Here is a 144179-nt window from a genome sequence, read left to right as displayed (position 1 = left end):
ATTTAAAAAGTAATTCTGACAATCTCTCACTAGAAGCACAAGCTAATAATAGAACAACGACAGCATTTGCATCAGTATGACTGAACGGGCTAACAACGTACCTCCTTAACCCACGAGATTTAAGCTAAAAACAAAAATGTTGGAGACCACAGCAGGTCAAGCAGCATTCATGGAGAGAAAGCAAGGCAACGTTTCAAGTCCAGATGACTCTGCATTAAGGATTGACAAAGAAACAGAGGACAATGACAAGAACTTACTTTTGGATAACACTGTTATTGTAGTGATGTGGAGGTGCCAGTGTTTGATTGGGGTGGACAAGGTCAAAAGGGACATTACACCAGGTTATAGTACAATAGGTTTATTTGAAATCACAAGCTTTCGAAGCAGTGCCCCTTCATCAGATGAAGTGAAGACAGCATCCAAGTACAGACTTTATAATCAGAGAGATGAAAAGATCATACAAATGGTGTGAGTGAAGTGTCGACAGGCCAAATAATAAGTTTCTGTAGATGATCAAGAGTGTCAGAAGGTGTGAGTAAAGTATCAACAGCTGAATAACAGCTGTAGGGATGGCCTATAATCCGATTAATTGAGGTAAAGAGATAATTACAAAAAGCTAAAAAAAATGGTGGTATTGGAAACAAACCAACGACTAGAATAACATGTTAAGTGTAAGAGTTGCATACGGAGGGTCTAACCAAAGTAACAAGTAGTCCAAAACTGTACAAACTAATTAAGTTAGAGAGATCATAACAAGGTGATGGTGTCAAACCAGACTGTAAGGAAGATTTTACAGAACAGTATGGTGGGATTACAATTTATACTGAAATGTCTCATGTGTGTTAGCAAACAACCTTTGTCACTGATATCACACAAGGGAAGTTTAGACTAGTTAACTACATTTTTGGTTAAAAGCAGTTGGGTTTTATTCCAGTAAAGAGTGAAAAAGAGGGACCAGAGCACAGACAGTTAGTACATAGGCAGTCAAAGACACAGATTATGGAAGGATTTCAATCAGAAATGTCAAGAAGGCAGAATTTGTAGCATATGGCCATATCAAATTGAAAGAAATAAGAAAGAGTAAGGTCCTGGAGGGTGTAAACCATGACGGTTTTTAAACTAAATCTTTGCTGAAACAGGAGCCATTGTAGATCCACAAACTTCAGATATTGGGGTTTGATGTGAGTTAGAGTATGGACAACATTAAAGAGAGTGAATTAAAAAAATCAATTATTTCCTGAATATAGAAATAAGGCAATTGAGAGAGAAAATAAAGCTGAAAAGAAAAGTAAAGCAAAATTAGAATTTAAAACTTGATTTTATTTTCACAAACAAAAGCAGAAATTATTGGAGAAACTCACCAGGTTTGAAAGCATGAAGAGAGAGGGTTTCAACATGGTACGAGCCACAATTCAGAGACTAACCGATAAGGTCATTTTTGATTACCGAATTCTGTCATAGATATAGATAGATGACCTGGTGATTTTTAGTCACACATGGAAGGAACATTTGCCACATTTATTAGAATTATTCGATCGACTTTGGGAGGCAGGCTTGGTCATAAAAGTAAATTTGCCAAAGTCCAAGTCACCTGCCTGGGCCATGTTATTTGACATTAACAAACGGCCTCATGGAATGCAAAAACAAAGGTATTGGGGGAGTTTCCCATACCATCATCAAAAAAGAGCAGTATTATGATTTTTGGGATTGAGTGAGTTTTATTTAAAATTCATATCAAATTTTAGCAGCCTGGCTGTTTCACTCACTGAATTACTAAAGAAAGGCAAGAGTTTTCTGTGGACAGCAGACTGTCAGAAGGCATTTGACAGTATGAAAGCTGTGTTAAACACTGCCCCAAGGTTAGCAACACCTAATTATGCCAAGCCTCTCAAGGTGCAAGTGATGTGGCTGTTGGTGTTGTGCTCTTACAGGAAGACGATAAGAAGATAGAAAGACCCATCGGATATTTCTCCAGGAAATCAAACATCCATCAGCAGAAATATTTGACAGTTGAGAAGGAGACTTTGAGCTTGGTGTTGGCATTAAAGTATTTCAATGTTTATGTTACCAGAAATGTACCTGACACAATCATAAACTGATCATAACCGAGTGATGTTTGTGGAGAAATTTAAGGACAAAAATTTCAGACTCTCTAGATAGAGTTTGTTGTTACAGCCATTCAATTTGAAAATCGTGCATGTGACAGGACAAGAAAACATGATTGCAGCTGGATGAGAAATGAAGGTGTTCGGTGGCAGAAGTAAACTGACTGAAATAGAATCTAGTAGCACATGTTTGTATGTTTATAGTCAATGTAATGTATATGGGTGTTGTAGTGTACTAACAGTGTAACTCTAAGGGTTTTTGAATGAAGCCTTCTTTATATATTGATGGTTCTTTTCTAAGTGGGCAGGTGTGACAATGCTGCTCCTTTAACAAAGTTATGTTGTCTTTGGTCTGTTTTTCAATGGGATCTTAAAGACAGAAGTTCCAATGTGTCTGGTTTGGATGGGTTTTAGGGCCAATTTGTTTCTAGCTAACAGACACTGTCTCAGTCAAAAGGCTTTCAAGTTTAAAAAAACTTGAAAATGAAAGGGGAGTGGCCAGTTCTCCCAGCTCAGCTTTTCTCCAGTTTGTTTGTTTTTTAGCAAGTAGTCAGTTTTGAGGCTGCTAGTCACAGAAGCAGTTCTATGCTGATTCTCTTTCTAACTGACATCTCTCATGTAAGAACTATGTCTGATTTTACCTTTCTGCCAAGGGGGTATTTATTGGGACTGTTGCAAGTATTTAGAACAGCATCATTAAGGTTCAATAGGATTGGTTGGGTTTTTAAATAGTTAAGTTATTCTATATTCTGTTCCCCTTTATCAGTATTTCATTCAGTAACCTTGCAAATAAATTCTGGTTTGTTTAAAACTAAGTGGTTGGGTCAGCTGCATCTCTTCTGGAATATCCACTTACACCTGCTTAAAACAACTTAAAAGTTAGAATCTGGGCTATCTTCTTGAAATGTTTTGAAGGAGTCTGGTTTTGTCCATAGCATGTATGAAAGCTATTATTGATTATATCTGTGCCAGATCATACCATTCCATCTTGTTTCCCTATGACAAGATCAGTGATTCTACCTGTGCAATGCTTTTTATCAAAATAACTGATTTCCCCAGGTATGAGGTTGTATGCTTGCCACATTAAAAAACAACATTCCATGATATGACTGAACTCATTAATGGAAAAGGCTTCTACTTTTTCAATGTCCAAATCATCTGTGATCATCATTACCACATTTTCGAGATCTGTACTAGATAGTCTGGAAGCATGCTTGATAATTTTCAGCATATTCATTCTAAGTGCTGGATGCGTTACAAAGATGGCTGCTCAGAGATAAGGGCTACCCTCTTCAACCATGGTTGATGACTCTGTTATGTAATCTCTTTACTGAGGGCAGGCACAGATACAGTACAGTCCATTCTTCTTCCATTAGAGCCATCAAGGAGTAGATAATAAGCCTCCTAAAGATAGTAGGAGAAAGTGACAACTGCAGATGCTGGAGTGTCAGGGTCAAAAAGTGTGGTGCTGGAAAAAGCACAGGTCTGGCAGTATCCGAGGAACGGGAGATATGACATTTCGGGCATAAGCCCTCATGAGTAATATGGAGGAGGAAGGGGGCTGAGAGATAAATAGGAGGTAGGTGGGATGACAGTACATGGATACAAGTGGGAGGTGATTATGACAGATCAATGAGGAGGGTGGAATGCATAGGTTAGAATGAAGATGAATAGGTAGGGTAGGTCAAGGGGCTGATGTTGAGTGGGAAGGTTGGATCTGGGATGATGTGGGGGGTGGGGAGATTTGGAAACCTGTGAAGTCAATATTGATGCCAAGTGGTTGAAGGGTCCCAAGGCAGAAGATGAGGCATACTTCCTCCACTTGGTGGGTGACTGATTGGTAGCGGAAGAGGGCCAGGATTTGCATGTCCTTGGGGGAGTGTGAGGGGGAGTTGAAGTGGTTGGCCACATGGCAGTGGGGTTGTTTGGTGCATGCAGATCAGAGATGTTCCCTGAACCACTCCATGAGTTGGCGCTCAGTCTTCCTGATGTAGAGGAAACCACATTGAGAGCAACGGATGCAGTAAATGAGATGGGAGGACGTGCAGGAAAATTTCTGCCAGAGTTGAAATGACTCTTTATGGTCTTGGATGGAGGTAAAGGGGGAGGTGTGGGAATAGGTTTTGCACCTTGTGTGGTGGCAGGGCAAGATGTTGGGTGAGGAACTTGGACCGAACGAAGGAGTCGCAGAAGGAATGGTCTCAATGGAATACAGATAAGGGTGGGGAGGGAAATATATTTTTGGTGATGGGGTCTGATTGTAGTTGGCAAAAATGGTGGAGGATAATGCATTGTCTCTGGAGACTAGTGAGGTGGAATGTGAGGACCAGGGGTGTTGTATCCTTGTTGCAGTTGGGGGGATGGAGATGGAGATGCAGGAAATGGAAGAGATGTGATGGAGGGCATTATTGATGATCTGGGATGTCCTGGAGTGGAGTTGCTGCACCTGGGAGCAGGTATGGCAGAGGCGGAGGAATTAGGAGTAAGTGATCATGTTTTTTTTAAACATGAGGCAGGGGTGGGAGGAGGTGTAGTTAAGGTAGCTGTGTGAGTCAGTGGGTTTGAAATAGATGTCTGTGTTGGGTCAGTTACTGGAGATAGTATTCACTTACTTGAATATATGGAGAAGCCACACAGTAAAATTCAGACAGAGTGGGCAGCATAATCCTAGGAAGCTGTGCTCTGCACAACTGAAACAAAGAGGGAATGTGATGGATGCTGAATATCTGGAGCAGCAGCAGTAGTCTTCTGAAGAAAAACAGCAGAAGGAAAATTACTTACACCATAATAGAGTGATGTAACTTTGAGCTCATCAAGCCAGACAGGGCTCAATCGACACCACACATCTTAGAGATTAGAGTTGAGTAAACATATCACTCGGTGACTATAGATTAGTTGCTGATCCAAAGATAAGCAGATCTTATTTCATACCAAATTCAAATGCAGCATGTTTGCTGTTCTTTCTTCACTTTCCAGTTCTGTAATAAAAGATAACAGCAACACCACATGAGTGGCCGTAGTTCTCTCTACAATTTCAAGAATACTCTTCTTAGCCACCTTGCCACCTGTCATGGCCCTTCAGCATTATTGTTTGCTCCTGCAATAAGAAAAAGAGGGTTATTGAGTGAGATGGAAATGGTTGGAAAAGATGTTATTGGTAATGCGATACAGGAAAGGTGGTGAGATGTTCCCAGTGAGTGAGCAGGAAGGGTAAAGGGCAGGAAGGCTTAATGACGTTGGTGGGAGTGGGTGATGGAAAATGTGCATGTAATAATGAGGGTGGCAGACTGTGAGGTACAGTCGGAGATTTTCATAGTGGCAGAATAAGAGTGAGTGTGAGATTGAAAGGAGAAGATGGTGATAGTCACCCTATGGACTGCAGAAATTTATTCATCTGCCTACAGAATTGCTGTACATTCCTCCAGAACATGGACATACACTGACCTGGGTGCCTACTTCAGACCAGGCTGGTGGCATTGGTACTATGATCTCCTTTGTCAGTCCTGGGGAAAGAAAGCAGCCTTTCTCCCTATCATCCCATCCAGTAGGACCTCCAAGTCTCTGTTGACAAAGTGGAGTACCGATGTTCCTCTCTTAGCTGTCTTTTGGATTGGTGCAGCCACACACAGTAAAGGACTCACAGCATTTAAAATGGTACACAGCTGGGGTTTAAATAAAATGCCCATGTCGTAAACAATGAAAGGGCTTGGCCCTGACAAGTACATCAGCCTTTACTGACTGCAAGGTAGTGCAAAAACAACACATGGAGGCTGGATCAGTAATTAATGAGATCAATACCAAAAGTATACATTGGGCTCACAGAGGGAATCTCCCCAAAAATGATATTAAGCGAAGTATGGGAACATTTGCTCCAAAGTAGCGAATAACAGCAAAATTGGTCATTGACGTTACAGACCAAACAACCAGGATAGTTTGAATTCAGAATAGGGTTTGATTCCAGCCTTGGGTCACTATCGTTGTGGAGTTTTCATGTTCTCCCTGTGTCCGTGTGGGTGTCCCTACCAGGTGTTCTCATTTCCTTCTACAGTCTAAAGATGTGCAGGTTAGCCAAATTGACCATGTTAAATTGCCCGCTAATGTCCATGGATATGCAGGCTAGGTGAATTAACCATGGTAACTATGTTGTTATGGAGATGAGGTGGGGCTGATGGGATGCTCTTCAGAGGATCAGTGCAAACTCAATGGGCTGAAAGGTCTCTATTCGCATACAGGTATTCTATGATTCTATCAAGGATCGTGAGTTCAAACAGATAGAAGGCAAATTTAAAGCAGAAACTTCTTTACATAATAAACAATCAAACATGACATTAACTTTGTCATAAGGTGCAGAAGGCAAAAAACCCCTGAAATGTTTTCAGAGTTGGTTGAATGCTTTGGTGAGTGACTCAAGGTTTTTCTGGATGGATGACCTGTAATATGTTTCTTCAGCATTGATAAAGGAAATGTTGGGAATCATTCTAATCACTGGTTCATAAGCAATGAACGGTCAATGTCTGGAATCAGCATCTAGGGCACACCAACTTGTGGTTCTGTTCGCCGAGCTGGGAATTTGTGTTACAGACATTTCGTCCCTGTCTAGGTGACATCCTCAGTGCTTGGGAGCCTCCTGTGAAGCGTTTCTGTGATGTTTCCTCTGGCATTGATAGTGGTTTGTCTCTGCTGCTTCCAGTAGTCAGTTTCAGCTGTCCGCTGCAGCGGCCGGTATATTGGGTCCAGGTCGATGTGTTTGTTGATAATCGGAACTGACAACCGGAAGCGGCAGAGACAAACCACTATAAATACCAGAGGAAAGATCACAGAAGCGCTTCACAGGAGGCTCCCAAGGACTGAGGATGTCACCTAGACAGGGGACGAAAAGGCCAGAACACAAATTCCCAGCTCGGCGAACAGAACCACAACAGTGAGGCCCTAGCTACAAATCTTCTCACAAACCTTGCACACCAAGTGCCAGAATTCTGAGAAGATCTGTTATCATTCTCTTATTATTTATGCTCCTTTTGTTACCAGGCCTGGTTAAGCCATCTTTATAGTGTTTCCTTCAGTGATGTCTTTTAAGCATCTCAGAACAGTCAAACTCACCAGTAGACTCAGAGGAGACCCTGACCTGAGACTTACCCAAATGGAAAAGGTTTTTTTCTGGAAAGGACTGAATGTGTCAAGCGATTTTGTCAGTAATGAGGACAAGTGAAGTCAAGGGGTTGGAGCAAGTGTACAAACCTCCAAATCATCCATCTCCTCAGTCATTCAAGTTCCATCTACCTCAAAAGCAACCTCCATAACCAAGGCTAAGCAAATGGGCCTGTAATGTTCTGTCTTTTGCCTTATTCCCTTTTTTAAAAAAGGTATCCTCTGGGACCCTCCCAAATCTAGTGATTCATGAAAGGTCACTATTAATGCCTCCACTATCTCTTCAGCTATCTCCTTTAGATGTAGTCTATCTGGTCCAGCAGATTTATCTGCAATCAGGCCATTCAGTTTTTCTGCCACCTTCTCCTTGGTGATGGCCACCACACTCAGCTCTGCTCCCTTACTCTTGAATTTTTGGGATATTATTTGTATCTTCCACCATGAAAACTGAGGCAAAGTAATTATTCAGTTCCTCAACCATTTCCTTGTTCCCCACTACTATCTCTCAGGTGTCATTTTCCAAAGGTCCAATGTCCAATTTTGCCTTCATTTACCCTTTATATATCAAAAGTAACTCTTACAGTCTTCATTTATATTGATGGCTAGCTTACCCTCATATTTAATCTTCACTCTCCTTATTTCTTTTTTTGTTGCCCTCTTGCTTTTGTAAACTTCTCAATCTTCTGGTTTCCCACTGCGTTTCACCACATTACATGCTGTCTCTTTTGCTTATATGCAGTCCCTGACTTCCCTGGTCAGCCATAGTTGCCTCATTCCCCCTATGCCATGCTTCTTTTTCTTAGGGATGAATTTCTGCTGTAACTCCTGCCATTGCAGTTTTTTTCCTGCAATTCTGCCCAGCTTCTCCTTCATTCCTCTGTACTTGCCTTTATTCTGCTGTAATACCATTACCTCTGATTCTATCTTCTCCTTCCCAAATTTCAGAGTAAATTCACTCATATTATGATCACTACTTCCTCAGGGTTCTTTCTCCTTAAGCTCCCTTTTCATGTCTGTCTCATTGCTCAGCATTAAATCCAGTATTGCCTGTTCCCTACAGGCCCTGCCACAAGCTGCTCCAAAAAGCCATCTAGTACACATTTCACAAATTCCTTTCCTTGTGAATCATCACCAACCTGATTTTCCCAGTCCACCTGCATATTGAAAACTTCCATGATCACTGCAACTTTGCCTTTCTTGCAGACCATTTCTATCTCCTGGTGTATCTTGTGCCCCAGCTCCTGACTACTGTTTGAAGGACTACATAACTCCAACTATGTTTTTTTCACTTTTGCAGTTCCTCAATTCTACCCATGCAGATTCTACACCATCTGACCCTATTAATTTTTTACTATTATTTTAATTGTGTTCCTTACTAATAAGGCAAACCTACCCCCTCTGCCCACCTGCCTATCTTTTCGATATGGTAAGAGGAGCAGTTTCCTTCCTTGAAAAGCGTTGTTGAATCGGGTAAGTTTCGCTAACAATCAGCAATGCTTTCAAAGTCACCGTTAAACTCTTAATTCCAGATTTTTATTGAATTCAAATTCCACTATCTACCCTGACAGGATTTGGTAAAAACAATGACTGCAGATACTGGAAACCAGATTCTGGATTAGTGATGCTGGAAAAGTACAGCGGTTCTGGCAGCATCCGAGGACCAGAATTTAGGCCCCCAAAATATAACCTAGGCCTCTGGATTAATAGTCTAATGATAATACTCATAGGTCATCAACTTGATAGCATTACCATCACTGAAATCTCCAATATCAATATCCTGAAAGGTTACCATTGACAAGAAACTGACCGGACGAGTCATATCAGTCAGTCTGAGGACAGATAGCGATAGCAACAGAGCAAAGGAGAATAAACTTGGTGGTGAACAGCACCAGTGACAGCAGAATAAATACCTGAGGAACAGGGCCTGGACCAAGGTCACTCCAAGGAGCAACAGTGCAAAGGAGAGTGAATCTGGGAATCAATAGCAGCAGGATAAATACCCTAGGAGCAGGGTCAGTCAGAGCAAGCGTGAGAGTGAACAGCAACAGCAGGATAAATATCTGAGGAGCTGGGTCACTCAGAGCAAATGTGGAGCTGAATCTAGATGTGGAACTCTGGAGGTGAAGTCACAACTCAAAAAGTGACATAACCTTGACTGCTGAGGAACCAGGTTTACAAACTGGGTGAGAAGTAGAGAGATAAAGTACTTAGTTTTTGTAGCTCTAGCCTGCTGGGAATAGAGAGCAACAGTGAAAGACCTACATTTGTGACAAGAGGGTAAGGCTGTGGAATCGGTTCCTGAAATATTGTTTGCAGTTGATAAGGTTGATTTAGTCGACAAAGTTTGAAATGGTAGGAGTGGTCATCCTGCAATATGTGAGTAATCAGGAATCTTCCAGTGTCCATGGTGACCATATACACAAGAAGTGTGTTCAGCTGCAAGCTGCTTATTTACTGCACAGAATGCTGGAGCTGTTGGCAGACTCACTAACGAGCATCCACTAGGCTGAGTAGATCATGGATAGCATGTTTAGTAAGCTGGGCCCACCACCAGTAAGGACTATGCAGTCAGAGGATGACCACCGGGAAGCTGGGTAAATGTGGACAGCTGTGCAAAAGCCCCTTGTGATCATTCCCCTGTCAAGCAGGTATAGTGCTTTGTAAAAACAATGACTGCAGATGCTGGAAACCAGATTATGGATTAGAGGTGCTGGAAAAGCACAGAAGTTCAGGCAGCATCTGAGGAGCAGTAAAATCGACATTTCAGGCAAAAACCCTTCATCAAGAATAGAGGCAGTGTGCCTGAAGGGTGGAGAGATAAATGAGAGGAGGGTGGGGGTGGTGAGAAAATAGCATAGAGTACAATAGGTGAATGGGGGAGGGAATGAAGGTGATAGGCCAGGGAGGAGGGTGGAGTGGACAGGTGAAGATGAAGATAGGCAGGTAGGACAAGTCATGGGGACAGTGCTGAGCTGGAAGTTTGGAACTGGGGTGAGGTGGGGGAAGGGGAAATTTGGAAACTTTTGAAGTCCACATTAATGCCCTTGGGTTGAAGCTTTGGATGCTGTTGGTGGGGAATGATTCTCAGGGGAAAGCAGTAGCAGCCAGAGAAGCGATATCATGACTGGCACAGTTGTACAGCAGGGAGGGTTGAAGTGTAGGCAAGTGATAAGGGACTTTATATGGCTGCTGTTAGAGGACCTACTAACTACGAGAAAGTAAGGACTGCAGATGCCAGCGATCGGAGTCAAAAAGTGTGCCGCTGGAAAAGCACAGCATGTCAGACAGCATCCAAGGAGCCAGAGAATTGACATTTTGGACTTAACCCTTCAGGAATGTCACATTCCTGATGAAGGGCTTATGCCCGAAACATTGATTCTCCTACTCCTTGGACGCTGCCTAACGTGCTGTGCTTTTCAACGCCAAACTTTTCGACCGACAAACTACTCCTATTGTCTTCTTCTACTTACAGATACATTGAGTAGATCCAGCACAGAAACAGATCCTTCGGTCCAACAACTCCATGCCAAACATAATCCCAAACTACCTAGTCCCACCTGCTTGCTCTTGGCCCATATGCCTCCAAACCTTTCCTATTCACGTATTTATTCTAACGTCTTTTAACCGTTGCAATTGTACCCACATCAACCACTCCCTCAAGAAATTCATTCCACACAAGAACCACCTGCCTTATATACAAGGAAAAAATTGCCTCCCATGTCCTGTTAAATCTATCTTCTCTCTTCTCACCTTTTCAATGTGCTGTTTAGTCTTGAAATCCTCCATCCTAAGGAAAAGATAGCTACCATCAACTCCATCTATGCCACTCATTATTTTATAAACTCCTATCTGGTAACCTCTCAACCTCTTATGTTTCAGAGAAAAAAAGGTCCAGCCTATCCAGCCCTTCTTTATAACTCAAACTTTCCGTACCTGGCAACATCCTGGTAAATCTCTTCTGAACCCTCTCCAGCTTAACAATATCTTTCCTATAAGTAGGCAATCAGAAGTGGAGTAAAAAGTGAAGTCTGCAGATGCTGGAGATGAAGGGCTCTGGCCCGAAACGTCGAATTTCCTGTTCCTTGGATGCTGCCTGACCTGCTGTGCTTTAATCAGAAGTGGACACAGTATTCCAGAAGAGCCCTCACCAATGTTCTGTACAACCTCAACATGACTTCTCAACTCCTATCCTCAAAGGACTGTGCAATGCAGGCAACCATGCCAAATGCCTTTTTAGCCACCCTGTCTATATGTGATTGAAACTTCAAAGAATTATGTACCTGCACCCCTAGGTGCCTCTGTTCTACAACACCGCCTGTTGTCATATGGATTCTACATCTTCTGGTACAGGATCGTGCCTTGATATTGTCCTTAACCCATCCTGTACTATAAAGCTATCTCGCCATATTTTCTTTCTTGTTTGTAATTTTGAAACATTGTGTGCCCATGAAAATTTAGATCACAGCTTTGGTCTCTTCCATGTAAGGGATATAAGATCATACATGAGCCTGAATTTGTACCATTAATTAATTTATTTTGTTTGAATACTGGACATATTCGAATCAAGATCCATTAATTTTGCCTTTCTGTCATTTTCTCTCTTTTCAATCCTAATTCCTGCTGTTTTTCTGTTTGTATAATCTTTCCCTTCTTGTCTCAAATAGCTGCCCTGAAACACTGCTGTATCCTCTTTGTAAGTTCAGATTTCCCCTTTCCCAGTTACTCTCCCTGAATTAGTTCAAAGCCCTGAACACTGGTAAATGATAACCTGTGATTTAATTGCCAGTGGAGTACCCAGTTACTGGCATCTGTGCCTTACAAACTGAAACCCCTTCCCTCACATTCTGAGTCATGCATTTTGACTGGCTGATTTTATTTACCATATGTGAATTTGCCCGTGGCTCAGGTAGTAATATAGAGATTATTTCTCTGGGGACTCTGCTTTTTAATTTAGCTCCTAACTATTCAATATCTTTTAGCAAAATCTTCTTTTTAATCTTACCAACATTATTGTAATCAATATAGACAATGACAACTGGATCCCTCCCCTCTCACTCCAAGTTCTGCTCCAGCCAAAGAATGTCCTTAACCCTATTACCAGGCAGGCCACACAGCCTTCGGCATTCTGACTCATGTCTGCACAGAATAATATTTATTCCCCTAATTGTACTTTTTCTTACTACTACGACATTTCTATTCCCTCCTCCCACTTGAATGGCTCCCTAAGCCAAGTGGTCAGTTTGCTCTTCCTTCATGTAGTCCTCAGAGAAAGGACCTTCAGAGCATTGAGTCTGTGTCAGTCAAAAACAACCACCCCATTTATTCTAAACCAATTTTCACACTTGGCCCATAGCCAAGTCTATAGCATTTTATATTTATTTTAAATGTTGTAACTTTATTTTGCTGAGACTTTTAAATGTGTGCAGTAGACTGATTATTTTGCTTATGGTAAGTTTTCAACATACATTCATTTATTTGGAGACTTATGTTCTCAGGCTACTTAACCATACTCGTTTTTCCTGTTTTTAAAAAGTGATGTGTATTGCTGAATAGTTTAGCATTTGTTGCACATCCCTAATTGCCCTGCAGAACTTGGTGATGAGCTGCCTTCTTAAACAATTTATGTCTGTCTACTAGAGGCAAGTGTTGCTATGCAGGGCGTTTGTGGATTTTGACCAAGTATCAGTGAAGAAACAGTAATGTAGTTCCAAGTCAGAATAGAGTGTGGCTCAGAAGCGAAGTTGTAAATAATGCTGTCTCCATAAGGCATTGGAGCAGAAGTGGGTTATTTGGCCAATGAATCTGCCTCAACATTCAATAAGCTTAGTGCTGATCTGATAATCCTTAACTCCACTTTCCTGTTTTGCCCCCATATAACATTGATCCTTTACTGATTAAACTTCTGACTATCTCAGCCTACTATGTATTTGACAACACAACCGTGACAGCTCTCTGCAGTAAAGAATTCCATAGCTTTATTACCTTCTGAGATAAAAAAAACTCTTCATATCTGCCTTAGATGGGTGAACTCTTCTTCTGAGATTATGCCCTCTGGTCCTAGATGCTCCAAGTAGTGGAAACAATCTCTCAATATCAATCCTTTCAAGCCCCTTCAGAATTTTATGTTTCAATAAGGTCTCCTCTCCTTCTTGTAAACTCCAGTGACTACAAACCCAACCTACTCAATACCTCCTCATAAGAAAATCCCTCCATATCAAGTGATCAGAATCAATCTAGTGAGTCTTCTCTTCACTGCCTCAAATGCCAGTATATCTTTCCTGAGGTAACGAGACCGGAACTGTTCTTAGTAATCCAAACATGCATTAGAAGCATTTCTGAGAATTACTAGACTAGTACCTTGAACGAGTGCATTGCCTTACATAGAAAGGCTAAGCCAGTTAGGCCCATAAGCTCCAAGGTTCAGAAGAGTCAGGTGTTATGAAGATGTGGATGTACTGTACCTTTAAGAGAGTTAAAAGTGAGCAAACACTACCTGACAGTACCAAGTGTTCTGAAAAAGATACAATGTAACATGTGCTCCAGCTATTGGGCAGCTAGGGTAGCTGGTTGCAAATGTGTTGCTGGTCAAAGCACAGCAGGCAGCATCTCAGGAATAGAGAATTTGACGTTTCGAGCATAAGCCCTTCATGGAAATGACACAACAGGTTCAAATTAGGCTAATCATTTTAAATTATACCCCCAAAAATACCAAACTCCAATCCTGTTTGAATTTAGTGGGTTACTTTAGAAGAAAATCAACATCCCCTCCACAACTGAAAAGGAACTCTTGCGTTTGATAGTGGCCTTACAAGATTTTAATGTGAATGGCACGAACAATGTGTCAGAGACGGTTGTGTACATGGATCACATTCCACTTACATTCTTAGAATGCTTTAAAGACAAGGATATGAGACTACATCATCAGAGTCTTTTGATATAGACTGTGGGAGGTAGAAATGTAGTTTCTGCAGGTGGGGCGGTGGGCTGTTGCGGGGGTGGGACATTATACAAACGATCGCGGAATTCTTGTAGCATGTAGCGTACTTCAGGCTAAGACTTTAATGAATATAGACGGTCTTTTAAAGAATATAGTTTTAAGCTAGGAAATAACTTTAAAGTGTTGTAGTTGACCACAAAAAGAAGCAGCAGAGACATTTCACAATAAAGCTTATAGTATGATAAGAGAAACTGGATGAAAGACCAAGCTGTAACAAACAAGGAATAAATAATGCGGACAAGGACAGCAGGATGGCCAGATAAGAAAATAACTAGAGAGAAAAAAACAAGTGAGGTAATCGGCTTATGATAGGATATGACAGATTCCGCAACTTGCAAACTGAATAAGAATGCTTACATGTTTTGTTTTCGCACGCATTTCTGCTTAATTGCAGAAGCGTCCGGTACTTGCAAGGCTGTAATAAATTGTTCTTGTTTCCAAGACTTTGTCTCAGGCTGATTTGTGAATGAGTTCTGTTTCTCACACAGACTTTTAATTTAAAAATCATACGTGTTGCGGGTCATAAGAATGTAATCGCAGGTGTGATATCGTGGACTTAACTGATAGAGTTTAGATGAGATTTGTATTTATTTAAAGTTATATATACATATGGGCATATGGGAAGAAGTTAAGATAAACTTATATTAAAGTAATCTGTGTGTTAGGGTAATGTGTTGGAAAAAAGAAAACAAAGAAGCCATCTTTTCATTATGATGGGTTTTTTTTCCTTAAGGGGGAAGGTGTTATGAAGATGCGGGTGTACTATACCTTTAAGAGAGTTAAAAGCTAGCAAATACTACATGACAATACCAAGTGTTCTGAAAAAAGATACAATGTAACATTTGGTCCAGCCACTGGAATAGCTGGGGTAGCTGGTTGCCTAGAGACAAAAGCAGATTCAAATTAGTCCAATCAGTTTAAATTGTACCCCCCAAAATAACAAACTCCATTCAAGTTGAATTTAGTATATTGACAATCTTAAAAGCCAATGACACAATCCAATGCTTTGGGGGTATAAGTCCAAAGAAAATTGAACGGTTGAGAGGAGAACTGTCAAGCTGCCAGCCTATAAAGACTGAAAATGTGTTGCTGGAAAAGCACAGCAAGTCAGGCAGCATCCAAGGAACAGGAAATTTGACGTTTCGGTCATAAGCCCTTCATCAGGATTTCCTGATGAAGGGCTTATGCCTGAAACGTCGAATTTCCTGTTCCTTGGATGCTGCCTGACCTGCTGCACTTTTCCAGCAACACATTTTCTGCTCTGATCTCCAGCATCTGCAGACCTCACTTTCTCCAGCCTGTAAAGACTGTCTGACAAATAGCTCTCTTAAAGATACTTTTATCAATCAGTAACCTGTGAAGCAGAATCCCCCAAAAGAAGAAAAGAAGACAGGAATTCAGAGAAAACTGAAAGTTGCCTGGTTTTGAGATAAGGAGTTCGTTTTGTAACTCTTAATCAGGGGTTTTATCGGATTAGTGTTGTAGAAGGGGAAGATAAAAGATAGGTTAGAGGAAGGAGTTGTAAATAATTGTTAGTTAATCATTCTCTGTTTTACTTTAAATAGTTATTGACCTCTAGAATTTTCACAGATTAACGAATGGGATAAATTATTTCTGTGTTGAGGGCTTTAAATTAGCAGAGGAGGTTTACCCCATGTCGTAACACAGAAGTGATTGAAATGAAACATGTAAGATCCTGAGGGATCTTGACTGAGTGGATGGAAAAAGTCTGTTTCTTGTGGGTGAATCTAGAATGAGGGGTCATAGTTTAAAAATAAGAAGTCACACATTTAAGACAGAAATGAGAACTTTTTTTTCTCTTATAGGGTTGTGAGTATTTGGAATTCCCTTCCTCAAAATGCAGTGAATGGAGAATCTTTAAATATATTTAAAGTAGGAGTAGCTAGATTCTTGATTACCATGGATATGTAAGATTATTAGGGATGTGCAGTGATGTAGTGGTGATGTGGAGCAGAGTCAAACGGCTGAGTGGCCCACTTTTGTTTCTTGTTTGTATATTCATTGATGGTCTAATTAATGCCTTGTACAGTTTTAGTATAGTATCCCTATTTTTGTATTCCATTCCCATTGAAGTAAAGCCCAATATTTAATTTGCCTTGCCTATTAACTGCTGAACCCGGATGCTATTTTTTTATGAATCATCCACGAGGACTCTTAAATTGCTATCTGCAGTCTGTCTCTATTTAAATGATATTCAGTTCCTCTATTCTTCCTGCCAAAGTGCATATCTTCACATTTTCCCACTTTTTAATCCAATTGCTATTTCATCTACCCATTGATTATTTAGTATTTTTGGGATGCCATTTATTTCTTTTACTGTGAAGACTGATGCAAAGTGTCCATTCAACTCTCATGCCATTTCTGGTTCCACAATATTGCTTCCCTAGCCTTATTCCCTAAGGGTCCAATGTACTCTTTGGTCTCGCTCTACATTTTTATATATTTAAGGATGCTCTTACTGTCTTTTTTATTATATGCTAGGTTATCTTCATTATTTCTTTTCTCCTTTTATTTTTGGTCGGTCATTTTTGTTGACTTTTAAAACTTTATTAATCATTTGGTTTACTGCTCATTTTTGCATTAATTTAAGTTTGTTCTTTCCATACGATACTATTCTCCTTACATCTGTCACCTTTATCCTGTTCAGTGTTCAAGGCCATTGGGGATTCATTAGCTCAGTTGCATGGATGGCTGTTTTGCAATGCAGTGACACCGACAGAGTAGATCCCATCCTATACTGGCTGAGGTTACTGTGAAGGTCTCACCTTCTCAGCCTCATTTCTTACCTGAGGTGTGATGACCCTCAAGTTAAACCAGCATCAGTTGCCTCTCTCTGTCCCCCTCTCTCGAATGAGAGAGTAGCCCCATGGGGCTACGGCACTTTTAGAGGTTTCATGAGGTCATGGAGCTACTGGTATGGCATATTTATTGATAGCTTTATGTTTTAAATTGCTAACTTATTATCTTACCAGAAACCCTGCAGCGAAACAGCCCCAAGGATAGGTATTGGATTATACACATAACAAAGGAGGTGGTGGTAGTATAGCTGTAATTCCAGTTTACAGACTGGAGGCCCGGGTTAATGCTGTCGTGACATGAATTCAAATCCCATCACAAATGCTGGTGTAGCTTAAATTGAATTAATGAATACATTTGGAATTTAAAAAGTTAGTGTCAGTAAGGATGACAATTTGTCAGAAAACCCATGTGATTCTCTAATATCTATCAGAAAGAGAGTCCACTGTGCTACCTAGTCTACAGACCTCAGCAATGTGGTTCTCTTTCAAATGCTCTGTGAAATGGTCTGGTGTTCCACTCAGTTGTATTTAGCCATAATAAAAAAAGATAACTGGGAATGAAATTGGATGTATCACCTATCATTGATCTAGACACTAGAAATGACAACAACATATTCCTATAAAGCTTGCCATGTCTTTCTTACTGCCTGACTCTCATTGTAACCCTGGTTTAAACATGGAGAAAACCAAACTGAACTCCGGGAGTTGAGGTGAGAGTAACATCAAGGCCTCATTTAACTGAATGTGGCATTAGGAGCCCCCAAAAAACTAGGATCACTGGGAATCTGGAGAAAACATTCCACCAGTTGGAGGCCATGCTTTCAATATGGGGCTGTAAACCAAACCTGTGAAGGGATCAGGTGTTCAGCAAAGTCAATACATCAGACTGCACTGTTGCAAGAGTGAAATGAAATGCTCTCTTTTGTTGAAATTCAGGCAGACAGTTTAAGAAACAGGCTTAGATTTTAACTGTGTGCAACCTATATTCCAAGTGGAAAACAAATTGGAATTTTTTCCCCTCTATCATTAAGGCAAAACATGAAAGTGCTTGCTTTTGAAGTAGCCTGTGTCCATATGTATATATGTGTAGCCCACCGACTCCCACAGCTGCCCATACTACACTTCCTCCCACCTTACCACCTGTAACAACTCCATTTCTTATTCCCAAATCCTCCGCCACCACTGCATCTGTTCCTAGGATGACCAATTCCACCTCAGAATGTTCCAGATGAGCTCCTTCTTCCATGTTCGCAACTTCCCTTCCTTTATGGTTGACAATGCCCTCCAGCATATCTCCTCCACTTAATGCACCACTGCCCTTGAACCCAACCCCACTTAGTGGGCGGCACGGTGGCACAGTGGTTAGCACTGCTGCCTCACAGCGCCAGAGACCCGGGTTCATTTCCCGCCTCAGGCGACTGACTGTGTGGAGTTTGCACGTTCTCCCCGTGTCAATCCCCCCTCTGACCTATCACCTTCTCCCTCACCTTCATCCATCTATCACTTTCTCAGCTACCTTCTCCCAAACCCCACTCCCCTCCCATTTATCTCTCAACCCGACCCACAAGCCTCATTCCTGATGAAGGGCTTATGCCTGAAACATTGATTCTCCTGCTCTTTAGATGCTGCCTGACCTGCTGTGTTTTCCCAGAAACACACTCTTGACACTGTGAACATATGTACCATGACCTGGACAATATCTAGGTTTAGGTTGAAAAAGTGCCAAGTAATATTTGTTCCATACAAATGTCAGGCAATGGCTAACTCCAAAAAGACAGAAATAACCAAAGCCCCTTGCCATTCAATAACAATACCATTCCTAAATCACTCAATATCAATATCCTAGAGATTACCATTGACCAGAAACTAAACTACACTAGCTATTTATACACACAGGAGTGTGATGGAATATTCTCCACTTGTTTGAATGAGTGCAATTTTAATAAAACTGAAGAAATGTGATACCTTCCAAGACCAAACAGCCCACTTGATCCACCACATTCAGCATTCTCTCCTTCACCACTGATGCATAGAATCAGGAGTGTGTACCACCTACAAAATGCTTTGCAATAACTTACTAAGACTCCCCTGATAGCATGCCACGTACCTATAACCTCTACGACTTAGAAGGACAAGGGCAGCAGATGTGTAGGAGCACCACAATCTCCCAGGTCACACACCATCCTGAACTGAAACCATACTGCCATCCCTACATCCCGAAATACCCTCTCTAATGGAAATGTGAGTATCCCCAACACCCCAAGGATTGTGACAATTCAAGAATGCAGCTGACAACCATCTTTTTTAGGGCAAATAGGGATGGGCAATACATGCTGGCCTAGCCAGTGACACCCATATCAATTGAATGAATAAAAATCAAAGACTGTGCAAATATAAAGGAGTGTGGTGTTACTCACTACTATTTCAACCTGAGCTTAAAATAGTGGGTACACAAGGATCTGTTTCCAAGCCAACGGATTGTTGCAGCAAGAACCCAAGGAGGAATGTTCTTAAAATTTGGGCTGGAGTCCTTGGGATGTAGGGATACTCAGATTGTCAGTAGGGAGAGTATTTCAAGATTTTGCCCAGTGATAGTGAAGGAATGGTGATATCGTTTGAATCGAGCAGGATTTGATTTTTGGACAGAACATGCATCGTTAGGTCCCGTTTAGAAACCTCATTCTAGGCTTGCAACCTGTGCCCCGTCACAATTGTCCCTATAACCCTTTACCCAACCATTGCCTCAGTAAATATTCACCAATTGACACTCCTGGCTTTTGGCTTCCTGCCAGCTGAATTTCTGCCCTCACCCATCTGCTTGAGATTGATTTCTGCTGGGATTGCGCTAGAGTTGTCACATGGATATGGAAATAAAGCAAGGGAATTAAAGTGTGCACAAACATTGGAACATGTAAATAATGTGCCCAGTTAAATAGAAAACATTTCAAGTCTGCACCTACAAATTTCCTTTGATTAATCATTTTTTAACATTACACGCGAATAAAAACATTTGTTTTGATAAATTCAACTGGACATGACAGAACTATTATTTTGCCAACTATAATTTACGATTTTATATATCAGCTGAAAATGTGTTGCTGGTTAAAGCACAGCAGGTTAGGCAGCATCCAAGGAACAGGAAATTCGACGTTTCGGGCATAAGCCCTTCATCAGGAATGAGGAGAGTGTGCCAAGCAGGCTAAGATAAAAAGTAGGGAGGAGGGACTTGGGGGAGGGGCGATAGAGATGTGATAGGTGGAAGGAGGTCAAGGTGAGGGTGATAGGCCGGAGTGAGGTGGGGGCGGAGAGGTCAGGAAGAAGATTGAAGGTTAGGAGGGCGGTGCTGAGTTGAGGGAACCGACTGAGACAAGGTGGGAGGAGGGGAAATGAGGAAGCTGGAGAAATCTGAGTTCATTCCTTGTGGTTGGAGGGTTCCCAGGCGGAAGATGAGGCGCTCCTCCTCCAGCCGTCGTGTCTCAGTCGGTTCCCTCAACTCAGCACCACCCTCCTAACCTGCAATCTTCTTGACCTCTCCGCCCCCACCCCACTCCGGCCACTTGACCTCCTTTCACCTATCACATCTCTATCGCCCCTCCCCCAAGTCCCTCCTCCCTACCTTTTATCTTAGCCTGCTTGGCACACTCTCCTCATTCCTGATGAAGGGCTTATGCCCGAAACGTCGAATTTCCTGTTCCTTGGATGCTGCCTAACCTGCTGTGCTTTAACCAGCAACACATTTTCAGCTGTGATCTCCAGCATCTGCAGACCTCATTTTTTACCCGATTTTATATATCAGTCATGTATCAGCTCAAGCACAGTATATTCTCAATTTAGATGGACAGGATGCATTTATGAGTTATTACAATTTTTAATAGAAACAAAAGACAGTGTACTAAGGATACAGCCACCCCTGCAGCAAGAACATATTTAACATAAAGTAAACAGACATTCAAAGTTATACTGTTTAGTAAATGAAATTTTAAGAAATTAAACAATCATCTTATCTCAATTTGTTTCAAAAATCAATGAGACGTCCAGCTTAACTTCTAAAACAACATGAGTTGAAAAGTAATTATTTGTACAAAGGCACACAATATGACTTTCCCCTCCCGTGGCAAGCATAGTGGAAAAGCTGATGATTTAATCGATCCAGGCTCCAAAAATCACATTCTTGCCATCTGTAATTAAACTTTCCCTTCTTACATGGCAAGATCAAAGTGGTGCGAATCCTATTGGCACATACTTACATGTGATTAATTGTACTTGCCCTGTTGATCCCTTTTCCTGATTAAGCTCTCCCCAGTCGAGAAACTCGACACTTAAAAAAATTAAATGGTAAAAACGGAGCCTGGACCTGCCAAGTTTAATCTTCAGAGGTGAGTCAGGATGAGTCTGTGGCTGTGTGGCCATTTTCCTTTTCTTTGCTTTACACAGAACTTGTTGCTTCAACTGCAACAAGTATCTTCTTGGTGAGTGGTAATGGTCTCCCTGAACCCTCTATTTGCACAACTGCGCAACGACAATACATCAGTTTCAAAACATCAGGTTCTTTTTTATTGACAAGGGTCTTAGACTTGAGGAAGCTCTAAAGGACAAGTTCAGTCGGCTTGTTCTGATTGTTAGCTATTGCTTCAGCAGAGACGGACAGGTAGGAAGTTTATGTCTCACAAATGCTGGTTTGTTGTGGAGAGATGGGGGGACAGGAAGCTTTTGGCTGTTGGAAACAATGAAATGCACATGTTTAAATCCTAACTGGGTTGGGCATGTTACCCAATGGCACAGTGTTGCGTCTTTGTCTGAGATGCAACATGTGCCAGCATCCATACAAATATCCTTGAAGTGAATGGTGATGTGAAAGTCAAATGGAAGAAAGGTCTGATGAGGAGAGGGTAGATTCAGTCAGTTTTGCGTGACAAGGATTATCCCCTCCAAGCCTGTCTCATGGTGTTTCTTAGAAATTGTCAGAATGCCATGGAGCAAGTGTTCAACAACATTGTCCACGCTTTGACAAGGATCAAAAAGTGTGGAGCTGGAAAAACATAGCAGGTCAGGCAGCACCCGAGGAGCAGGAGAATCCACCTTTCGGGCATAAGCCCATCTTTCCTGCATCTACAGTCCTCACTTGCTCTTACACTGTGACAAAGCTGTGGAGGAGGCCTCCTAAAGATCTAGTTATATTGCCTGGACCAGTCAGATGGAGCCATATAATAATGTCCAGACAGGGATTCCCTTTTCTTTTTGGTGCACTCTGCAAAACTGAGCCATCAAAGGAACTATGCATTAGATGAGGCAGAGAGGCAGGAAAGACAGGAATTCTCTGAGGATAATGATCTTGTTATGGTCCATGAGGTGCATCATTGAGCGGAATGAAGAATAAGGGACCCTAAAAGGTCAGAGGTAACTAGAGAGCAGGATGTCTCCAGGTTTACCAAGCTGGTTGGGTAGTTTTATTTGCAAGTTTGAAGTTCATTTGCCCAGTTGGCATTCAGACTTCTGCCTTGTGTCTTATTCATTTCCAACACTCTCAGATGTTGCTGGTCATTAATTTAGTCAATACAAAGAATCAGTTGTTATTCCCCTTTCACTTTGCCATTGATGCTGTGCTCCCATGGCTAAAGCAATGGAGTACAGGTCTGGTGTATATGCAGCAAACATTCTTCAGCACCAAGGTAGCTTTTCTATGTAGACAGTGAGTGCTTGCATGTTGAAGACACCACAATAGTGAGAGTATTGATGGACTGCTCCATCTTACATTCCTGCCCCCCTGCGTGATGTCCCCCTGCCTGTTGACCATGTCAGTTTTGGCCAAGAATAGGGGCACATCCTTTGCATGGGCCTGGGCAGATTTCTGGTCTCCAATGGATCTACACCAAACAGAGTAAGATTTCCTTGTGTGAGAATGCACTATTCACTAACCTTGGATGAGTGGTGATCAAATCAAGATCAAAGTAGGGAGTGGTAGGTTTGTGTCAATCTGTTGTTACATGGGTGATCTTTATATTACAAGAAGAGCTCATTTTTGCATTCTTTGGTAACTTGCACGTCAAAAGCTGAAGGATCTGACGGTTTGAACAGATGGGAATACGTGTATATCCTCCTGAATGATTGCTGATGTGAATAATGTTTGAAATTAAATAGAATCGAAGCTAACAGTGTCTGCAACTTGAAATTAAAGGAAGCAACATAAGATGTATATTAAAACTGAAAGAACCACAGATGCTGTAAATCAGAAACAAAATAGAAGTTGCTGGAAAATCTCAGTAGATCTGGCAGCATCTGTGGAGAGAAATCAAAGTTAATGTCTTGGGTCCGGTGACCCTTCCTCATTCAGAATGAGGAAGGGTCACTCAACCTGAAATATTGGTTCTGATGTCTGACCACTGATGCTGCCAGACCTGCTGAGCTTTTCCAGCAATTTCCATTTTTGTTTATAAAATGTGTATTGTTGGAAATAAAACGGAATGGTTCATTGACATTTGTATGTTAAAACAAAACAAAGAACAGCAGATCTGAAACAGATAAAACTGAAATTGCTGGAGAAACTCCACAGGTTTCAATATCTGTCAAGAGGACACAGAGCTAATGTTTCAAATTCAATGACCCGCCTTCAGAACTGCAGTTTCTGTTGCTTCACAAAAGCTGTTAGACCTGCTGAGTCTCTCCAGCAATTTCTGTTTTTGGTTTGTTTCAGACATTTGTATGGTATTTGTTTTACAATAAAGAATCTTTATTAATTTGCAGTTCTGAGATTTGGTTATCTTATAGAAACATGGAAAACAGAACAAGGAGTAGGCTTTGTGGTCCATCAAGCTCACTCCATCATTCAGTATGATCATGACTAATCCTTCATTGCAACTCCATATTCCCATTCTCACCCCAAATCTCTGGATGCTTTTATCTATTTTTTTCTTAAAACTCAGTAACTGAGCCTCCACCACCTTGTGTGACAGAGAACTCCACTGTTTAACCACCACTGAGTGAAGAAATTTGTCCACATCTCAGTTCAAAGTGGTCTACCCTATACCCTAAGACTGTGGCCATTTGTTCGAGATGTTCCAGCCAGGGGAGCATCATTCCTGGATCCAGTTAGTCCAGTGCTGTCAGAATTTTATCTGTTTCAATGAGGTCCCCTCTCATTCTCCCAAAATGCAACAAAAACAGGCCTAGCCTACCTATGTTTCTTTCTAGGACATACTTGCCATTCCAGGAATTAATCTGGTGAACGTTTGCTGAACTTTCTCAAGCCTATCTTTGCTTCGGTAAGGAGACCAAAACTATGCACAGTACTCCAGGTACAATCGCACCAAGGCCATGTACAGCTGCATTATGACCTCTCTGCTCCTGTACTCAAATCCTACTGCAAAGAAGCCCAACATTTGCTTTCCTGGCTGTTCACTGTACCAGCATAATTGGCTTTCAGTGACCAATGAGTAAGGACACCCAGGTTGCTTCATACATTAACATTTTTTTTTCAATTTATTGCAATTTAAATAGAATTCTGCCATTCTGTTTCCCTACCACAATTCTACATGTATCCACATTAATCCACAATATACTGCATCTGCCATATATTTGTCCACTCACCCAACTTGTCTAAATGCCTGGAACCTATTTATTGCCTCCTTCTTCACAATTCACCTTAGTTTTGTGCCATCAGCAAAACTGAAAATCTTACTTCCTCATTTAAATTATTGATATGTATTGTGAATACTTAGGGCCAAAGCACTGATCACTGTGGTATCTTGGTCACTACACTGCAATCCAAAAAAGACCCATTTATTCCTATTCTGTGTTTTCTATCTGCTAACCGATTCCCCATCCATGCAAGTACATTACCCCCAATTCCATATGCTTTAAACATGCACACTAATGACTTAGGTAGGATTTTACCAAAAACATGAAGATCCAAATGCACTAATTCCACTTGTCCTCCTATATCTATTCTACTAGTTAACATCATCAAAAACTCCAGTAGATTTTGCAAACATTATTTCCCATTCATAAATCCAACTGACTGCGTGTACCATTGCTGGTATTTTATAAGTGCTCTGATATCTATCATTTATAACAGACCCTAGTATTTTATAGTGACTATGTGCTAAGCAGTTGTGATTGACAGGTTCAAATGTACCACAATGGCTAGAATGCTTTGAGTCCACAGTGATGGTAGTATTCTCTTCTTGTATTGTCAGTCTGGGCAAATGGTACGTGTTAGGGTGATAGCCATCATTTGCTTGAGAAGATCTTTTCAGCCTCTTATCTCTACTGTTACCTTCCAACTGATCCAGGCTCTGTGGTAGACCACCTACAGTGGGGTCTAAGTCAATCACATTCCAGAGATTATATAATCATTAGTCCTTGTTTGATAGTCCAGATCCATCCCTTGGATTCACAGCATATGGCTTATTCCAGGATTCCACATCATTATCTGACTCCACTACATTGGGCTGACATGCACTGACACTTCTAGTACCACAACTCTGTTGAGTGAGTGCTTCCTCAACAAGATCCTGACTTCTCACACCTCCCCTGAGTGAACTGTTTTCTGAGGCTTTCCTAAACTATTGGTTCACAAAATAGGTGTGCATCTGTATCCAGCTGCTTGAAGATTCGGTGGGGTTCAGGATCCCATACAACCTGTGTCTGATTCTGACCCTGTCATTCAGATTTTGCGAAATACTCTTGAACCAATTTAACCGTCAGTCCTGTCGGCTTTGCAATCCATCAATCAAAATTTTCTCTTTTCAGGTTTTTTCTCTCTTTGTCCTCATGGACATCATCTTGAATACTTAGTTTATCTTTATATGATGCTCAGCTGTTATGGTATTATCACTGGACTGTTAAATCAAAGACCCAGTTAGTATTCTGGGAACCCCGGTTCGAATCCTGCCATGGCAGATGGTGAAATGTGAATCCAATAAATATCTGGGATTAAAAGTCTGATGATTGTCAGAAAAATGCAGGTGGTTTACTAATGTCCTTCAGGAATGAAAATTACCATCTTACGTGTGACTCCTGACCCACAGCAATGCGGTTGACTCTGAACTGCCCTCTGGGCAGATTAGGGATAAGCAATAGATGCTGGCCTAGCCAGTCACCCCCTTATTCCATAATTTAATTTTAAAAACAGACCTGGTCACACCCTATCAGAAGACATGGTGAGCCCAAGGAAATGGTCCACAGGAATGATTGGTCTCATCCACAAATAAGAGTGGAGAATAGCTTGTGTATGAGTGTGGGGGTTTTATTATAAACATAAACCAGTTCTGGAAGGTAGTCAGGCCACTTTCATTCACTGTAGAGAGGCAAGTTGCCCAGGCAGTCATGCAGAGTATGGTTGAGTCATTCACATTGTCCATCATGATCGCGGATATGGGCTTTTAGCAATGTCATATGCTTTACAAAGTTCCTTGCTCTCAAGCTTGCTTTCCTGATCACTGCAAATCCAACATGGAACACAGAAATAAACAAATCCGTCATGCACTCTCACTCTGGCTGAGAGTTGAGACCTTTAGGTCTCAGGTAGGAATGACCTGCTTGAACTTGGTGAAAACATCTGTGAGTGTGAGAATGTGCTCAGTTCTGTTACTACAGAGGTTAAGGACTGTAAAATCTGTGACAAGTATCTCTAGAGGTCTCTTGATGATGAGAGATTCCCTGCTGGAGTGAAGTCACTTCCTTGCTTTGGCCAAAGTACACTTCTCATGATTGCAAAAGCAATCGACAATATCAGCAGCTGAGTTGAGCCAGTACTGTCCTTCTCTAATCAGGGTAATTATTCTGAGCTGCTACCACCACTTGAGGCTGTCAAGAAGGATGACTTGCTTCACTTCTCTGGCAGAGTCATACAGCATGGAAACAAAACCCTTCGGTCCAACCAGTTCATGCTGAACATAATCCCAAACTAAACTAGTCCCGCCTGCTTGCTTCTGGCCCATATCCCTCCAAACCTTTCCTATTCATGTATCCATCTAAATGCCTTTTAAAGGTTGTTGTTATACTCACACCCACCACCTCCTCAGGAGAACCAGCCTTTGTATAAAACATTTGCCTCTGATATCTTTTTTTAAATTTCTCTCCTCTCACCTTAAAAATGTGTCCCCTCCCCACAAGTCTTGAAATTCTCCATCTTAGGGAAAACAAATGCCTACCATCAACTCTATCTATACCTCTCATTATTTTGTAAACTTCTAACAGGTCACCTCTCAATCTCCTACACTCCAGTGAAACAAGTCCCAGCCTAGTCATCCTTTCTTTATAACTCAAAAGCTTCCATATCTGGCAATGTCCTGGTAAATCTCTTCTGAACCCTCTCCAACTAGGTAATAACCTTTCTAAAACTAGGCAACCAGAACTGGACAAACTACTCCACCCTGATCTTCTAATCCATCAACAGTTTCTTCATAGCTTTGGAATCTTTCAACTGCTGGTGTTGTTGATGAATGTTGGGATTTCAAGTAATATTGCAGACAATTGATGTTATCAACAAACAGGTGAAGCACTACGTGGTCCTTTTTTAAGATTGATAGTAAAGATGAAAACATACCTGGCAGGTTATACCCACCACATGTTTTCACCTATCCCCTCTTTACCAAACTACCTCTCCACTTCTCCCTTTATCTACAGCTCCCCCTACACCCAAACCCAATCCTGAAGAAGGGTTATATCCAAAACATTGACTTCTAAACCTCCTGATGCTGCCTGGCTTGCTGTGTTTTTCCAGCCTCATGCCTACCTGTCTTGAGTCTGGTTTGGATCTTTCACAAGTACATCATTGACACTTTGCTGCAACTCAATCTGAATGTCATGTGGCATCAGGCACAAAATGCTGCCTTTGACTTAGAACATGGTGTGATGGTGCTGCTCCTTTAGCAAGGTTATGCTGTCCTTGGCCTTTTTATCAGAGAGGTTGTAAACAACACAGACTCTGAAAAGTCTGGAGGTGAAGGGCTTTAGGGCTGATTTGATAATAGTTAACAGATACTGCCTCACGTAGAATGCTTTCAGGTTTTAAACAAAAAAGCTTGTACAATGAAAGGGGAATGGCCAGTTATCCCAGCTCAGCTTTTCTCTGGTTTGGTTTTTAAAGCTGTGTGGAAACAAGCTGCTGGACTCAAAGAAGCAGGTCCAGGCTGGTACTCTTGCTCTGACTTCAATCTTGTAAGAACCTGTGTTTGATTTTACTTTTTGTGCCAAGGGGTGTTTATGGGGATTGTTTCAAGTATTTGGAACAGTATCATTAAGTTGGGATGATTTGTTGGGTTTTCAAAGGGGTTAAGTTATTTGGTATTCTGTTTTCTGTTGTTTGTGTTTCATTCAGCAATCTTGTAAATAAATTCTGAACTGTGTAAACCTAAGTGGTTTGACCAGCTGATTCTCTCCTGGAATATCCACTTCACACGTGCTTAAAACAACCAGCAAAGCTAGGGTCTGGGCTACTTTCTTGAAATGTTTTGAGGAGTCGGGCCTGGTCCATAACAACTAGCATGGCTTCAGTCTTGCACCCTGTGGCCAGGTGGGCATAGGTTCCTTCCTATGGCCATAATTCACATCACACATTGGCCTGACTTGTACTGAATCTGCAAATTGCAACTGAGTGAGTTCAACAGCCCATACATCTCTGTTGTTCACAACTTGGTGAATATTTGAAAATAGCTTAGTGGGTAGTAAATGCTTCAACCTTTGTGCCAATCCGAGTGTTTCTGAACTTCTGAGAAATAGCCCACCTCAGAGCTTGCAGTTTCAGTTTTAACCTGGTGAAATTCTTCATCTTCCTCTCATTTGGCTTGAGAGTCCTTTTGAAGTTTTGACAGGATGGTTCCTGGGCCAAAGAAACTGGCACTGGTTTTGAAACTGAAAGGGAGCTGGAAATCTGTGAAGCCAATGACAGATAATAAGATAAGCTTCAGCTTGAGGATGCAAAAGGATTCTTTATGTGCTGAGGTCCAACTCCCTATATGTTGTATCACACTTCTATATCCATCCCCAACCATTCCTGCAGCAATCTCTGAGTTCCTCGGCACATTCTGGTGTGCAGCAGCCAACTGTGCATAACATCATACAAACCTTCCATAATAAGAAGCTAGACCAAGGAACCTATGCAGTTCCCTCTTCCTCTTAGGCTGAGCCCATTTCTTCACTACTCAGATTTTCTCATCATCAGGAGAATACCTTCCTTGGTAATAAAGAGCTTCAAGTTACGTACTTTTATCTCGAAAAGTTAGCCATTCTCTGGTTTGCCATTGAAGTTAAAAGTAATGAAGTTTCAGTTTTGAGGCTAGAATGGCTTCTTCTCATCTGAAAAACCAGTACTTATTGTTTTTATTTGAAATTTTCAACATAGGAAATGTTTTGATATTATTTGGGCTAAGGTGATGTCCGTCTTGCAAAGGCCTACTCACGTGTCCAGATACACCAGGAAATTGGAAATTAAGATCAGCAAAAGCTTTGTCCATCACATGCATGAAAGTGGAAGGAACACTGAAGAGCTCAAATGGCCTTCTTATGTATTTTAAAGTCCCTCATGGCCTCTTCAGAATGCCCTCTTTTCAATATCTTATTCAGCAATGAGTAGCTGGGCTATTAGTCATTGTAAAATTAGGTCAAATCAAAACTGTAGAAATATTTTGCACCTTTGACAACTTGCAATGTTTCCTCAATCCTAGGTAAAGATTAATGTTTATGAGTCTTTGTGGTCTTGGTGTTGATTGTCCAGTAATCACCACAGATTCTTTGTGTTTAGTTTTTCTTCCTCACAATGATGTAAGACCATAAGACATGGGAGCAGAAATTAGGCCATTCAACCCATCAAGTCTTCTCCACCATGCAATCATGACTGATAGGTTTTTCAACCCCATTCTCCAGCTTTCTCTCCATAACCCTTGATCCCTTTGACAATCAAGAACCTATTTATCTCAGTCTTAAATATATTCAATGGTCTGGTCTCCACAGACTTCTGTGGCCACGAATTCCATAGATTTACTACTGACTAAAGACGTTTGTCCTTATCTCCGTTCTAAAACATCTTCCCTTTACTCTAAGGCTGTGCCCTCACGTCCTAGTCTCTCCTACTAATGGAAACATCTTTCCAACATTCACTTTGTCCAGGCCAATCAGTATTCTATAAGTTTTATTAGGTACTCATCAACCTTCTAAGCTCCATCGAGTATAGTCCCAGAGTCCTCAACTGTTCCTGATATTAGATTAGATTCCCTGATATGTTAAGCTTTTCATTCCTGGGACCATTCTTGTGAACTAATCCTGAACCCGCTCCAGGGCCAGTATATCCTTACTGTGATATGGGGCCCAAAACTGTATGCAATACTCCAAATATGGTCTGACGAGAGTCTTATAGAGCCTCAGAAGTACATCCTTGCTTTTATATTCTAGTTCTCTCAAATTAAATGCCATTATTGCATTTGCCTTCCTAACTACTGACTCAACTTGCAAGGTTACTTGAGAGAATCCTGGACTAGAACTCCCAAGTCTCTTTGCACTTCAGACTTCTAAGATTTCTCCCCACTAAGAACATAGTTCATGCTTTTATTGTTACCAAAGTGCATGACCTCACAGTTTCCCACATTATACTCCAGCTGCCACTTCTTTGCCACTCACCTAACTTTTCCAAATCCTTCTGCAGCCTCACTGCCTCCTCAATGATAAAGCCTACCTGTCTCTCTGCAAAATTAGCTAAAATGCCCTCAGTTCCTTCATCTAGATCTTTAATCTCTAAAAAGTGAAAAGTTGTGGTCCTAACACTGACCCTTGTGGAACACCACTTGTCACTGGTTGCCATCCTGAGAAAGACCCTTTTATCCCCACTCTCTGCTTTCTGCCAGAAGGCCAATCTTCGATCCATGCTCGCACCTTGCCTCTGACATCATGGGCCCTTATCTTACTCATTAGCCTCCTGTGCAGCACCTTGTCAAAGGCCATCTTGAAGTCTGGGTAGATAACACCCATTGGCTCTCCTTGCTCTAACTTCCTTGTTACCTCCCCAAAGAATTCTAATAGATTTGTCAGGCATGACCTTCCCTTGAAGAAACCATGCTAACTTTGCCCTATTTTACCATACGCTTCCAAGTATTCAGAAATCTCATCCTTCACAATCGACTCCAAAGTCTTACCCACGATCAAGGTTGGGCTAATTGGCCTGTAATTTTTTGTCATTTGCCTTACTCACTTATTAAATAGGGGTGCTAGGTTAGTGATTTTCCAGGACCCTCCCTGATTCTAGCGATTCCTGAAGGATCACTCTAATGCTTGAACTCTGGGGTGTCCATCTGGTCCAGTGATTTATCCACTTTCAGAGTAAGTGGAAGAGGCGTACAAAATTGGTGACTCTTGGATGACACCTTGTCGTAAAGACTTCTGTAGGTGATCCTGGACTTCCTCCCAGTGATCGATGGCATCTGGCAGTGAGGAATCTTTGCTGGATGATCATCTTTAGTCACAATACCTAATGCCATCATCATATTCACTGAAAATTGCCCCACATTTGATGAGAGAAGAAACACATTTTCTTCTTTAGGCCTTCTCCAACTTGCCAGTGTCCAATTTGAAACAAGATTAGGCATGTGGGCGGCACGGTGGCACAGTGGTTAGCATTGCTGCCTCACAGCGCCAGGGACCTGGGTTCAATTCCCGACTCAGGTGACTGACTGTGTGGAGTTTGCACGTTCTCCCCGTGTCTGCGTGGGTTTCCTCCGGGTGCTCCGGTTTCCTCCCACAGTCCAAAGATGTACAGGTCAGGTGAATTGGCCATGCTAAATTGCCCGTAGTGTTAGGTAAGGGGTATATGTAGGGGTATGGGTGGGTTGCACTTCGGCGGGTCTGTGTGGACTTGTTGGGCCGAAGGGCCTGTTTCCACACTGTAAGTAATCTAATCTAATGTCTCCTCCTGTTAAAGACACCTATAGATCAGCAATCAACATGGATACCCTATCCTTTTCTCCCACAGTGACGAGGGTGGCTCCCTGACTTACACCAAGTGGGAGCTCTGCTATGTGTGACACATGATCCTTCAGTAAGATCTAATATTGATCAGATGGAGATGGTGAACAATACAATGATAGAGCAGGTAGGTAAAAGAAAAGCCTGATTCCTAACTACTCAAAAAATTGTAAAGTCCAGTACTGAATGATTGCGTGGAGAAAGGTGAAAGAGTCGTGAGTCCTATGTGCTGAGCTCATTTGCTGAGTGCTGAACCCATAATGTGCTGTTCGTTGCATATGTTTTCTAAGGAGAATCGGATGTCTCTTAACATTTTCAACTCCAACACCACTTCCTTATTCAGGAAAATTGAAGCCAACGCAGCTGGATAGAGTACGATTGCAGATCATCCATGATCTCACTGAAAGGTGAGTAGACTCAAGGGCAGAAGAATTCATGTCCATTATGTTCTGAACAGATTTGAAGCTGAGAACATCAATGCTGCTTATAATACAATCTTATAGTTTCATCGCATTTCTGCTTGAATTTATTTTCGAATTGTTCATGTTTGATAACAGAGATCTTAAAGCAACTAATTACTACCAGTCTTTTGTTTTAAAAATGAGAGTTGGACCTCAGCACCTGTAAATGACAATCATAAATATTCCTCACTGTCTTTCATTTGACTTTGTGGAGTGAGAAAAAATATATCTTGATGGCACAGTATTGATTATTTTGGCACCAGATGTTCCTTTCAACAATTGAGAGATTTATTCAAAACAAAAGCAAGTACAAGCATTATAGGAGGTCAAATAAATACCCCAGGATATAGACGTTTCAGGTGGGATAGAGAGGGAGGTAAAAGGGGTGGATGAGTTCTATCACTGGTCAGAGAGGATATCACAGCTGTGCGAAGGAGGGTCCTATGGAGGACTCGAGCAGTTAGGCAATATGGGCAGAGCTCAGAAATAGAAATGGTGCGGTAATAATGTTGGGGTTGTACTACAGGCCTCCCAACAGTGAGCGTGAGATAGAGGTACAAATATGTAGACATTTTATGGAACAATGTAGGAGCAACAGGGTGGTGGTGATGGGAGATGTTAATTTCCCAACGTTGAATGGGGTTCACTTAGTGTTAAAGGTTTAGTTGGAGCAGAATTTGTAAGGAGCATCCAGGAGAGTTTTATAGAGCAGGATATAAATAGCCCGACTTGGGAAGGGGCCATACTGGACCTGGTGTTGGGGAATGAGCTCAGCCAGGTAGTTGAAGTTTCAGTAGGGGATAACTTTGGCAATAGTGATCACAATTCCATAAGTTTTAGAATACTCATGGACAAAGATGAGAGTGGTCCTAAAGGAACAGTGCTAAATTGGGGGAAGGCCAACTAAAGCAAAATTTGGCAGGAGGTGCGGAATGTGGATTGGCAGCAGCTGTTTGAGGAATAATGCACATTTAATATGTAGGAGGCTTTTAAGAGAGGTTGATTAGAATGCAGGACAGGCTTGTCCCTGTGAAAATGAGAGATAGAAATGGCAAGATTAGGAAACCATGGATGACAGGTGAAATTGTGAGACTAGCTAAGAGGTAAAAGGAAGCATACATAAGTCTAGGTGGCTGAAAACAGACAAAGCTTTGGAAGAATATCGGCAAAGTAAACCAGTCTGAAACGAGGAATTAAGAGGGCTAAAAGGGGTCACAAGATATCTTTAGCAAACAGGGTTAAGGAAAATCCCTAAGCCTTTTATTCGTATATAACGAGCAAGAGGTAGCCAGAGAAATGGTTGGCCCACTCAAGGACAAAAGAGGAAAGTTATTTGTGGAGTCAGAGAAAATGGGTGAGATTCTTAATGAGTACTTTGCATCAGTATTCACCGAAGGACATGATGGATATTGAGGTTATGGATAGATGTTTGATTACTTTAGGTCAAGTCGACATAGGGAGGGAGAAAGTATTGGACATTGTAAAAGACATCAAGGTGAACAAGTCCTCATATGACGGATGGAATCTATCCCAGATTACTGAGGGAAGCGAGAGAGGAAAGCTGGGGCCTTAACAGATATCTTTGCAGTATCCTTGAACACAGGTGAGGTCCTGGAGGACTGGAGAATTGCTAATGCTCTTCCTTTGTTTAAGAAGGATAGCAAGGATAATCCACATAATTAAAGACCGGAGAGCCTGACATCAGTGGTAGGGAAGCTGCTGGAGAAGATACTGAGGGATAGGATGTATTTACATTTGGAAGACAATTGACTTATTAGTGATAGACATCATGGTTTTGTACAGAGAAGGTCATGTCTTACCAACTTAATAGAATTCTTTGAGGAAGTGACAAAGTTGATTGATGAGGGAAGGGCTGGAGATGTCATATACATGGACTTCAGTAAGGCATTTGATAAGGTTCCCCTTGGTAGGCTGATGGAGAAAGTGAAGTCACATGGGGTCCAGTGTGCTAGCTAGATGGATATAAAAGTGGCTGGGCAACAGGAGACAGAGAGTAGTAGTAAGTGAAGGGAGTTTCTCAAAATGGAGAACTGTGACCAGTGGTGTTCCACAGGGATCCATGCTAGGACCATTGTTGTTTGTGATATACATAAGTGATTTGGAAGAAGGCGTAAGTCATCTGATTAGCAGATGACATTAAGATTGGTTGAGTAGCAGATAATGAAGGGGACTGTCAGAGAATGCAGCAGAATATAAATAGATGGGACAGTCAGGCAGAGAAATGGCAGTTGTAGTTTAACCTGGGCAAATGTGAGGAGATGCATTTTGGAAGAATCTCAATTCCAGAGCAAACTATGCAGTAAATGGAAAAGCCCTGGGGAAAATTGATTTACAGAGAGATCTGTGTGTTCCGTTCCATTGTACCCTGAAGGTAGAAACCCAGGTCGATAGTCTGGTCAAGGAGGCATCGGGCATGCTTTTATGTCATCGCATGGGGTATTGATTACATGAGTTGGCAGGTCATGTTACAGTTGTATAAGACTTTTGTTCGGCCACATTTGGAATACCGCATACAGTTCTGCTTGCCACATTATCAGAAGGATGCAGATACTTTGGTGAAGGTGCAGGGGAGGTTCACCAGGATATTACCTGGTATGGAGGGAGCTATGAAGAAAGGTTGAGTAAATTAGGATTATTTTCATTAGAAAGACGGAGGTTGAGGAGGTCCTGATTGAAGTCTATAAAATCATGAGAGATTTGGGCAGGGTGGGTAGAAAGAAGTTTTTTCCAGACTGGGGGACTCAATTGCTAGAGATTGTGAAATCAAGGTGAGAGGGGAAAAGTTTAAGGGAAATATAAATGGCAAGTTCTTTACGCACAGGGTGGTGGATACCTGGAATGCGTTGCCAGCGGAGGTGGGAGAGGCTACCATGATAGCATCATTGAAGATGTATCTGGGCAGATACATGAATGGGCAGGGAGCAGAGGGATACAGATCCTTGGAAATCGGCAACAGGTTTATGTAGAGGATCTGGATCAGCGCAGGCTTGGAGGTCCGAAGGGCCTGTACGAGTGCTGTGATTTTCTTTGTTCTTTGTTCTTCTGTTCAAATCTTGGTTTGTGCAGTTCCAGCTGCTTGAACTGTGTATGGAACAAAATCTTCGTTTTTAAATCATTAGTCTGCAACATTAACCAAACTAAATGCTGTGGCATTTGTGTAACATTTCTTCCTTTGCAAATAAGTACAGGTTAATTTGAATGATTGGAAACTGACTAAAATTACTGGCTTTATAGACACTGAATGCAGATTGCATGGTCAATCCATCTCATAGAAATAGGACTCCTTTGAGGGGGCCCCATTTGAGTAATGTCTCAGTAATTGCCATCAAATCATACCCATTTGTCTCGATTTACACTATTAACATATTCATTCCATTCTAAATGGTTCGTGTATTCAGATACAAAGCTGCTGTCAGAGAATGCAGCAGAATATAGATAGATTGGAGAGTTGAGCAGAGAAATAGCAGATGTAGTTGAAATCTGGACAAATGTGAGGTGATGCATTTTGGAAGATCCCCAATTCTAGAGCAAACTGTATGGCAAATGGAAAAGCATTGGGGAAAATTGATGTACAGAGAGACCCTGAAAGTGGCAACGCAGGTCGATAGAGTGGTCAAGAAGGCATCTGGCATGCTTTTACGTCGTGCATGGGGTACTGAGTACATGAGTTGGCAGGTTATGTTACCATTATTCCCAAATTTCCCTGTAGTCTTATGATTCCTTAGTGCAGTCTCTTCCTGTTATTTTTAGGTAACAATCAGCCTCATCACTAAGCTGCATTCCTAACTTCTCCTTTACCCTTGATTTCCTAACTTTCTACACAACTGAATTTCCCCCACCTCCTCCCCCACATCCCCCCCCCCAAAATTTAGTTTCAAGCTCTATTTGGCCACCTGATCAGTCCATTGATATTTTCCTGCACTCAGCTGTTCTCTTCCTTAACCATGTTTGTTTCGTCTACAAACTTCTTACTCACTCTCCTTAAATTTAGGTTGGAAGTACTTGATATATTCCATGCACTTTCCATCCTCCTGGATTTTTGCAGCATTCTGTACCTGATATCTACCAAAGCTTTTTTTTTGTCTTGTCCTACTCAGAATGCATTCTGATGAATCGAGGGAAGTTTTGAATTTTTAAGTCCCATCCGGGCTCATGATGAGAATGTTTATTTTTCTGAACCATCTCTTTTCCACCTTGAAATTCGCATTATTCTCTGACAGCATATTTTTACCAAATCATGTCTTGTTCACAGCATTTTGGAAGGAAAGGACAGATACTGTCATTTCTTCCAAACTCTAATTTTTCTTTGGTTTTGTCATTGTCATCTGATTTTCAACTTAAATTTCACTCGCATCTTCCATTATTTCTTTCTGCCATGAAAATCAGTTCCGTTTTTGAGTCACTTGTCAAGAATTAAATTCTCTAAATCATTCTAATTGCTCACTTGTGAACCATATTCATCGCATGACTGCCTTTCTAGTGTGAATTAGTCATTTTGAAACATGTTGTTTCACTGCATCTTTAGATGTGTGTACCAGTTAAAACCCACTTTCCCATTCAGTGATTTCCAGGTATTTAAGATATCAAGGGATATGAGGATAGGATGGGAACTTTGAGGTAGAAGATCAGCCATGATCTGGTTGAATGGAGGTGCAGACTTAATGGTCTGAATGATTTACTTTTGCTCCAATTTCTTGTGTTTCTACATCTCAGCTCCAGCACATTTCTGTAGATGTTCCTCAGGATAGTGTCCTAGGCCCAACCAACTTCAGTTGGTTCATAATGACCTTCCCTCCATCATAAGGTCAGAAGCAGGGGTGATTGCCGATGTTTACACAACGTTCAGGATAATATCTAGATTTGGACTGAAAAGTGGCAAATAACATTTGTACCCCACAGATGCCAGTCAATAACAGAAACTAAATTGGATCAGATGTACTCATACTGTGGTTACGGAGCACAAAAGAAGCTAGGAATCCTGTGGCAAGTAATTCACCTCCTGACCTCCCAGAACCTGTCCATCATCTTAAAGATGCATGTCAGGAGTGTGATGGAATACTCTCCACTTTTTGTTTGAAAAGGGAATGAAGGATAAAGGAGTAGAGGCAATAGAATGGCGGAGTAGACTCGAGATACCAAAAGGCTTACACGTTCTTCTAGTTCTCATGTTTCTAACTGTCCATTCTAAATATGCAACTCAAAGGGCACCAACTGTACACGTTCTAACTGGGAGACCAAGGCTTAACAAAACTGAAGGTGGCTCCAATTAGGTCTTCATTGCACTAGTCCGCAATGCTGCTGAATTCTACGACCACGGAGTCTTGATCAGAACCCATTTGGAGAAGTGCATGCAGTACTGAATAATAAAATTACAAGGTAGATACATTGGGCATTTACTACTTGTAGAATACATTCTCTAACATAGTACCATACCTTCAAGGATCGAAGGTAAGACATGTTGGATAAGTTTGATTTGTATTTCCATGTATGAGAGTTGACATTTTTGAGATCTGGCAATTCTAATATGACTGACACTAGTGACTTGCAAATAGTTTCTGTTCCTTCCTATCTCACCTGTAAGATTTTACTTCATACTGTTGTTTCAAACCAAACATATTATTAATTTTTCATTAGGAACAAATTATTACAGATGCTAGAATCTGAACTGAAAACAAAAAAAATGCTGGAGACCACAGCGGGTCAGGCAGCATCCATGGATGCAAGTTAGCGAACATTTCGAGTCCGGATGACTCTTTATCAGAGTTGAAGTGAAGTGTGCAGGAGGCAATAGTGGAGGGGGGAGGGTGTTGGTTGGAGTGCTGGGAAGAAAGGAAGCTGAATTCAGGGAATGGCCTGCTATCACTGCCTATAAGTCACATGGCCTCGTGGCTTCCAGGAATAGGTAATACAATTCACACAGATAGTTTTGAAACATAAGAAAAGCAAATGGAATGAACACTATCCAGATTTCATTGTGAAGCAGGATCCTTTCATTTGAGGGCCAGGATGAGGACTACAATTTTAATCTAATGGTAACGGCTCTGTCGATGAAAAGAAATGAAACTTGGGAGACAGGTGACTGCAGTCAGGGATCTCCAGCAGTCAACTGATTGGGGGATAGGGATAGAAAGACAGAGAGGAAGGTCCAGGTCAACAGAGTTGTAATGTTTCCGAGTAGAATCCTGTGAAGTTCTGCTACTTCTCATGGCTGAGGACCTTGATGGTTTGTGGTTCTACCTTCCCAAGATTGAGTTTATGACAGGTTTGGCCTGAGGAAGAAGCTGTCATTTGTTCCTCGCTCAAACTTCCAGTTAAAATGACAGATCAGCGTCTGCAAAACTATAAAGGCAGAGAGGTAAGGCTAGAGTTTTTGTAATTTTTTTTGGTGTGGTTTCAGGAACATTAAGATATTCCACACGGTGCAAGAGATCAATGAAAATAAAAAGAAGTTGGAGAAGTTATTAACTGGCTTATTAATGTTAAGAAAGAAACATTAACTGAAAACAAAAAATGCTGACAATCACAGACAGCATCCACAGAGAGAAAGCAAGCTAAAGTTTTGAGTCTACATGACTCTTTATCAGAGCTGAAGTGAACCACGGCGGGGGGCAGCACTTATCAATAGTGTGGAGTGGCGGGGGGGGGGGGATGTTGGAGTGCTAGGGGAGAAAGGATGTTGATAGTTCAGATTAAGTGCAAGATTGGAGAAACTAAACACAGATTGGGTGACTGCTTTGCAGAACACCTCTGGTATGTGCACAAGCATGACCCTGACCTTCCGGTAGTCGATCATTTTAACAGTGTCTTGCTTACTTGCCCACATGTTTGTCCTTGACATGCTGCAGCAAATCATTGCACAAACTGGAGGAGCAACATCTCATCTTCAAGCGAGGCAGTTTACAACCTTTGGGTTCAATATTGAGTTCAACGCTTTCAAACTGTGAACACATTCTTTCCCTTTCTTTCAGCTTTCCTTGTTCACATTCTCCGTCACCCTCTCTCCCCTCCCCCACCCCGTGACACTGTCTGTTCTTTCCAGTCTGGCAGTTAGACACACCAATGTTTTGTCATTCTCACATTCTGATCACTTAATCTAAAGATCTGAAATCTTTAAAAACAGGGTAGGAAATGAATTTTCAATTATTTAGATGTCTCTTTTATGTTAGACATACGGACACTCTTTGAGACTTTGATGGGGGAATATCATGACATGAAATTTTATAAAAATTAATTTGTGGTATGTGGGCATCTTTATTGCTTTTCCCTAGTTGCCTTTAAGAATGTGGTGGTGGTGATGAACTCCCTTCTTGAACTGCTGCAGTTCATGTGCTATACATATGCCTCACAATGTTGTTAGGGAGGCAATTCCAGGATTTTGACCTAGTGACACTGAAGAAAAGGTGATATATTTCCAAGTCAGCATGGTGCGTGACTTGCAGGTGGTGGGTGTTGCCATATATCTGCTGCCCTTGTCCTTCTAGATGTAAGTGTTCATGGGTTTAAAAGAGGCTGTCTAAGGATTTTGGTAAATAATAGGCCCTAACCAGTTTATTAGTTTCCAATTTTGGTCACGAAGACAGAGACAGTGAATGTTATCAAGTTGCATGCTAGGATAGCATTTAAATATTTCATAATAGAGTGATCTACTAAGTGTGCTTCCTTCAGTGGAAAGATCAATGGCAAAGAGTGAGGTCTTTTGAACCATAGCTAAAATGTAGACATCAGAGTGGTACTTTATGCCATGATGTTGGAATGGAAACTGCAGGTGAGTGAACCCACATCTCACTTCTGACATTCCAAGTTCTAAAGTACAATGTTCAAACTCACCAAATGAGTCAACAACATTAGACTGATCAATTAACACACATTCATAATAACCATTAACTTGTCAGTAAAGGGCAACTTACATGCAACCTCCAAAATTAAGGGAGTTGCTGAAAATTATGGGAAGCAGCACAGGAACCTGCCGTGAACAATGCAAGTGAAATGTTCACAAAACTCTCAGGCTTCTTGGGCATGGCAGAAAGGCTGAGCACCTGGAGCTTGTGCAACTTAAGACCCTAAGACATCAGACTAGAAATCGGCCATTCAGCCAATTGAGTGTGTTCCGCAATTCAGTGAGGTCATGGCTAACCTGAAAATCCAAAAATCCACTTTCCTGCTGTTTTTCCATAACCTTTGATTCTCTTATTGATTAAAAATCTGTCTATCTCAGCCTTGCATATACTTAATAATCCAACCTCAATAGCCTTCTGCAGTAAAGAATTACAGATTCACTACCCTTTGAAAGAGGAAACTCCACCTTATCTCTGTTTAAATGAGCAACTCATTAATCTGACATTATCTCCTCTAATTCTCACTCTCTCACAGAGGGAAACAACATTTGCACGTACAGCCTGCCAATTCCCATAAGAATCTTCTATATTTCATTAAGGTAGCTTCTTATTCATCTAATTTCAATTAGTACAGGTCTAATCTATTCAACTTCTCATAAAATAGATCCTCCATAACCGAGAGCACTTTACAGAACCCCAATGTTCCTCAACTTTATTTTCTCAGGAACATATGTTCACTTTGACTTCTTTCTTTCTCTTTATATATTTAAAGAGCTCTTGCTGTCAATCTTGATATTACTTGCAATTTTCTTCAAACTTACTTTCTGTCCCTTTATTATTTATTTGGTTGTCTTACGTTGGTTTTAAAACTTTTTCAAACCTTTCGCTTGCCACTCTTTGCCACATTGCATGTTTTTTACTTTCATTCTGATTCTATCTCAACTTCGCTGGTCAACTATGGTTTGCTTCTTCCCTTCCAAGAATCCTTCTTCCTCAATGTCTTTGCTGTGAGCCATTGATTATTTTCTTACATATCTGCCATTAATGCTCAACCATTTTTGTTGCAAACGCTTTCATAAGATCACACTTAACCCTTCTATAGCAGACATCTGTAATCTTGACATTTCTGTGTATACATTTACAACAATACTGAGACACTCTTTATTCAAACTGATCTTTATTCAAACTAATCAGATAGAAATATTAAATTTAACTAGTTTATTAAGTCAGCAAAGGCATCACACATCAATGATTGGCATCTTAAAAATTTGGCTAAACATTCACTTTGTTATATGTAGTAATGGAAATTTATGAATATAATTATTTGTGCAGGTTATCCACCTAAAATAGTAGTCATTTGCTATCAGTAAATATGGAACAAAAATGACAGCTCAGTTAAAGGATCATATTAACCAGGTTACCAGTTATTAAAAAGTATTATGTAGATTCAGGTCACCCTTGGTTGAGCTTCCCAATAAATTATACACAAGTTCAGTCTAATTTTAAAATGTGTAACACATACCATTTAGAAATTGATTTAGTAAATCAATCAAAAATTCAAAAATAAACACAAGAAAGTATATATATTATATAAAATCAAATCCATTATTTCTAAAATGTACTGCTTATCCGCAGCTATAATTCAATGGACATTAGCCTGTGCATGGAACATTAGAAAAGGTTCATCAAGAATATCTTGTGATTATAGTATTTTTTTTGTTTGGCTTGGGAAATTTATGCATTCAAAAAAACAAAACATGTTTAATGGTTTAAAATTCTGCAGAGTGAAAAAAGTAGGTTTGACATGTGGCAGTTCTAAGTTTCAATCTTAACTGTGTAAATCAAGCATGCATGTCTACAGAGTCAACTGCATTTTATAATGGGAAAAGTGCAGACAAAAATTTATCACAGTTGCAGTTTAAATGTAAATAAGTAATAGGTGTCTTTTGATAGATTATACATTTAATAAGTAATTTCATTGTTTTATAAATTAACATTTATATTTGCATTTAACATTTTGCATCTACCAGATTTTTGTAAACAAGAGACTGGAACAATTGACCATTTTGTGCAAAATTGTATGTATATTAATCAATTCTTGATCAATTGTGAAGCATCTTAATTGCACATTAATAATTCCTTATGCTTGGTATGATGCACCTAGTGTGTGTCTTGTGCACATGTATTTGGATATAAAATCATCTTAATTTCCTTTTGCATATGACCAGTTATATGCATCAGTTCATAGACATTGCACACACAAAGAAATACAATACTGTATAATCCCTTTTTATCTCTATTGATAATTTTTAAAGTCATGATTATAGGCAAATTTTGATCACTTTTAAGACTTGAATAAAATCATTTGGCATAAGAGAAATCCAAGGTCTAATGTAAGGTCCTGTCTTCAACAGATATCCAGCATGGAACATGTGGCTCAGATATGAACAGAAAGGGAAACAGTTCAGGAGGACGTTCGCTGATGACACAAAATTGGTTGGGATTCTGAGCTGTGAAGACGATGTAATGAGGCTTCAAGATGATTGAGACAACTCAAGGGAGTGGACAAACACAGAGCAGATCCAGTACAATACCGCTAAATATACAGTTATACACTTCAGTATGGAAAATAGAAAAATAAATTGTGATATTGAGAAGCGTGGATGGATAAGGGATCTGTGTGTCCTAGTACACCAGTCAATGGAATAGATATAAAAGTGCATCAAGCAATTAGGATGGAAAATGGTATATTGGTCTTCATTTCTAGAAGATTTTAGCTCAGAAGTGGGGATGTCTCACTGTAGTTATATAGAGCCTCGGTTAAACCACAGCTAGAGTACTAAATACAGTTTTGGTTTCCCTACTTAAGCAAAGAGGCACTTGCCATAGAGGGAGAGGAGTGGAGGCTGATACTGGGGTTAGCAGGACAGCCCTATGAGAAGCCTATTTTCACTACAGTTCAGAAGAATGAGAGGGAATCTGATTAAAACATGTAAAATACTAATAGGTCTGGAAAAATCAGACGCAGAGAGGATGTTTTCCTGGGCTGTGCAGCGTAGAACCAAGGACATAATCTCAGGATATGGACTAGATCATTTAGGACTGAGATGAGGAAAGATTTCTTCACTTGGATAGTAGTGAACCATTGAAATTCTTGACCATACAAGGCTGTGGAGGTCAAGTTATTGAGCATATTCAGAAAAGAGATAGATAAAGGCATCAAGAGGTGTTAGGAGAAAGCAGAAATATGACATTGAGATCGAGGATCAACCATCCTCATCTTGAATGTTGCAGCAGGCTCAATATTGAATGGACTACCTCTGCTCTTAGTTTTTATGAATGAAGACTTATATGGACCTCTGCATGCTTTCTTCAAAAAAATTTCCTTTGTGGTCAATGTGTAATAAAACTGTAAAATTCTTATAAAAAACATAGATGCAGTTTTGCAATCTGGAAGCATGGACAAAATTATCTTCCCAATTCTTCAATTTAGTAACTGTCATAAGTACATTAAATAGTGGATTGCCATGTATCTTGGTAAATATTTACAATCTCGAGACTGATCAGAATTTATTCTTCCCTGAGTTGTCTGAGCTAATTTGTGGAGATGGTTATGTTATAAAAATCATTCTCTGCACATTGAATTAAATTCAGAGGTAGGGAGCATTAATTAAATCTGATAATACAAGGATCAACAGATTTCCAAAAGGTTTCCTCTCTTGAAATATATATTTAATCTTACAAGCTAATAATTGGATACCTCTCAAATCAGGCTATCATCCTGGTGCGGCACAAATTGCTTGTGCCAGCGGAAAGTGGAAGCAGAACAATGCAAAAATTGCTAAATGGCCTCATGTACCCAAGTCAAAATCTAAGCCAGTCAATTGTACTTATTCCCAAAAATAGAGAATTCTGAATCCCAGTCATGGCTTCAAGGTAGCTCACAAGTTTGGGGAAAAATGAGGAATAGCTGGTTTAGATATGAATCTAGTTGGTCAGCACAGTCAAGAGTGAGACAGGAAGTGAGATGAACAGGGCACTTATATGCCTCGTTAAAAATGGACGTAATACCAACAAGTTTCTCAACTATTGTTGATGTACTCGAAAATAACTATCCCATTGTATATTTTTCTGATTTGTAACACGAGCCACAGATTTCGCTGCGATGTCCCTGAGTAGTTGTCAAATTGTCTTTCACACATAAAGCTCATGGTAATATATTTGTGACACTGGTGAGATGTTGCTCGATTTTTCTCAACCACCAGTTATTTTTCTTCTGTATATTGTCAAACCTCATGATCTTTATACTAGAAAAGGAGAAAGTTAAATAATATTAAATTTTAATTCTGTATTTGTACCTGGAATACAAAATTGCATTCACTTAGATTAAAAGTAAAACTCAAAATACATTGTAACAAAATTTACTGTTGGAGTGAAACTAACAGGGTGTCCTTTAGTTAAACTTTCTTTTTTAAAATTTTCACAATAATTTATTATGTAAATTGCTAAGATCACAAGGGTATAACTTTGCAGCAATAGGAACTGGACACCAGGGACCTGAGTGAACAGATAAGCAACTGTGTGTCATCTTAATAATTTAAATTACAGGACTATGAGATGCTCACTGCAAGGACTTGGATACAAAACTAAAATACATTTGTTTCGTTCTTAGCCAAATCAGGTACAGAAAGAGAAATGCTGACGAGGAAGAAAATAAAGCTTGGATTGAAATGGAGAGAAAAATGAGGGATAGAACAGTAAGTTAAAATAGATTTAAACTTGCATGTAATAAAACACCAACAGCAGTTAAAATTGAAAGGAATAAGACTCCATATTTGTAACAGTTACTATTCAGTGCCAGAGAAATTCATTGTAAGTAATTAACAATGAGAATACCATGAAAATAATCTCTGACAGCTAAACCAGACTTTAATAAATTGTTGGATATTAAATGAGATAAAACAGGCGCCGTGCATCAATTCAGACCAGCTCTAACTTTCTTTTTACTCACAGTGCAAGTACAGAACTGTACATTTCTCTGAGCAATTTAGGAGTGAGGCAGAAAGAGACAGATAATGAGACACGTCTTGAACACTAACATCTAGATTTCTGTGATTAACCAAGCTCTGACATGACATTACTGTGGCATTTTTACAGTAATAGGTGAGTGTGATTAGTCCTATCTTTAACTTACAGGAAATTAAGGAAAACTAACTCTTCCTATGACAGTCACCTCGCAGAATAAAATCTGCTCTGGCATGCAAATAGTTGCTAATGATTTATGAAATGCCAATGCTCTCTCTCCTACAACACCATGAAGACAAAAGACATTTTATAATTAGTTTGCTATGGCGAGAAAATTTCCTGTTCCTGGGGTCACCATTTACTATCCAATCATCCAGAAAGTATTATTTTAGAAGATGTAAATAAAATGCTTATCTAACCAGGTAGAACAATATAAACTAAATCTATAATTAAACACTAAACATGTGTTCTTCATGGTGAATTTGAGGATATAACATTTTACAACAGCTCAATTTTTTTTCCAGAACAAAACATCCTTTAGCTCAAAAGACGAAGTAACTGAAAGAGTGGGCTGAGAACAAGGCATCTCTAATCTTGGTGGAACCAATAGTCTCTTTTCTGAAGCAAGAATATTTTAAGAAATAAAAAGGAAACAGAGGCATATTGGAAATGTGGCAAATTGAAGTTGGATCAATGAACAGAAAGATTATATAAAAAGAGTTAAGAAAATATTGTATTGAGTTAAAAAAGGAAAAAAAAATAAAATTGCATATTTTCAAAATTTCTTCAAATAATTTACCACTTGTAGAAGTCCATTTCTATAGTTGGAGTTTTTCTCTTTCTGGATCAGAGAAGTTGTAGCTCTTTTACTTAATCTGCTGGGACATACTATGACATATGTCTGGGCCAGATGAAACTTGAACCCAAACCTTTTGGCCTAGAAGTAGGCACACTACCACTGTGTCACAAAAACCTCTGGCAAGGTTGTATACTTGACAATGCAAGGACAATACCTCATTATTAAAAAGCATTTTGAGTATTAAGCTATGGTGATGCACGATGTAAAGGTATGACTCATGGTTCTCTAGAAACCCCTTACACCTTCGACACTTGGTGATTTTCTTTGAAATGAAAAAATATAATGGCTGAAGCATGACACAAGGGCAGTGTGTGACCAAAGTGCAAATATTAAACTGGATACATTTTAATATATTTCTGAAAATTTGATTCTTGTCAGCAAATGCATAATGAAATTTATTTGTCTTACCATTTGGTGATACTTTCCAACTTTCTGTTGAGGTTTTATTTCAGTTCCTTTATATGCAATAAAATGGATGAGTGTTGTAATCCTAGAATGAAGTTAACAAATTGTTACTACTTCCATAACATTGCATTAAGGCCTAGAATTTTGAGACAATGCTGTGGTGAAAATGCTAAAAGATAGAGGGAAAACCAAGTCGCACTCCAGAAACTAGCATCTCTCATATTTTGTGGGGGATGGGGAGCGGGATTGGGATAGGCTATAATTTTGCTGCTCGTTGGATGCTGCCTGAACTGCTGTGCTCTTCCAGCACCACTGATCCAGAATCTGGTTTCCAGCATCTGCAGTCATTGTTTTTACCTACAATTCATATATACGTGGTCTCTGAAAATGGCTAGCCATTTTAATGACAAGCTGGCTTCAATAAAATAGGATTTTGGAGTCTTGGAGTGTAGAATCCAGGGTGTGGCAAATAAACCAGGTAAACCAGGAATCAACCAGGTCCATTGAACATGCATTCCTTTTGGATAGTTAGTGTACCCTTTTCATGTGGTAAGGCACATCTTGGGATCTGATCCCAAGGTACCTTTGTTGAGGGAGATGGACAGGTGGTGGTGGTGGGGGGGGGGAGTTAGTTGCCTTTTAGTGGAAGTAAGGCAAAAGGCCCCTTTGGGACTGTGAAATGTCGACATGCTGGTGTCTAAGAAGTCCCTGAACTCATTTTATTAACACATTCATAGAATGTGGGTATTATTGCTTGGGCCAACAATACAGTCCATCCCTCAATGTCCTGGCGAAGTTGGGGGTGATCTGCCTTCTTGAACTGCAGCAGTTACTGGAGTGTAACGACACCCACAGTGCTGTTTGGCAGTGAGTTCCAGGATTTTGACTGAGTGACATCAAAGGCTCAGTGGTATTGTTCCATGTCAGGATGATGTATGTTTTGGAAAAAGGATCTTGTGGATGATGGTGTTCCCATGTGCCTGATGTCCTTCTAGGTGGAAATGGTCACGTATTGAGAAGGTGCTGTCAAATGGGCCTTGGTAAGTTATTTCACTCCATATTGTAGTTAGTGCATAGTGCTGCAGTCATGCATTGGTGGTAAGAGGAATGAATACTGAAGACGGTATGTGGGGTGTTGATCAAAACCTGCCTTTCCTGGGTGCTGTCAAGATTCTTGAGTGTTTTTGGAATAGAACTGGTTCAGGAAAGTGGGAATATGTTCATCAAACACCTGACTTATGCCCTGTCGAGAACGGAAACACTTTGAAAAGTAAGGAGGTGAGTTACTTTTCATTGAATTCCTAGTGTTTGACCCATTCTTATAGCCAGAGTATTTATAAGGGTGGTTAATGGTAACTCAAGGATGTTGATATTGATGGTCTTAGTGATAGTAATACCATTGAGTGGCAGGGGATGTGGTTTGATTCTCTCTTGGAGATGGTAATTGCCTGGCATTTGTTTGTCACTAATGTTATTTTCCATTTGTCAGTTTAAGACTAATTTGACTAGGACTTGCTCCATATGGACAAGAGGTGATTCAGTATTGGTAGAGGTGTGAATAGTATTGAACATCGTGTAATCATCAGTGAACATGCCCACTTTTGACCGTGTGATGGAAAGATGGACATTGATGAAGCAGCTAAGGATGGTTCGGCTGAGGACACAACCTTGAGGAATGCTTATAGTGATGCCCTGGGACTGAGTTAATTGACCTCCAACAACCACAACTATTGTCTTTTGTGCCAGGTATGTGCAAGAGCTCCTCGGTGCCAGATTCAGTCAAATATAACCTTGCAGTCACTCTCCCCTCACCTCTGGAATTCTGCTTTTTTTGGCTATGTTTAGACCAAGTTGTGAGGAATTAATTGGCCCTAGTGCAACCAAACCTCGGTCTCAGTCAGCAGGTTATTGCACAGCAAATGCTACTTCATATCATTGTCAACACCCCATTGCACCACTTTGTGGATGACTGGGATGATGTTTGGGACTGCCAAATCTGTTAAAGTTGTCAAGGAACTGACAAAAAAATGTGTGAATTGAAACAGAAACTGTGCTAGGTATTTTAACATTCCTGTCGACAAAAGCCATTATAGGATATGTGCTCTTTGATTGAATTCCCAAACTATGATTTTCACAATAGGGTACCTATCTAGTTAGCATTTTGAAGGACAGCTTGAGTACTTAAATGAAACATTTGTCTACCTAAGGGATTAGTTGAAAGAATTTCAATGTATTGAATACTTTTTTTGTTTTGATCAAAATGTATGTTTTTCAAAAGAAAATCATCTGTGAATATTTAGATTAGATTACTAACAGTGTGGAAACAGGCCCTTCGGCCCAACAAGTCCACACCAACCCATCGAAGCGTAACCCACCTATACATACTCCCCTATATTTACCCCTTCACCTAACACTACGGGCAATTTAGCATGGCCAATTCACCTAACCTGCACATTTTTGGACTATGGGAGGAAACCGGAGCACTTGGAGGAAACCCACGCAGACACAGGGAGAATGTGCAAACTCCACACAGTCAGTCGCCTAAAGCGGGAATTGAACCCGGGTCTCTGGCGCTGTGAGGCAGCAGTGCTAACCACTGTGCCACCATGCTGCCCACTGTGCCACCGTCTGTTAGCATGGCTCCTGAGGTGTGCCCATGATGGACATTAGATGAATTGTTATGGAGGGCAGGATGAGGGTACATGAGTTAGCATATGTTGGCACAAAGGCTATAATGAGTTATTGAGATGATTAGAGGTGTAGGCGTAAGAGAGGCCATTGGGATGGGTGATTGAGTATTAGGGTAGTACATGGGACCAAACATGGCAAGTGTGGGCAGCTATTTTTAAAAGTTGGGGTTGCAGAGCCAGGATTACTCCTAAACCCGAGCATCCAATCCAAGAATGTGACCCTTGACCTAATTATTTAGAAAACAAAATATATTTGAATTAATACCTGTGGTACAACATGGTGAGGAACTGAATTCCCAACAGCCCAGCAAACGATACCAAGAACATAAAACTGAGTGGTTCGATGGTTAGAATTTCACTTTTTGAAAAAGTACCATTTGGAAGGATTTTGGGGATCTTGATGTGTATCTCTGAACCAATTGCTTGCAGAAAAAACGTTGAAACAATCCACAGAGTATTAATAATGAAGAAGAGAAAAGTGGCCTGCAAAGAATGTAAAGGTTTATTCATAATAACAACATTATAAATGCTATCCAAGTACAATATACATCTGCAGTATGATTTTTGTAGACTTGTACATGTAACAACAAAAATCAGCCTGATTAATGAGTGCAGATGTACAATAGGAGTTCCTGATTTATTTTAATCACTGGAAAAAGAGGAACTGTACCAACTGGGTGTACTAACCAACGCACAAAGTGATTCTCTAATTCTCTGTCTTACTAAGTGAAATTTGACACTGCAAATAAACCAACACAAAATTTACCCTTTAGTCCATTATCATATACATTTTGCATTCTTTCAATGAGGAGGCATTTAGTACCAAGCAAGAGTAGGAATTACAGCTGGTCTGTTATGTTCAGAAAATTGAACAAATTGGGAGATAGGTTGGTAAACCATGTTACAAGTATGAGGCTGACTAACTTTTTCAGTGCCTTCTGTACCTCCATTGTTTTGAGTTCCAACAACCAAAAATAATGCAGCACTGTTTTCCCCTCTGGGATTGAACAAGTGATCAGAGTCAGAACAACCACTTGTAAGTTGTACTTACCTTGTTTCTGAGAGATTTCAGTTCCTTTGCTATCTCTGCCTGTTTTGCTTTGTCTTCTTCAATTGGTTTAAGGTATAATTCAATGAGGTCATTCCAGAATGGGATTTCTTCCTACATATAAGAAATATAAGAATAAGATCAATAAAAATACTGGCCCAGCTCTTCTGAGGAGACACTACCATAGTTGCATACCTGCTCCACTTGAATTGTTATGCCTGTCTCTTTGTGGGGTACACGAAACATTTTTTGTTCCAGTCCTACTCCGGTCTCCACCTCAACTTTTTCTCCAGTACATCGATGACATCATCGGTAGTGCTTGCTTCTATCTTCAGGAATTGGAGAAATTTATCTATTTAGCTTCCAATTTCCACCCCACTCTCACATTCACTTGGTCCATCTCTGACTCCTCTGTTTCTATTCTTGACATTTGTTTCCATTTCTGGTGATAGGCTGGCCTCCAACATCCACTACAAACCCAAACACTCCCATGGTTACCTTGACTATACGTCCTCACACTCTGTGTCCTATAAAGACTCTATTCCTTTCTCCAGTTTCTCCATCTCCATTGCATCTGTTCTGATGATACTTCTTTCTACAACGGGGTCTCCAAAATCCCCTTTTTCCTCAACTGAAATTTCTCTCATGTTTAACAGGACCCTCAGTTATGCCTGATTCATCTCCCGCACTTCGGCCCTCACCCCTTTGCTTCTACCCCTGATCCTCACTTACCAATCTGCCAGCATCCACATCCAAATGATTTGAGCCACCATTTACACAATCTCTAGCAGAATGCCATCCCTAGACACATATTGTCCTCCCCTCCCATTTCAGCATTGCTCAAGGACTATTCCCTCTGGGAACACCTTGGTCCAGTCTTTCTCCACACTCACCAGCTCTCAAAACACCATAGCACATTCCCATGCAATCGCAGAAGGTGTAACACCTGCCCATTTACTTCCTCCCTCCTCACTAGCCAAGGCCCATACACACCTCCATGTGAAGCAGCTAGGTGGGATGATAGAATTCAATTGGTAAGGGATATTTGTGGTAGTCGCAGATTCAAGGGATAGTCAGTTGGAATGAGGAAGATAATCAGAAAATCAGGAGGTAACCAGAGTGTCAAGCGGTTCTGGGAGTTTCAATAGGTATTTGTGGGTGGGTGATATCTGAACTGAAAGGGGTAGTCAGTGGGAGGGTGCTGTCAGATGGTAGTCAGGACGGTCAGGGAGGTAGTCAGAGGTTAGTGTTGCTGATTGTGGGGTTACAAATCTTCTCAAAACTCGCTTGGGAAATTTTGTTCCAAATGTCTATATTGCTGTACATTAAAGGTTAGTAACTTCATGAAACAGAATGGAGTTCATACGACTCATTGAGATGAATACACAAGGAAATAATGACAAATGTCATTCAAAGCAACTCACTTCATCAAGTTCTTCTACAACAAGCATCATATGGAATGACTGCTCTTGCAAATTGCTTATCCACTCTATACAAGGGAAACACAAGAAAGAGAAACAAAACACAGTTTTTTGAATGGTTGTATTGGACAGAGAAACAGTTGTCAATATATGCACAACAAAGTCTTAGAAACAAAAATGGAATAAGTAGTGAAATAATCGGATCTTAATCGAAGGTGATTAAAAGTGATTACAGCAGCAAGGACTCCTGTTTTATCTTGAATCATTTCATAAGATCTTTGATATTAACTTGAAAGGGGCAATGGACTCTTTAGTTTAACCGTGCTACCCCAGAATATATAGTACACCCTCAAAACTGCAATGGAGTCAAGCTGAATTGGGGTTCAAAAACCACAACTTGTTGACCCAGTGGAACCACCAAGCATATTTTACAGTTAATCCAGGTATCTTTTATTCTCGCAGTATCACTCTGCAACCTAGAAATCTCTAAAATAACATGTGTTAGACTGATATATCAACAAATTGTGGCGAGAAATCAAAGTTAACACTTTGATTTGAGTAACTAGTTCTGAGGAAGGATCACTTGACTCAAAACGTTAACTCTGATTTCTCTCAACAGATGCTGCCAGACCTGCTGTGCTTTTTCAACAATTTCTATTTGTGTCTGATTTTCAGCATCTGCAGTTCTTTATGTTTTTATCAACAAATTAGGTGGTCTCTTACCCGGCATCATTGTGTGGCCTCACTTCTGATGTATTTTATCTGTAACTGCTCTTTAAAAACAATTTGCATTTCCATTAACTACCCACTAACACACATAAAGCTCCACCTGTATCTGCGGTTCTATCCCCTCTCCTTTAATTTTGATTATTGTTTTTCAATCTTACGAAAATGTCCATTCAAATTGCAAACTTCCATTCTGATCAAGGATACAAATGAAAGACCAGTAAACTGAGTTTGTTTTTGAAAGATTTTAAATGTGTATTTCCAGAATTTTTGTGTTTTATGCTAAAATGAACAGATGGAGTGCCTTGATCCCAGTCAGTCAAACTGTCTTCTCTCCTCCTAGAAAAATGGGGGAGCCCTGAACAAAGGATATAATTTTACAAATTAGCTAAACCATTCTGGACGTCAGAAAATGAGTTTTTACATGAAAGTAGCAGAAATCTTTCACTCACTCTTGCTGTCTCTCCCTTCAAGAAGCATTTGAAGCTAGATCAATTGAAAATGCTAAAACTAAGTTTGAGACATCCTGATTGGCTAAAGGTTTTAGAAGATCAAACCATGGTAGTTAAATCAAGCTAGGATATGGATCAGCTATCAGCCAATTGAATGGCTGGGAGGACTGAGGGCGCTAAATGGCAAATTGCTGCTCTGACATGCTTCACAAATATGCATGTGAACACGGGGTAAATGTAGAATTGAATTCTGTAAGTGATGTGGTCAGATGGCCTACAGCCACTGAATATCTTGGCTGACAGATCAGAAAGATACTAGACTACAGTAAGGAAAGGTATGTGCCATGACTGCAACAGTAAAGTGCCATGATTCTGTGTTTACAAGGAGCAGAAAATCTGAAGAAAATACCTCAAGTCTAAAGAAAGTCCTGCAATACTAATATCAAATACGATTATATTGGCAATATATTTCTGGAAAACGCTGCCAATGAAAAATGATATTAATACTCACTATCTTCAATACTCAATTCGATTATTTCTTCTTCTTCAATGATACTGAAAGAAAGAAAAACATTCTTTTTTAATTGAAAAAGTTCAAACATAAAAGTGTATGGGGCTGAATCTTAGATTTTTTTGTCAAGTGCATGTTAGGTTGAGTTTGGTGGAGTAATTTTTGCCTCAAGGCCATGTGGTTTATTGTCATATCCTACCAAACTCGCTACTTTATTTGACAATTCAGCCCTTATGGTGAACATCTTCGGGGCGGCTTGGTGGCTTAGTGGTTAGCACTACTGTCTCACAGCGCCAGGGACCTGGATTTGATTCCAACCTCGGGCAACTGTCTGTTTGCACATTCTCCCCGTGTCTGCGTGGGTTTCCTCTGGGAGCTCTGGTTTCTTTCCACAATCCAAAAATGTGCAGGTTTTGTGAATTGGCCATGCTAAATTGCCCATAGTATTCAGGGTTGTGAGCATTAGTCAGCGGTAAACATACAGCAATGGATCTGGGGGGGTTACTCTTCAGAGGGTCAGTGTGAACTTGTTTGGCCAAATGACCTGTTTCCACACTGCAGGGATTCTATGATTCTTTTATGATATGATTTCCACCTCATCTTACCACGTTCCATTCCTGGTGCAACCTGCTCACAGGAGATCCTGGAATTGACCGGAATTCCTGCCACTGGCATCATATTTAAAAGCTCATGTACTCCTGGACAAGCACTGGCAGTTTAGCACTGTGTGTTTCCTGACATTTGCCCTGGATATGGCCAACATGACAGAAACCTATGCCTCGCTCTGATGGGGTGATGCAAAGGTGGAACTTTATCAACCACTTAGGACCTGCAGTGGAAGCCATTATACTGACACCTCATCTCGCCATCCAGGTTACAACAGTCTCAGCTGGTCTGAAGGAACATCCAGTACTGTAGGAGGAAGATAAATGCGCTTCTCCACTCTGTCAGCATACGTGCAACCAACTTCCTTCTGAAACTTCATACTCTCTTTACTACTGTTATGATAGAATCTCTACAGTGTCAAAAAAGGCCATTTGGCCCAACCAACCTCTGAAGAGTAACCTTTCTCCTTCCCCTATTATTTTACATTTACTCCTGACTAATGCACCTAACCTACACATCCCAGAATATTATGGGCAACTTAGCATGGCCAATTCACCTAACCTGCGCATCTTTGGATTGTGGGAGGAGACTGGAGCACTGGCAGTAAACCCATACAGACACTGGGAGAATATGCAAACTCCACACAGACAGTTGCCTGAGGCTGGAATTGAACCCAGATCCCTGCACTGTGAGGCAGCAGTGCTAACCACTAAGCCACTATGTCCACCTCCCAATAAGGGACATGCTCCAACACTCTCATTATTGCTAGCAACATCCTTCCTCACTCACTGTCACCCATCCAAACCCCTGAAACTACTAAGCCTGCATGCCCTCTGCTCTGCCTACTCATTTGCTATGGATACTCCTCCACATACACCAAAAATGATAGTTGTACCACCCATTTTAATTTGTCTTAGTACATGCATCTGTCTCATTCTAGAAAGAAAGCAGCCCTCAAAAGGGCAGAAAGAGTCAAGCTGGTTGTGCGTGCATTAAATATCAAGACAGGACAAAAGTAGTAAGACCCTGGCACCTCTGGATGCAAAGTGCAAAAAGGTAAGATAAGGCAATGTACTGAGTGAGTGCTATGACTGCAAGCAAAATGAACTGACTAAGAAACAGTCTTGTTTCCATGTGGATGGTTGGTTTCTTTGGTGAGTTTGGTAAGTTTGCAGCTGCAGTGAGTTGGACTGTTAATGAAACAATTATTAAACAATTATGAGCATCAACTGGGAACTCATCTCTTCAAGGTGCTTGAGAAAATTAATGAGCAAAATGCAATGTGATGATCTCTACATTGAGATGGGGCTCACTAATCATCTTAGTGATCTATCACGCATCTCACTATAGCCCATGTCTTTCAGTACCTGGCAAGATTCCACCCAGACAGTTAAAGCCACAAGTTATGTATATCAATCTTTAGAATCAAATGTGATGTTCTAATTAAAAAGATCAAAGGACATGATCTCTCCAGGAACAAAACATTTCAAAGATACACCCAGAACTCTCAAGAGCACAACAAAAGTAGAACCAATCCCCAATTTTGATGCTGTACAAGGGATGGATTTTTAATGGGTTGAAATTGAGTTCTGCATTCCTAAATGTGGTGAAAAGACTGATGTTGGCAATGGGAAGGAATATCACGTTTCAGATGCTTTGAGGCACTTATGAGTACCCCTGAACTGAATATTAAATAAAACAATATCAGAAAGAATTTTGCCTTTGTAAATCGTGAAATATTTTGCATTTGTCATCTTAATTCATGGGAAAATGTGCAATTAAACCTTTTAATGCTTAAAACTGGAATAAGTAGTCAGAATCTCACTGTAGAAACAAAGCTTTCTCTCTTGTTCGTCTTTCCATCCAAAAACATCCCTGGAAGAATATAATCTCACTGAAGAATCAGAATATCAGCCTCACTCTCTGAAAACCATACAAAAGAAATTCCATTGCCTCTAGCAGCAGAAATTAGGATTCCAGCTTCATGTCGTAATTTTCAGTATCTGGGAAGCACCTAACGAATCAAGCCCAGCTAAACCTGAAGGTCCAACCAGTCAGAGAAGCGTAGGTGAGTGAGAATTTGATACAGAGCCTTGTTATAAAGCCTGAGTTCTATTGAAGAGCAGGGACTTAGTATCATCCATCCTTGTGAGCTTGTAAGGGACAATTTGAGAGGCCAATTTAATCCAAAGAAAATAAATCAATCAATAATTAATAACTAACCTATAGTTCAAAACAAAGAAATTACAACACAACACTTGGCACAAGGAGACGCTACTGTTAATTTACACAACTACAGCTTATTGTAAGTTACTTACCTGTCTGCATGGTGAATTAATTCCTTTTTATCCTCTTTGACTAAAAATTCAATATCCCAACAGATGAATTTGCATTTCTTTTCATATCGCAGAACCTGCTTAGTTTTATTTTTGTCCTGTATTTTTGGAGTAACTGTTTCACGTGTGCCCCATGAAACATTATTCATGTTTACCATGGAGTAAATTGGCAGCAACAAGTATCCACTGGGGATACAGATGATGTACAACAATCCATAAAATACAAGAGGGAATTCTTGGGGATGCAGCATTGCAGTTGAGAAGTAAAGGATCATCATCGAGATGAAGAACAAGCCTGTTGGAGTAATAAAGGTGTTTTCTTTCACCATTTCACCTAAAAAAGATAGCATAATGTTAGCATCAATGCAAAAAGCTCTGAGTCTTGTAGCATGCTCCCTGGAGGGCTGGGTCAGGTCCCACCTTAGGATATAATGACCACAGAGTGGGATCATAACAAGTTGATTAAAAATTCCAAAGAACCTATGACAGATCCACCTCCATGTAGCATGTAAGTGTGAATAGGAATGACTTTACTTTCACATGAAGGCCCTTGTTTAGTTCGGGAATCACTGCTGTGGCCTTGTTTCACTCATTTTATACTTGAATTTGCCAATCAAAGTCCAACAATCAATGTGGGTTCCCTCTTTGCATGTTTAACGTTCTAATGCTGTTTTAGGGCGATGCACCATTTGTCCACTTATAGCTCAGCCTTTAACAAAACGTGTCAAAGGTAAATTGAAACTGCTTGTGTAGCAGCTGCTGGAGGATAGGGGGTCAACGGAGAAGGGGCAGTGGAGCGGGGGAGTAAAATGGGGAAGGGATAGAGTCAAGAGGGGGAATAGTTAGAATGGAGCGTGGTGTAGGGTAAAAAGAATTGGGATGTGAAAAAGTGTGGAGGAGGAATTTAGAGATGAAAGGTGGAAGTGGAGAGCTGGGGGGGCACAGGATGGGGAAGGGATATAGAGAAGTTGGGAAGGGAAAGAATCAAAGGGGAGAGGAGAGTGGGGGGTGTTGACTGAACAGAGGAGGGGATTGAGTGAACGGGAAGGGGTGAAGTGAATGAGCATGGGATAAAATAGATGGGGGAGAGGGAGAGTGAACTGTGAGAAAGGGAGTAGAGAACAATAGGGAGAGTGGATGGAGGGGGGGAGGGGTTAGAGTGGTCTAAAGGAGGTAGAAGAATTTGAGGGAACATGAAAAAATCCTTTTTCTTCAAGGGTGGTGGGTGTCTAGAATTCACTGCGCAGTTCGATGGTTGAAACAGAAACCCTCAGCTCATCCTAGCTCTGCACATGAAGCATGTCTTCTGCAAGATCCCAGACAATTTCTGTGCTGTACCTTTTTTGAAGTCTTCGCCTCTCTCCTAACACTAACAATTTTTAAAATTACAAATATATTTGCAAACATGAAATGGGCTGATGTGAGTTTAATGTCTTTCCCAAGTTTTTAGGTTTCTCATTCAATGGTGCCCTTGCTGCAATGACACCTGTACAGTCTCCTTTCTAAATATAGTGAATACTTTGTTCTTCTTAATTGAAAGGTCCCTTGACATTTAGGATAATAATTTTAACAGTCACACCCATTGGTCTGGTAATTAAATACCTATATGGTTACACCCTCAGATATAGACATAGGAAGATAGCAGAGCGTAGGTAATTGTCAGCACGTTTTAAAAATGGTATTAGCACAAAAAATTGCACTCCTGGCAGTTTGAATGTTTGGAGGATATATAGACTCATAGAGTTATAGAGCACGGAAATAGACTGTGAAGACCAAACACTCCATGGTGACCATAATCCCAAACTAAATTATTCCCAACTGCCTGTGCTTGGCCCATATACCTTCAAATATTTCTTATTCGTGTACTTACGTAAATGTCTTTTAAACATAGTGACTGTAGTCGCTTGTCATTCAATTTATCTATACACCTCATTATTTCATAGACCTCTAAAAGGTCACCTCTCAACCTCCTACACTCCAGTGAACAAGGTCCCAGCTTATCCAGTCTCTTCTTATAATTCAAACCGTCCATTCCCAGCAACACCCTGGTAAATCTCTTCTGAACCCTCCCCAGCTTAATAATATCCTTCCTATAACAGGGAGACCAGAATTAGACATAGTACTCCTGAAAAGGCCTCACCAACATCCTGTACAACGTCAACATTAGATCCCAACTCCTATACTCAAAGGTCTGAGCAATGAAGGTAAGTATGCTAAATACTTTCTTTACCTTTGTTTAACTTGCTCATTACCTCCTCAAAGAATTCTAACAGATTTGTCAAGCATGACCTCCCCTTGATAAAACTGACAGGTCTGCGGATGCTGTAAATCAGAAACAAAAACAAAAGTTGCTGGAAAAGCTCAGCAAGTGAAGGTTTCTGGTCTGATGATCCTTCCTTTGAGGATGGGTCACCGGACCCAAAACATTAACCCTGATTTCTATTCACAGATGCTGCCAGACCTCCTGAGCTTTTCCAACCACTTCTGTTTTTGCCCCCCTTGACAAAGTTGAGCTGACTCAGCCCTACATTTCGAAGTACTCCACAATCTCATCTAGTTATCTGGTGTCATTGGAAGTTTAAGGAGTTAGCCAGGATAGGTCCAGAAGGTCGGGTCATGACAGGAAGGTAGTCAGGTTTGAGAGGTAGTCAGGGTTTGGGGATTTCTTGAGGAGGGTATATTCAGGTCAAGTTGGATTTGTGGGGGTAGCCTCATTGAGAGAACTTACTCTCGTGGTAATGGTGATTATTCAAGCAAATTGTGCAGTTAACCAGGAGTTAGATTACGTTTTAATTTGTCTTATATTTTCTGGATGGCTATCCAGATAAGCATATTAGAACAGCCCAAAATCTCTGTCTCCAGTTCAGAATCAGAAACAGTTGCACGGATACCATGGGGCAAAGTAAGTGCCCATTCAAAGCTGAAATTCCCCAAACAATTCTCACAGACTGCAACATAATAAAACTTCTACAGGGACCAATGCACAACTCAGCCAAACATCTGTCCTGCAGCAGTCCAGAGACCAGAAGATTTGCCCATGAAATTAAAAGAAAGACAAATATCGGAAATCTCTGATTTACTATTAGCATTCATGTTTGGATTATATATGAACATTATCCTCTTCCCTACATTCAAATAACAAGTTAAAAAAAAAGTGCAATACTGGAACACAAAAGAGCATTAATCCTTTTGTCCCTGATCCATGGCTAAAGAACTACATTCAAATTTCTTTGTGGTTATTCCAGCCACTGCACGTGACCCCGACTAGAAAGTACAAAAGGATGCTAATTAGATGTACATGAACATCAGAAACGTCTGTAAAGTTTAACAGCCAAATGGAAATGGGACCAGCTGGTACATTTAAACACTAAGATTGATTCCTTGACAGCTCAGCTGTAATATAATTCCGAGAACAGCACAAACACCAGATTTTCAGCAGCCATACCTCCATCGCTGGACCCTTTCCTACAGCATTCACTTTAATGCTACTGCTTCATATCATGCAATAAAGTTGACTATTTTAATTTTGCTGAATAAAAGTACTCTTTTTGTACATGTGTTTGAGTTCTAACATAAATATGTTCATATATATATTTATATATAAATTCCATCAGTTGTTCTGTAATGAGACAATAATTTATTAAGTTTAAAATCTGATTGAAGATTTGTAGCTCGGGTATCCGTTGTTGTGGTTCTGCTCGCCGAGCTGGAAGTTTTTGCTGCAAACGTTTCGTTCCCTGGCTAGGGAACATCATCAGTGCTGTTGGAGCCTCGTGTGAAGCGCTGCTTTGATGTTTCTTCCGGTATTTATATTGGTTTGTTCTTGCCGCTTCCGGGTGTCAGTTTCAGCTGCAGTGATTTGTATGTGGGGTCCAGGTCGATGTGTCTGATGATGGATGTTCTTGCCGTTTCCGGGTGTCAGTTTCAGCTGTAGTGGTTTGTATATGGTGTCCAGGTCAATGTGTCTGTTGATGGAGTTTGGGGATGAATGCCATGGCATTCATCCCCAAACTCCATCAACAGACACATTGACCTGGACACCATATACAAACCACTACAGCTGAAACTGACACCCGGAAACGGCAAGAACATCCATCATCAGACACATCGACCTGGACCCCACATACAAATCACTGCAGCTGAAACTGACACCCGGAAGCGGCAAGAACAAACCAATATAAATACCAGAAGAAACATCAAAGCAGCGCTTCACACGAGGCTCCAACAGCACTGATGATGTTCCCTAGCCAGGGAATGAAACGTTTGCAGCAAAAACTTCCAGCTCGGCGAGCAGAACCACAACAATTTATTAAGTTTACTAAATATGGACAGCACAGTGGCACAGTGTTTAGCACTGCTGCCTCACAGTGCCAGAGACCCGGGTTCAATTCCTACCTCAGGCGACTGACTGTGTGGAGTTTGCACATTCTCCCTGTGTCTACGTGGGTTTCCTCTGGGTGCTCCGGTTTTCTCCCACAGTCCAAAAATGTGCAGGTTAGGTGAATTGGCCATGCTAAATTGCCTGTAGTGTTAGTTGAAGGGGAAATGTAGGGGAATGGGTCTGAGTGGGTTGCGGGTCAGTGTGGACTTGTTGGGCCAAAGGGCCTGCTTCCACACTGTAAGTAATCTATATCTAATTATAATTTTAACTCCTTCGGTGAAATTGAAAGTGTAAAATTCCTGGGAATCAAGCTAATTGGACTAAACCTTTTATTGGGAGCTTCTGTTATAAACTTGAAAGTGGGTCTGTATAATAAATAAAATAGGTGGTAATGCACCTCTTAATAGGTTGTTGATTTACAATGTTCCAAAACTATTTAATTGCTCAGAAGAGGAAAAACGATATTTGGACCACTATTAATCAATCACAGGAATGTGGAACCAAGAGAACTGAATGCAGTTAAGACGCAAAACATTTTGATATTAGCCATGATTTAACTGAATGTTGGAACATTTTCAAGGGCTCAGTGACCTCTCTCTGTTTCTTTGTTCTTCAATACTATGCATTGCATTTTTACATTACATTTCATTTTCTAATCTGACAAGGGAAAATGCTTTGAATGTCACTCTGTATCTTTAAATTGGTAATTCATATTGACAATGATTAATTAATATAAAAGGAAATCAATATTACAATGTTTTAAGAAGAGTAATTTCAAAGGTTTGCATCAATACAATTAGTTCTTGTAAATGTCATTTTATTTGCCAAAACGTAGGTCATGAAACACTCACCAATAATGGACATTATTGTTGCAATCATTAGAAAAGCATAAAAGATGCTCATCACAGCAGCAATTATGATCTGGGTATCTGATTTGACTTTGTAACAGATCAGTATGTAGATGGCAGGAGGCACAACTCCAAGAGCCAGAGCAACATTTCCATTCCAATTAAACACAAAGGTAAATGCTCCTGTAAATTGTTGAATACAAAAAGTCACCATCTTGAATTAAGAAGAACTTTGTATTATTAAGATTGGATAAAACAAAATTATCCTATAACTTTTCTGTCAATAACCTTATATATAATTAAAATTAATCAATATTTAAGAACACATATTTGGAGGCATTTATATTTTTTCATCGCAACACATGACTGTCATATTCTGGTTTGAGTGGTTCACTGTCACCAGTTTTCCTTTTTCCATGCTGAGTCCAGAGACTGTCTAATTACCAGTGGTGGAGGACAGAACACTGATGAAAATAAAGAAAGAGGCACTTGCCTTACATAACATGGTAATTTATTGCATGATAGCAATAGGTACACTTTGCATTAACTTGCTAAGCATAATTCATTAGGACTATCAGGAACTATACAACAATAATCTCTTCAAGACCTACTTGATAGACCACAATCAAGCATATGTTCAAAATTGCTCCTGCTCAATCACCATAACTTCAAAATAAACAACTATTTCACTGCACCTCCAAAGAGGTTGAGATACCAAAGTGGGAGGAATTCTAAGAACATTTCTGTCTCGTATATTTGATGACCATCCTTGACTTTTCTGCTGCTTGGCGCTCGTTTTCTCCTCTTCTCTGCAAATGCATTTGGGATTATTTTCTGTTATAGCTGCTGTACGGTGAAACTTCTTTCTGTTATAAATGGTTCACATTGCTTTAGCAATGCGCATCAGCTGTTGCCTTCAGAAGGTCACAAAATAATGTGCTGATAGAACGATGAGAGTGGAATTATTGTCTTAGTATTTGGTTTTTGTAAACGTATTTTGTTTGTTTGATAAAAATGAAAGGTTTTGATGAGAAAAGATACAAATAACACTATTTTGTGTTTCAGTCTGAAGTGAATCAACACATTGCACAGTATATTCGGTAATTTTTGTAATAAGTGACAATATGATGCCAATGTATGTAGGTCATATGTCAGGTGACTGGTAGGTTATATCAAATAAAACATCTTGTTGATTGTTTGCAATAGGTAGAGTATGGACAGTCCCCACCCAGGTCATGCTTGTAAAACTAAAACCAACATTAGATGTGATTCTGCAAAAGGGCAGCATTACTTAATAATCCTGAGCGTACTAAGAATTACATTTACAATCAATTCAAGATTATCGATGAGTTTCACAATGGGACTCAATAGAGGCTACTACTGTTCACATGCAGGTCCTCTCTGCTGTAAACTAAAAAAAAACTTGCGTGATTATTGCAGCTTGTTTCAACTAACAAACGCTCGAGGGACAACATTTTCTTGGATCATTTTCTACGGCAGCATCTCAACCAACCAGAGTTCATTTGCCAAACAATCAGCTTTTTCTCATGCAATATAAATTGTTGCTCCTTTGGAAATTTGGCATTCTTCTCAATCTGCTCTGATGAGTGTAATATGAAAAGCTTCAACAAGCACATTTTTTTTCATAGCAATATTCAATTTCTGTTATACTGAAAATATTCAGCTATCCTACATTACTAGTTGAGAACATCTCTTGTTAAGAAAAGTGCTGCAGAATTAGTGCTGTAGGTTTGTCAATAATCTGCATTCCCAAGCAGAATTGTTGAATTCACTCTCTATTGTATGGAGGAGACTGTAACAAGGCTTGCCAAATAATTTTCTAAAATAAATCTAATGGTTTGCATGATTCTGAATGATGGACAATTTGGGGGCATACATCTTACTATGAGACTGTACAACAGTATGAGAAACTGTCATGATGCAACTTCAATAGCTGAATATAATGGCCTGACTGGCATCTAAAATAGCTTATAATTGTTTTTGTAGATCCTGACAGGGTACACTAGGAGATGACTGTGTGTTAGCATAACCTTCATGTTGATGCAGCAATCTGTACTTTAATCATGGAGGCAAAAAAAATAGTCTGTGCCATTTCATCAGTATGCAGCTAAATACAATCACTAATGCATCTGTGGCACTGACACATGTTTATGATAATGTTGCAGAAATGAAATAAGACTATGGTTAGAGTATGTTATCTCAAGTTAAAGCAAAAAAAAACAATAAGGTAGAAACGCATAGTCACCTGCAATCATTAAAACCACAGTGGCAGGTCCTAGAATTGATGCTGCAGTTCCAACAATCTGATACAGAATGTAGAGTTTTGAAATTGAGTGGTTTCTCTTGGATGTTTGTGCTCCACTGTTTAAAAGATCAATTGTATTTGCCAAAGTTGAAGGTACCCAACGGCGTCGTTGATTGTAGAACTCTTTGAACTCCTGTGGTGCATTTGTATAGGCATCTGAAGCTGCGTTGTATTCTACACGCCACCCCTGCTGTAGTAATAATGTACACAGCCAACGGTCTTCTCCTGATGGAGGTGATAAGTGTACCTGTTAAAGGTGGCTTCTCGCCCATTATGCTAATATCAATCATTTAAAACATCCAAAAATGTTAAAATCTCTCATGCAAGAATTAGGTCTGCCTTCAGGATAATTCATGCACTCATTGATTAGTGTATGGGTAAACTAATTGTATAAATTAAGGGTGATTGTAACAGGACTTAATTTTACATTCAATTTGCTACAATTGCACAGGGCATCAGTAAAACCGCAGCAGAGCATTCTACACAACTTTGATCTCCATACTGAAGGAAGAATATTCTTGCACTGGAGCAGTTGAGAGAATGTTCTCTTGGCTGAGCACTGTTCTGAGGAATTAATCGTATGAGGAAAGATTGAGCAGTTTGGGCTTGAACTCATTAGAATTTTAAAAAAATGAATGGAGGTCAAATTGAAACATCAAAGGCTCTGAAGAATCTGAAAAAGGTAGACACTGAAACAATATGTCTCTAATGGGGAATCTAGAACTAGGGAGTACTATTTAAAAATAAGGCCCTCTCTATTTAAGATTGGCCTCTCCCATTTAAGATGAAAAAGAGGTGGGTTCTCCCTCAGAGATTGTCTGCTTTTGGGAATTCCCTTCCACAGAAAGCAGTGGAAGCTGGGTCATTGAATATGTTCAAAGCTTAGATTGTCAGATGTTTGATCAACAAAGATTTCAAGTGAATCTTGTATGTAGAAATTCTAACTCATGTAAAAGCAGGCATCAGTAACATGCATTAGGTTTACCTTGATCATACTGGACAAAATGCTGCCCTTCTGTCGCTTTGGTAGTATATTTTTTCACAACATTATCATCCATTAGGGCTGCTGCCCTGTACAAACTGAAGCATCCTGGACTACACAGGACACAGCCTAGCACATGTTCAGCTGTCTTCTGTAGCCAGTGGCCAACAGCGTATTCAAACTTCTGGTACCAAACCATAGGACCTGTTAAGGATGGGTGGAGATATATATATTTTTATACATATATAGAGAGAGAGGAGGACATATACATTTTACTGTTACGCATAGATTTGTTGAGAGATTCAAAATCAGATGATTTTTCATGAGAAAGTATGGAGCAAGAAAAGGACATTGGTTGATTAAATCCACTTCTTTCATCAACCATTGACAAACAATGGTAATTCTGGGCTAAAATCTACCAGCTCAGGGCAGGAGACTTCAAACTTGAATCAGAGGAGGCTTACATCTTTCTGTACATTCTTAGGCAGGAACGACAGTGATAACAGCCAATCACCAACTGGAGCCACTTGCTAAAGTGAAACTGTGAACCCCAATGGGTTTCCAAGCGGGCTTGGTCAATGTCTGCTGTATAGTCCCTTGAGGATTCCCCAATGGCCATCCACCACTGATCCAATGATGCCAGTTAGAGAGGTTACCTCTGCAAACACTGGCCTCTGCACATCTAGTTCTGGCACATTAAAAGAAATTCTACCTTGCCTTCAAGCAAAAGATAGAGGCATCCTCTTCTCCATTCTACTGTCTTAATGGTACAGACTGCCAACTCTCTGATTGGACTAGCAACTCTGTGATAGTGGTTGCCATCCTCAGTTGGATGGTATCCTCGTGGTGGTCTCTTAATTTGTCACTGTCAGTAAATTATCACCAGGAAATCACCATCTGCCTGTGGACATGCACTCGAGATAACATTGTGGTTAATGTTTTTTAAGTGTCTGTCTCAATGTTGCATTTTCCTAAGTTTGAGAGTTTCAGTGAGATGGATGGTATCTTGACACCTATGTGAAACACATCAGTTCAGTCAGCCCTTGAACCTTGGGAGAAGCCTAAAATGGAGTCAGGAACCTTTTGACAAATACACTTAAAATGTGTTGCTAATTTCAAATGTCATAAGGCCTCTTTCTGACACTTACGTCCTTTCCTCCATCGAGAGGCTTCATGGAAAAAGGGAGAGACAGGCAAAGGATTTCTCAATCAGATATGAAATGTAGGTTTATTTCCATGTAAATACTTTGTTTTCCTTCATGTTTGTAAAGATCAGATGACAGTGGACTAAAGAATCCTTGCTTCATGATCTTTGGGGCATCTATATATTTAAAGTGTTGCAAAGTGTTGCTAACTTCAACTACTATGAGTCTGCACAATAAATATGTTTTTAATCCACTGATTGATCATAAAGCTCTGTTCTTAAACGATTATGACTATTGAATGGCCAGCATTGTGGAAGTGTTTATAGGTTATAGCATATTTTCTAAAGATACTTATGCATTCAACAGTGTTCAGAAACAGATATTCATACGTCACATTGAATCCATGCTTTCGTTTATACTTTGATTTAAAGTCCAGACATCTGTTATGTCTTTGAAAAATTGAATAGTTTTCTGGCTTCACCGATTGAAATTCTATGTTAGATGCCTGTTCAGATAATTGTGAAAGCTATGCTTTAGTTATCTCTGAGGATTTTGAATATGGAATGGTGCAATGGAAATATATTATGAATGGTTCGCTGAGTTCCAAATCCAATTCTTGGATTTAGCTCAGCAGAGGTTAACTGAAAAGATTTCAAGGGGCCTATAAACAGTTTGATTGACAGTTTTATAAATATTTAATATGATTATGTCTTTTTGAAGCATTTTTTCTCAGTTATTTCTTTATTTTGATAGCTTCACAGTCGTTTTAGTTTTTTTGTATGGAGTTTGAAAGACAATAGTTTTATGACCTCCAAAGAACAGCACTTTTTAAAAATGAAGTTGAATGGATGATTACTTTATTTTGATGGCTTTGTGAGCATTACAAAGATTATTAAGAGCTGAGTTTTATGCATGGTGAGTAAGTGGTTGTGATTTACTTGAACAAAATAGCATTAAGAGGGAGTACGTATTAGTAGTTTTAGCAGGCTTGAAGTGGATAAATTTCCAGGTCCAGGATAGATGTAGAGAAGGCTAAGAGGGATGTGATTGAGGTGTACAAAGTGGTGAGGGGTATTGACAGGGAGATACGGAGAAGTTTTTCTGCTTAGTAGAGGGGTCAAAAACCAGGATCACAGTTTTAAGATAAGGACCAGTTGGATTAAAGGGGATTTGAGGTAAAATCTTTTCAACCAGCGTGTTGTGGCTATCTGGAACTCACTACATAAAAGGATGATAGAGGCAAGAACCCTTAAGACATTTAAGAACTATTTAGATGAGCACTTGAAATGATGTGGCATTCAAGGCTGCTGGCTAAGTGCTGGTAAATGGATTACAGTAGATAGATGTTTGATGACTGGCCCAGACACAATGCCCTGATGGGTCTCTTGCTATGCTATAAAAGCTCTATGACTCTCTATAAATCTTCACACAGTGCAAAAATGTAAAGACACATCAAATAAGGTTGAGTAGAGAGAGATAAAACTTCATACCAGTTCCAGTTGGATGTATTCTACCACATGCAGCCCCGACGTCTGGATATCTTCTCAGTCTGTCAACTAACAAGATCAAAGCTGAGGGCTGGAAATCAGTGTCCCCATCCAAAGCCAAAATGTAAGTGTTTTCCTTCTCTGTCTTTTAAACATAATGAATACAAAAGTGACCTTAAGATTTTGAATAGAAGGATTCAAAATTACTAAGCATGATGGAAGCATACAAGAGCTTGGTCTTTTACATAACATATTTACTATTTTATATGTAAAATATCTGACAAGTTTGTTAGGCAGGGGATACAGGCAGTAGAGATTCAGACAGGATAGACAAAATTGCTTTTTTATATGAGAGGGATCCTTGATCAAAAGACGACTTGAATTAGGCGTGACTTCCAGTTGGGTGGAGAGCCTTCTCAGGTACGTACAAAACATTTCACTGCTACTAGAAACATGGTGGGTGGGGGTGGGGTGAGTTGGAGGGTATTCTTAATCTACTCCTATCCTCAGCTGAGGGATGCAACCAAAGTGAAAGTTCAACATTTGGGGCAAGGAGAGTTCTGACTGCTAATCACAGTAGATGGTATGATCCTGGATGGATTCAATCCCCAACTCAGGGAATTTGTCTGGGGATAAGTGCAGAGATAGTTGGTGAGGGAGTGGGTCCAGAGGGAGAAAGTATGCTTGGGAGCAGAGAGAAATATTTCTCTTGTGGTACTTCTCTCTTAAAATGTCATCACCTATGCTCTGAAATGACAGCCTTCCTGAGGTCCAGGGAACCTGTCTGGCCAATGTTTAATAGCTGTCAGTTGCATTACCAACACCTCCTGGAAGCAAAAAGGCAACCTATTCCTTGTCCTGTCTCTGTCCAACCTGAAATGGCAGATGTTTTGGAATCAAGCTTGCGATTTTTACAGTTAAAATATGTCACTAGACTCAAGCCTATTGTTTGGATTTAAAATACATCCCTAACACAATTTATAAACTGCTATGACAGATCCTTATTTTGAGACATTAGAAAGGAATTTAAGCCATAATTTACCTTTAAGGCATTTGTAGTAGATATTTCATCTTCAAATTTGCCTGACAAGGTCGTGTATTTTTTATTTAATTTCCATCCCAGCAGATAATACATGTACATGATCTGAAAAGAAGAAAGTAAGATGAAAATAAAAAATGCTAGCAAACACAGGGCCAAATCATGCACTGTCCCCCGTCACTGCTGTAGCTTTGCTATTTGACTCATTTAAAATGCCAAAATTGAATCACATGCCTTTGAAACATCATTCACTTCATAGATATGTCTCAGGTTTCTCTATTGCTTTGGAGATTTTGTTATCCATTCTCAACCAAGTCAATGTTGAAGAGTGTCAATTATCTTCTTAGATTTCAGATTTAGAACTTCTTTAGTGTCTGAAACCTCAACAGGAATTTCAAAACATCCTCACTATATATGTATATTAACAGGAAAAGGCAACTTTAATCTCAAGCACCTTTAAGGGAATTGGTAAATAATTTATCGCTACAACTTAGGCGGCAAGATGTGTCAGTGGTTAGCACTGTTATCTCACAATATCAGGGGCTTGGGTTCAATTCTACCCTTGGGTGACTGTGTGTGTGGAACACAGAACATAGAACCGTATAGAGCAGGAACAGGCCCTTAACCTGCAATTATTTTAAAATTTATTCACAATGGTGGAATCACTGGCTAGGCCAGCATTTATTGCCCATCCATAATTGCCCAGAGCGCAGTTAAAGTCAACACATTGTTATGGGTCTGAAGTCACATGTACGCCAGACCAGGTAAAGATGGTAGTTTCCTTCCCTAAAAGATATTAGTGAATCAGACGGGTTTTTCTGACAATTGACAATGGATTCACGGTCATTGTCTGTGTCGAACATGATGTCACATTAAACTAATCTCTTCTGCCTGCTGCACTTGGTCCATATCCTTCCATTCTTTGCATATTCATGTGCTTATCAAAAGTCCCTTAAATACCCCTATTGTATCTGCCTCCACCACCACTGCTGGCAACTCGTTCCAGACTCCTATCAAGCTCTGTCAAAAAAACTTGCCCCTCATGTATGCTTTCAACTTTCTCCCTCTCATTTAAATGGATGCCCCCTTGGATTAGATATTTCAACTCAACAAAAATTCTGACCATCAACCCTGTCCATGCATCTCATAATTTTTGCAGACTTCTATCAAGTCTCCCCTCAGCTTCTGCTGCTCCGGAGAAAACAACCAAAGTTTTTTTATTTCTCCTAGTTATAAGCTCATATCCTCTAATCCAGGCAGCATCCTGGTAAACCCTTTCTGCACTCTCTCTAAAGCCTCGACATCTTTCCTGTAATGTAACAACCAGAATTGAACACAATACCGTAAGTGTGGTCTTACCAAAGTCTTATAAAACTGCAACATGACATCCGACTCTTGTACCCAATTCCCTGACCAATAAAGGCAAGCATGCCACACACCTTCTTTACCACTCCATCTACTTGTGTGGCCACTTTCAGGGAGCTATGGACTTAAACCCCAAGATCCCTCTACACATCAATGCTGTTTGGAGTCCTTCCATTAACTGTATACTTTTCCTTAACATCCCAAAGTGCAGCACCTCATGTAGTCCATATCCACTGTTCCAAGCTCATCCATCACCTTCCTCACCTTCTCGAAAAATTCAATCAAAATAGTAAGACATGACCTGCCGCACACAAAGCCTTGCTAACTGTTCCTAACTAAGCCATGCTTTTCCAATTGTACATCAATCTGATCACTAAGAATTCTTTCCAATAGCTTCAAAACTACCAATGTGAGTTCCACTGGTCTATTGTTTCCTGGATCATTCTTATTTCCCTTCTTGTACAGAGGAACAACACTGGTGACTCACCAATCCTCTCCAGTGGCTAGGGAGAGAAAAAAAGATCTTGGTCAAGGCCCCAGTAATTTCCTCTCTTGCCTCTCTCAATAACCTGGGATACTTACCATCAGGCCTGGGGTCTTATCCACCTTAATGCTCTTCAGGAGATCCAATACTATTTCTTTCTTGATCTAAAAGTGCTCCAGTATATTGCCATGCTCCACACTAATCTCATTATCCTTCACATCCTTCTCCTGGGTGAAACAAAGTACTCATTTAGGATCTCACCCACATCTTCTGCCTCCAAGCACAAGCTCCCCCCTTTATTGTTGAGTGGCTCTACCTTCTCCCCAGTTATCCTCTTGTTTTTAATCTATGCATAGAATGCCTTGGGATTCTCTTTAACCCTACTTGCCGAGGTCACTTCACGGTTCCTTCTTGCTTTCCTAATTCCTTGCTTGAGCTTTTTTTTCCTGCTTTCTTTATATTCCTTATAGGCCCTATCTGATTTTAGCTTCCTAAACCTTACATGTGCTTTTTTTCCCTTTTGACATTTGAGTTTGCACATTCTCCCTATGTCTACATGGGTTCCCTGTGGTTGCTATGGTTTTTTTCCCACAGTCTAAAAATGTGCCCGTTAGGTAGATTAGCCATGCTAAATTGTCCATAGTTTCCAAGGCTGTGTAGTTTAGTTGGATTAACCATATTGAATGCAGGGTTACAGGGATAGGTGTGGGTAGTGGGTCTGGGTGATATGCTCTTTACAGGGTCGGTGCAGACTCAGTGGGTCGAATAGCCTGCTTCTGCAATGTAGAGATTTTATGCTTTCATGAAAACTCACTGACTTGACTCTTCTGGACGAACAATTGTTTGTCTCATTAAAAGAACATACAAAGAATATACAATCTTTGGAAAGATGTAAAAATTGCAGGGTTGTTGTGGTGGGTAATTTTACTTTCTCCTATATTGACTAGGACTCACTTCATGCTCAGTGTTTGGATGGAGCAGAATTCGTAAGAACCATTCAAGAGGTTTCTTGACATAGGATTTAAACAGTCCAACCAGGGAAGGGGTTATACTGAACCTGGTTTTGGGAAATGAGAATGGCCAGGTGAATGAAGTTTCATAGAATGCCTACAGTGTGGAAACAGGCCATTTGGCCCAACAAGTCCACACTGACCCTCCGAAGGGTATCCCAGACCCATTCCCCTATCCTACATTTCCCTTGACTATTGCACCTAAGCTACACATCCCTGAACACTACGGGAATTTTAGCTTGGCCACTTCACATAACCTGCACATCTTTGGACTGTGGAAGGAAACCCACGCAGACACTGGAAGAATGTGCAAACTCCATGCAGACAGTCACCTAAGGCTGGAATCGAACCCAGGTCCCTGGCGCTGTAATACAGCTAGGGAAATCTTCAGGAGTAGTGATCCTAATACTGTGCATTTTAAGATGCTCATGGATAGGGATAACATCAGTGGGATGAAGGTGTTAAATTGGGGAAAGGCAAACTACAACAATATTAGGCAGGAATTGGAGAATATTGGCAGTAACCGTTTGAGGGTAAATCCACATCGGACATATGTGGGTATTTCAAACAGCAACTGATAAGAGTTTAGAAGCGACAAGTTACTGTGAGAATGAAGCATAGGTATGACAAGTTACGTGGACCTTGGATGACCAGGGATGTTATGACCTTAGTCAAAAGAAACAAGAAAAATATGTAAGTTCAGGGAGGATGGGAACTGACAAAGCCCTTTAAGTATATAAGTAGGAAAGAACTTACAAAGGAATTAGAAGGGTTAAAAAGGGATCATGAAAACTCATTAGCAAACAGGATTAAAGAGAATCCAAAGGTTTTTTTATGCTTGTATAAAAAGCAAAAGGGTATTCAGGGAAAAGGTTGATCTAGTCAAGGACAAAGGACAGAATCAACATGTGGAGCCAGAAGAGGTAGATGAGGTCCTAATCAAATACTTTGTGTCAGGATTCACCAAAAAGAAGAAATCAGTGGAAGGTGATCTCAGGGAAGGGAGTATCAAATTTCTAAGCCAAATTGCTATTAAATGGAAGAGATATTATGCATCTTAAAAAGTATTAAAGTAGATAAGAGTTTAGGAGCGACACAGTGACTCTGTAGTTAGCACTGCTGCCTCACAGCACCAGGGACCCACCTCAGTCTGTGTGGAGTTTACACATTCTCCCCCTGTCTGCATGGGTTTCCTCCAGGTGCTCCAGTTTCCTCCCACAATCCAAAGATGTGCAGGCCAAGTGAATTGTCCATGCTAAATTGCCCATAGTGTTAGGTGCATTAGCCATGGATAAATATAGGGTAGGGAAATGGATCTGGGTGGGTTACTAGTTGGAGGGGCGATGTGGACTTGTCGGGCCAAATGGCCTGTTTCCATACTGTAGGAAATCTAATCTGATAAGTCCCTGGATCCTAATGGGACCTGTCCCAGAATATTGAGGGAGGCAAGAGAACAAATTGCTGGAGCATTGACAGACATCCTTGCATTGTCTTTGATCACAGGTGAGGTCCCAGATGACTGGAGAAAAGCCAATGTTGTCTGTTGTTTAGGAAGGATAGAAAGTATAGGCCTGTGAGCCTCCTGTCAGTGGTAAGGAAATTATTGGAAAAAATTCTCAGGGACAAGATCATTACACATTTAGAAGGAAATGGACTTATTAGCAATACAGAGCATGGTTTTTTGCAGGGAAGGTTGTGTCTTACTAACTTGATCAAGTTTTTTGAATAGGTAGTGAAGGTCACTGATGAGGGAAAAGCAGTTGATGTTGTCTACGTGGACTTCAGTAAAGCCTTCAACAAGGTCCCTCATGGCTGACAGGGACAAAAAGTGAAGTCACATGGTATTATGGATGACCTAGCAAGATGGATACAAAGCTAGTTTAGTCATTGGAGACAGAGGGCCGTGGTGGAAGGATGATTTTTGGAATGGAGGGTTGTGGCTAGTGGTGTTCCACAGGGAGCAGAGGTGGGATCTCTGATGATCATGTTCTACACAATTGATTTGGAGGAAAACGTGACTGGTCTAATTGTAAGTTTGTGGACTATACAAACATTGGCGGAGTTACGGAGTGTGAGGAGGATTATCAAAGGATACAGCAGGATATAGACCAGTTAGAGGGATGGGCAGAAAAATGAAAGATAGAGTTCAATCCTGATAAATGTGAGATGATGCATTTTTGGGAAAGTCAAGTACAGGTAGAAATTATACAGTGAATGGCAGAACCCTTAAGTGTATTGATATGCAAAGGGGTCTGGGAGTACAGGACCACAGATCACTGAAGGTGGTAGCGCAGGTAAATAAGGTAGGAAAAAAGGCTTATGGCATGCTTGCCTTCATTGGAAAGGGCATTAAGCATAACAGATAGGCAAGCTATGCTGCAGCTTTATAGAACTTTAATTAGGCTACACTTGGAATATTGTGTACAGTTCTGGTCATAGCACTACCAGAAGGAGGTGGATGCTTTGGAGAGGGTACAGAAAAGGTTTATGAGGATGTTGCTGCACATGGGAGATTTTAGCTATGAAGAAAGATTGGATAGACTGCGTTTGTTTTCACTGGAATACAGACAACCTGATAGAGATTTATAAGATTGTGAATGGCATGGGTAGAGTGGAAAGTATGAGGCATTTTCCCAGGGTGGAGGGGTTAATTACTGGGCAACACAGGTTCAAAGTGGTGAGTGGGGAGGAAGGGGGGTGTTAAAACACATGTGCAAGATAAGTTTTTCACACAAAGGGTGGTGAGTACCTGGAACATGCTGCCGGAGGAGGTGATTGAAGCAGACACAATAGCAGCACTCAAGAAGCATGTGGACGAATACATGAATAGGAGGGGAATAGGGTTATATGGATCCTGTAAATGAAGACTGTTTTAGTATGGAATAGCAAAGAGTGTCAGCGCAAGCTTGGAGGGTTAAAGGGCCTGTTCTTGTGCTGTATTGTTCTTTGTTCTTTAATACAAATAAAGTTAATATTACCAAACATAACTAATGAAGGAGATAGTGACAGCTGCAGATGCTGGAAAGTGAAAGTCAATGAAGTATGAAGGTGGAAAAAGCACAGCTGTTCAAGCAGCATCAGAGGTGCAGGGCAGTCGATGTTTCAAGTTCATCATCAGGATTGGGGGAGGGGAAAGGGGCAGAGAAATAAATAGAGCGAGGGGACTTGGGACTGGGGAAAACTTGGCAGGGTGCTGCTCCTTGGATGCTGCCTGAACTGCTGTGCTTTTCCAGCACCACTCTAATCTAGAATCTGGCAATAGGTGGATGCAGGTACGAGGTGACTGTGATTCGTCAGTGGAAGGGTGGAGCAGATAGCCGGGAAGGAAAATGGATAGATTAGGTCAGGTCAAGGGGGCAGGGCAGAGAGGGAGGGGTGAACCTGGGATGAGATGGAGAGATTTGAAAGCTAGTGAATTTTACATCAAGGTCGCATGGTTGTAAGCTCCCAAGGTGGTTCTTCCTCCAGTTTGCATGTAGCCCTATTTTGATGGTGGAGGAGGCCCAGGGGAGGGGGAAGGGGAGTCGGCATGACTGACAATTGAAAGGTGGGGTCGATTGGAGAGTATGGACCATAAATATTCACTGAACGGGTCCCCAAGTTTGCAATTGGTCTATCCGATGTAGAGGAGACCACATTGGGAGCAACGGGTGCAATAAATTAGGTTGGAGGAAATGCAAGTCTACCTCTGCCAGACTTGAAATGATCCTTTGATGTCTGATGGAGGTAAGAGGGGAGGTGTGACGGCAGGTGTTGCACCTCCTGCAGCTGCAGGGAAAGATGCCAGGTGAGGAGGAGAGGTTAGTGGGAAGTGTCGAGCTAAACAGAGAGTCGCAGAGGAAATGGTCCTGTGGAAAGCAGATAAGCCTGGGGGAGAAAGTATCATTTTGGTAGTGGGGTCAGACTGAAGGAGGCAAAAATGAAAGAGGATGATGTACTGGATTTTCAGGATAGTGGGGTAGAATGGGAGGACCAGGCAGACTCTATTCTTGTGGTTGTGAGAGTAGGGTTTGAGGACAGAGATGCGGGAAATGGAGGAGATGCACATGAGGGCATTGCTGATCATAGGGGAGGGGAAATTATGGTCCTTGAAGTAGGAGAACTTCTGGGATGCCCTGCAGTGGAATTGCTCATCCCGGGAGCAGATACAGCAGAGGTGGTGGAATTGAGAGCATGAGATCACATTTTTGCAGGAGGAGGAGGTGAAAGGAGATATAGTTAAGGTAACTGTGGGAGGTGCTGGGTTTGAAATAGATGTCAGTACTGCGTTGATTGCTGGAGATGGAGGTGGAGTGATCCACGAGGGGAGGGAGGTGTCAGAGATGGTCCAGGTGCATTTGAGGTCAGGCTGGAAGGTGTGGGTGAAGTTGGCGAACAGTTTGAGCTCCTAGTGGGAACGCGAAGCAGCACAGATAGTCATCAATGCAGTGGAGGAAAAGGTGGAGGATGATGCCAATGTAGCTGCTAATGTCTTTTCATGCTGGCAAAATTTGAGTATTACTATATCAACCTTAAATATTCAAATTAAGATCACTTAGGTTATGAATTTTATGAACAATCACTAAATCTACTGAAAACTTACACACTTACATCTATGTCTCAATAAACCATGATACCTGCTAAGTATAATAGCATAACAACCAAACACTTAAAATGAACTGCTCAACACTGGGAAACACTGTCATCAGTATTATATAACGGATGTCTTATTATTGCCAGAAGGTTATTTCTTGGTAGTAGCAACACACTCCTAAATGAAAAGCTTAAGATGATTTTTCTTGACTTACAATGTAACAGCCACACCCTGAAATTCATAACTTCTACTACATGTACTCTAAAATTGTCATGGTATTGTATTGTTGGACTAAAATGGGGTTATAAAGGAAGTGGTTTGTCAATATAATTACAGTTTTTGACCCATTCAGTTATTGGGTCAAGTTACATTGGAAAATTTGTTTTAGACTTAACATTAGGTTTACATAAGTGAAGAACTCTCTTCGACATATCTTTCTGTTACATAAAACATGAATATCATGGGATCTAAAAATTACTAAATCGCTTCAGGCTTAACTTTCTGCACAAAGGATATCTCATCCTTTCGTAAAGAAAAATTCAATCATGTCAATAGGAGGGATTACAACACTTGAGGGGAGTCTGGTACACAGTTTCAGAGCCTGATGTGAAATGCAGCTTTAAAATACCAGACAATCATATACTTAACATTGTGTAATATGATTTTCCAGGTTTCCTATTTAGTAGGAATGGTTTCTATTTGCATGGCCATTTTATGCTATGTTCATTAGTTAAACATACTTGAGACCATCTCTTCTTGTGCCGAATTTTCTGCTTGTCTTTCAAATGAACATAAAGTATGTTTCCATATGGAAGGGTATATGTGATTCTTCCACCATAAGGTGTCTCCATTATGGTTTGCTTTACTATGTCATCATCTTCTTGTTCATCCTTCAAACTCTGTTTTTCATGCGAGAAAATCCTGCCAACAAAAGATCAATTCCAAAAAGTTAACTGCAAGCTTCTTCTTGATATCCATGACATATACATGACATATATGGTATTGGAGCAGTCTTAATGTTGAAACTGCGTGTTTGCACAACTCCTCAAAAGTATCACTTACATGAATGGTCTCTCCTCATTATTAAAAGTCCCTGATTAAACAAAAACATTCTGCAAAATGAAATTGTCACTGTTCTCAGAAACAGACCAAAGACTACAATGCATTAGTGCCATTCATTTAGTTTTTCATATTTCAATAAATTACTTGTTTTTTTAAAAATGAATACTGATGTAAAGCTAGGCAAGGTTCACAGGTTTTATTTCTATCATGCCAAATTTATGAGATCCAATATTTAGTTGATTTACTAAAGCCAACAGCAATTACTACAAAATACTATCAGAAAGTAGTGAATAATAGTTTTTAGATTAGATTAGATTACTTACAGTGTGGAAACAGGCCCTTCGGCCCAACAAGTCCACACCGAACCGCCACCCACCCATACCCCTACATTTACCCCTTACCTAACACTACGGGCAATTTAGCATGGCCAATTCACCTGACCCGCACATCTTTGGACTGTGGGAGGAAACCGGAGCACCCGGAGGAAACCCACGCAGACACGGGGAGAACGTGCAAACTCCACACAGTCAGTCACCTGAGTCGGGAATTGAACCCGGGTCTCAGGCACTGTGAGGCAGCAGTGCTAACCACTGTGCCACCGTGCCACCCACGATTAGTCAATGATTTTTATTTGTTATATTTTCTGAACAATTATTCATTTAAATGCTATACAAATTAAATGTATTCACATTTTTAAAATCTGAATTATACTTCAACTTATATTTGCATGGTTTATTATCTATGATTCATGAATTTCTTTACGCTGCCAGAATTAATGTCTTCATTTAGTTCACATCTTAATTTTTGTTTAATTTCTTTCTTAGGATGTGGGCATCCCTGGTAGGACTATCATCATTACCTTGAACTGGCTCAACCATCTTATGGTTGTGGAGTCACACGTGGGATGAATTAAGTAAAGATGACAGATTTCATGCCTGAAGGAAATTAATGACCCTGATCCATTTGAACAACAATCAATGATAGTTTTATTTTCACTATCACTTAGACTAGCTTTCAATTCCAGGTTATATTTTTAATAACTAATTGAATTTAAATTCACTAGCTACTATGGCAAAATTTACTTGTCCCTACAGCATTAGACTCGGTCCCTGCCTTACTGGGCTAGTGACTTTACCACCACCTTCCTTCAAATTGTAGTGCCTAATATATAGTTTTATTTAGATTTTTTTCACTAAGAGTAATTGGAACAAACATAATAATGTATAACAACAAACAAAAAATAATAATAGTTTTGGTCCATAGTTAGAATAGTCTAATTTCATTTTCTTTCACATTGTAAATCAAGGGAGAAAGGGGAAGAAGAAAAAAAAATTGACAAACTTTCTGATGAATCATTGAAAGGGGAGAAACTTAGAAACACTGGCCAAGACATAGGGAATAAAGACCAAGGGGTACAGTTAGACAATGAGTGGTAGGTTTTAGGGACATGACAGCTTTAGCAGTTAGAAATTGTTCACAAAGAAAAGACAAGTAAGTCAGTTCACAAAAACAATAGGGCCACAGATGTATTTCTTTTTTACAAGTTTCCAAAGAAAGAATTTATACTTATTGAAATAAATGTAATTTGTATGTTATTCTGGATATTTATTGTCTGTCTATAAAATTAAGTAGATTAAAGATCCACAAAATCTGTCATTTTATCTTCGGAAAGAGCAGAGAATGTGCATATGCTGACATGGACACACAAATTATCAAGTAGATTGCGAGACAGTGTAATAGTCACCCTCAGAGTTAACTCTCTCACATAGTTAGTCATTAGGCAGCAGACATACAGACATGAACAAAAAATCACTTAACTGTGTACATCATGTCATGAGTGTCATCAAACATAAGAGAATGTCAAAGACAGTCCAGAAACATGTTGCAATATTTTTTATCTACTTTCCAAGCTAATTTTCCAACATAAAACGTAGTTAGTAGTCAGAGGCTTGTTGATATTGTAATGAGTTATTTATATATAGGAGAATTAATGATGAATGTAAGATAATTTCAGTACCTGTAAATGTCTTCCATTATGCAAACAAGGTTTTTAACATATTGATTCAAAACTCTTTTCTGTACATTGTCATTGGGATTAGTGAGGTGAAAAGCATCATCAAAGTAAATGTGTGCTTCAAACTCAAAATTATCTTTATGTGACTTTGAAGAGTTTGGTTTGTATTTATCCAACCTGAAAAATAAATGGATAAATTAACTGTGGAATGAGCAAAACAGCCCACAGTATATTGTAGGAATAGTTAATGGAAGACCTCTTATGTCATGATCGTTTGTAATAGGCACTATATCAAATATTATCTCCATCAGCATATATTCAATTACTACAATAAGGCAGTTCAGAAAAATAGTTCAGAGTATGATGATGGAAAAGCACAGCAGGTCAGGCAGCATCCGAGGAGCAGGGGAATCGACATTTCGGGCATAATCACTTCATCAGGAACCAGGCTTGTGGGCCAGGGCGCTGAGAGATAAATAGAAGGTGGGTGGGGTTTGGGGGAAGGTAGCTGAGAATGTGATAGGTAGATGAAGGTGGGGGAGAAGGTGATAGGTCGGAGAGGAGGGTGGAGTCGATAGATGGTAAAGGTGATGGACAGGTCAAGAGGGCGGTGCTGAGTTGAGGCGTGGGACTGGGATAATGTTGGGGGAGGGAAATTGAGGAAACTGGTGAAATCCACGTTACTTCTATGTGGTTGCAGGGTCTCAAGGCAGAATATGAGGCGTTCTTTCTCCAGGCGTCGAGTGGTAAGGGTTTGATGATGAAGGAGGCCGAGGACTTACATATCCTTGGTGGAACGGCAGGGGAAGTTGAAGTGTTCAGCCACAGGACAGTGGCACAGTGGTTAGCACTGCTGCCTCACAGCACCAGGGACCTGGGTTCAATTCCCGCCTCAGGCGACTGTCTGTGTGGAGTTTGCACGTTCTCCCCGTGTCTGCGTGGGTTTCCTCCGGGTGCTCCGGTTTCCTCCCACAGTCCAAAGATGTGCAGGTCAGGTGAATTGGCAGTAGTAAGGGGTAAATGTAGGGGTATGGGTGGGTTGCGCTTCGGCGGGTTGGTGTGGACTTGTTGGGCTGAATGGCCTGTTTCCACACTGTAAGTAATCTAAGGACAGTGGGGTTGGTTGATGTAGGTGTCCCAGAGATGTTCTCTGAAACAATCTGCAAGTTGGCATCCTGTTTCCCCAATGTAGAGAAGACTACACCATGTGCAACGGATACAGTAGATGACATTGGTGGAAGTCATTATACGGTGTCCAGGTGGACAGGGTGTGTTGGAGGCAAGAGAAGGGGTCCTCGGTGGGTAGTTAGGAGTCTTCATTGAAAAAGTGGGCCTGGAGGCGGAGGCAGCCAAAGAAATGTTCAAGGTCGCAATGCATTTCAAATTCATTAATTCGGAGTGTAAAGGGTTAAAGGTAAGGCCTTTTCTGAGGACTAAGTATTCTTCCTAAATGAGGGGGAGGTCTGGGGAAATAGTAAGGATACCCTTATTAGGGTTCTAGAGAGACCATTCTCTCTGCGACCCCCTCGTCAGATCCACACCTTCATTCCCCCCCCCATTCCACCCCCCACCTCCTTCCCCCATTCCACCCCCTCCACCTCCCCCCCCCACCCATTCCACCCCCCCATCTCCATCAACCCACACCCCGCTCCCAGCACCTTCCCCTGCCACTGCAGGAAGTGTAAAGCCTGCGCCCACACCACTCCCCTCCCCTTCCCTCTATCCAAGGCCCCAAAGGATCCTTCCACATCTGACAGAAATTTAACCTGGACCTCCACTAATGTCATCTACTGTATCCATTGCACCCTGATGTGGTCTCCTCTATACTGGGAAGACAGGATGCCAACTTGAAGATCATTTCAGAGAACATCTCTGGGACACTTGCACCAACCAATCCCTCTATCTCGTGGCTGAACACTTCAACTCCTCCTCCCACTACGGCAAGGACATACAGGTCCTGGGCCTCCTCCATTGCCAAACCCTGACCACCCAACACCTGTCAGAGGGACATCTCATATTCCATCTAGGGATCCTGCAACCACATGGGATCAATGTGGATTTCACCAGTTTCCTCACTTCCCCTCCCTCTACATTATCCCAGTCCCAAACCTTCAACTCAGCACACTGCCCTCTTGACCTCCATCAACTTTCCCATCTATCCATTCCACCCTCCTCTCCAACCTATCACCTTCTCCCCTACCTTCATCTAACTATTGCATTCTCACCTACCTTCCCCCCAACCCCACTGCCCTCCCAGTTATCTCTCAGCCCCCCAGCCCACAAGCCTCATTCCTGATGAAGGACTTATGGCCAAAATGTCAATCCTCCTGCACCTCAGATGCTGCTTGACCTGCTGTGCTTTTCCAACACCACAGTCTCAACTCTGATTTCCAACATCTGAGTCCTCACTTTCTCCTAGTTCAGAGAAAATATCAAAGCGATTTTAAGAGCTAGGTTTCCAATTTTAAAGTTACTAGTTTAGACTTCAGTGCATCCTGCCCCATGATTCTAAACAAATTTTTTTTTTTGATTTTTCAATAATTTGCTGGGTAAACAATGGTGTATCATTTAGAAATGAGAGATCACATCCTTAGGTGATGCATGAAGCTTAGCCCCAGCTTTAGAATACATCCCTTTTATGATTGCCAATCGTAGAATATTTACAGCAGAGAAGGAGACCATTCAGCTTGTCATGTTCCTATAGTTGGAGGGAACAGCAACTCTGTTGGTCCCAATCCTCCACCATTGCCCTGTAGTTTTGCATTTTCTTTTGTACTTTCAGGTGCTTATACAATTCTCTTTTGTAATCCCTGATTGAAACTGTTTCTAGGAAAAAGTGAGGTCTGCAGATGCTGGAGATCAGAGCTGAAAATGTGTTGCTGGAAAAGCGCAGCAGGTCAGGCAGCATCCAAGGAACAGGAAATTCGACGTTTCGGGCATAAGCCCTTCATCAGGAATGAGGAAAGTGTGTCCAGCAGGCTAAGATAAAAGGTAGGGAGGAGGGACTTGGGGGAGGGGTGATGAAGATGTGATAGGTGGAAGGAGGTCAAGGTGAGGGTGATAGGCCGGACTGGGGTGGGGGCGGAGAGGTCAGGAAGAAGATTGCAGGTTAGGAGGGCGGTGCTGAGTTCGAGGGAATCGACTGAGATAAGGTGGGGAGAGGGGAAATGAAACTGGAGAAATCTGAGTTCATCCCTTGTGGTTGGAGGGTTCCCAGGCGGAAGCTGAGGCGCTCTTCCTCCAAACGTCATGTTGTTATGTTCTGGCGATGGAAGAGTCCAAGGGCCTGCATGTCCTTGGTGGAGTGGGAGGGGGAGTTAAAGTATTGAGTCACGGGGTGGTTGGGTTGGTTGGTCTGGGCGTTCCAGAGGTGTTCCCTGAAGCGTTCCGCAAGTAGGCGGCCCATCTCCCCAATATAGAGGAGGCCACATCGGGTGCAGCAGATGCAATAGATGATGTGTGTGGAGGTGCAGGTGAATTTGTGGCGGATATGGAAGGATCCCTTGGGGCCTTGGAGAGAAGTAAGGGAGGAGGTGTGAGCGCAAGTTTTACATTTCTTGCGGTTGCAGGGGAAGAGGAAACTGTTTCTACACAACTCTTGAGTAGTATCTTCCAGATCCTAAACCCTGGCAACATAAAATGATATTTCTCAGGTTCTTATGGTTTTTTCTGCTGATTTTAAAAAGGATGTAGTAATGGTGAGAATTGAGTTATATGTTTTACAAATTACTTACATCAGTGCTCTTTATTGATCCTTCTGCTAATGGGAACAGTTTCTCCCTATCTACCCTTCTTTCAGACTTCTCCTGTCTGAGGACAGCAAATCTAACTTCTCTAATCAATCCTTGTTATTGAAGTTCCTCATCCCTGGAACCATTCCCATAAATAGTTTCTGTATACACTCTAAAGCCTTCATATCCTTCCGAAGGTGTGATATACAGACTTGTATAGTGTATAAATGAAGCCAAAATGGTTCATAAGAACTTGCTTGATTTTGTTTACCATGCCTCCATTTGCAAAGATCAAAATTTTGTTTTACTTCTTATCAAGTTACTCAGTCTCCGGTCTGACTCTTACGAAATGAGCACATATATCCTGGGTCTTTCTGTTCCAGCACCTTTTTTAAAATAGTGCGTTTTATATTACATTGCCTCAACTTGTTCTTCCTATCAAAATGTACCATTTCACACTGTAAATTTCATCTGCCCACTCTGTCTGCCTATTCCACTAGCATTACTATAAATTTTTGAAATTTGTCATCACCTTTCAGACAGTGCACAATGCTTTCACATTTTGGTTCCAAATATTGAAATCATGTCCAGCACAGTCAAAGTGAGGTCATTTATAAAAATGAGGCAAGTCCCAACCCTGGGAAACTTCACTGTCTGCCTTTCTCTAGTCTGAAAACCAACCATTGACTACAACTCTGTTTCCTGTCAATCAGTCAACCTAGTACCTGCGCTTTCACTGTCCCTTTAATTCCACAGAACTCAACCTTGCAGTGAAGTATATTAAATAGTTCTTTATCAAATGCATTTTGAAAGTCCATAAATGTTGCATCAACCACATTACCCTGATTAACAAGACTATTACCTTATGAGGAAACTCAAGTAGCTAGTTAGTTAAACATTATATGTGTTTAACAGACCTCTGCTAACTTTAATAATTAATCTGAATTTGTTCCCAATAATTGTTAATTTTGTCCCAGATTGTTTGTAAAGCTTTTTCACTATCACATATAAACTGATTAGACTGTAGTTGTTCGGATAAGCCTTGTCTGGATATTTGTTATTTTTCAGTCTTCTGGCAGCACCCCACTTCCATCGTATCTGAGAATTGGAAGATTATAGTGAGTATTTCCATAAACTCATATTTCTCTCAGCTGGATTCAAAAGACCAGCCTAGAAATGGAGACCAGCATGAACCAGGGAGAAAGGTTTGAGCAGAGCAGCAATCTGGGCCATTATAACACCAATACATTCCACAACATTTGAATACAGAGCAGAAGAATCAAAGTTCAAGTATCAACACATTAACAGAATTGCCACTGCAACAGCAGAGTGGAGGGAAACCAAAAGAAATAGGAACAGGAGCAGGCCATTCACTGCTGTTGAGCTGTTGTGCCTGCTCCGCCAAGCAGAAATTGTTGGAAAGCTTCGCACAGTGCTTTGATGAAGTGCAACATGACATTGTACAAATTGAAAGCCTTCATAGACAACCTCAGCAAAGACAATGAAATGTTACTATTGCTTTGCTATTCAGAATGTGCATTGTTTGAATAGTGATTTATATCGTTAAACAACTTGAGGAGAAACTCCCATACTGGCTTTGATGTCAGCAGAAACATACATTGGTGCTTCTGGATTTACCTGAATATTGAAGTAAGGATCTTTGCCATTTCATCCACTGTTTCATGCCACATTGTTGCACACAGATATATCATGACATGGTCCGATTTTCTAATGTAGAAAATATTTCCATTTGTTGTTAATACCTAATCATTTAAATAATGTACAATGCTAGGAATTTACAGTGACTATGACAGTTTAATTACACATGAGTCAATTAAACTACAAGGAAAACAATTTAAATTTAACAATTTACTTGGAAAGTTTTCAGAAAACAAGATTTTAGCAATGACTAATCTGAAGGTGCAAATTTCAAGTAGACAATGTAGAGGAGACCTAATAATGCAGTTCCCCTATAATCCTCTTAAAATTTCCCCATGTATTTTGAGGTTTCCAGTCAGCTAGGTGAGGTGTTGACACATACTTATGTCAAGATGCTCTCCATATCAGAAGCATTGAGATATGGCAGGAAGCCAAAGATGTCTCCAGTTAGGAGCATTTTATTTTTAAATACCTGCCATACCTTTGACTATCACATTCATCAAGATTAGAGTGGTGCTGGAAAAGCACAGCAGGTCAGACAGCATCCGAGGAGCAGGAAAATCAATATTTTGGGCAAAAGCCCTTCATCAGCAAGGGCTTTTGCAAGAAACGTTAATTTTCCTGCTCCTCAGATGCTGTCTGACCTGCTGTGCTTTTCCAGCACCACTCTAATCTTGACTCTGACCTCCAGCATCTGCAGTACTCATTTTCACCTATCACGTTCATCAAGTCTGTTAAATGTGGTCAGGGGTTACATCATATGACCTCCTCTTCAAAACCAGCCAGCCACCTTCCTCACTTTAGCTGCTTAGTTGGTCCTCACATAATACTAGGAGAAAGTGAGGACTGCAGATGCTGGAGATCAGAGCTGAAAATGTGTTGCTGGAAAAGCGCAGCAGATCAGGCAGCATCCAAGGAGCAGGAGAATCGACGTTTCGGGCATGAATCCTGCTTCAGGAATGAGGGCTTCATTCCTGAAGAAGGGCTCATGCCCGAAACGTCGATTCTCCTGCTCCTTGGATGCTGCCTGACCTGCTGCGCTTTTCCAGCAACACATTTTCACCTCATATAATACTGCCTTCCCAAATCAAGTGGATTGTGAACAGCTGTCTTTACTTGATCAGATGAATTCATTTTTATTATGTTCATGAGATGATAAATGGCTTAGCCACCATTTATTGCTTATCCCTAACTGATTGATGATGTCACTTCTGCTCCCATCATGGCTGCTTCCACAGCCACTTCTGCCCCTCACAATTCCTCATGCACCATACGTGACATCACTTCCGCCCCTCACATCATCGCTGATGCCACACGCTCAGTGACTTCCGCTCCCCCCCCACTGCCGTGTTTGCCACCACTTCCACCTCAACAATGCCACTCACCTGCATTCTGCTGACACACCCCCCACAGATCCAACTGTCACCATCCCCGCCCCCCAGAAACCTGAGGGTAACACCACCCCTGCTCATGACTCCACTCCCATTCCCCCCACCACCATACCCACTCCAGTTACTGGCTCCGCCCCCACTCCCAGCTCCACACCCACACCAGATTCCCAGCTCCCAGCCCTGCCGGGTTTTCACCATTCCCCCTGACCTCCCCCTCACTGAGGACAAACGGTCAGTCCTCAGCAAAGGACTCACCTTCATCCTCCTCCACCCATGCATCAATGAATTTAATACACGCCGTGACGTCGAACACTTCTTCCTCTGCCTCCGCCTTCGTGCTTACTTTCACAATCAGGACACCCGCCCACATTCCGAGGATCCCTTGCCCGCCTCCAACACACTCCATCCACCTGGACACCCTGTGCTGGCCTATTACCTGTCCTCGACCTCTTCATTTCCAATTGACGCCGGGACATTAACCGCCTCAACCTGTCTACTCCCCTCCCTCACTCCAACCTCTCACCCTCACAACGCGCAGCCCTCCAATCCCTCTGCTCCAATTCCGACCTCACCATCAAGCCAGCAGATAAAGGGGTGCAGTGGTAATTTGGCGCACTGACCTCTGCACCGCTGAAGCCAAACGCCAACTCGAGGACACCTCTTCCTACCGCCCCCTCGACCATGACTCCACCCCTCATCACCAAACCATCATCTCTCAGACCATACAGAACCTCATCACCTCAGGAGATCTCCCACCCACAGCTTCAAACCTCATTGTCTGGAAACCCCGCACTGCCCGGTTCTATCTCCTTCCCAAGATCCATAAGCCTGACCACCCTGGCCGACCCATCGTCTCAGCATGCTCCTGCCCCACTGAACTTATTTCTACCTACCTCGACACTGTTCTATCCCCCCAAGTCCAGGAACTCCCCACATATGTTCGAGACACCAACACTTCAACCGCAGGGCATCAATGTGGATTTCAACAGTTTCCTCATTTCCCCTTCCCCCACCTCACCCTAGTTCCAAACTTCCAGCTCAGCACTGTCCCCATGACTTGTCCTACTGCCTATCTTCTTTTCCACCTATCCACTCCACCCTCCTCTCTGACCTATCACCTTCATCCCCTCCCCCATTCACCTATTGTACTCTATGCTACTTTCTCCCCACCCCCACCCTCCTCTCATTTATCTCTGCACCCTTTAGGCAGTCTGCCTGTATTCCTAATGAAGGGCTTTTGCCCGAAACGTCGATTTTACTGCTCCTCAGATGCTGCCTGAACTGTTGTGCTTTTCCAGCACCACTCTAATCTAGACCCCTATCCCTAACTGCCCTGAAGAAGGTAAAAGTGAGCTGCCTACTTAACTGCTGCAGTCCTTGTGGTATAGGGTCATCTACAGTGCTGTTTAGGAAGGAAGTGAGTTTCAGGATTTTAATCCAGCTACAATGAAAAGGAAGCAATAAAGTTTAAAGTCAGGATGGTATGCTTCTTGGAAGAGATCTTACAGGTGGTAGACTTCCTATGTATCCACTGTCCTTGTTCTTCGAGATGGTAGAGGTCATGGATTTGGAAGATGCTGTTGAAGGAGTCTTGGTGAGTTGTTGCAGTACAGATACTTCACAGTTTCTGCCACAATGCATTAGTGGTGAAGGGAGTGAATGTTGAAGGTGGTGAATGGGGTGTCAGCCGAATGGGCTGCTTTACCCTGGATGGTATTGAAATTGCTGAGAGTTGTTCGCACTGCACTCATCCAGGGAAGCAGAGAGTATTCTATCACATTCCTAACTTATGCCATGCAAATGATGGACATGCATTGAAGAGACAGGAGAGTTATTCAGCTCAGAATTCTTCTGTTCTTGTCACCAGTATATTAAATGGCTGAATCAGTTCAGTTTCTCGTCAATAATAACTCAGGACATCGCTAGTAGGGAATTCGGTGATGGTGATGCAGAAACATCTGAACATATGGGTGGCATGGAGGCTCGGTGGTTAGCGCTGCTGCCTCACAACGCCAGGGACCCAGGTTCGATTCCAGCCTTGGGCGACTGTCTGTGTGGAGTTTGCACTTTTTCTCCATGTCTGCGTGGGTTTCCTCTGGGTGCTCTGGTTTCCTCCCACAGTCCAAAGATGTGCAGGTTGGGTGATTTGGCCATTCTAAATTGCAGGTAGTGTTAGGTGCATTAGTCCGAGGGAAATGGGTCTGGGTGGGTTACTCTTCAGAGGGTCATTGTGGACTTGTTGGGCCAAAAGGCCTGCTTCCACATAGTAGGAATCTAATCTAAAAAAAACTGAACATCATAGGCAAATAGATTCTCTCTTGTTGGGGTTGTCATTCTCTGGCACTTGCAAGGCACAAATATTATTTATAAACATTGCATATCAGCTGAAACCTAAATGTTGTCCAGATCTTGCTTTATGCAGAGACAGCTTTAGTATCTGAAAAGTAGCAGATAGGACTGAACATTGTGCAATTGTCAGTGAACATGATGTTTTTAAATTCATAGGATGTGGGCAACACTGGCTAGAACAGTATTTATTACCCACCTCTAATTGCCCAAAGAGCAGATAAGAGTCAAGTACATTGCTATGGATCTACACTCACATGTAGACCAAACCAGGTAAGAATAGCAAAAGAGAAAATGCTGGAAAATCTCAGCAGGTCTGGCAGCATCTGTAAGGAGAGATAAGAGCTGACGTTTCGAGTCTAACTGACCCTTTGTCAGGTAAGGATAGCAGATTCCTTCCCTGAGGACATTACTCAACCAGGTGGGTTTTTCCAACAGTTTTCAAACAATTCAAAGAAAATGTCAAAATAAATCTTCTTTCATGTCCATATGTCTTTTTATCTCCAAGGCCATGCAAGGCAGTGACCTGGGGACTGCATGCTCAGTCCTACGTGGTTGGCAACCTTACTGTCCCAAATAAATCAGGCCATGTTGATTTTGTTGTACTGCCGAGAAACAGAGTGTCATTTTAAAAATCAGAGAAATTGGTCATTCATTGCGGTGCTCTTTAAGCATTACTTTGCACAGAATGTAAGACTGCAGACTTAGCTGTGAATTGCTCAAATGAATTTCCTTCAGGGTAAAGGATAACAGTCATCTGTGAATGAAATAAGTTTGTTTCTCCACTTGGCACATATTTTTGTCATTCAAAAAGAAAAAAAAATGCTGCAGAACGACAGAATGTTAACAGGGAAGCCAAATAAGCTTCCTTTACTAAACAATTCTGGAGAAAAAATATCTTTCCATAAAAACATCAGGAAGAAAATATATGAGGGTTTTACCTTTTATCCTTCTTCTCTTTCTTTTTCTGGACCCGTGTGTTAAGCAGCATTGACTGTTCCATGAAGGCCGCCTCATACAGTCGTCGGACAAACAGCTGGGATGTCCTTTCAATCCTTTGAATGTGCTGGCCCCACACGTAGAATGTTGAGAAAATCAGTCCTAGCCAAAAGCATACAGCCATGGAGCCAAGCAGTGCCAAGCCAACTTTGTTGGAAATTAATATTGCTTCTGCTCTGCAAAGGCTGCGAGGAATTTCTAAAAGTAGGATTTGCACAGAATCGCTATCGTTGGAGGTTTTTAAATTGTGGCATAGGGCAGTCAAGTTAAAGCTATCTGCTTTGCCATATTTATTGAAGCTGTCATACAACACAATCAAAAAAGCAAAAAATACAATTGGTGTGGCTAATATGGAAGGCATAGCAAAGCTGCGTCTGACTGCATGCATTTTACACACCAGAACCCCAAACCAGTGACAAAGAGCAGAAGAAATCCCCTGTATTCCAAAGAGGCACAAAATAATGTTTAAATCGAATTGAGAGACTGTTTTTACATCTTCCCACTTATATTCCTTCACTGGAATCCAAGCTGCCACTACAGTACCAATAACTAGAATTCGCACTGTACTAGTACAAACATATGTGATGTTTCTGGTACATTGCAAGTTTTCCCTTATATTTTCCATTATTCCAATTTTGCAGTATGATGTAAAATTTTCCCACCAATTGAAAGATATGAAAATTAAGGCAACTATTGCAAGGGCCACGTATGGTTTAATGTGTTTAACCTCTTCTGAATGTTGCTGTGGGTTGTGAGCTAAAATGAAAAGCAAGAGACCCAGGAAAACAAAACCAAAGCCTACCAATGGAAGCAACATAGAAGATTTGAGTGGTTTCAGCTGAAATACTACTTGCAGAAGAGCAGGAAGAAGGCAAACACCATTCAAAATATACAAATTGGTTATAATGTCAAAGTGAGGCATGCAGACCAGGACCAAGATTGAAGTGCCAAAAGCAACAACTGCTTCAATCAAACAAACCTGGAAAGAAAATGAGAGAAAGGGCAGAAAGAAAATCCACAAAGTTAAATTATAATATTGCATTATACTTAAAGAAGATTAATCATTAAAATAAGGTTTTGATCCAACATGGATTTGCATTCATGCTCAATTAGTTCAGTTTGTTGTGATAGTTAAGTTCTGAATGTTGTCTACAGCTAGTGCTGAAATAGCTCCTTTGGTACAATTTTCAGATTACTGAAGTCAATGAATTTAAATATCAGGTGTACAACGGTGGTCAGTCAAATAGCACCCAGCTACAATTTCATATGATATATGCATCTGCTGGTTTGACTTTCTCTTGCAGGATGTGAGATCCAAATACAGAGGCTTAATTTTTTTTCCAAAACATACCAGTAAATCTCAAATTCTGCTCTGACCATGATACTTCATAATTTCACTGACTCAACTGAAAATTTATGCATGATGAATTCATAGCATCAGCTAGCCATTTAAATTATAAGCTGCTGGGTTGGTGGCACAGAGGCTCAATAGTTACCACTGCTACCTCACAGCAACAGAGGCCTGGGCTCAATTCCAGCATTAGATGAATGTCTGTATGGAGTTTGCACATTCTTCCTGTGTCCACATGGGTTTCCTCCAGGTGCTCCAGTTTCCACCCCCAGTGCAGGTTAGGGTGAATTAGCCATGCTAAATTTCCATAATGTTCAGGGATGTATAAATTAGGTGGCTTGGCCATGGGGAATGCAGGAATTTCAATGGATGATGAATTTGAAGTGTTTTACAAGACTTTACTGAGGTGAACTAATTTAAATGTAGTAAACATGTTTAATTAAAGAGGTTTTTTCTCAATATTAAAATCTGCAATGCCACACACTAAATTGATCTTTTTTTTTCTCACACCTATGGATGTGTTCTGAGATCTTCTGTGGTAAATACTAAGTGACTTAACACAAGAGGTGAAAAGGAAAGGGTGTTGATTATGAGTATGGTTTGGCATACGGCTGTAAAAATTGATATACAATGAATGTGGAATGGGAAAAGTTTGTGTGTATGTATGTGTGTTTGTGAGAGTGAGAGAGAGAAAGATGAAGGGAGTGTGTGGGGGGGTGTGTGTGGGGTTAGGAGAGGTGAAGACATGTTTTATGCACTAATCTTTTCGGTTTTACACGCAGTGACAGGGCCCTAAAGTAGGCTTTCCACCTCTCTTGCTTTTTCACTGAACATCCTCTTCAGGTCTTCTGGGATCGTCAGCCCCAATTTGTACTCTAGCTTATTTTTTATTCTCTCACATAATGTCAGCATGGTTGGCTTGGCCAGTATTTATTGCCCATCTCCAATTGGTCAAAGGGCAGCTGGAAGTCAACCACATTGGTGACAGTCTGGAGTCACGTATGTGTCAACCATATAGGACAGGAATTTCCTTTCTAAAGGAGATTAGTGAACCATATGTGTTTTTCCTCCAATAATGGTTTCATGAATTAATTCAACTTCCACCATCTACCACTGCATGATTTGAACACAGGTCCTCGGAACCTAGATCTCTGGATTGACAGTCAAGTGGTAATTGCACTAGGTCATTGTCTCCCCATAAGGCTGGTAGCTACACTCAAAAGTCAGGTTCATGGAACTAGGGTCTCTCCCATCTCTGCGCACAATCAGGGAACAAAAATTGGGGCCAGGTTATGAGAACTACTTGTGATATTTAATAAATCACAAATGAAATGTTCAAAATATGTTATCTTTCTGTTTTCTTGTTTCCTAATGTCTTTTGAGAAATAACTTTGTAAAGTTAGCTAAAAAAATTCTAAAATGACAACTAATTTACTCCTTCAAAAAGAACACACTTGGATGAGTGAACTTAATGTGTTAAGGTTAAAGTTGTCCCTTTCCAAATTTTGCAGATTTATTCTCAGATAATCAGGTTTGTCAATATTTATTACTTCCTAAGAGCTCCTGGTTTGTGTCAATTCCTTGTCAATTCATCATTGAAAGGCACAAAAATATTTACATAACTTGAAGAGACATTAAAATTATATATTTTTTGAAAATATAGAAGCTCTTTGAGTGACTAAAGCACTTAAAGTTGCATTGAGTGATATGTGCTGAATATGGACAGAATATAGACAATGTCTATTTTTTTTTCTGATGTTTTCATAGAGGCATGAACTAAAACTGTGCAAAACAATTGCTGCATCAGTTCTACCCCCAAATTCTGCCACAATCATAACATAAGCTTCTCTCCAAGTATTTTTTATTTATACTTGAGATATAGGTGTTGCTGGCCAAGCCAACTTTTATCATCCTTCTCTAATTGCTCAGAAAGCAAATAAGAGTTAACTGTATTGCCTTGGGTCTGCAGTTCATACTGTCCAGACAAGGATGGCAGATTACATTCTCTGAAATACATTTTACAACAATTGACAGTTATTGATCATCAGTTGAGCAACTCTTTGTAACAAGGTCAACCAGGTGGACCTCATAGAATATGAGTTCCCTCATTGAGGCTGTTAATTAAGACCAGGTATGTCAGCTGGCTCTGAGGAAGCTAGATCGTTAAGGACTCTCCACATGTAAATAAAGGGTGACTTGGTGATGGGATACTGGCCTCTGCAGAGTCAAATTCCCCCATCTGCCATGATTTGAATCCAAGTCCTCAAGACATGAGCTTGGGGTTTTGGTTTACTAGTTCAGTGATATTATAAATATACCCTTCTATTCCTTAATTTCTTTTTCTAGAAAACCTGAAAGCTCTTAAATTGAATTTTTAAAAAATCTTACCATTCCTAGAATATTAAATGAAGGAGCATCGGATGATCCAAATGATACCTTCCATAAGGCCTTTGCCAAGGCCAGAACATTAGGTACAACTAATGCACAAGCGAGGACAAGGTGAGTGAAAGGTTTGTTTTCAAAAGGTGATTCACTGTTTGAAGCACTGATCAGTAACAGAAGACTGGCCTGTGAAACATAAAAGTGCATATTCTTCAACACAAATACCACTCACTAAACATGTCAGAAAACTGCAAAATAGTGACTCTTTTACATGATATTTTGTCACAGCACTTACACCAGCAAAAGTGATGACCCTATCAACAAGGAGAACCTGGTTGGAATTAATTAATCAACATTTGAAAGTGAGCAATCATCATTGGGTCATTGCTTTGCTTGAACCTTTCCATGTCAGACACTGCTCTGAACTTTTTTGTGAGTCTTCCGAGCCCAGCTTTTCCAGAAATGAGGAGCACAGTATCCAAAGAAGTAATCTATCGCAGTGTTGTATCTTTGGGGGAAAGCAAGATATGTCCTTTCCTTATACCACTAGCTGCATTTTGGGTAGCCTAGTGACCCAACAGACTTCACTTCTCCCCTTGGCTGATCTGTACATCAGGTATCTCCTACCACCAGGTCACTGGGTGGAACAAAGACTGAAGCTGAGAACACTTCCTGTCAGTAAATCCTTCCCTTCAACACATTATGCTCTGTTGTCAGTCCAAAATGAAGTAGACCCCAAAAGCTCGATTACCACTCTGACTTGGCACAACCTGACAATAGCCCCAGTGACCTGGCCACAACGCCAGATCTCCTGAATATCCATCAAAATCCTGAGTATCTCTTCAGTCCAACCTGACAACCATGACCAACTGCACTATCCTGATCACTCTACCATACACCCGATCTGGCCCTGCCCACCTCCTACCAACCAACTAGCTTCCAACTTTACTAATCAGCTCCCCTCCACCAGCTGACTAGCCCAACCCAATCCAATCTGATGACCCTTTCCCACCTTCCATCACCTGACTTGACTTCACAACTAAACTTGACTCCCCTCAAACCACCTACAGCTCACCCACCTACTCACTTTATCCACCTGCCATCCTACGTAACTTCCATTCTACTACCTGTCACATGGATTCTAGACTTTTGTACCTAAACTTTCCTTTTGCACTGAAATAAAGCTTCTCTTTAATTTGTACATGAGTGATGCAGAGTCCAGTTCGCTTTGCCATTTTTCTTTTACAATAAATTCTGGTCCATTAATAGGTTTTGCTTCATACTAATGCCATTTAGAGTCATAGAGATGTACAACATGGAAACAGGCCCTTCAGTCCAACAAGTCCATGCTGACCAGATATTCCCAACCCAATCTAGTCCCACCTGCCAGCACCCGGCCCATATCCCTTCAAACCCTTCGTATTCACATGCCCATCCAGATGCCTTTTAAAATGTTGCAATTGTACCAGCCTCCACTGCATCCCAAAACATATCTTCATGTTATTAATGTAGTTGTAATGAAACATTACAATCTTTCTGATCTCACTCGTCTTCTGAAGTACCAGATACCCCTCAGAGGTTACTAGATACCCCTCAGAAAGTACCAGATGCCAGTTAGAAACTACCGGGTACCCCTCAGAAATCCCAATTCAAAGGCTTAAGAACAAAACTAGATCGATAGTAGACCGGAGTGCTGCACTGTCATGCGCTCATTTCTTTTGGATGAAACATTAATTTGAAGCCCCTATCTGTAATCTCAGGTGGGTGTAAAATGTTCCATGGCACTATTTGAGGTATCCTAGTTACCCCCACAATAGTTATCTCTCAATGACTACTCAAAACAAGTCTTCTGACTATTTATTTCATGCTGTATTTTTCAAAGAATAATTAATGAGTAGTGAAAATGCTCTGGGCATCCTGAAATCTGAAAAGGTATTGAAAGGAACACTATAATGCTATTATTAATAATTACAGTAATTGATTTGGAACATAACAAAAGGTGCTGAATAACTTTAAGACTTTTATTTAAATGTTCAGTGCTGTTTCTTTAAGGATGTACTGACCTTGCTGAGAAAGATTAACCCCAGCACACAGACTCCAAAAATGAAGCAGATTACGTATTGCAAGAGTAACACAAATTTCCCCGTGACTTCTTCATCGTCATTTACCATTTTCAACATAAATGGATCCCACGTTTTCCTGAAACTAAACAAAGAAATATATAATGCAGCACCTGCTGCATATTGGCCTTTGAAGAATAATCATTTAAATATATAAAATTCAGTTAGTTTTATTTTGAGTAATATTATCCAGATGTTTACATATCTTAATTGGTGATGAATAAAACTGAGACAGAGCAGGTATGCAGGTGAACAGTACAATTTAGAATTTCTTTGTACTTCAACATCAATCACAAATTCCCAAAACCTGCAGTGTTCAACTTGAAAAAATTATTTGTAATTAATTGACTTTGTAAAGAAAACTAATCAGCACTTGACCAATCTTGCATGTTTAATACCTTGTTACCTTGAATAAGAATTCCTTTCATACTGCTCTAAAATTATTTCGATTACTGAAATATTTTTAGGCACAGATGTTTCCCCTCCACACAATGTGTCCAAAGATTTCAAATATACATGGTTGCAGAACGTATTGTTTTAAATTAATAAAGCGCTCTCTAAGATTTTCCACTACTCACTTAATTTGCAAAACTAGTTCTAAAAACTGATATTTAATATCACATAATCTATATATCAAATAATATTTTAAACATTTTACAGAATTGTTTATAGATACAGTTTTAGAAATAAACTAATATCACAAGATAATTTTTAAAAGTTTTACCTGCTTCTATGCAGTCTTTTTGCCTCATTGGTATCTTGATCCTTACTCTCCATTTCTTCAATAATGATTAATAAATGTTATTTACAAAGTGCATTCAGTTAGAGTAAGCCAAAGGCACTGAATATGATCTATATATACACCCGTTGCATTTGTCCTTAGAGGTGTGGTGCTCATTTTACATATTCAGCCACACCTATCTTCAGAGCTATATCAGAGACAGTTTTCTAGAGAAAAGAGTCGGTCTCATATGTAGATGTTTTATCATTTCCTAAAATAACATAACTTGTTTTCCTGTTTAACATGTTTAATGTTTACATGCAATTGCTATGACTAAGGATTCAATAACAATGGGATCTGATTAAAAATTTTGATCAGCAGCTTAAGCAATCTAAGCTAAAAACGTATCTGCTGGAACTGTGCAGATCTTTTTGATACCTGTCTAATTAAATAGTTAGCCAGTTTGATGCATTTGATGTGATTTACTAATCTGGAATCATAACATTTGTGTATTAGGAATATTTGTTTGGATACTTCACCTGCCACAGTTGAATGTGTTAAGAAGCTTTAGCCAGGTTTACTACACAATGGCACTTCACTCATTTCTTTGTGCAAGTTAAATATCAGATAGGCAGCACTATTTTTCATAGTTGTTGGCACAGCCACAAGAAAATAGACACATCCTTAATTAAGCTGTTCCAGTACAGTTACAACCTGTCTTGCAATGTGGAATGTCATTTAAGGAATACTGAAAGGGAACGCTGGTGATAATGTGCTGTGCTGGTCAAAATGGCAGAAGACAATCCATTGAATCTGATGTCTGTTGGGATGGAAATTGAAAACAAAGGAAAGCCATACCATGATTCTGGGAAGGAAGGGACGTGGTGAAAATAGGAATGGATGGACATGCTGAGTGGGAATCTGAGGTTCAAGGGAAAATGGAGACACGCTGACAACACTGGTGTAAAAAATTGGTGTCATGAAAATGGATGTGAGGAAGCAGTCGAGGTAGCTGTCGGAGTCTGAGAGTTAGTAATGGACATTACTTGATAGCTCCACCTCCAAGAATGGAGACAGAGAATTTGAGGAAGGATCTGAAATCAGTTGGTGAATGTAGGGAAGGATGGAATGTTTGCCTCCATAGATACCGTCATACCTAAGTTTCTTCATTTTCTTTTTGTTTTATTTTAGATTTTCAACAAGCTTTGATAATAACCCCAGCCTCCATCTTTGTTTTTGATCTGGTTTGTTTTCTTCAACCTTTCATATTGGCATTCAGGTGTGTTTTTATATGCAACTCATATCCCATGTTGACAGAACCTTCATTTTTCCAAACTATCCATTGCCACTCTTTGTCTTATCATGAATTTTTTTGTTGTTCAATCGCCCCTTCCCTCCACCAGCCACAGAGCTTTGTTTCCTGCCAACTTTTAGGGGATTGAAACTCTTACTGTACTCCTGTCTAAGGTTCTGGTGAAAGGTCATCAACCAGAAACGTTTACATAGATGCTGCCTAACATGCTCAGTATTTCCAGTATATTTTGTTCTTATTTCAGACATCCAGCAACTTCGTATTTTGCTTTTGTAAAAATGTTAGCGATTGATATAGAACAGATATCAGAGGTAGCTTCTTTACTCAGAGAGTAGTAGGGTCATGGAATGTACTGTTTGCAACAGTAGTAGACTCGCCAATGTTAAGGGCATTTAAATGGTCATTGGATAAACATGTGGATGAAAATATAATAGTGTAAGATAGATGGGCTTCAGATTGGTTCAGACAGGTCAGTGCAACATCGAAGGCCGGAAGGCCTGTACTGTGCTGTAATGTTTTATGTTCTGTAGATTCAAACTCTGGACATAAATAAATAGCAATGGCAGAATTGATTCCTTGAGTGAGAAAGATCAGATGCCTCACTCCTAATTGAAAGAAAACTTGTTTTTCACAGTTCTTTATTGTGTCCTGTAATTCCACCACAAATGTAATGTTACTATGAAACATAAAGTTTGCATTTGTTTTAACTATTCCTGTTCAGTTTAGAGGGAACCATAAGAGCACTTACAGGATATAAAATAAGCTTGCACGCTTGAAATGCCATTCAGTCTTTGCTTTGGTAACCTTGCTAAAATCCTTGAAGCGTAGGTTGGGCTATGCAACATGAGCTGCTACACCCAGCTAGTGAGACGAAGCAGTTCTCTCTGGAAATATACGATGCTCATACAGAATAAATGTTAGCTCCAAAATTTTTTCTTTTATTCTGTTTTGGTTTCCAAACAAAATTAAGACAATTATGGCAAAACCACAAGTCTGTCAAAACTTGAGAATGCCTTGGATTATTTTTAAATGTTTAATTTGCTTTATACATCTTTATTTTACAGTTTTTCCATAACATGTCCAAGTCAGCAAGCAAGACACTTCCTTCCAAACTGTTGCCAAGAAAATTGTGACTACTGGGTACAGAGGAGTGCCTGAAATGTAAGAATAGGAGTAAACCAATTTAGCTCCTTGCAACTTTTTTTGGCATTCAATTACTTCATCTCCACCAACCCAACGTTCATCCATTATGTTTTATGTATTTTGTGCTGAAAATTAATGAGGCTACTGAATTTACAATCTTTTGAATGAGCGCTTTCCAGACTTCTATTTGTTTTAGGTTAATTTTTACCCCTGAACACCTCTGGTCCATGACCCAAACTTTCTTCTAGCCAGTCATTTTAACACAGCATCCTGCTTGCATGCTCACTTGGCATACTGTAGTGTTCCAACAAATCACAGCGCAAACAGGAGGAACAATATCTCAAAGAACAAAGAAAAATACAGCGCAGAAACAGCCTCTTCAGCCCTCCAAGCCTGTGCTGATGCATTTTATGCTTCCATACTAAAACAGTCTTCACTTATAGGATCCTGTATCCCTCTATTCCCTTCCTATTCATCGAGGCATTTCTTGAATGCTGCTATTGTGTCTGCTTCCACTATCTCCTCTGACATCACGTTCCAGGAACTCATCACCTCTGAGTGAAAAACTTGCCTTGCAGATCTCTTTTGAATTTCCCCCACCCCTCCGGCACCTTGAACGTGTGTTCCCTAGTAATTGACCCTTTCATCCCAGGAAAAAGCCTCATACTTTCCACTCTATCCATGCCATTCACAGACTTATAAACTTCTGTCAGGGTGCCTCTCAACCTCCTGCGTTCCAGTGAAAACAAACCCATCTAGCCAACTGTTCTTCAAAGCCAAAACTAAACCAAATTAGAAAAAAACTTGAACCAAGAGAACTGGCCACCCCTCAGCCATTGTTCAAAATAACTATTTCCAGATAAATCAGCACCTCTGCCTTCACAAATAAACAAGAACAACATAACCTTGTTAAAGGGGCAGCATCATCACATGGGCAACATCCTGGTAAACCTTTCCTGTACCCTCTCCAAAGCATCCACATCCTTCTGATAGTCTTGTCAGCAGCACTTTATGCATATTCCAAGCATGGTTTAACTAAAGTTCCATAAATCTGCAGCATAACTTGCCTATCCTTATACGCAATGCCACTTCAAATGAAGGCAAGTATTATACAGGCCTTTTCCACTACCTAATCAACCTGCACTGCTGCCTTCAGTGATCTGTGGTCCTGCACACCCAGATCTCTCTCCATGTCAATACTCCTAAGGATTCTGCCATTCACTGTATAATTACTGTACTCCCGTCTTAAGTTGGTTGTGGTGAAAGGTCATTGACCAAAAATGTTTACGTAGATTCTGCCTAACATGCTGAGTATTTCCAGCACATTTTGTTCTTATTTCAGACATCCAGCAACTTCAGTATTTTGCTTTTGTAAAAATAAGAATGTTAGCGATAGATATAGAACAGATATCAGAGGTAGTTTCTTTACTCAGAGTAGTAGGGGCATGGAATGCATTACCTGCAACAGTAGTAGACTCGCCAATATTAAGGGCATTTAAATGGTCTTTGGATAAACATGTGGATGAAAATGTAATAGTGTAAGTACATTTTACTTTCCTCAAAAACTGCATGAATACATGTAGGATTCTGCAAAACCGTTTTTTTAGATTAGAATCAGTCTGAACATTCTGGCACAGACAGCCTCAAAGGGAGTTGACACTTTCAATAGCTTATCTGGGCTGACATGACACCAATTGTTAAAGTGCACTTGAGACGGTAACTTTTTAAAAATGTTTTGCGATTTACATATGAAAGAACTGAAACCTACATTGTCATTCTAAAAGATGAGAGACTTAACAAACAATCTGAGTCTTCTTCAATATATAATTTCAGTTACATCACACTGTAAACTTTTGCTACAAATTCTGTGTCTTAGAATCTTATTCTCCACTCACCTGGTGAAGGAGCAGCAGTCCAAAAACTACTGTTCTGAAATAAACTTGTTGGACTATAACCTGATGTTATGTGATTTTTAACTAATTTTCACCTGTACTTGACCTTGCAAAAAATGTATCACCCCACATTTGTCAGGATTAAACTCCAACCAAGTTTCTGCTCACACCTCCAACTGATCTATATCCTGCTGTAAATGTGTTGCTGGTCAAAGCACAGCAGGTTAGGCAGCATCTCAGGAATAGAGAATTCGACGTTTCGAGCATAAGCCCTTCATCAGGAATTCCTGATGAAGGGCTTATGCTCGAAACGTCGAATTCTCTATTCCTGAGATGCTGCCTAACCTGCTGTGCTTTGACCAGCAACACATTTGCAGCTGTGATCTCCAGCATCTGCAGACCTCATTTTTTACTCGAAGATTATATCCTGCTGTATCCTCTGACAATCCTCTTAACCCCCCCGACTACCCACAATTCCACTAATCTTTTATCATCCACAAACTTATTAATTAGACCAGCTACATTTTCTTCCAAATCATTTATGTTGACCGCAAACAGCAGAGGTCCCAGCACTGATCCCGATGGAACACCATTAGTCATGACTCTCCATTCCGAAAAGCATCCTTCCACCACTATCCTTTCTCTCCTATGACTAAGCCAATTCTGTATCCATCTTTCCAGCTCACCCCTGATACCATGTGACTCCACCTTTTATACCAGTCTGCCATGAGGGGTCTTGTCGAAGGTTTTACTGAAGTCGAGGTAGACAATACCAACCACCTTTCCCTCAATCATCTTCGTCACCTCCTTGAAAACCTCAATCAAGTTACTGAGGCTAAATCCTCCCCGGACAAAACCATGATATCTATCGCTAATAAGGCCATTTGCTTTTAAATGTGTACAGATCTTGTCCCTGAGAATCTTTTCCAATAATTTCCTTACCACCGACGTAAGGCTCACAGGCCTGTAATTTCCTGGATTATCCCTGGTACCCTTTTTAAACAATGGGACAACATTGACTTTTCTCCAGTTGTCTGGAACCTTACCCATGGCCAAAGAGGATACAAAGTTGTCTGCTAATGCTTCAACAATTTGTTCTCTTTCCTCTCTCAACATTCTGGGATAGATCCCATGAGGATCTAGGGACATATCTACTTCAATACTTTTTAAGATGCACAACACCTCGTCCTTTTTACTAGCAATTTGGCTTAGAAATTCGACACTCCCTTCCCTGAGATCATCCTCCACTAATTCCTTCTCTTTGGTGAATAGTGATACAAAGTATTCTTTTCAGACTTCATATACCTCTTCTGGCTCCACAAATAGACCTTTGTCCTTGAGTGGGTCAATCCTTTCCCTGGCTACCCTCTTGCTTTTATATATGTACAAAAGGCCTTGGGATTTTCTTTAATCCTCTTTGCTAATGACTTTTCATGATCCCTCTTAGCCCTTCTAATTCCTTGTTTAAGTTCTTTCCTACTTTCCTTATATACTTCAACAGCTTTGTCAGGTCCTATCCTTCCTGACTTTATATATGCTTCCTTTTTCTACTTAACCAAGGTCATAACATCCCTGGTTACCCAATGTCCACATAACTTGTTGTACCCCTGCTTCTTTCTCGCAGGAGTGTGCCGCTCCTGAACTCTTATTAACTATCGTTTGAAATACTCCCACACATCCAATATGGATCTACCCTCAAACATAGCCAGCTTCAATCAATATTCTCCGCTTCCTCCACCCCTTTCACATCTCTTTCTATTAAACTCGAAACATCTACATCTAATATTGCTGTGGTTCACCTTCCCCAATTAAACATCTTCACCCGAGGACTGCTTTTATTCCTATCTATGAATATCTTAAAACTCACAGTATTATGGTCTCTATTTGCAAAATGCTCCTACGCTGAGCCTTCATTCACCTGGCTGGGCTCATTTCCCAGAACTGGGTCCAGTATAACCCCTTCCCTGGTTGGACTGTTTATATCCTGTGTCAAGAAACCCTCCTGAATAGTCCTAACAAATTCTGCCCCATCCAAGCCTCTAGCACAAAATAAGTCTGAGTCAATATAGGGCAAGTTAAAAATGACCGACCACAACAACCCTGCAATTTTTACTTCTTTCCAAAATCTGTCTACGTATCCTCTCCTCTAACTCCCCCTGGCTGTTGAAAGGCCTGTAGTATACCCCTAGCATTGTGATTTTACCTTTGCTATTCCTGAGTTGTAGCTCTTGGTCTTGGCTCCACCCTCTGCAACTGGATCCTCAGCTTTCTGACCCACAATTAGTGAAGATAGAAAAACGGAACCCCTCCACAATAACACTCAAACACTGGAGCCCCCCAAGGATGTGTCTTCAGCCTCCTACTGCACTCCTTGTACACCTACAACTGTGTTGCCAAATTTCGAACGATCGCCCCACCAACTTTTACAAATGCACCATTGAAAGCATATTTGCGGGTGCATAATGAGCTGAAAATGTGTTGCTGGAAAAGCGCAGCAGGTCAGGCAGCATCCAAGGTGCATAATGGCCTGGTATGGCAACTAATCTGCCCAGGACCCTAAGAAACTACAGAAGGTTGCATGCACAGCGCAGACCATCACAGAGGCCAACCTTCGATGCATGGACTCCACTTACACGGCTCATTGCCGCGGAAAGGCTGCCAACATCATAAAAGGCCCATCGCACCCCAGGAATGCTCTCCTACAACTTTTTCTTTCAGGCAAAAGACTCAGAAGCTTGAACACACTCACCAGCAGGTTCAGGAACAATTTTTTATTGGTCGTTGTAAGACTGATGCATGGATTCTCTAACTTCAAAGAATGCTGATCTTGCTAATATTGATCTTGCCTTGCGCACACCCTGTACGATGTAACCTGTGCTTCTACGTTTTTTTCAACCATATGGTCTGTACATCCTTGCTTATGATGATCAGCGTGTATTGCTTGTAAGCAAAGCTTTTCACTGTGCTTAGGGTAAGCATGACAATAAATGGCCCAGTGGTTAGCACTGCTGACTCACAGCAGCAGGGTCCCAGGTTTGATTCCAGCCTCGGACAGACTGTCTGTGTGGAGTTTGCACATTCTCCCTGTGTCTGTGCGGGTTTGCTCCAGTCTCCTCCTACACTCCAAAGATGTACAGGTGAATTGGCCATAGGATAAGGTGTGTTAGTCAGAAGGAAATGGGTCTGGGTGGATTACTCTTTGGAGGGTTGGTGTAGATTTGTTGGGCTAAAGGACCTGTTTCCACGCTGTAGGGAATCTAATCTAAATAAATCAAATATTTTCTCACTACACGAGTCCTCAGATGTATCCTCCTTCAGTACAGCTATGAGACTTTTATCCTGTAACGCAACTCCTCCATCCCTTTTACAATCAAACCCAAAACATCTAAACCCTAGGACATTCGGTAAACAGTCCTTTCCCTCTTTCAGCCAAATCTCCGTAATCATAATAATATCACAGTTGTAAGTACTAATCAAACCTCTAAGTTCATCTACCTTGCCTATTATGATTCTTGCATTGAATCACATGCATTTCAGACCACCTTTGTTGTTTTCAGCAGTGTTTCCCTGCCTCTTACTCTTAGTCATGTTTGCCTTGGTTTCTACCTCTCCTTTAATTTCTGCATCTACCGCCCTAAGCCTATGGTTCCTATGGTGTGCCACATTAATTTAAACCCTCCCAACTACTCTACCAAGAACCACCATCACCATCACTACCAAATTGAATTGAATTTATTGTCATGTGTACCAAGGCATAGAGAAAAGCTTTGTCTTACGAGCAATACAGGCAGATCACATAATTAAGTAAAAATCCCCTTGCAAGGATGCCTTCCTTGAAGAAGCTCTCTTCCTCCCTCTACAAGGATTTCAGTGAGTCTCTCTCTCACTGCACCCCCCAGGTCATCTCCTCTGCACAGAAACTCTTCAGCCACGTTCTCAAACAAACTTGTTACCACAGCCACATCTCCTTCCTCAGCACCTGTCTACGGAACCGACTGATCCCACACGGACTCCGAACTACATTCCAACCAACAAAATTTGGACCCAACCAGGACAACCTGTACCTACAACAAATCCGAAGCCTCCAGCAACAGACCTCCCTCCGGATCCTCCGCTCCACCCTTGCAGCCATGCGTCGCCACTTACACTCTCTGCAATCAGCCCTACCCCAGCTCAGGACAACACTCTCACAGACCTGCAAAGGACCCCTGCTGTTCTTCATCTACAGAAGAATCCACAAACTCAACAAACAGTTCTTCCTAGCCATATCAGAGATTAAAGACAGTAAGTACCAAAAACTTTCATGTACTTACCCCCACACTCGTGGCTCCTCAACTATTCCAGAATCTTCTATAGGCCTGTCGGACGCCATTACACATGTGGCCTCCACAGCGCCTGCGGCACCAAAGGCCGCCGCCGACCGTGACGTCACTTCCGCCCCCACCGACCTCGGAGCCCCCGCGATCGCCGCCCCAACAACTGTCCCGGTGACCACCGCACAGACAACCGCTTCCACGATCGCCGACGGACCGACAACCCACGCGGCTACTGGGAATGGCCACCATTCCTCCGTCGCCGCAACCATTTCCGCCCCTCCGGTTGCCGTCGGCGCAGCCACTTCCGCCCCCACTGACATCACTAACCTGCAGGAGCACAAATCCTCAGGTTTCCCCGCCCCCACGCCGTCTTTCGTCACTTCACGTAACCCCGCCCCCACGCAAACCTTCGTCACCACGCATAACCCCGCCCCCACACCGACTTTCGTCACTTCACGTAACCCCGCCCCCACGCAAACCTTCGTCACCACGCATAACCCCGCCCCCACACCGACTTTCGCCACATGTAACCCCGCCCCTACGCTTACTTCCATCACGACGCATGACCCCGCCCCCACGCTTGACTCCGCTCCCACATCGAGCAACGTCACGTCTAACTCCGCCCCTACTTCGATCTCTGTCCCCGCCCTAACCCCGCCCCCAGCCCCAGCTCCAGTCCCACACCAGGTCCTAGCTCCCAACCATGCCGGATTTTCACCATCCCTCCAGATCTCCCCCTCTCTGAGGATGAAAGATCAGTCTCAGCAGGGGCCTCACCTTCATTCCCCTACGCCCTCGGATTAATGAGTTCAACACGCGCTGAGATATTGAACAATTCTTCCGCCGCCTTCGCCTCCGTGCCTACTTTCACAACCAAGACTCCCGCCCACCCTCTGACGACCCCTTCTCCCGCCTCCAACACACCCCACCCACCTGGACACCCCGTGCTGGCCTCCTACCCGCCCTCGACCTCTTTATAGCCAACTGCCGCCGTGACATTAACCGACTCAACCTGTCCACCCCTCTCACCCACTCCAACCTCTCACCCTCAGAACGTGCAGCCCTCCACTCCCTCCGCTCCAATCCCAACCTCACCATCAAACCCGCAGACAAGGGAGGCGCGGTGGTAGTTTGGCGCACTGACCTTTATACTGCTGAGGCCAAACGCCAGCTCGCGGACGCCTCCTCTTATCGCCCCCTTGACCATGACCCCACCTCCCACCACCAAACCATCATCTCCCAGACCATCCAGGACCTCATCACCTCAGGGGATCTCCCATCCACCGCCTCCAACCTCATAGTCCCACAACCCCGCACCGCCCGTTTCTACCTCCTGCCCAAAATCCACAAACCTGCCTGCCCTGGCCGACCCATTGTCTCAGCCTGCTCCTGCCCCACCGAACTCATCTCTCAATACCTCGACACGGTCCTCTCCCAGTCACAGTCCCCACCATCTCCCTGCCCTCCCAGTCACGGTCCCCACCATCTCCCGGCCCCCTCCCAGTCACGGTCCCCACCATCTCCCGGCCCCCTCCCAGTCACGGTCCCCATCATCTCCCTGCCCCCTCCCAGTCACGGTCCCCATCATCTCCCTGCCCCCTCCCAGTCACGACCCCGACCATATCCCTCCCAGTCACAGACCCCACCATCTCCCTGCCCCTTCCCAGTCACAGTCCCCAATATTTTGTACTCCAACATCCTCATCATTGTCTATGCCATGTCATGGAGGGGAAAGTTTTGTTGGCTTTTTGTTTGATCAATTCATAATTAATTTTTTTCTATACATTCTTTGTAACTAACCATTGGCTCTCCCTTAATGGTTTATCCACATTCTCCCTTAAAATGCAGTGGACATTACCTCAAGTACTTCCGACGGCTAAATACTCTGATGCAAAACATTTGGCATGAAATAAATCTTCCTAAAGTCTGTCCTCATCCTCTAGATAGTTTCAAATTCCCTCTTCACTCTCCATGCATAACCGTAACCCCTGAAGCAATATGCTCATGTTAGTCCACATTCATAACTGATTGCATAACTGCCTTATTGCTGCGTGGATCAATGCCCACTGCATTACACTTCTTTGGTAACATTGTATCTGTAACAGAAACCAATTTAACCAGATTGTCAATTAGTCATTGATGTAATTTGATTAACCAGACTGAATTATGACTTTGGAGAAAGTGAGTACTGCAGATAATGGAAGTCCCAGTCGAGAGTGTGATGCTGGAAAAGCACAGCGTGTTAGGCAGCATCCGGGGCGCAAAAGAACAGACATTCCAGGCATAATCTTTCATCAGGAATTATGACTTTGATCTCAAAAGGAATTCCAAGTTTGTGCCCACACTGGCAATGGCCTTTTTCTTAGTGGTGGTGGTGTACATTATTTATGCTCATTGTTACAAATGGGTCATTGCAATACTAACTATAAACTACACCAATACGACTGAACCCATACATTTGCGTAACAACAGGGGAATTCTACTGATCTCTGTGCAAATAAGATCATATCCGAATCATAAGCCCCAGAATGTCAGGATCACCAACACCCCAGTCCCTCAATTCTGCACCAGAAGAACAATCTATATGTGCATAATGCCCTCCAATTTCAACGTTAGCTGGCATCAAGCTGAGACATCCTTCTGCAGGGTTTATTGAGTGAAGACTATCGTTTATTAATGCTTTGTTTTCCCTCTGCTATATCTGGGTCCCAACAATATTTGCAAATTTCTTAGTTAACTGACAGAAGAATGCACATTAGGAGTGTAAGAGAAGAGCTACTGGGTGCATATTCCTTGCATGGTATATTTTGATCTTACTACCCTGTAACGACTGTAATCACTGTCTTTTGCTCACATCTAGGCCTGAACTTCCCTATGGGCAGACATTCCGTTTGCCAGCATAGATAGGAGCTGGTTATAGGACCCTGCCAAATCCCCATCAAAACATACTCCACTGGGAACTCTGCAGAAATCTCCAATTTAAGTGACAGACTTTTAAGGGTTTCAATAAAATTAAGTAAAATGCTTACTTTGTAAAAGTTCGAAGTTAGACTATGAAATATGGCGTCTAACTCCTGAGTATCCACCAATTGCATCTCCCAGGCACAGTCCAAAAGCATCCTTGCCAGACCCTGACCTGACAGCACCCCAACCCCACCCCTAGATCCAACCCGGTACCCTGATGCCACTTTGTGTTGGCTTGAACCAGGCAACCTCCACCCAATTCCCCCACTCCCTTGCTAGACTGACCTCTGCCCCCACCAGACTCAAAGACTCCCAAAGTCCACCCAACTGGACTGAAGCAGACCCCATTTCTCCAATCCATACCAACTTATCTAAACACTGCATCACTTACATTGCTCTCTTACAGGCTGACCATCCTATTCAAGTGGCATATGACTTATCTGGCACTCTACTGCCTGTCCATCTCGCATCTTCCACCTGGCATCTTACCATCTTCATAGCTGGCACCCTACCTACTAACTACACCCTCCAAATCAATACTAACTTTGCATTATTCTCATATTTGTATGGCATTCTACCCCTGATATCCTTCCTAGCTGGCATTCTACTTACTTGGCACCCTAAGTAAAAAACCCCAAAATGCAGATGGTTGAAATCAGAAACAAAAACAGAAATTGTTGGTAAAACTCAGCAGGTCAATCTTCAGACAAAGAAGGTCACAGTAGCTATCTGGATGAGAATGCTGTTCCTCGGAAAAACTGACCCCTTGTGTTTAGACACTCAGCAGAATATTGAAGTATAAGAGAGTGCCAGATGTTAGATTTCCTCTGGAGTTACATTAGATATTCAAGTTAATTACCATGAGTGAAGGAGAAATTGAGCAGGCATTCAACATTAACATACCAATATTTTAGTGGTTTTCCATCAAAACAGTGTTGGTCACTCAGTATGTTCAAGGAAAAATATTTGCAATTCTAAAACATGCTCTACAACATATGTCCTTGTCATATCTTTGGAGTAATACTGGATGCGCAGAATATTTGGTGAATTGCAATAGTTGTAATCTATTTCAATGGAAAAATTCTTGAGAGGTAAGGCTGATGAACCCAGGGCATGGATAGGTACATGGAAATGAGATGTTATAGCCAATTCAGAAACATGGATAAAGGAGGGACAGGATTGGCAGCTTAATGTGCCAGGGTATAGGTGCTTTAGGCAGGACAGAGGTAGTGGAAAGAGGGGAGGGGAAGTTGCAGTTTTGAATAAGGTATCACAACAGTAGTCAGAGATGAAGTAACTGTACTATAGACCCTCAGATACTCAATGGGAATTGGAGGAGCAAATATGCAGGGAGATTATGGAATGTTCAGGAGCAATAGAGTTGCTCAATGAATATATCTCTTATGTGTTTACTGTGGAAAAAGACAGGAAGACTTGGGAACTTAGCGGTAATATCTAGGGGACAGTCCTTATCACAGTAGAGGAGTGTTGAATGTATCAAAATGTATGAAGGTAGATAGATTTTCTGATCCTGACCAGATATATCCAAGAACCATTTAAGAGGCTGGAGAAGAAATTGCAAGGGCTCTCGCTGATATTTTTGTGCATCATCGTTCGCCACGGGTGAGGTCCCGGAAGACTAGAATGAGCAAATGGTGTGCCCTTATTCAAGAAGGGATGCCAAGTAAAACAGGGAACTATAGACCAGTAAGCTTAACATCGGTGGGAGGTAAGTCACTTGAGAAGATTCTGAGAGATAAAATATATATGTGTTAGATTAGGAGTAGTCAGCATGGCTTTGTGCATGAGAAATCATGCCTCACAATTTTTTCTTTGATGAAGTGACCAGGAAGATTGATGAATGCAGGGCAGTAGATGTAGTCTGTATGGATTTCAACCAGGCCTTTGATAAGGTTCCACATGGTAGGCTGGTCTGGAAGGTTACAGCTGAAAATGTGTTGCTGGTCAAAGCACAGCAGGCCAGGCAGCATCTCAGGAATAGAGAATTCGACGTTTCAAGCATAAGCCTTTCCTGATGAAGGGCTTATGCTCGAAACGTTGAATTCTCTATTCCTGAGATGCTGCCTGGCCTGCTGTGCTTTGACCAGCAACACATTTTCAGCTGTGATCTCCAGCATCTGCAGACCTCATTTTTTACTGGTCTGGAAGGTTAGATCACATAGAATCCAGGAGAAGCTGGCAAATTGGATACCCAATTGGCTTGACCGTAGGGAGCAGAGGGTAATAGTGGAAGGATGCTTGTCGGACTAGAGACCTGTAACTAGTGGAGTGCCTCGGGGTCGGTGCTGGGCCCTTTGCTGTTTGTTATCTATCCCAATGATTTGGATGAGAATGTGCAAAGCATGATTAGTAAGTTTGCAGATGACACTAAAATAGGCAGCATCTTGGACAGTGAGGAACGTTGTCAGAGTTTGCATCAGGATCTTGGATCAGCTGGGGAAGTGGGCTGAGAATTGGCAAATGGAGTGTGAGATCTTACATTTTGGAAAACCAAATTTCATGGTGTTTCATGGTGTTTCATGGTGAATTGTAGGACCTTAATGAGTGTAGTGAAACAGAGGGACAGAGTTCAGGTGCACGGTTCTCTGAAAGTGGAGTCATGGTAGACATCATGAAGAAGACTTTTGAAACACTGGCCTTCATCAGTCAGGGCACTGAATATAGAAGTTGGGAAGTTGTGTTGCAGTTATAGAAGACTTTGGTGAAACCACACTTGGAGTCTTGTGTCCAGTTTTGGTCACCTTCCTGTATAGGAAGGATGTTATTAAACTGGAAAGAGTGCAGAAGAAATTTGCATGGATGTTCCCAGTATTCAAGATTCTGAGTTATGGGGAGAAGTTGTACAATCTAGGACTTTTTTCTTTAGAGCATAGGAGAATGAGGGGGGAATTTACAGAAATGTGTAAGATCTTAAGTGGCACTCAGTCATTTTCCCAGGGTTGGGGAATTGAGGACAAGAAGGCATCACTTTAAGGTTAGAGGGGAAAGAATAAAAGGGAACATGAGGGGCAACTTTTTTACACAGAGGGTGGTACGCATATAGAATGAGCTGCCAACGGAAGTGGTTGAGGTGGATACGTGAACAACATGTAAAAGGCATTTGGACAAATACACGAATAGGAAAGATTTAGAAGGATAAGTGCAGGAAAATGGGGTTTCCATGGATCGACATTTTGGTTGACATGAACCAGTTTGGGCTGAAGGGTCTGTCTATGACTCTCTACAACTCAAGTTGTGTTGTGAGAACTGAGATACACAAACCAAGTAAGTTAGCACCCCTTCATAACTGATTTAAGTAATCATTAAGTACACACTTAAATCACAGCAATTATAAAACCAGGAGACTTATATCACTCCAGTTCTAATAAAAGGTTAGGATTGAGTAGAATACTTCTTCCCCTTTCATTTCATGAAGTTGAACTGCTCACTAATCACTCTGGGTGTCAGGGTAATCAATCAATCTCTGGCCTAGATATAAGAAAACCTATTTTAATAAAACCTATTGCAGTCTTGGAGACATGCCAGTCAGGTTCTGCTACCCACCCCTTCCCACACACCAAGACAAACTCCAAAACATGGATAGGCACCATATCATTAACTCATTCAAATGACACTCTTTTTTCCCATACTATTTATTATGGACAGAAACATGTAAAAGGCTGCTTTAAAACTAAGGATTTCTGTGTGATTGGAAAGCAAGTAACCTGACAATCATCGTAAATAATGTTTACAATAGCTACTTATTTGAGTGGTGTTGTGGTTTGCAGACCATTCAAAGCTAAGGGGTTAGCTACAGATGGAGCTTTGATTGGTAGGTTTGTGGGCTAATGACCAGATATCGATGACAAAAGCCTCTGCCTGCCAACAAGATGATTGGTTCTGAGGTAGCTGAACTGCTTGGGGCTATCAGCAAGTTCATTAGAAGCAACAGACTTCTCGAGTTGAGGAGCTGTCTATGTTCCCTGCAGTAAAAGCTAGTTTAAGCCTGAAGAAAACCCGTTTATTTTTCCTTCAGCAGTTGCTGTAAACTAATTAATAAATCAGAGACTCTTTATAACTGAAAGACTTTGACCAACACAAGAATAATCTCAACAACTCTGTGAACAGGATCCATTGAACTGTGTTCCCAGCCCTTTCCCTCTGTCCATTGCGTCTACCTCTGTGTGTGTATAGTATACTTGTGCGGTTTGAGAGGGGGACCTGATAAGGGCATTAGAGCTTTAGCTATTAAAATTATATTCTAATGGTTCATAGCTCTTAGAGCATTGAGTTTAGTTACATGTAATAAGTAGTAATTTTTATTAAGGACAGAAACTTGGGTGTGAGAAATAAGGTAGGGTAGTTAATTAAGTCAGTGAGTTTGGTAAAATATGGCAAGAGAAATGTTAAGCCTCATTGTGACACACCTTCCAAAGAACTCAATACACCTTGGACTTAGCCATTAAAAAGTAAGATTAAGCCCTCTGTTTCTATTTGCTTTGTTTCTGGATGTTTCTCTTTCTTGTATGCCAATCTTTCTCTTGCATTCTGACAATTAATCAATTAAATTGTTTCCCTAAAGAATTTCAGTACATTTGTAAGATATCATCTTACTGATTGAGGCATGATTTCAGAGATTCCAAAAGGCTTTTCTTTTGCAAACCTGCATCCAAATTCATTGTATTTATATTTTAATGACTCACTGGGATAACACACTGTAAATCAAGCTCGGATGTTCTTGGTGTTGACACAAAAATTAAAAATTTTAAAAGCAATGCAAAGATTCCCCAACTTACTTGACTTTCAGACCCTGGTTGACAGAGCACATTGACCAGCAACTGTTCAGCTATCCGAGCACTGATCATATAAATGTTGAAAGGCAGATGACCTGTGTTATTGGTAACTGATCACTAATCCCGGAAGCAATCCTCTGTTGCTAACCAAAGCTCTGATGTACGCAGCCCTTCAGTTTCAGATCATCTGCAACCACTGCTGAAACCCATAGCTAGGGACAAACAGTGTTCACAATGATTTATCAAGTAACTTATTTTTAAACATGAAGCAATGTTGCAAACCCTGGTTTTTGGAATATTTTGTTTTTCTCAGTTCGTTCTTCAAATAAAAAGCAATACAAAAATAAAAGGGCACATTCTTTACACAGGATAGGTTTTTGATTTGGTTTGATTTATTATTGTCACATGTACCGAGATACAGTGAAAAGTATTGTTTGCATACTTTCCAGGCAAATCATACCTCCCATAAGTACAGCAGAGTAATAGAACAGAATGCAGAGCTATTACAGCTACAGAGAAGATGCAGAGAAAGATCAGCTTTAATATATGCAAGGTTCACAAAAGTTTGTATCATAGAGCTAGACAGACCAGAAGAAGCCTTTTGGCCCATCATGTATTCACTGACAAAATCTAAGTACTTCCACTTTGCAGTACTTCCATTTTTCAGCACTTGGCTGGAGTTTGGGAAGTTATGACATTTCAAGTACTTTCAAAAAGTCCTGAATGTTTCCATCTCCACTTCCGTCCAGGCAATACATTCCAGATTTCCACCATCCTCTTGGTGAAAAAAACTGATCTTCTAATTCTCTCTAGACCTCTACCTTTCACCTTAAAATTAGACCCCTTGTTATTGAAGAAGAATAGCTGCTTTCTATCCACCCTGTCCATGCCCCTCATAATCTAATACACCTCAATGGGCATACCTTCAACCATCTCTGCTCCAAGGTTAAGGCACGGTGGCAGTGGGCGGCACAGTGGCACAGTGGTTAGCACTGCTACCTCACAGCGCCTGAGACCCGGGTTCAATTCCCGACTCAGGCGACTGACCGTGCGGAGTTTGCACATTCTCCCCGTGTCTGCGTGGGTTTCCTCCGGGTGCTCCGGTTTCCTCCCATAATCCAAAGATGTGCGGGTCAGGTGAATTGGCCATGCTAAATTGCCCCTAGTGTTAGGTAAGGGGTAAATGTTAGGGGTATGGGTGGGTTGCACTTTGGCGGGTCGGTGTGGACTTGTTGGGCTGAAGGGCCTGTTTCCACACTATAAGTAATCTAATCCAATCTAATACAAAGCTTATCCAGCCTCTCTTTATAATTAAGCTGTAGCTGATCCCTGGAACATCTGATTCGTACAAATTCAGTGCCACGGTGTTTTTGATAGTTGCAGGTCAAGGACTACTGTGGGGTTCACAAAACATCAATTCGTTGTGGATTAGAATTCAGGTGGCTAAATCTAATTCTGAAAATGTGTTGCTGGAAAAGCGCAGCAGGTCAAACAGCATCCAAGGAACAGGAGAATCGACGTTTCAGGCGTAAGCCCTTCTTCAGGAATGCTCCAGCATCTGCAGTCCTCACTTTCTCCCTGGCTAAATTTAATTGTCTAGATAGGGGCTGTGCTTATGGATGGTGTTGATGGTCTATCACTTGCATGTACTTCCCTCTTGGGTGGTAATCCCAAGTTTGTGAAGAATACCTTTTTCCCTTTGCAGCCCTTTTCTTAGCTCCCCTCTCCTCATTATAAGGAGGGTATATCTGCTGAAAATGTAACATTAAAGTACCCTGCTTATGTTTTATTGCACCCTCCTGCCATTCATTGATTTGCCAAGGGTTTGTCTCACATCTCTGTTGTTGAAGTGATGCCTACAGCCTCATATCCCTCTCAAGAAATCCAACAGTTCAAACCATAAATACATTCTCTTAGCAACAATAATAGCAAATCAGTGCTACTAGATGCACATCTGGATTTCTATTGATTCAAATTCCACTATCTAGATGGCTATCAAAGTTTAAGTGCTTCAGTTCAATCAACTGTTGAACATTGTAATCATTAATACTCATGGCTTCTTGCTTGGTTGCATACTCTGACATGTCCCAGACCCCCTAATTTCCCAGTGTTTCTCAACTGACAGTGTCTAACTGAACACCTCAGACTCTCTTAATAAGATCCACAAAAGTCAATGAACTGTTCTTCAGAAGCATGCGGTTTGCCAGCTCCCTCATTTTCAGTTATCACTCTGAAAATCACATTCTTTCCAGTGATGTTGGCAACCGCTATTGCTGTTGATTTTTAATGCATGCACCCACCCAAACCTGCCCACTCAGACAATTGAAAATCAAGCCCCATTTCATTTTAAAAGATTTTTTAAATATTTTATTAACTTTTCAAAGTTAGGAATATGTCACTGCAAAACTTACAAGTCATATACCCATCACTGATAGAGTTGGCCTGTTCTTATGCAGACTTGTCATCAGGATGGCAAGAATTTGGAAAGGGTGAAGAGATTTGCTAGAATGGTTCTGGTGATGAGGAACTTCAGTTATTTGGAGAAGCTGCAGTAACTGAGTTTGTTTTCCTCAGAACAGAGAAAGTTAGGTGGACATTTGAAGATGTTCGAAATCATGAATTATATTGAATGTAAATAAAGGGAAACTGCTTTCAGTGATGGATAACACTACTTTATGTTGATTAGCAAAAGAGCGACATGGCATGATTTAATGCCTTTTTTCATTTTACTTTCCTTTTCAGGTATCCATATATGTCTGGTAGTAATTACTCAGTACAAATTATGTTTTATATTAATGTACACCATTTAGAACATAATACCTGTGTAACACTTGTTTTAAAATGTTATCATTGTCCTTGAGTTGTTAATTGTCACATTTTTAAATGCTTTTTGTTATTTATATTTCAGTGATCTATATGGACTATAGTAAGGTGTTTGACAAGGTTCCCCATGGGAGACTGATTAGCAAGGTTAGATCTCATGGAATTCAGGGAGAATTAGCCATTTGGATACGGAACTGGCTCAAAGGTTGAAGACAGAGGTTGGGTGGTTGAGGGTTGTTTTTCAGACTGGAGGCCTGTGACCAGTGAAGTGCTACAAGGATCGGTACTGGGTCCACTACTTTTCATTTATATAAATGATTAGAATGTGAGCATAAGAAGTATAATTAGTAAGTTTACTGATGACACCAAAATTGGAGGTGTTGTGGACAGTGAAGAAGGTAATCCTAGATTACAACAGAATCTTAATCAGATGGGCCAATGGGCTGTAGAGTGGCAGATAAATGTGAGGTGCTGCATTTTAGGAAAGCAAATCTTCGCAGGACTTATACACTTAATAGTAAGGTCCTAGGAAGTGTTGCTGAACAAAGACACCTTGGAGTGCAGGTTCATAGATCCTTGAAAGTACAGTCGCAGGTAGATAGGATAGTGAAGAAGGTATTTTGTATGCTTTCCTTTATTGGTCAGAGTATTCAGTACAGGAGTTGGGAGGTCATGTTGCAGCTGAACAGGACACTGGTCAGACTACTTTTGGAATATTGTGAATTCTGGTCTCCCTCCCATTGGAAGGATGTTGTGAAACTTGAAAGGGTTCAGAAAATATTTACTAGGATGTTGCCAGGGTTGGAGGATTTGAGCTCCAGGGAGAGATTGAATAGGCTGGGGCTGTTTTCCCTGGAGCATTGAAGACTGAGGGGTGACCTTATAGAGATCTATAAGTCATGAGGGACATGGTTAGGATAAATAGACAAAGTCTTTTCCCTGTGGTGGGGAAGTCCACAACTGGAAGGCATAGGTCTATGGTGAGAGGGGAAAGATATAAATGAGTCTTGAGGGGCAAGTTTTTCATCAGAGTTGATACGTGTATGGAGTGAGCTGCCAGAGAAAGTAGTGGAGGCTGATACAATAGCAACATTTAAAAGGCATCTGGATGGGTTTATGAATGGGAAGGGTTTGGAGACTAGCAAGTGGGACTAGATTGGGTTGGGATATCTGGTCGGCATGGATGAGTTGAACAAAAGTGCCTGTTTCCGTGCCGTACATCTCTATGACTCTGTGACTTTTATGGATGTAAGGAATTTGGGCCATGTGAAGATGTGTGACAGAGAAGTCCAGTGAAGCCCACCTTGATACTGAGAGGAAGTCATGCTCTTTTTATGCTTTTGAATGCTCTGAATGACCTTTATGTTGGATACAGCACCAACATTCTCAAGAGCTTTTACCCAAAACTTCGATTTTCCTGCTCCTCAGGTGCTGGCTGACCTGCTGTGCTTTTCCAGCACCACTCTAATCTTGACAACAACCACAGACATCCCACATCCATGGACATTGGCATCTGACATGTGCCAGCATCTAAGATCTGTCATGATATATCACCAATTCATATATAGGATGCTTCTCACTTCAATATGCATCTTGGGCTGAACTAGCAACTATCACTGTCATGTTGCAGCAATGATCTTGTGCTCTTGGAGACACACACCCAGCTCATGAACTGGACAAGGCTGCACCTTGAGGTCATATCACACCCTAACCCTAACCCAACTCTGAGCCAACCTAGATGTTTACAACATCTTTGTCTTGATTGCCTTGCCTTTTTGTGTTTAATCCTCAGTCAAAGATACCAGGATCATATCACTTCTGTCTTGCCTTGTCATTTAGCATAGACACAAAAGAAGCAAGCTTATCATGGTTGTCAGCAGGCCTAAGTCAAGTCAAATGAGATAGTCTTTGCTCAGCGGATCCTGATTAAGTTGAGAGCAGTCTCTGGTATGAGTCCATGAGTTTGGAAACAAAGGGCTTTTAAAAACAGTTCATGTGCAAGGGTTGGTGGAGATTACCAGCATATCCACTGAGTGGTGAGTTGCTTTGGGAATGGCACATGGTAAGATGTGGATAGAATTATAAAATAAAACCCCTACAGTGCAGAAAGAGGTAATTCAGCTCAATGGGTCTGCACCAACCCTCCAAACAGCATCCCACACAGACCCACCACCGCTACCATTACCCTGTATTTACTATAGCTAATCCACCTAACCTGCACATTTTCAATTTTGGGAGAAAACCATAGCACCCAACAGAACCCACACAGACACTGGGTGTAAACTCCACACAGATAGTCACCCAAGGCTGGAATCAAGCCCAGGTCCCTGCTGTTGTGTGGTTCCAATGTGAACCACTGTGCCACTATAACACCCAAACAGGCTTGAATTGCACATGAAGGATGTCATAGCGGGTGGGTTAGGTTTGGTAAGTTTGGTAAGGTATGGGAGGTGAGAACTCAATAAGCCCCATGGTGAAAATCTCTCCAAAAATACAGCACAAATTGAATTTAGTCAAGATTAAATTGATAGTATTAAGTTATTGCATTCCATGTAGAATTATGTATTCATTCAATGCAAGTACTGGAATTCTGCCAAAGCATTGAAGAATCAGATGTCAACATCTACACCTACTTGCCTACAATCCTGACGCCACTCAACATCTTGGTATCTGAACAATTTGCATGTGTTCTGCCATTTAGGACAAAAGATGCCAGAAATAACTGATGGTGAGTTTAACCCGAGTGCCACCACACCTCAGCTGAGGAAAGAGATTGAGACACGGAATTTCATTGTGACCTCAGGCAGTACAGGAATTGAACCTGCACTATTTGGTATCTCTCTATCACATTTACAATGCAACTGGGACTACGAGGGAGAGATTTCAATAAGATACACTTATTGGCAGGGTGACAGAATCCTGATAAGGAAACATTTTATTTTAAATACTAATTGTCAGCCTGGCTGCCTTTACAACTGAATCAGTCATCTGTAACTAACTATGCACCCAAGATGATTTTGGAATGTTTAGCTATACTTCTCAGAAATAATTATCATTTCAAACTCATCCTTGGGAACCAATAATACTAAGGGATTAAAATAGTAAATAAGGAAATTATCTCACTGAATATATTTTCTTCACTGGCATGATTTGATAACAGATATGCTCAAATTGTGGGTGGTTCTGCTCATGGTCTACCTTGGAGTCTGCTGAGATTTCTGGCTGAATTAATAAGGCAAAACACTGGGATGGAAATTGGGCACTAATATACTGATAGAAGCAAGCATTACCAAATGTATCCAGGGTGTTCAAGTAAAACATAAAAACAAAGATGCAGGATCTTGAGTGGGCAATTTGATCCTTCAAGCTTACTCCATCATTCAGTGGGATCAGGTCTACTTTTCCATTTCAACATTTCTGCATTATATCCATTTCCTTGCCTTTTTTAAGATTCAAAAATCTTTTAGATTAGATTAGATTACTTACAGTGTGGAAACAGGCCCTTCGGCCCAACAAGTTCACACCGACCCGCCGAAGCGCAACCCACCCATACCCCTACATTTACCCCTTACCTAACACTACGGGCAATTTAGCATGGCCAATTCACCTGGCCCGCACATCTTTGGACTGTGGGAGGAAACCGGAGCACCCGGAGGAAACCCACGCAGACACGGGGAGAACGTGCAAACCCCACACAGTCAGTCGCCTGAGCCGGGAATTGAACCCGGGTCTCAGGCGCTGTGAGGCAGCAGTGCTAACCACTGTGCCACCATGCTGCCCAAATCTTCTGAAATCTATCTTGAATTTAGTCAACAACAAAGTATTCATCACCTTCTGAATTACAAAGATTCATAATTCTCACCTTAATCCTAAACATAATGGAATTGTGATCACTATCACGAAAGTGTTCACCTACCTCCAAATCTAACATCTGGCCCAGTTCATTACTCAGTACCTAATCCAATGTGGCCTCGCCCCTTGTTGGCCTGTCTACATACTGTGACAGGAAACCGTCTTGCACATATTGGACAAAAACTGACCCATCTAAAGCACTCAAACTATCGTATTTCTGGCCAATATTTGGAAAGTTAAAGTCCTCATTACAACTACCCTGTTACACTTGCTCCAATTGAGAATCATCTTTGCTATCCTTTCCTCTACATCTCTTGAACTAGTCAGATGCCTATAGAAAGCTCCCAACACAGTTACCTCTCCTTTCCTGTTTTTAATCTCAATCCACACTATCTCAGTAGACGAGTCCTCAAACATCCTTTCTGGCACCCTAATACTGTCCTTGACTAACAATGCCATACCTCCCCTTCTTTTACCGTCTTCTCTGTTCTTATTGAAACATCTCAACCTGCAAGTCAACCTTTCAGAGAATCCTGAACTAGCACTCCCAGATCCCTTTGTACTTTATGAATTTTCTCACCACTTAGAAAATAGTCCATGCCTGTATTCTTTTCTCCAAAGTGCAATTCCTCGCATTTGCTCACGTTGAATTTCATCAGCCATTTCTTGGTCCACTCTCCTAAACTGTGTAAATCTTTCTGCAGCTTCCCCACCTCCTCAGATCTACCTGCTTATCTGCCTAACTATGTATCATTGGCGAACTTCACCAGAATGCCCCCAGTCCCTTCATCCAGATCATTAATATAAAAAGTGAATAGCTGCAGCCCCAAACTGAGCCCTGCGGGACACCACTTGTCACTAGCTGCCATTCTGAAAAAGAACCTTTTATCCCAACTCTCTGCCTTCTGTCAGCCAATCTTCAATCCATGCCAGTAGCTCACCTTGAAACCCATGGGCCCTCGTTTTACTCAGCAGCCTCCCGTGAGGGACCTTATTAAAAGTCTTTTGAAAGTCTAGGTCTTTTGAAAGTCTCTGATCTAACCTACTTACTACCTCTTCAAAGAATTATAACCGGTTTGTCAGGCATGACCTCCCCTTACTAAATCCATGCTGACTTGTTCTAATCTGACCCTGTACTTCCAAGAGTTTAGAAACCTCATCTTAAACGACGGATTCTAGAATTTTACCTACAACAAAGGTTACACTAATTGGCCTGTAATTTTCCTTCTTTTGGCTTGATCCTTTTTTGAATAAGGGGGTTACAACAGCGATTTTCCAATCATCTGGACCTTCCCTGACTCCAGTGATTTTTGAAAGATTACAACCAACGCCTCTGTTATTTCTTCAGCCACCTCCCTCAGAACTCTAGGATGCAGCTCATCCGGGCCAGGAGATCTATCAACTTTTTGACCTTTTAGAGTTTCTAGCACTTCCCCTTTTGTAATGGCTACCAAACTTTTACTATCATTTCTATTATTACTGGCTTGCTGAGCTTCATGTTTGATCCTCTCTATCCTTATTTCTATCTTTGCTATCCCCTATTTGTTTTTGTAGTCTTCCACATCTTCTGATTTCCCAGTGCTCTTGGCCACTTTATAGGCTCTCTCTTTTTCTGTGATACATTTGCTGGGGGGTTGGAGCTGGGGAGAAGGTAGCAAAGAGTACAATAGGTGATAGGGCATGGAGATGGAGGTGATAGGTCTGAGAGGAGGATGGGGGAAGGAGTACAATAGGTGAATGGGGGTGGGATTGAGGTGATAGGTTAGAGGGGAGAGTGGAGCAGATGGTGGGAAGGGAGATTGGCAGGTAGGACAGGTCATGGGGACAGTGCTGAGCTGGAAGGTTGGAACTGAGGTAAGGTAGGGGAGGGGAAATGAGGAAACCGGTGAAGTCCACTTTTCCTCATTTCCCCTCCCTACACCTTACGTATCACCTCCATCCCCACCCCATTCAGCTATTGTACACTTTGCTACCTTCCCCCACCCTCCTCTCAGAGCTATTCTCTCCATCCCCACGCCCATTCACCTATTGTACTCATTGCTACCTTCTCCTCAGCATCAACCCCCCATTTATCTCTCCACCCTGGAGGCTTTCTTCCTCCATTCCTGATGAAGGGCTTTTGCCTGAAACATTGATTTTCCTGCTGCTCGGATGCTGCCTGACCGGCTGTGCTTTTCCAATACCACTTTGATCTAAACCCATATTAGGATCACTGCCACCTAAGTATTTCCTTACTTTAAGATTGTTTATAAGTGCTGGCTCAAAGGACCGAATCTGCTGCAAATGTGTTGCTGGTCAAAGCACAGCAGGCCAGGCAGCATCTCAGGAATAGAGAATTCGACGTTTCGAGCATAAGCCCTTCATGATTCCTGATGAAGGGCTTATGCTCGAAACGTCGAATTCTCTATTCCTGAGATGCTGCCTGGCCTGCTGTGCTTTGACCAGCAACACATTTGCAGCTGTGATCTCCAGCATCTGCAGACCTCATTTTTTACTCAAAGGACCGAATCGCCTACTCTTGCACCTGTTCTCTATTGTCTATTGTCATAAAGTCTGGCTCATTACATAAGCATTCGGGTAAAGCACCTTCATGCTAATTTTCTTATCGTCATGATTTCCATCACCTTTATTAGTATGTCCTAAGTTATCCTTCCTGTTTGCTTAATTCCTTGTCTGCCTTGAACTTAAACCCTGCACACCTGCTAACCTGCTGCTTATCTTTCTACTTGACTCCATACTCCCTGTCGCTTTCCCTTTCCCCCGACTCACAAGTTTAAAGTCCTAGTGACCACCCTATTTATCCTTTTCGTCAGAACGCTGGTTCCAGATCAGTTCAGGTGGAGACCGTCCCATGGGTACAGGTCGCCCCGGTTCCAAAACTGATGCCAATATCCCATGAAATGGAATCCCTCTTTCCCACACAATATCTTAGCCATGTGTTTCCTTCCCTAATTTTCATTTTCCCTATGCCAATTAGCACGTGGCTCAGGCAGCAATCCAGAGATTATGATCCTCAAGGACCTGTTCTTCAATTTCCTTCCTGGTGCTTGATACTCCCCAAACAGGTCCTCCTTCCTAGCCTTGCCTATGTTGTTTGTGCCAATGTGGATCACAGCAACTGGATCCTCTCCCTCCCGCTCCAATATCCTTTCAAGCCAGTCAGAAATGTCCTGCACCTTAGCACCAGGCAGACAACCAACCATGTGGGACTCCCGATCTGGCTCACAAAGAATACTATCTGTCCCCCTAATTATAGAATCCCCTATAACAATTGCTTGTCTTTTTGCTCCCCCCCTCTTGAATGGCCTTCTGCACCATGGTGCCATGGTCAGCTGGCTCATCCTGTCCACAGCTCTTTTCCTCATCCATACAAGGAGCAAAAATCTCATACCTGTTGGACAAGATCATGGGCTGAGGCTGCTCCACTCCCGAATTCAGAATCCCCCTACCTGCCTCACTTACAGTCACACCCTGTCGATCCTGATCACTAACTGAATTTGTATTACTTAATCTGCCGGGTGTGACGGTCTCCTGAAACAAAGTAGCCAGGTAACTCTCCCCCTCCTGGATGTGCAGCAGTGTTTGAAGCTCAGATTCCAGATCATCAATTCTGATCCAGAGTTCTTCCAGCAACCAACATTTGCTGCAGATACAACACACAAGTCCTTTTTTTATGGTTAGAGGAGAAGGGCATTTGGGAGACACTACATGTGTGGTGTCTCAGGATTCAGCCACTGCCAAAATATATACCTGAATCTCCTGAGGCAAGTTTTTTATATTTAAAAATTACATTCCTGTCGGGCCACTGGTCCTAGCTGTTGCTCCTTCCACTCCAACTGGGCATGGACAGGTTGGATAGAAAGCAGCTATACACCTTAGTTTAAGGATCCATAACAATGGGACATAATTTTGAGGAGAAAGGCATGAAGCTTCAAATCGATTTGGCAGAATAAACAATCACCTAAAGGGTGATTGGAATCAGGAATGCAGTGCTTGGAAGGGTAGTTGAGATGGGAGACCTCGCCATCTTTGAAAAGTACTTGGATGAGCACTTGTTGTGTTATAAAATTCAAGTCTACAGGCCAAGTGCTGGAAAGTGGGGCTATTGTAGACTTAGAGTAACATAGACAGCACAGACTCCATGTGCCCACTGGCCTCTTCTGTACTGTACAATTCTATGGATCTACATTTGTGAAATATGCTTTGTATGCTCATTTCAGCAACTGTATTTTTTGTTAAGAAATATAGTTAGTCTTTGGAAACTTTACTGCACCCTCAGAATCAGAACCAAACACTGACTTCCAGTAAAACTGGGTTAGTGGGGAGAAGGTACTTGGAATTTTCCAATTCAGAAACAGGCTCTTTGGCTCATCAGCTCTCTGCTAATATTTATTGAGCCTTCTCCTACCCAATCTCTTCCTGTCAATGTTCAGAAACCTTCCTTTTTTTTATTCATTGTATTTCTATTTATCCAGCTTCCCAATAAAACATTTAGAATGTCCTCCCCAATCAATAAGGTTTCTGCTCTCTCCAGTTCTGATCTCCTGTGATGTCTCAGCACACTTTAACCAATCCACCATTTGGAACTGTACACTCATCAGCCTAAAATTTGCTCACTGCACCTCAATATTATAAAGGTTATATACACAACTGCTTCAAAATATTATACCTGTGCTCTGAAGTTAAACAATAGAACTCTAAATAGCAAAACAATCTAAGTTCTGTGGTCCTGCCATATTCGGTCATGATTAGTAATGGGACATTGAACAATTCATTAGAGTGGCAGGCTCCAGAAATATCCCCATCCTCAACAAGGGAGGAGCTCAGCACATCAGTGCAAAGGATATGACCTAAGTATTTGCAACAATCTCTAGCCAAAAGTGTCAAATGGATGGTGCAACCTTTTCACATAGAGAGTGGTGTGTATACGGAATGAACGACCAGAAGTGGTAGAGACAGGTACAATTAGGAGAAAGTGAGGACTGCAGATGCTGGAGATCAGAGCTGAAAAATGTGTTGCTGGAAAAGCGCAGCAGGTCCGGCAGCATCCAAGGAGCAGGAGAATCGACGTTTCAGGCATAAGCCCTTCTTCAGGAATTCATTTAAAAGACATTTAGACAGGTACATGGCTCGGGTTTAGAAGGATATGGGCCAATTGCAGGCAAATAGAATTGGTACTGTTCAGGAAACCCTATCAGCAAACCTGAGTTGGGCTAAAGGGCTTGTTTCTCTGCTGTATGAATCTATAACTCTCTGACCTGCACTGCACCCCCCAGGTCATCTCCTCTGCACAGAAGCTCTTCAGCCACATTCCACCTATCACATCTCCATCGCCCCTCCCCCAAGTCCCTCCTCCCTACCTTTTATCTTAGCCTGCCTGGCACACTCTCCTTATTCCTGATGAAGGGCTCTGGCCCGAAACGTCGAATTTCCTGTTCGTTGGATGCTGCCTAACCTGCTGTGCTTTAACCAGCAACATATTTTCAGCTGTAGAACTGCAGTCAAGCATCACTATTTCTGAGTTCAAATTCTTTTGCAAAGAAGGCGAATAAACCATTTGCATTCCTAATTTCTTACTGTGCCTGCCTGTCTACTTTCACTGACTGGTGGACAAGGACACCAAATTCCTTTGTACCTCCACATTTCCCAATATATCGATACTATTCTTCCTTTCTGTTTTTCACATCAAAGTGTATAAATTCATCAGACATCACTGGGAGAAAATGGAGGACAGAAAGCCATACTCTGAAGTGGTGGAAGTCAATATTGAGTTTTAGAAGCTGTAAAGTGCCCAAGTGGAAAATGAGATGTTGTTCCTCCAGCTTGCGTGAGCCATGTTGGAACCTTGTGGCAAATGCAGATTACAAATGTTGGCATCATGGCAAGGTGGTTTATTGAGATGGCAAGCAACTGGAAGGTCAAGGTCATTCCTATGAACAGGTCAGAGGTGTTCTGCAAAGTGGTCACCCAGTCTCTGGTCTCCGCAGTGTAAAACAGACCACATCAGTAGTGAATGCAATGGACTAAATTGAAAGAATTGCAAGCAAAACATACATTGCGTCACTTAGAATGTGTGTTTGGCCTTGGACAGTGAGGAGGGTGGAGGTGAATGGGCAAGTGTTATATGTTCCATGATTGCATGGAAATGTGCCATTGGGGGGATAAGGAATTATAAGGAATGATGGAGAAGTGCCCAGGATGTTATGGAAGGAATGGTCCCTGTGCAATGCTGACAGTGGAGAGGAAGAGAAGATGTGTTTGGTGGTGATATCCTACTGGTGAGGGATAGTGCTTTGAATACAGACATGATGGGGTGGAAAGTGAAAACAAGAGAAGTCTGATTATTGTTCTGGAAGAGAGAGTAATGGGTAAGGACAGAAGTGTATGAGATGGATTAGACACAGCTGAGGGCTCTGTCAGGTATGTTGGGAGGTTTAATCCTCAGTTGAGGAAAAAGGATAATAAGTCAGAGGCAATAACAGATGCGGGGAAGAGAGCTGAAAATGTGTTGCTGGTTAAAGCACAGCAGGTTAGGCAGCATCCAAGGAACAGGAAACCTGCTGTGCTTTAACCAGCAACACATTTTCAGCTCTGATCTCCAGCATCTGCAGACCTCACTTTTTACGCGGGGAAGATAGAGTCAGAAAATGAAATGGAATCCTTGCAGGAAGGATATAGTCAAGTCATATATGTGAAGGATATAGTCGAGGTAACAGTGGTTGTTGTACGGCTTGTAATGGATACTGGTGGATAGCCTATCTTCAGAACTGGAAATCATTATCAAGAAAGGAAAGGGAAGAGGCAAAGATGGACAAAATGAAGGTTAACGAAGGATGAAAAATTGAAAACTGGTGATTTTTTTTCTAATTCCAGATGAATGCAGGAAACAGCATTGAAAACATCATGAGAATACCATCTTCAGTAAGTTCCCTTCCAAGCCATTCACCATTCTGATTTGGAAATATATTGCTGTTCCTTCACTGTCACTGGGTCAAAATCCTGGAACTCCTTCCCTAACGCTGTTGCACATCTACCTACAGGACATGGGCTACAGCAGTTCAAAAAGGCAGCTCACCATCAGCTTCTCAAAAGCAACTAGGGGCGGGCAATAAATGCTGGCCCGCCCAGCAATGCCAACATCCCATGAGAAATAAAACAAAATGAGGGAGTATAGGTAGGTGAATGAAACTGAGCCAGTAAGATTAAGTCCATAGATGATGTTGGGTATGTGAATCAGTGAGGTCTAGTAGGTAAGTGAGACTGGGAGGGTGAGTCAGGGTGAACAGGTTCAGCAGGTTTTAGTAGAGATGGAAAGTTTGAATAAAGCTTTTTTTTTCAGCTGAACTCAAGTTTTGAACTACCAAATGACTACTCATACACCTGAGACAGAGGTATAACAAAAACAATGTTTGGGACATCAATTACGTAGTTCAACAAAATAGTGACAGCCATTCACTAGTTCATTTCTCAGTGCAGTGCTCTGACCACCAACTTACCTGGTTTAAAATTTAAGCAAAGTCTAGCTATTACCTATCAATCACTATTACTGGCACATTCTCCATGGCAACACCTCTACTAATAAGAGGACTGTCAATCAATCTGCTCTCAAGCAGTATAAATATTTATTTTTGTTTCCTTCATTTGATATTCTTGTGAAATGGCCTGATGACTACAAAACAAAACACTTTGACTTAATTGTTCAGCAATATTAAACTTGGCTACTTTTAGTTTTATACTAATGAACATTGAGCCATTTACAAAAGCGATCACAGAAAATAATTTACAGACACAGAGTCATACAGTACAGAAGCAGACTCTTCAGACCAACTTGTGCATGGTGGCTCAGTGGTTAGCACTGCTGCCTCACACACCAGGGACCTGGGTTCAGCTCCAGTTTTGCACGGCTGGCTGTGTGTGTTTCTTCTGTGTGCTCTGGTTTCTCGCCTCAGTCCAAAGATGTGCAGATAAGGTGGATTGACCATGATGATCAGGGATGTGTAGTTTAGGTGGATTAGCATTGGGAAATACAGTGTTACAGGGATAAGGAAAGTCTGGGTGGAATACTCTTTGGAGGGGCAGTATGGACTGAATGCCCTGTTTCCATACTGTAAGGATTCTATGATGATTAAGTTTCCCAAACTAAACTAGTCCCGCCTGTTTGCATTTGGCCCATATCCCTCCAAACTTTTCCTATCCAAATGTATTTTAAGTATTGTAACTGTACCTGCATTTACCACTTCCTGTGGTGAGTTTGTTCCACGTATGAACCACTCTCTGTGTGGAAAAGAGTCCCTCAGGTCCCTTCTAAATCTTTCTCCTCTCACTTTCAAAGTACATGCCCAAGTTTTGAACACCCCACCCTAGGGAAAAGACCTTTGCTACTCACTTTATTTATACCCTTCATGATTTTGTAAACCTCTATAAGGTTACCTCAACTTGCTACACTCCAATGAAAAAAAGGTCCCAATCTATCCAGCCTGTCCTTATACTCAAGCCCCTAACCTCTACTCTCACTTCTAGAGACATCAGTCAAATAATGTCAATATTTTTTACAATTGTGTAGACAAGTTCCACACAGAGTTAATGATTTTACAAGAATCTGGCTCTCAAACAAGGGTCATAATCATTTATCAAAGAGGCAGAATAGATACAAATGTCTTAAAGACTTGTTTCTATGTTATATATTTTGACGATTTTGCTTGCTCTTTAATCCTTGATTCTCTAGTCTCCCTTTCTCACTAAGTGCCAATTGCCTAGTTTCTTTCTCACACTAAACTTCCATTATCCAATTTCTAAAACCCTAATTCATCCCCAAGACTTTCATCAAAAGTGGAAGGGCTGCTAACCCCAACCTGTTGATGGAGTTGAACTAGAAGTTCTGATTTAAAGGAGAATGGTAGTTGATCAGTGAAATGCAGAAAACAAATGCATTTCCAATACCATCGTAGGTACACTCTTCAAAGGTATTATCAGCTGTATGACTGTTTGTGAACATTTAGCCTTCTGTAAGAACAAGAGATCCACGCTTCTACAAATTCCTATTTGTATCCCTCAGGAAAATTTCTGTAGTTGTTCAACATGCATCCTTACAATTCTATCATTTGGGTTCAGGGGAACTTAAAATGGAGAGAATCTGATTTTAATGGTTTCTTTTGCTTCAGAAACAGAGAGTCAGAATTAACTATTAAGGATGCTCTGAGGTCAGTTTCTAAGATATTTTGAAGTTGACAGAATAGTGGAATTTACAGTAACAACCCAAAAGCTTTTCCATTGCTGCACATTGTAATATACCATAAGAAAGCTTTGCTATTTCAAATTCTCAATCAAGAAACAGTAAAACTAAATGCTTTACTGCTCTGTCAGTTGAAATCTCAGGTGTATTAAAATGTTTTGCATCCAGCAAGGTACTTTTGAAATGAATTGAAGCATGTTGGAAAGTGAATTAATTAATGGTAATGTTGTAAGTGAGGTTTTAGAAGATATGTAGCTCAGGTTGACGTTCTGGATATAAGTTTGCTTGCTGAGCTGGAAGATTAGTATTCAGATCTTTAGTCACCATACTAGGTAATATCATGTGCTGGTGTTATATTCCGCTTTCTGTTTATGTGTTTAGATTTCCTTGGGGGCGATGTCATTTCCTGTTATTTTTCTCAGAGGGCACCATCTGAGAAAAATAACAGAAAATATCATCTGCCCCACAGCTCTCTGTGACAAGGAGTTCCAAAGACACTCAAACTTCTGAGAAAAGGAATTCCTCCTCATCTATTATATTGGTACTATTTTATTCTGAGACTATACCCTCTGATTCTAGACTCTCCCATGAGAGGAAACATCCTCTCAACATTTATCCTATCAAGCTCCTTAATAATTCTCTATGTTTTCCATGAGATCACCATTCATTATTCTAAAATTCAGTGAGTAGAGTCCCAGTCTGTTTAACATTTGTTCGTAAGATATCCCTCCCTACCAGGAATCATCCTAGTGAACCTTCTGGAGACTATCCTCAATAAAATGATATTTTTTGTTAAATAAAGAGACCAAAGCTACTCATAGTATTCCAGATATGGTCTCACCAACACCTTGTGCAGTTGCAGTTAGATTTGTCTACTCCTATACTGTACCCCCTTTTGAAATAAGGGCCAACATTTCAATACCCTTCCTGATTACCTGCTGCACCTGTGTGCTAGCTTTCTGTGTTTTGTTCACAAATACCCCTCAACTCCCTTTGTGTTGCAGCTTTCTGCAGTTTTGCTCCATTTAAATTATGCTCCATTGTTTTGTCCTCTTTTCCAAAATGAACAACTTCATATTTCCTCACATACTCCATTTGCCAACATTTTGTACACTTAGTTAACCTGTGAAAATACCTCTTTAAATTGTTTGTACCCTTTCACGACCTGCCTTCCACCTTTTTTAGTGTTGAATACAAATTTGGCTGCAGTATAGTCACTTCCTTCCTTCATGTTATTAATATACATTGTAAATTATTGCAGTCCATGTGGAATGCAACTAAAAAAAACCCCTTATTCCCACGTGCTGTTTCCTGCAGCTGAGCTGATTTTCTTTCATACCAATGTACTACCTCCAACACTGTGGGCTCTTGTGACTTAATCTTTTGTGAGGTACCTTGTTGAATGCCTTTAGAAATCCAAATGCAACACATCTACTGGTTCCCCTGTATTCACTCCAGTTGAGACTTCCTTGAAAAATCCAATAAATTAGTCAGATACTATTTCCCTTTCATGAAGCCACGATGTTTCTGCTTAATTAGATTATGTTTATCTAAATGTTCTGCTTTACCTCCTTAATTGATTGCAATATTTTTCCAACAGTGGACTTTTGGCTAATCAGGTGATAGTTACCCACTTTTTACCTCTTTCCCTTTTTGAATACATCTGTCCCTTTCACAGTTTTCCAATCCTCTAGTTCTTATCCACAATCCAACAATATTTGCAAATTTAAATCAACGCATCCACTAACTCTTAGGTACCTCTTTTATGATCATAGGAGGCAAGCCATCAGGGCCATGGGTCTTATCTGCCTAGTGATGGTGATGGTATTCTTTCATATGTTTTCCTTCTCCATTTTCTCTCCACTAATGGAATGTTTGCAGTATCTTCCACCATAAAAACTGATGCAAAATATACGTTTAACTCCACTGCCATTTCCTTTTCCTCAAAGCTATTTCCCTAGATTCATTGTCAAGGGGCTTATGTCACTTTGACTCAGTCTTCCTTTTTATATATTTAGAGAAACTCTATTGTCAGGTTTTTTTCCTCACTGGTTTGCCCTTGTTGTTATTTTCTCTATTTTTATTATCTTTTTAGTCTTCCTTTGCTGGTTTCTGAATGTATCCCAGGCTTCAGAGCTACTATCTGACTTTGGTGTTCCTGTATACTTTTTATTTCAACTTAATACTCTCCTTATATTCCTTTGTTAGTCTTGGTTGATTTATCACTATCTTAGAATCTTCCTCCTTATTGGGATATATTTTTGCTGAGAGTCCTGAACCACCTGTTTAAACGTTTGCCATTACTTGCTTACTGTCATTCCTGCTAATCTATCTGCCATATTTTACTTTAGCTAACTCTGTCCTCATTTCATTGTAATTCCCTTTATTTAAGTTAAACACAATTGTTTCTGACCCAAATTGCTCACTCTCGAACTGAATATTAAATTCTATCATGCTATGATCACTACCTCCTGAGTGATCTTTACTCAAAAGTAATTTATTATCTGTCTCATTATCCATTACCAGATCCAGGATAGACCATTCTCTGGTTGGGTCCATGACATATTGTTCTTGAAAACTATCCCTAATGCAGTCTATAAATTCATTGTCATAGTTACCCTTCTAATTTAATTAACCTAATCAGCAAGAAGATTAAAGTCACCCTTAGTTATTGGACTATTCTTTTTACATGCTCCTATTATTTTTTGATTTATAGCCTTTCCCACAGAGTGGCTTCTGGGGGGGTGGGGGGGGGGGGGGGGGGCTATACATTTTCTCCTACCAATGAATTTTTTTCATTTTTTTTACTTCTGCCCAAATGGACACTACATCATCTGGCACAAGTGTCTTCATTTAATTTCTTATTAATAGTGCTACCCCACCACCTTTTCCATCACCTCTGTCTCTCCAAAAGGATAAATATTCCTGAATATCAAGTACCCAGTTTTAGTCTCCTTGTAGCCATGTTTCTGTATTGGCAATGAGATCATATTAATTTACCCTGAAGTTTGTCTACATTATTCAAAATGCATTGTGCAGTAAGAATAAAAATCTTTAAATCTGTTCTCTTATTGATTTTCCCGACGTGTTTATAGCTCCTTGATACAATCAGTCATCCATACATTCTGTACTTTTATTTTCTGGTAGCAATCAAACCCATCACTAACCTATAATCCTATTGTTTCCTTTACTTTCAATTTTATATTTTTTGTTTATAATTTCTTTGAGTCATGTATTTATCTCTTTAGTCTTGTTGATCTATGACAATTGGTCATAACTCAGTTAATAATCTAGAAATCATTAACTTTTGGCTCTGCTTTCTAATTCAGCCCCATATTCCCTCGGCAGAACCTCTTTCCTCTTTCAGCCTACATTGTTGGTATCACAATAATTGGGATCTTTCCCCCCTCACTCCTGGTTCCTCTGTATTTCAGATGAAATGTCCTGAACCTGCACCAGGCAGACAACATTACTTTCAGGACTCTCAAAGCTGACCACAGAGAACATTGTCTATTCTCTGACTACATTATTCTTGATTATAATTGCATTTCTCTTTTTTCCCCAATCTTGCATGGCTCCATCCACCATGGGGGCTATGGTCAGTTTTCTGATAAAATCATAGAGATGTGCAACATAGACTCTTCGGTCCAATTTGTCTATGCTGACCAGATATCCTAATTAATCTAGTCCCAACAGCTGGCATTGGGCCCATATCCCCCTAAACCTTTCCTACGCATGTACCCATCCTTCTACATTTCCCACTCTCAGCCGCCGAGGAAGCAAGAATCGCAAAGCTCAAGGTCTGAGGCTCCTACAGCACTACCGCCTAGATACCTCTACCTGCCTTGGTCATAGTCATGCCCTCCTGTCTCTGACCACTGACCAAATTTGAGGTAGTTAACCAAAGAGGTGTGACTGCCTCCTAAAACAGAGTCCAAATAACTTTCCCCCTCCCTGATGTGCCACAGTATTTGAAGCTCAGACTCCAGCTCATGAACTCTAAGCTGAAGTATCTAAAGCAAGAAACACATCGTACAGATGAGCTCACTATGAACCACAATGGAGTCCATCAGTTCCCACATCATGCATGGCATGGCAATCTCTATTTTATTTACGTAGTTTTTAACATGATGTTTTAAATACATCCTACTGGTCTTTTAGTTTATAATCTGTAAATATTTCCCCACTTTGTCGTCAATCTGAAAGTTACCTATAGTAAATCGTTAAAATGGTAGCTAGTGAACAAATGATTTTCCTGTGATGTCACTCTGTTTTCTGCTGTGCTTTAGTTTAACTAATTTAAAAGGATCTTAAAAATTGGGCTGGGTTTCACTCCAAATGTGATCTGTCCTTCCTGACCTTGCAAAGCTTACTGATCAGGTCATTTGTTTTTGTGATATTTATATGTTTCTATTGAGGAATAACTACTTGCCGATAGACTGGGGATAACTATGTTGTTCATTTTCTAAACAGTGCCAAAGTACTTTTTGCAATGATGTGAGAGGGTAAGCGCGCAGACTTGACTTAACCTTGATCTGAAAGTTACACCAACAATGCAACTTTCCTTCAGTATTGTACTGGAACCGGAAGTAGGTACATGTGACAGTAATAAATCAAATCAAATTTTTAGAAATTGGCATTTAATTCCTAGGTATGGACTTGAACCACAATTATGAGAGGGCTACTAACTGTACCAATCTGGAAAGAATAAGGGAAGAAGTAGAGAGCAGCTTACAAAGTAGCATTCAGGTTATGTTATCTGTGATGCTTGCCTCTCAGGGCAAGAGCCTTCAATATCTGCTGCATTTAGCCAGTTATCCCACCAATCACAGATCTAATAACGATGATAGTGCTAATAATGGTGTCTCCCATCAAACTGATGGATGACTGTCAGTTGTTATAGTTGTGCTAATAGAGGAAAAGGCAGTTCGAATCAATTCAAATTGAGCTGACAGACATGGCACTATTTTGCCTTGTCAGTAACTATGCCTTCCCAAGGTTTCAATTTGGTAGCCTTCAGAATGTCTTTATATTATTTTATTGCCTACTTCTGTTGTGACATCTATTCTGCATTTCATCTTAGAAGAAAGTTTTGGGAATTCTCTAAACAGGCATTTGAACAACACATCCAATTTAATTGTGGTGACAGTTTGTTGGTGTTGGTTCGAGAGATAGTGCTATCAATGTCATACATCTTGTCTGCGCACTTGGTATTATCACTATATCCTAGTAACAAATGTCAAATCACATGATAACAGATCCTTGCACCGAATCAGCTGGTCATCACTGCAGAGAATACAAGTAGCATCTCAGAAATAGCTACAAATCAGGAATTGAAAGGAAGAACTCAAGAAAAATTACAATTACCATGGAAGTAACACTGAGTAAACTGTCAGACTGTAAGTTGACAAGTCCGAAGGTCCTGACATATTTCATCTTAAGGCCTTAAAAGAAGTAGCCAGTGACATAGTTAAGCACTGAAATTAATTTTCCAAAATTTATTAAGTTCAGAAAAAATTCATTTAGATTAGAAAATAATGAATGTAACTCCTTTATTCAAAAAAAAGGAAGACAGAATGTAGGAAATTACAGGCCAATTAGCTTACCATCTATCACAGGGAAAGTGTTAGAAGCTAAAGGCTTTTGATGAAGTCCCTACATAAGGCTTTCTAAAAAGATTAAATCATATGAGGTTCTGGATTAATGATTGGCTAATTGACAGAAAATAGAGAATAGAAATAAATGGATCTTTCTCATGTTGGTAGTCGATGACTGGTTGGGTACTGCAAGGACCAGGACCTAGCTGTTTGCAACATCTGTCAATGATTTGGAGTTGGGGACGAAATGCAATTTTTCTTAATTTACAGATGATGCAAAGCTAAGTGGGAATTTGTGTTGTTAGGAAGATGTAAGTCAGCTTCAGGAGGATTTGGACAAGGTTAATGAATAAACAAGGACATGGCAGATGGAATAGAATGTGGAACATGTTGTGAAGTTATCCACTTTGGTAGGAGAAACCGATCTTCACATTACTTCTTAAATGATAAGAAGTTGGGAAATGTTGGTAGACAAAGGGACCTAGGTGTCCTTGTTGATAAGTCACTGAAGGTTAATATGGAGGTGCAGCAAGTGATCAGAAAGACTGATGGAACCTTTGCCTTTACTGCAAGTGGATGTGAGTACAGGCATAGTGAAGTCTTGCCTCAGTTGCATAAGAGCTTGGTTAGACTGTACTTGGAGTATTGTGAGAAGTTTTGGTTTCCTTATGAAAGATATTATTGCCATAGAGAAATGGCAATGAGGGTTCACCAGACTTGTTCCCAGATTGGTGGGACAATCTGATGAAAAGAGATTGGGCAAACTGGACTTGTATTATCTACAGTTTCAAAGAATGAAACCTACAATATTCTGAAATGGAATAGACAGGGTAGATTTGGGTAGGATCTTTTCCCAGTTTAGGAAATCTAAAACCAGGGATACAATTTAAAATAAGAGGGATGTGGCTTAGATCCAAGATGAGGAAGCATTATTTCACCTAGAGGATTGTAAACATATAGAATTCCTTCCCCCCATCCTTCTTCTGCATATAAATCAACATTTTCCTAGCTATCCTCAGTTCTGAGGAAGGGTCACACGACCCAAAACATTGACTCTGATTTCCTTAGATGCTGCCAGACATGCTGAGCTTTTCCAGCAATTTCTATTTTTGTTTATGATTTACAGCATCCGCAGTTCTTTGTTTTTTATTGAGCAAGTCACCTCTAATTCCAACCTCCACCCTCCAAACTTCCTCCTCCTACAGCTATTCTGGGGGGGAAAAGCCTATCCTTCAACTTAATTACAATGGCACTTCCAAAGTCTCAACTTTATAGAGCAGGAGTTCCCAAAATGTGGGAGAAACATTTAGGGTCACAAGCACCCTGTCCTCCTTGTCAGCAATGACAACTGTGAAGTGGAAATTCAGATAAGACTATCCTAGTAAAGGAACCGAGGTTTCTTGATACGCCTATATGCAATGTTTTTCTTGCCTTGTTTCAGTGGATGTAGCCTAATGAAATCAGCTATGAGACCTCATTGCTGCTTCCATCAGAACTCACAAATCTGTAGGTGAAGTAGGTATTGCTGATTGTTCTCCAACACTGCCTCCCACTGTCACAGCATTCCTCCCACCCACAACCTCTCTCAAAACTCTTCCCCATCTCACCTCCTCCTCCTCTTACAACTCCATGCTCCTTACAATTCAACACCTTTTTTGATCTCTTAGCGCTCTATACCTTTATTCTCACAATCCTGACTGCCTCCCACCTTTACATATACAAATTTCCTTTCAGTAATTTTCAAGCTTCAACTTTACAATGGGAAGAAATTTGATCTAGCAGTTATCACCATATTGCAGCTAGATCCTTGCTCAAGCATCTCCTCTTGTAACAGTAAGGAGTTTGTAATAGTTTGTCATAGTAAGTGCCTTTTACTCTCCACTGCCCAGCAAACCATTATTTTCTCTGGAGGCTATTCTCCCAGTAAAACCTTCCGCTCCACACCCTTAAACCAAATGGTCTATTCCTGCTCTTAAGTCCTTTAAGTCCAAGGAGATAGATTTGAAAAGATGTGACAAATAACTCGCTCAGCCAACCACCTCCAGAACTGACTGCCTAGTGAGCATTATTGGATTATGTTCTCATTTGATAAAACTGTTTACTGTTACAGGATCACTTAGGTATGTGGCGATGATCTCACATTTTATATTCTCTACAGCAAATCATCTTCTTTAAACCTTTCTTGCATCCTATCCATCCTCACTCCCAATAATCATTGTGAGGACCTCATGGGCTTGTTTCCATTGTCATTCATCCATCTAGTTGAACTTCACTGAATGTTCCCCTCGGCCCTAGCTAAGAACTCACATCTTACTTTCTTATCTCCCTAACCTGCTTGGAGGTTATCTTGTCAATTAGACACACCACCTGCTCCCTTAATCATGTTCGTACTAAGCTGCTGATCACCAAACCTAACCTCTTAGCTCCTGCTTTAGCCAATACTGTTAACACTTCTCTCTCCATCAAATCAGATGTCAGTACTCCTTTGTTTAAAACCAACTCTTGAGCCCACTATTGTTGTACGCTAATGTCCCATTTCTCTTCCTTTCCTGGAATGTGTTGTCAACACTGAGGTTTGTTCTCATATTTTCCAGAAATCCACTTTTGAATCCATCATTTCTTGTTTCTGTCCCTGCTATAAATGCCAGAACAACTCTTATCTAATTCACAAATTACATTTTATGTGGCAGTGAAAAAGGTAAACTTTCACTCTTTAGCCTTCAAAACCTATCTTCAAACTTGGGTATTCTTGACCACACCTTTCTCCTCCATTGCTTCTCCATTGTTGCAGTACTATTCTGATTCCATTCTTATCCATCCAATTGAATTGGCTTTTCCTCCTGTCACAATATTCCTGGTGATCCCCAAGATCTACCCATCTATTTTTCATCCATATTCTGTTCCTCATGTACTTCACATGAAGACTTTTTTTGCTGTCACAACCTCTTGTGAAAACTAATCAGCTCCATATTACCAGCAATACTTCTAACTCTAAATTATATCTCTAAATTTTCAGAAAACTTGGCTGATGTTCAGTACATGATACAGAAATGTTCTCCTTTCACAAATTAGGGATTTTTTAAAAACCTGCATAAAATAACTTTGGCAAATAAGCTTAAGGAGAATCAAAAGGGCTTCTATAAATACATTAAGGACAAAAGAGTAACTAGGGAGAGAATAGGGCCCTTATAGGCTGGAATAACACCCATTGTTGTGTCCAGGACATATTGCTGTAGGGAACTATCAGAGATACAGTCTGAAAATTCACTACCTATGTATGGAACCACAGGAGATGTGGAGATACTGAACAAGTATTTTGCATCAATGTTTATGGTGGAGAAGGATATGAAAAATAGAGAACTTGGGGAAATAAATAGCCACACATTGAAAAATGTCTATATGACAGAGACGGTGGTGCTGGACATCTTAAATGCATAAAGGTGGATAAATGCTTGATCAGGTGTACCTTAGAACTCTGTGGTAAGCCAGTGAAGTGATTACTGGGCCCCTTGTTGAGATATTTGTATCATCAATAGCCACAGGTGAGGTGCCAGAAGACTGGAGGTTGGTTAATGTGGTGCCACTACTTATGAAGATTGTAAGGAAAAGCCAGAGAACTATAGACCAGTGAACCTGACATCAGTGGTGGGCAAGTTGTTGGAAGGAATCCTGAGAGACAGGGTTTAGATGTATTTGGAAAGGGAGGGACTGATTTTGGATAATCAACATGGCTTTGTGCATGGGAAATTGGGCCTCACTAACTAGGTCAAGTCATCTATAAAATGGATATTTTTGTCTATTTTTATTTCCCCAAGTTAACTATTCTTGATATCCTTCTCCACAGTTAACACTGAAGTAAAATACTTTTAAAGAAGTGAGAAAGAGGATTGATGAAGGCACAGTGTGGACATGATCTATATGTACTTCAATATGGCATTCAACGAGGTTTCGTCATGGTACACTGGTTAGCAAGGTTAGATCTCATGGAGTACACAGAGAATTAGCCATTTGGATAGAGAACTGGCTAAAAGGAAGAAGAGAGAGGGTGGTGGTGAAGGGTTGTTTTTCAGACTGGAGGCCTGTGATCAGCAGTGTGCTACAAGGGTTGGTGCTGGGTCCACTGCTTTTCGTCACTTATATAAATGATTTGAATGTGAACATAGGAAGTATGGTTAGTACGTTTCCAGATGACACCAAAATTGGAGGTGTAGTGGACAGTGAAGAAGGTTACCTCAGAGTACAATGGGATCTTGATCAAATGGGCCAGTGGGCCAAGGAGTGGCAGATGGAACAAAAACAGAGGTTGCTGGAAAAGCTCACCAAGTCTGTCAGCATCTGTGCCAAAACCTCAGAGTGAATATTTTGGGTCTGGTGACCCTTCCTCAACAAATAGATTTTAATTTAGATAAATGTGAGGTGCTGAATTTTGAAAAGGCAGGACTTATACATTTAATGGTAAGGTCCTGGGTAGTGTTGCTGAACAAAGAGGATTTGTAGTGCAGATTCACAGTTCCTTGAAAGTGGAGTCCCAGGTAGACAGCATAGTGAAGAAGACATTTGAAATGCTTGCCTGCATTGGCATGTGCATTGGGTATTGGAGTTGGGAGGTCATGTTCTGGCTGTACAAGACATTGGTTAGGCCACCTTTGGAATGCTGCATTCAGTTTTGGTGTCCCTGCTATAGGAAGGATGTTGTAAAAAGTGAAAGATTCTGAAAAGATTTAAAAGGATGATGCCAAGTTCAGAGGGTTTGAGCAACAGGGAGAGTCTATTTTCTCTGGAGCGTTGGTGGCTGAAGGGTAGCCTTACAGAGGTTTATAAAATCATGAGTGGTATGAATAAGGTGAATGGCAAAGGTCTTTTCCTGAGGTGGGTGGGGGTTCAAAACTAGAGGGCACAGGTTTGTGGTGAGAGGGAAGATTAAACGAGACCTGAGGGACCTTTTCACATAGAGAATGCTCCGTGTGTGGAATGAGCTGCCTGAGAAAGTGGTGGAGACTGGTACAATTGCAACATTTAAAAGGCATCTTGATGGGTATGTAAATAAGAGAGGATTAGAGGGCCAAATGCTGGCAAATGGGACTTGATTAGTTTAGGATATCTGGTAGGCATGAACAAGTTGGCCCGAAGGATCTGTTTTCATGCTATAAAGCTCTATGACTCTCTATTTGACACATTCCATGAGCACTGCTCATTCCAAAACAATGAAGTCTACTTATTGCTGTAATATAATGCAGTCATTTGAGTCAAAACGTGTGGCACTGAAAAAGCAAAGCAGGTGAGGTAGCATCCAGGGAGCAGGAGAGTAGAATGTGGAGGGGGAAGGGAACTGAGAGATAAATAAGGGGGTTTGAGGCAGGGCCAAGGGGGAAGGTAACTGGGAAAGTGATAAGCAGATGCAGATGGGGGCTAATTAAATAGGTCAGTGGGGAGCGTGGAGCGGATGACTGGGAAGGAAGGTGGACAAGGAGGACAGGTCAAGAGGGTGGTGCAGAGTTGGAGGGTTGGATCTGGGATGAGGTGGGGGTGGAGTGATTTGGAAACTAGTGAAGTCGATGTTGATGCTGTGTGGTTGAAGGGTCCCAAGGCAGAACATGAGGCATGCTTCTTCCAATTGTCGTGTGGCTTGGATTTGGCAGTGGAGGAGACCCAGGAGTTGCATGTCCTTGGGGGAGTGGGAGGGGGAGTTGAAGTGGTCAGCTACAAGATGGGGAGGGGTGGGGGGGGGGTTGTTTGGTGTGTGTCCCCCAGAGATGTTCCCTGAAATGCTCTGCAAGTTGGTATCCTGTCTTCCAGTGTAGAGGAGACCAAATCGAGAGCAATGAACACAGTACATGAGGTGGGTAAAGTGCAGGAAAATCCCTGCCGGATGTGAAAAGATCCTTTTGGGCCTTGGACAGAGGTGAGGAGGGAGGTGTTGGCACAGGTTTTACACCTCTTGTGATGACTAGGGAAAGTGCCATGTGGAGGATGGGTTGGTGGGGCATGGACCTAACGAGGGAGTCACAGACGGAATGGTCTCTTTGGAATACAGCTAGGGCTGGAGAGGGAAATATATCTCTGGTGGTGGGGAATTGATGGAGGATAATGTGTATTCAGAGATTAGTGGGGTGGAAGGTGAGGACCAGTCAGGTTCTATCCTTGTTGCATTTGAAGGGGTGGGGGTCAAGGGTGGAGGTGCAGGAAGTAGAGGAGATACGCTAGAGAGTATTGTTGATTGCTTGGGAGAGAAAATTGTGGTCCTTGAAATAGGAAGACATCTGGGATATCTTGGAGTGGAATTGCTCCTCCTTGGAGCAGATCCAGCAGAGGCGAAGGAATTGGGAGTGAGGTATCACGTTTTCATGAGGTGGCGGTGGAGGAGGTGTAGTTACATTAGCTGTGGGAGTTGGTGGGTTTGAAATAGATGTCCATATTGAGTTGGTTGCCAAAGATAGAGATGGAGAGGTCCAGGAAGAGAAGGGAGGTGTCCGAGATGGTCCATGTGAGCTTAAGGTCAGGGTGGAAGGTGTTAATGAAATTGATGAAATGTTCAACCTTCTCATGGGAGCATGAGGTGGCTCCGATACAGTCATCAATGTCGCAGAGGAAAGGGTGGGGTTAGTTTCGGGGTATTACTGCAGAAGATGGACTGTCACACGTATCCTACGAAGAGACAGGCATAACTGGCTACCCCTTTGGTCTGAAGGAAATGGGAGGATTTGAAGGAGAAGTTGTTGAATGTGGGGACTAGTTATGTCAAATGAGTGTGTCGGTGGATGGGTACTGGTTGGGTTGGCGGGACAGGAAGAAGCAGAGGGCTTGGAGGCCTTCACCATGGGGGATAGATGTGTATAGGGATTGGATATCCAACTACGCAACTGCCTTCTCCCCCATGGACGCCATACAACATTCAGACCATCTCAGTTTGGACCTGGCTGGGACAACCACTACCTACAGCAAATTCAAAGCTTCCAAAAACAGTTCTCTCTCTGGATCCTCCACTCCAAGTTCGCAGCCATGTGTCGCTGCCTACTCTCCCTGCAATCAGCCCTGCCCCAGCTCAGGGCCATACCCTCCCAGACCTGCAAAGGACCTCTGCTATTCGTCATCCTGAGAAGAATCCACACACTCAACAAACACTTTTTCTCCAGCTTATCAGACATCAAAGAACTTAAGTACACCAAACTCTCACCTACTTACCTCCAAACCCAAGATACCTTGAGCACACCAGACTCTTCCCCTCCCATCTGGAACCGGTCAGGCACCATTAACCATGCAGCTGCTACAGCCACTACCACTGCCACAGCTACAGCCACTACCACTGCCACAGCTACAGCCACTACCACTGCTGCAAATGATGACAACACTTCTGCCATCCCACAGACCACATCCACCGCCAACCATATCACTTCCATAATCGCCATTGAAAGTCTGCCACTGAAACCTCCACAGACGCTGCCCGCCACATCACTTCCAACCCATGGTTGCCACCGCCAATGCCACTTCCACCCCCACTGATGTCACTCACCAGAACACCGACAACCATGCCACCCCTGCACACACTCAAAACACCCTTATGCTGCCACACATCCCACTTCTGCCCCTGCTATTGCCATCAAACATGGCACTTCCACTCCTGCTGACATCACTTCCTGAAACTTCGTCTACCATGTCGCCTCCGCAACCATCACTGAGAATGCCACTACCTAAGACACCACTTCTACAAACACCACCCAGAATGACACTTGCGCCCCCACCGGTGCCTCCAAACGCACCAGTTCCACTCCCCTGCCACCACGTCCTCCAGTGACATCATCAACAATCACATGACCAGTTCCACTCCAAGGACAGTCTCCACCCCAACTCCAGCTCTACACACTCAGCCCCCAGCCTTGCTACATTTTTAACATGCCCCCAGACCGCCCCCTCACTGAGGATGAACAATCATTTCCTGGGTCAATGAAATCCGTACCTGTTGTTTCATTGAACTTTTCTTCCTCCGCTTCCACCACCAAGCTTACTTCTTCAATCATGACTCCCACCCACCTGCTGAAAACCCCTTCTCCCACCTCCAATGTATTCCATCCTCCTGTACACCCTGTGTTGACCTGTTACCCTTCCTCAACCTCTTTATCTCCAACTACTGCTGTGACATTGACAGCTTCAACCTATCCATTCGTCTTATCCACTCCAATCTCTCATTCTTGCAATGTGCGGCCCTCTGCTCCAACCCCAATCTCACTATTAAACCAACTGACAAGGGGGTGGGGAGCAGAGGCACAATGGTAGTTTGGCACACCAACCACAAATTGCCAAAGCCAGATGCCAACTCATGGACACCTCCTCCTACTGCCCCCATTGGCTGTGACCTCATCTTCCATCACCAAATCATCATATCTCAGACCATCCATGACCCATATCATCTCAGGGGATCTCCCATCCACAGCTCCAGCCTTATAGTTCCACAACTCCTGGTTCAAGCTCTTTCACAAAATCTAAAAACCTGACTGCCCCGATAGACCTATTATATCAGCTGCTCCTTCCCCGCCAAACCTATCTCCTCTACGTTGACACCATCTTGTCCCCTTGGTCCAAGAACTCCCCACATACATTTTGGGGTCACCTCACATGCCCTCCATCTCCTCTGTGACTTTTGATTGCCCACCCCAATGCCTCATCTTCACCATGGACATCCAGTACTTACACTCATCCATCCAGTACCCATCCACCGCCACATTCATTCAATTGGCAGATTCACTAGCACCTTCCACCCTGACCTGAGGTTCACATGGACCACCTCGGACACCTCCCTCCCCTTCCTGGATATCTCCATCTCCAGTGACCGACTCAACATGGACTTCTATTTCAAACCAACCATCTCCCACAGCTACCTTGACTATACCTCTTATCACATCCTCCCCCCTCCCATCCCCCCATACCACCATGTAAAAATGAACCCTTACTCCCAATTCTTCTGCCTTCACCGTATCTGCTCCCAGGAGGAGCATTTCCACACCAGGATATCCCAGATGGCCTCCTATTTCAAGGACCACAATACCCTTCAGCGCCTCTCCTCTATTTCCTCACCTCCTCCCTTGACCTCTCCCACCCCCCTAACTCCAATATCAACGACAATAGGACCCTCCTGGCCCTCACCTTCTACCCACTAATCTATGGACACAATGCATTATCCTCCACCATTTCCACCACCAACAATCAGATCCCACTCCACAGGTATATTTACTTCCTCACACCTATTTGTGTTCCGCAGAGACTATTCCCTCTGGGGATCCCTCATTAGGTCCACGCCTCCCCACCCGGCATCGTCCCTTGCAACCTGTGTCAACACCTCCCCATAACCTCCATCCAAGGCCCAAAAGGATCTTTTCACATCCAGCAGAGATTTTCCTGCACATCACCCACCTCATCTATTGTGTCTGTTGCCCTTGATGTGATCTCCTCTACATCGGGAGACAGGATGCCAACTCACGGAGCAGTTCAGGGAATATCTCCGGAACACACGCACCAAAAAGCCCCACTGCCCTGTGGCCGACCACTTCAACTCCCCTTCCCACTACATCAAGAATATACAATTCCTGGGCCACCTCCACTACCAAATCCAAGTCATCCAACACTGGTGGAAGAATGAATCATCTTCCACCTTGGGACCCTTCAATCACACAGCACCTGTTTCCAAATCTCCCCTCCTTCACCTCATCCCAGATACATCCCTCGAACTCGGCATCACCCTCTTGATCTGTCCTACCTGTCCATTTTCCTTCCCACCTAGCCGCTCCACCCTCCTCACCAACCCATCACAATTACCCCCAGCTGCATCCGCTTATTGCCTTCCCAGTTACATTCCCTCCCTAGCCCCACTTGCTTAGTTTCCTCTCAGCCTCCTTCCTCCTTCACATTCCTGATGAAGTGTTTATGCCCAAAACATCAACTCTCCTGCTCCTTGGATGCTGCCTGACCTGCTGTGCTTTTCCAGCTCCACACTTTTCGACTCTTGACTCTCCAGAATCTGCGATCCTCTCTTTCTCCTAAAGATTTAATATGAACCAGGTAACCTGTAATTATGATATTGAATGAAGGATTAATATTGACCAAGATTGCATAGATCATGAGCTGTGTGTCATATGATCTTTTACACCCACACAATAAGGAAAATGTGACCTCAGTTTAACAGTGCATACAGGGTAAGGCAGTCTAGATGACCGCAAAGATAAGTATGGCAACACCTAATTCCATTACTTGCAGTCAACGCCTTCCCTCTCTCTACCAACTGTCAGGCTAAATTTAAACATTACTTTCATATTTGACTCTGAGCTGAGTTTCCAAACATATCGAAGCCCATCACCAAGATCATTTATTTTCATCTTCATTATATCGACCAACTCCATTTTTATCACATCAGTTACTGAAATCCTTATCTAA

At 41.4% G+C, this 144179-nt stretch overlaps 1 protein-coding gene across 1 annotated transcript; it reads right to left on the bottom strand.

Moving 5' to 3' along the window:
* Positions 1–44462: 44462 nt before the first annotated feature.
* LOC132819562 (chitin synthase chs-2-like) lies at positions 44463–141154 on the bottom strand. The gene is made up of 19 exons (XM_060831131.1): positions 140957–141154; positions 93047–93178; positions 90062–90238; positions 89202–89695; positions 84503–84592; positions 79137–79310; positions 76798–76978; positions 68629–68730; positions 67590–67731; positions 64958–65158; positions 63913–64197; positions 61650–61829; positions 56400–56751; positions 53476–53519; positions 51790–51854; positions 50369–50479; positions 49583–49800; positions 46631–46712; positions 44463–44645 (listed from the first exon to the last, which is right to left on the bottom strand). Exons 1-19 carry the CDS (start codon positions 141152–141154, stop codon positions 44625–44627), a joined length of 3249 nt encoding a protein of 1082 aa, XP_060687114.1. The 3' UTR covers positions 44463–44624.
* Between the last annotated feature and the right edge of the window lie 3025 nt (positions 141155–144179).

This window comes from Hemiscyllium ocellatum, chromosome 10, assembly GCF_020745735.1.
Source record: "Hemiscyllium ocellatum isolate sHemOce1 chromosome 10, sHemOce1.pat.X.cur, whole genome shotgun sequence".
Lineage (NCBI taxonomy): Eukaryota > Metazoa > Chordata > Chondrichthyes > Orectolobiformes > Hemiscylliidae > Hemiscyllium > Hemiscyllium ocellatum.
Note: the sequence above shows the minus strand (reverse complement) of the source record. Positions and strands in the feature narration are given on the sequence as shown.

Coding starts and splice junctions, on each gene's coding strand:
- LOC132819562 (XM_060831131.1), bottom strand. CDS start 141,154: ATGGAAGTGATATGGTTGGCGGTGGATGTGGTCTGTGGGATGGCAGAA. Junction 89,696..90,061: donor CTTCTATGTTGCTTCCATTG/GTAGGCTTTGGT, acceptor TTTGGAATACAG/GGGATTTCTTCTGCTCTTTG. Junction 44,646..46,630: donor TTGGAAAGTATCACCAAATG/GTAAGACAAATA, acceptor CTCCTTTTCTAG/TATAAAGATCATGAGGTTTG.